The sequence below is a fragment of the Dipodomys merriami genome, unplaced genomic scaffold, assembly GCF_024711535.1.
Source record: "Dipodomys merriami isolate MVZ:Mamm:240054 unplaced genomic scaffold, mDipMer1.0.p SCAF_840, whole genome shotgun sequence".
Taxonomy (NCBI): domain Eukaryota; kingdom Metazoa; phylum Chordata; class Mammalia; order Rodentia; family Heteromyidae; genus Dipodomys; species Dipodomys merriami.
This window is the reverse complement of record NW_027206447.1, coordinates 256,222-398,764: the sequence shown is the minus strand read 5'-3', so window position 1 is coordinate 398,764 and position 142,543 is coordinate 256,222. Positions and strand designations below refer to the sequence as shown.

Genomic DNA, 142,543 nt, shown 5'->3' with positions numbered 1-142,543 from the left:
ACATTTTTTTTCCTGAAAAATATCCTGGGTTTCAGTATGATATATAATCTATATGCAAATATATCCTGTGTGATAGGATGTAATAAATGAAATGTTATGTGTATTATAATACTAAAGAAATAAGTGTAATAAACGTCATACTCACTAAACCCATGCATGTAAATAAATCTCATATATGAATATTATTATTTCATTTTGAGGCTTCTATTCAGGCCCTGGGAACTGGTCTAAAATTTCTTGTCCTCAAGAACGGTGAGCTTCCCCTTGAACCACAGTGCCACAGAGTTACCCAGACCCTGAGTTCAAATCCCAGGCCTGCCAGAAAAGTGGTGCAAATTTAAAACCAGGGCTTTTTTTCCTTTGGCTAAGCACAGGGCTTGAACTCAGGTCTTGGCATCTCTGTCACAGTTGACCCTTGGTTCCTGGGACCCAAGTTCAAATCTCGGGGTTGGCAAAAAATAAAAAGGAGAAGGATAAAACAGAGAAGTTCAATAACATGGTCTTACATTTTTTCCCCTTTGCATTCTGACAATCCTGGGCTTAAATTAAAAGGCCCAGAAAGTGTACATGATCTTGCGTTTGGCTGGCTATGAGGGAAGCCATAACCGAAACTTCAACTTAGGCCTGGAGGTCGAATCCTGGGACTTCCACTAATGATTGTTGGGAGATTCTAAGAAATGCATGCCAATATACATCCATACAAATGGAATGTTATAAAAGTAACCATTAAATTAGTAGTGTATGAGTATACTATAAAATTATACACAATAATTATACTACTTTGACTAATTTTCAATTAATACCTTGTTATATATTCAACCATGATACTTAAAACTTGAAGGAATAATTTATTTGTCAATAATTACTAGTAATATATGTAATTTCATAATATACAGACAACTTTCTCTTATTTTATACATATGTATACATATATATATATACGTATATATGTCAATCTATATATTTATTTGTTTATACACTTGTCATTCCTGGGGCTCAGTTGTATAGTGATGGCTTGTACATACAAAGCCCTGGATTCGATTCTCCACTACCACATGCATATAAAAATTCGGAAGTTGTGCTGTCACTCAAGCACTTGAGCACTGGCTTTGAGTGCAAAACCATAGGGACTGTGTCTAGACTCTTACTCAAGACCCAGGACTGGCACCAAAATATGATTGAATGTTGTGAATGCAACTCTATAAGTATAGGACTTCAAATACCTCATCACAGAGCAAGCCATGAGTCTGGTGCTGACAGCTGCCATCTAACCTGACTTAGCCAGAGGTATGCCACTGCAAGCCAGCTCCACAGAACCACATGCTGCTGCCTCGCTCACCCCTGTCATCAAGATATTCGGGGGCTGAGATCTCACACTGATGGGTTTAAAACCCAGCCCTGGCAGGATGTCTGTGAAATTCTGTGCTGTGGCTCAAGCAAAAGTTCATAGGACAGTACCTTCAACATTTTAGTGCAATCCCTATGGCTGACTCCCTCCCCCCAAAAAAAACCCCCACCAATCTCAATGATTAGATGTGAACTTTGTGCAGTTTGTGATGTGTTTCTGAAAAAATGGTGATACTGATGAAAGCACCCAATACTAATGACATCTTGTGGGATACAGCTATGTGATGAGTTCTTCCTGAGGTGCTGGGTCCTTCGTGTGGTGCTGTGTGCTGAGTCCTGCTCAGGATGCTATGTGCTGAGTCCTTCACAGGGTGCAGTGTTCTGAGTCCTGCATTGGGTGCTGGGTGATGAGTCTCACTGGATGTTGTGTGCTGAATACTGTAAAGAGTGTAATGTGTTTTGTCCTTCAAAGGGTGCATTCTTTCATCTTGCCCTTGTAATAGCTCCACAACTTGGATGATTAGGCAGACAAGAATATTGAGGCTCACATATGTCCCCATGGCAGGGACAAAATTATGTATTAATGAAGACTAGTGAGTTGTCTACTGCGGACAATTGTTTTGTTTTGTTTTTTTCTCAGTCATGAACCTTGAACTCAGGGTCTAGGCGATGATCCTTACCTCTTGGACTCATGGCCAGCACTCCACCACGTGTAGCCAAGGAACCTCTTGCAGCAGAGTGCCACAGCCTAGGGTTGTATCGCCAAGGTCTGTCTTCCTGGCTTCTCAGGAAGCTGAGACCAGAGTATCTGGGTTCCAAACTATCCCAGACACAAAAGGTCCCATGAGACTATTATCTCCAATTCATCACTAAGAAACGTGAAGTGGAAGCTGGGTGCTTGTGGCTCATGCTGATCATCCTAGCTACTCAGTAGGATGAGATCTGAGGATCATGGTTCAAAGCTAGCCTGGGCAGGAAAGTCCGTGAGACACTTAGCTCCAATGAACCACCAGAAAACCGGTGGCTCAAGTGGTAGAGCACAAGATTAGAGCTGAATTGCTCAGGGACAGCACCCAGAACCAGACTTCAACTCATACAACTGACAACAACAAAAAAGACATAAGCCAATTAACAAACCTGAAGTAGAGGGCTGAGAATGTACCTTAGGGGTAGAGTGCTTTTCATACATGAAACCCTAGGCTTGAATACTCTGGACCAAATCACTAGGAAAAAGCCTGAAATGGCTCTGTGTTTCAAGTAAGAGAGGGCAATCCTTGTACAAGAGAAACTAGATACAGTGCTCATGTCCTGTGTTCAAGCTCCAGGACTAGTGTATGCACATACACACTCCCACGTGCGTTCGCTTACTGACACACAAACACACACAGAAAGTAGAAGTGAAGCTGTGACACAAAATGGGAAGGCAGTAGACTTCTGCTCTGAGATCATGGTCAGCACCCACGCCCTGGGTTTAACCACAAAACTTAGCCTCTCAGGGCCCAACTAGGAGAGGTCAAAGGTTTCAAAACTTGATGCGCTTCACCAGCCCTAGATGACAGGAAATTTTGTGATATCTGAGATGTTCTTGGATTTCCAAAGCTTCCGGAAAGCTAGGAGAGGCATCATAGGCCCATCATCGCAGGTTATGAAACATTTAATTAAGTTAAGTGCCCTAGTTGTTTGCCAGAAGGACTCCTGAATTATATTGAGCCCTGTATCTGAACATCAGAATATAGTCTCACAAAGGCAGTATAAGTGCACAGAACTTGGCCTTCCATGGGAGGTGGCATAAATGAAGGTTTCCTGTCAAAATAGAGCACTTGGGAGAGAGATCGTTTGACTTTCAGAGCCTGCCCACACTCCTCCTCACTAAGTGGCCCAGATAGAGTTGCTTGTTACACAGCTGTACAGGATTAAGGACTTTTGTCTGCCTGTCCAGACAATGAGAAAGACTTCTTCCAGCAGGACTGGGATGCAGAGCAACCTTCAGGCTATACTGGGAGCAGTGAGTGGAGCCCTTGAACATGCAATGTCATAAAAGCATCCTCTGTGTTATGAACTCATAGTTTTGAATACAAATTTCCTCGCTTGGTGCCATTCATCATAGCTACTCTTACTCTGGAGATTCACCTGTAGGAATACATCCATACATAGACCAAGACGTGGAGATACAGGCTCTTTTTGAGGGGGCAGGTCCTGGGGTTGAACTATGAGCCTGTGCGCTGTCCCTGAGCTCCTTTTACACTGGCCGGATTCAAATTCAGATTCTTTACATCATCTCAGCCTCCTGAGGAACTGGGATTACAGTCAGAAGCCACTGGTACCATCTTTCTTTTCTTAATTTTTTTTTTAATCTGGACAATCTGACTTCTTAGTGGGTCATTCCAATGGTTTGAACTTATAAGAGACTACCCAATGTTCTTTATAGCTGCTTTCTCAGAGAAGGATTTTCTCTCCTCATCTTCCACTCTGGTCACAGGTTGGAAGACAAAAGTGAGAAATGAGTGTCACAGGATTGAGGAGCAAATGTCCACAGGACATGCCAGTTCTGTCACTTAGCATTGAGCTGCAATGAATTTACTGTCTCAGGATGAGAGGACCAAAAGCTGGAACGATCGTCATACTGTCTGCATTGCTCCTTTTGCCTATAAAATGATCTGATAATTATGAGTGCTGTGTGTCTCCAACCTTAACTATCTAGGACACACTACAAGTATCTGCACGTTTCTATTTTTATCTAGTACCTCCTGAGATTTAGATTAAAGGTTTTTGTGGAGTGGCTCCTTGGTAAATCCCTGAGGAAAGCTGCTTGAATCCTCTTCAGGAGATCGCCTTACAAAGCCAGCCCAAGCAGGAAGTCTGTGAAACTCTTATTGCCAATAAACCACCAGAAAACCAGAAGTGGAGTAGTGGCCTAGAAGATAGAGCTCCAGTTTTGGGAGAGAAAGCCTAGCAGGAAACACAAGCCAGACCAGGCAGGAAAGTCTGGGAGTTGCTTAAGTCCAATTAACGACCAGTTGGCTGGAACTAGAGCTATGGCAGTATTAGAAGCTCAGCCTTGAGCAAAACAGCTGAGGAACACATTGCACCCTGAGTTTAAGCACTGAGATGTCCAAAAAATAAAATTCAAAAAGAGAAGGCCAAGTTTATGTATCAGTGCCCTACTTTCTTACTTGTGTATGTTAATTCTTTGAGTGCAAACAGACTGTATGCAAAGCTTTTGCTTTCATATACTGATTGATTTTTCAGATATGCTTGTTACGCATACTGCATCATTCTTTTTATTTCAGCCCCATCGCTTTGCTCTTCCAGGGTTCCAGGCCTCTCTCCTTATACAATGCACATTGCAGCTCTCAGCAGCCTATAGTTACATTTTATTATGAGGCCAATCCAGGAACAGTCACAAATAAGGCAAGGGAAGAGAAGATCAGGGTTTATAGAAATAACCGGTATTCAGAAAATTACACTTGAGGACACAAACTGTAGCATACTTATGTAAAAACTACCATTAAGAAAAAAAGATGAGGGGGCAGGGAATGTGGATTAGTGAGAGAATGCTTGCCTAGCATGCAAGAAGCCCTGGGTTCTATTCTTCAGTAGTATATACAGAGAAAAAGCCAGAATTGGTGCTGTGGCTCAAGTAGTAGAGTGCTAGAGACAATGCCCAGTCCTTGAGTTCAATCTAAGAAATGTCAAAGAGATATATAGGTAGGTAGGTAGGTAGGCAGGCAGGCAGGCAGATAGATAGATGATAGATAGATAGATAGATAGATAGATAGATAGATAGATAGATAGATAGATAGATAGATAGATAGATAGATAGATAGATAGATAGAAAAATGATACATGAATCTGGTCTTGGATGTCAGGAGGAAAGAAGGGAACAATTCCCAGTCATGAGTCCTTCTGCAGTGTGCCAGGACACCAGCATCGCCTTCACACAACCACAGAGCAGGAAGACTGTCTCTTTTTCACTTCTCAGGCAGAATGAAGGCCCCAGAACCAAGAAGGCAAAGCCAAGTTCTAACTCAGGTGCTTGGAAATAGAAGAGAAACGGCCCTGCCTGACGTTCGACTGGGGATTTGCATTAATGATGTGGAGAATGAAGGAAGGAGAATGGACTGGCAGAGGTAGAAGAAGGGCCTTCAAATCTGACAGATGTAGAGTAAAAAATCCACTCCCTAAGAACAGAGAGCATGGTTTTTCTACTCTGTTCCTGCCCTCTCTCTCACTAAACTGACTCTCAATTGGTAACCTAAAGATAGCCTGAGGCTCCCTTCACCTAAAGGAGGAAGGTTATGCATCGTTTGAAGAGGCTGAGAAAGCCTGACCGTGGTGTAACTGTAACAAATATTTCAGGTTTCCCCTCATTGCTGGATGTGTCTGGAATGAATATAATGAAGTGGTTTGCAGCTCACTTCCCTGTGGAGTGTGTATCTTCTGCCTCCTAATCCTACAAGCCTAGGTCTCTCCACCTAGCCTGGCTTTTGATACTGTTTTCTGTCCTTTAAATACAGTGTTACACTGGAGTTCTCCCTGCTAACAGGGCTAGGGCTTGAATCCTGAGAATTTCATTTGAACCTTGGATGGGTCAATGATGTTTCTTTCCTTCTTCTATAGCACAAGAATTCTAATAACATTTAGAGTTCAAGTAATTTCTCATCACCAAAGGAAACATAAGAAACTATTGAACACCTGACCTTTCAGAAGTGGAAGTCAGAGTGTCATAGACTTTCCTGCCCTGGTTGGCTTCACCCTGTAATCCTGAGACCTCAGCCTCCTTAGCTAGGTTGATGAGTTTAAGCTACTGGTGCTCTGCTAGGTTTAGGACTGTAATGACACTGACAATACAAGTCAAGTGCTTATCACAAAGGGCTTGGGGAGCATATTAAGCCTTTCAACATTGGACCATTCAGATCCCTTTAGCACACAAGGTTATAATGCTAGAGTCTGAGAGCCTGGGCAAGTGGATCTGTTACACTTCAACCTTAAGCTCTGACTCCAATTCTGGTTTACATCAGCTTTTATTTTCCAGGGAACGTTCTCCTAATTAGCAGATAGGAAAAGTACTTTGATTAACCCTTACTTTTTTCCAGTTGTGTGTCTTGTATCAAGCTTGGGCCCTGTCCCTGGGCAATTCAGCTCAAGGCTAACACTCTACCACTTGAGCCACAGCGCCACTAGGGGTTTTTTTTTGGTGGTACATTGGACATAAGAGTCTAACAGGCTTTCCTTGCCTAGGCTGTCTTTGAACTGTGGTCTTCAAATCTCAGCATCCTGAGAAGCTGCGGGGCAAGTGATAATTAGGATGATGAAGAGGGAGGATGATTCCAGGTCAGGGGTGTCAGGATATTTTAGCTATGATTTCACCTGACAACCTAGACTACCAGTGATCGAGCCTTTGATCCAGCCACAATACTATTAAAAGTCCTGGCACCTTGGTATCACCGTTGACGACCTGGCTGTCATTCACTGCAGGATGCCTGTGCAGTTCATCCTTGGGGGCTGGGACTTTCGAGTGCTCAATTGGGCTCAATCTGAAGATGACACCCCTGGCTTTTATTCCTCCATGAGAGACAGAGGTAAGCATGCCACTGGCACAGGGCAGCCTGGGAATGAGGGCGGGAGTTGGGACCCATGTTGCTCTGAGACTTCATCTAGAAGGTGTTAGGGCCCTGTGACTTCCATTCTCAGTGGCAGAAGGGGGTCTCTTTCGTGGCTCAGTCTTTAATCTAGATGGCAGATTTGGGATTCAGAGAGGGCAGGCTGAAGGTGAGGCAGGGCTAGGTAGAGACTGGTGGGAAAACCAGAGGCACTGGGCTCTGAGCAGGGTTGCTTTTTTTGTTAATACTCAAACACAGGAACATTCCTGGGATAGATTAGCCATTTTCACCTTCCCAAGAGAGAGGGACCTAGAGCTCCCCAGTCTCAGTCCCTTGACCAAGAAACCCTTTGGTTCCCATATCATGTGTTTGGATAACTAGATCTCACTTTACTGTCCAGTGTTGAGGCAGAACTCTGAGAGATCTTGAGTCTTTGATAATTTCAGGGGATCCTCAGTATGAGATCGTACTTGAACGTCCTAATTTGGTGCATGGTCAGGCCCATCTAAGACTGCCATGGTGTAGGACAAATTATCTAGAGAATCATAGCAGGGTGGGAGAGTTCTGAGAGTCTTGATTATTATGTGTGAGTTTTGAGCACCCGTGTGCCCACCTGCTTCCCTTTCTTGGGTGGATTTTGCTAGGAAATGCTTAAAATTAGGGGGTGTTTTGTCTTTTAATGCTCAAAGATAACCTTTGAACCAGAGCTTTACTTCTAGCTCTTTTGGGTTTAATTGGAAAATAAAGAGTTCTCATGGACTTGTTGCAAAGGGTGGCATCCAACTGCAGTCCTCAGATCTTAGTTTCCTAAGGGGATAAGATGACAATCATGGAAAATTATCTTTGGCCAAGTGCCAGTAGCTCATGACTGTCATCCTCGGTACTCAGGAGGTAAGATCTGAGGATCCCAGTTCAAAGCCAGCCTGGGTAGGAAAGACTCTGAGACTCTTATCTCCAACAAACCATCACAAAACCAGAAGGGGTGCTGTTGATCAAGCCTTGAGCTGAAGAGCTCAGGGACAGCACCCAGGCCCAGAGTTCAAGCCACACAACCAAAAAAAAGAAAGAAAGTAAAACATCTTTGCCTGCAAAAATGTGGAGGTGTGTGTGTGTGTGGGTGCTGTGGAGACCAGGTGCTGGCCTCACTTTACAGACATTTCTAAGAACTCCCCAAGTTTTCCCCAGTTTGAAGCCACAGTAGGATGGGCGGTGCCTTACCAAGAACTCAAGAGGACGAGGCCTTTGGCAGGCAGTGAGTGGGTAAATGGGTGAAGAGATCGGAGTGTTGTGCCTGTATTCTCTCCATTGAAGGATGGGTTTGGATGCTGAGTGTCAAAGTTTGAAGTCAAGGGCTGCAAGAAGTTCGTGTCCTGACAAATTGAGTTTCCTCTGGGAATATGAACGTGGCTAAAGCAGGGTGCTGCTGGTGGCTCACAACTGTCATCCTAGCTACTCATAAAGCTGAGATGTAAAGACCACAGTTCAAGGCCAGCTTGGTGATACTTCATATCCAATGAACCACCAGAAAACAGGAACTGGCTTTGTGGCTCAAGTGGTAGAGTGATCATCTTCAGCTGAAGAGCTGAAAGTCAGTGCCCTGGCCCAGAGTTCAAACCCCATGACCAGCAATAAACAAAGAGGTGGCTGAGTTTTCAACATAGCAGTGTGTATGGTAGGAAATTCCATGCTGGGTTATGAGACATTCCAGATATGTTAGAGGCTCAGTCTTGTGTCTACAGTTGGACTGAGTACGATAGTGCCATCTTCTCACTGGTCAGATATGATCCGAATGGAGGGAGTTCGTGGTTCTGTTCTCAGGAACAGCTGAGGCCTTGGAATGTCCGTGTGTGTGTATGTGTGTGTGTGTGTGTGTGTGTGTGTGTGTGTGTGTGTGTCTGTTTACGTGTCTGTGTGTTTGTGTGTGTGTGTGTAATTTTCCCTCATCCTTCTCTGCCCCCTTCTTAGGTTCCTGTCCTCCTCTTTCTGACTTCAGATGGTGCCCTTCCTCCACACCAACCTTGCCTTTAGCTCCCTATCAGCATCTACAATGAGTCGAAAATTGCCAGTGGCCTGTGTTCCATATTTTCTCTGGGGCACAAGTCTGGCTGTCCAAATATTTGGCCGCCTCCAGCAGATTCTGGTACAGCAGTGCCAGCTGGCATAGGTCTCTCATGCCTCAGATGGAGGGCCTCAGTCACATGATGTCCTGTCCTTTTCCTCAGCTGGGCTTCTGACATCCCTCTCAACAGGCTGGCAGTGGAGTGGGGAATGGGGGTTTGCTGGTGGGTCTGGCCAACTCAAGCTTGACAGCTGACTGAAGGCCACCCGAGCAAGGAGGATCCAGGGCTACATGGGAGGTGAGACCAAGGTGGCTTGGAAATATTGGTCGGTGTCTAGGTAATGTAAATGTACTTTATCACAGGAAAGTCTATCTTCTGGCCCCAGCTTGGCCTTCTAGACAATTTCGGATGCCCAGAATACAGAGGCACAGACTTTAGATTCCAGGGCCAGGGAGCTGGGAGATGAGAGAATCAATGTTCTGGCGTATTAGTCTTTACCTGGCTATGCCCCTCCCCCCTTGTGTATGTTCACTTCTTAACCCAGTGTTGGCCACACACTGGCCACATGTGGCAGTACTGTGGAAGTGGCAGAAGTGGAGGTGAGATCTAGGATGACCAAAATCTGGATTTATGGCCTGCGGGGCTGGCAAAGTGTGTCTTAAAAAAAACTTTGAGCTGTAACTCTGGGCCTAGGCACTGTCCCTGAGCTTCCTTTGCTCAAAGGTAGCATTCTACCACTTGAAACACAGCTGAACTTTCATCTTTTTTAGTAGTTTGGTGGACATAAGTGTCTCATGGACTTTCCTGCCTGGGATGGCTTCAAGCTGCCATCCTAAGAGCTCAGTAGCTAGAATTGCTGGCACCTGCTAATGATGTTAGTCTGTGTGTGTGTGTGTGTGTGTGTGTGTGTGTGTGTGTGTGTGTGTGTGTGTGTGTGTTTACCGGGACAAGAACTCAGAGCCTAGATGTTATCCTTTAGCTTGTTTACACTAGGTTCGTGCGGTACCACTTGAACTACAGTAGCTCAACTTCCCAGCTTTTTGGTGATTCATTGGAGGTAAGATACTGCCCAGGATAGCTTTGAATCTTGATTGATCCTCAGGTCTCAGTCTTGAGTAGCTAGGATGACAGGCTTGATCCACCTTCGCCCAGCTGATAATGGCCTTTCTCAACATTGGATTTTGAGCTTCTGAAATCTTCTTTATTTTTTCTGTGCCTATACTGGGGCTTGAATTCAGGGTCTAAGCTCTGGTCTCTTAATATTTTCCCTCAAGGCTGGTAGTCTACCAATTGAGCCACAGCTCCATTTCTGGCTTTTGGTGGTTCATTGGCAAGAAGAGTCTCACTAACTTTCTTCCCCTGAGCTGGCTTTGAACCACGATCTCTGATTTCAATCTCTTGAGCAGCTAGGATTTACAAGGGTTGAGTTACTGGTGGCACTGGGTAGAAGCTTTTCTTAAGCAAGTGTTCTTCCCTGCGTTTGCCCTGATTCCTCCATGCAAAGGAGGCCTTAGGGTCAATGGCTGTGAAAAATAGGCTTTCAGCCACAGGAAATGGCTGGGGTCCATGGTGAAAAATCAAGCTAATCTTCCCCTGGGCCCCATTCTGGACCCTACCCTCTGCCCTACCTGTGACTCAAGTACAAACCTTGACCCAGCCTTGAGTGTTCAGCCATACTTGCCTGAAGACACAGAGCCTTCATTCCTCCCACACCACCTGCTCTACACCAAACCTCAGGACCTTTGCCCATGCTGTGTACCTTCTGCCTGAGGCTCTCTGTCCTGTTCCACATCTTAGAACTCCTGTGGAATTTTGGCACTAGTTATATCACCTCCTGGAGCAAGCCCTTCCTTCCATTCTCTCTCTTTTTAAAAAATATTGAGTTCCTAGAGATGGAACTTGGTAGACTGACTGGCAAATGCTCTATATTGGTGTGTGTGTGTGTGTGTGTGTGTGTGTGTGTGTGTGTGTGTGTGTGTGTGTGTGTGTATGTGTGTGTGTGTGTGTGCCATTCCTGGGGTTGAAATTCATGGCCTGGATGCTATTCCTGAGTTTTTATGCTCAAGGCTAGCACTCTACTACGTGGAACACAGCTCTACTTCTGGCTTTTGGGGTGTTTAATTGGAGAAAAGATTCTCATATAGACTTTCCTGCCTGCACTGTCTTGCAATTATAATCCTCAGATTTCAGCCTCCAGAGTAGCTAAGAGTATAGGGGTGAGCCATCAGCACCTGCCATCTCCCTCTTACCTATAACCTCGGCCCTCCTCTGAGTCCCAGAAGAGTATGTCTCACCAAGCTCACATGTTTTTGCTAATCTTGGGCTTGAACTAAGGGTCTGGGATTAAGCCACAGTGCCACTTTTGGCTTTTTCTGTTTATGTAGTACTGAGGAATTGAACCTCGAGCTTCATGCTCTCTAGGTAAGCACTTTACCACTAAGCCACATTCACAGCCCAAGGCTCACCTAACAGGATCTAGGAGGGTGGGATTTCAGCACAGAAATCGCTGGCCATTTTATATCTTTGCCAGGATTTGGGACCAGCCTGAGACTCGGCAATGAGGAATGGTGAATGAGTGATAGCCACCAGGCCTCAGAGATCTAGGCTCACATCCTACAGAGGGATAGGAAATATGGAGCCAGAACCTTCCACAACTCATACAGCCTAGCAACTGTGGTCTCCCTGGAGGTAGTGGCTGGCTGCTAGATGTCCCAATGAAATACCTCAGCCAGAATGTAATGCATCTGTTGCATACACCAGCCCAGGCAAGCCTTCAGGGTTTCACTTATTAAATACCAGAGAAGGATGCTTTGTTCAAGCTACTGGCTCATACTTAGTACTCTCTGAGGGCTTTTCCCAGCTTGCCCAGGTTAGGGGTCTGGGCATGGGCAGCCTGCTGAAAGCCCATCGTCCATACATCTACACACAGAGACATGGAGTTACTGAATTCTTTTATTTCTTTGGCAGGTCCGAGGTTGAAATAGGAGACTAAGCCCTATCCCTGATCTCCTTTTGCTCAAGGGTAGAGCTCTGCCCTTGAGGTACAGGCCCAACCCATGGGCATATTTTCCTGTGATCTCTTAGAATTAAGAGTGTCTAGGACTTTCCTGCCCTGGCTGAATTCAAATTGGCATTCTCTACACCTCAGCCTCCTGAGGAGCTACATTAAATACAGGAGCCACTGACACCTGGCTTTCTTTTCTTCTTGTTCTTTTTAAAATCATGACAATCTGAAATCTTCACAGTGTTATTCCAATTGTTTACATTTGAAATAAATTATCTAGGCCTGGAGTTAGAATGCCAGGACTGCCACTCACAAATGGAGGGAGATCCTGACAAACTCATTCCTATTTATGTGAATGCTAATGGAATATTATCAAAGTAATCAAAGTAATAATTAAATTTGCAGTTAATTCATGATTCTATTTTAGAATGCCACAGAAAAATTATTGAACTTAAATCTTCCATTCTAACACCATGGTATGATTCCTCTAATGGAAGGATATTGATGAATTTTTAATTAATGCTTTCATAAGTATTCAGCCATTATATTTCATTAAATGGAGAAATAACTTAAACTAATAATTGGTAACTATATATATATATATATATATATATATATATATATATAATTTAATGATATCCTCTATATATTGGGCACTATTGTGGCTTGATCACAGGTCCTCAGAATTTCCTGGCAGCTCAGTTTTCCAGAGGATGGTGAGCCAAGACTGTGACCCCATTTATGGATTGGGCATTCTAGGCCATGAGTTGAAATCTCAGCATGGCCAAAAATTTATTCATGGAGTAAGAAGCCACTTTTGACACATTTTTTTTCCTGAAAAATATCCTGGGTTTCAGTATGATATATAATCTATATGCAAATATATCCTGTGTGATAGGATGTAATAAATGAAATGTTATGTGTATTATAATACTAAAGAAATAAGTGTAATAAACGTCATACTCACTAAACCCATGCATGTAAATAAATCTCATATATGAATATTATTATTTCATTTTGAGGCTTCTATTCAGGCCCTGGGAACTGGTCTAAAATTTCTTGTCCTCAAGAACGGTGAGCTTCCCCTTGAACCACAGTGCCACAGAGTTACCCAGACCCTGAGTTCAAATCCCAGGCCTGCCAGAAAAGTGGTGCAAATTTAAAACCAGGGCTTTTTTTCCTTTGGCTAAGCACAGGGCTTGAACTCAGGTCTTGGCATCTCTGTCACAGTTGACCCTTGGTTCCTGGGACCCAAGTTCAAATCTCGGGGTTGGCAAAAAATAAAAAGGAGAAGGATAAAACAGAGAAGTTCAATAACATGGTCTTACATTTTTTCCCCTTTGCATTCTGACAATCCTGGGCTTAAATTAAAAGGCCCAGAAAGTGTACATGATCTTGCGTTTGGCTGGCTATGAGGGAAGCCATAACCGAAACTTCAACTTAGGCCTGGAGGTCGAATCCTGGGACTTCCACTAATGATTGTTGGGAGATTCTAAGAAATGCATGCCAATATACATCCATACAAATGGAATGTTATAAAAGTAACCATTAAATTAGTAGTGTATGAGTATACTATAAAATTATACACAATAATTATACTACTTTGACTAATTTTCAATTAATACCTTGTTATATATTCAACCATGATACTTAAAACTTGAAGGAATAATTTATTTGTCAATAATTACTAGTAATATATGTAATTTCATAATATACAGACAACTTTCTCTTATTTTATACATATGTATACATATATATATATACGTATATATGTCAATCTATATATTTATTTGTTTATACACTTGTCATTCCTGGGGCTCAGTTGTATAGTGATGGCTTGTACATACAAAGCCCTGGATTCGATTCTCCACTACCACATGCATATAAAAATTCGGAAGTTGTGCTGTCACTCAAGCACTTGAGCACTGGCTTTGAGTGCAAAACCATAGGGACTGTGTCTAGACTCTTACTCAAGACCCAGGACTGGCACCAAAATATGATTGAATGTTGTGAATGCAACTCTATAAGTATAGGACTTCAAATACCTCATCACAGAGCAAGCCATGAGTCTGGTGCTGACAGCTGCCATCTAACCTGACTTAGCCAGAGGTATGCCACTGCAAGCCAGCTCCACAGAACCACATGCTGCTGCCTCGCTCACCCCTGTCATCAAGATATTCGGGGGCTGAGATCTCACACTGATGGGTTTAAAACCCAGCCCTGGCAGGATGTCTGTGAAATTCTGTGCTGTGGCTCAAGCAAAAGTTCATAGGACAGTACCTTCAACATTTTAGTGCAATCCCTATGGCTGACTCCCTCCCCCCAAAAAAAACCCCCACCAATCTCAATGATTAGATGTGAACTTTGTGCAGTTTGTGATGTGTTTCTGAAAAAATGGTGATACTGATGAAAGCACCCAATACTAATGACATCTTGTGGGATACAGCTATGTGATGAGTTCTTCCTGAGGTGCTGGGTCCTTCGTGTGGTGCTGTGTGCTGAGTCCTGCTCAGGATGCTATGTGCTGAGTCCTTCACAGGGTGCAGTGTTCTGAGTCCTGCATTGGGTGCTGGGTAATGAGTCTCACTGGATGTTGTGTGCTGAATACTGTAAAGAGTGTAATGTGTTTTGTCCTTCAAAGGGTGCATTCTTTCATCTTGCCCTTGTAATAGCTCCACAACTTGGATGATTAGGCAGACAAGAATATTGAGGCTCACATATGTCCCCATGGCAGGGACAAAATTATGTATTAATGAAGACTAGTGAGTTGTCTACTGCGGACAATTGTTTTGTTTTGTTTTTTTCTCAGTCATGAACCTTGAACTCAGGGTCTAGGCGATGATCCTTACCTCTTGGACTCATGGCCAGCACTCCACCACGTGTAGCCAAGGAACCTCTTGCAGCAGAGTGCCACAGCCTAGGGTTGTATCGCCAAGGTCTGTCTTCCTGGCTTCTCAGGAAGCTGAGACCAGAGTATCTGGGTTCCAAACTATCCCAGACACAAAAGGTCCCATGAGACTATTATCTCCAATTCATCACTAAGAAACGTGAAGTGGAAGCTGGGTGCTTGTGGCTCATGCTGATCATCCTAGCTACTCAGTAGGATGAGATCTGAGGATCATGGTTCAAAGCTAGCCTGGGCAGGAAAGTCCGTGAGACACTTAGCTCCAATGAACCACCAGAAAACCGGTGGCTCAAGTGGTAGAGCACAAGATTAGAGCTGAATTGCTCAGGGACAGCACCCAGAACCAGACTTCAACTCATACAACTGACAACAACAAAAAAGACATAAGCCAATTAACAAACCTGAAGTAGAGGGCTGAGAATGTACCTTAGGGGTAGAGTGCTTTTCATACATGAAACCCTAGGCTTGAATACTCTGGACCAAATCACTAGGAAAAAGCCTGAAATGGCTCTGTGTTTCAAGTAAGAGAGGGCAATCCTTGTACAAGAGAAACTAGATACAGTGCTCATGTCCTGTGTTCAAGCTCCAGGACTAGTGTATGCACATACACACTCCCACGTGCGTTCGCTTACTGACACACAAACACACACAGAAAGTAGAAGTGAAGCTGTGACACAAAATGGGAAGGCAGTAGACTTCTGCTCTGAGATCATGGTCAGCACCCACGCCCTGGGTTTAACCACAAAACTTAGCCTCTCAGGGCCCAACTAGGAGAGGTCAAAGGTTTCAAAACTTGATGCGCTTCACCAGCCCTAGATGACAGGAAATTTTGTGATATCTGAGATGTTCTTGGATTTCCAAAGCTTCCGGAAAGCTAGGAGAGGCATCATAGGCCCATCATCGCAGGTTATGAAACATTTAATTAGGTTAAGTGCCCTAGTTGTTTGCCAGAAGGACTCCTGAATTATATTGAGCCCTGTATCTGAACATCAGAATATAGTCTCACAAAGGCAGTATAAGTGCACAGAACTTGGCCTTCCATGGGAGGTGGCATAAATGAAGGTTTCCTGTCAAAATAGAGCACTTGGGAGAGAGATCGTTTGACTTTCAGAGCCTGCCCACACTCCTCCTCACTAAGTGGCCCAGATAGAGTTGCTTGTTACACAGCTGTACAGGATTAAGGACTTTTGTCTGCCTGTCCAGACAATGAGAAAGACTTCTTCCAGCAGGACTGGGATGCAGAGCAACCTTCAGGCTATACTGGGAGCAGTGAGTGGAGCCCTTGAACATGCAATGTCATAAAAGCATCCTCTGTGTTATGAACTCATAGTTTTGAATACAAATTTCCTCGCTTGGTGCCATTCATCATAGCTACTCTTACTCTGGAGATTCACCTGTAGGAATACATCCATACATAGACCAAGACGTGGAGATACAGGCTCTTTTTGAGGGGGCAGGTCCTGGGGTTGAACTATGAGCCTGTGCGCTGTCCCTGAGCTCCTTTTACACTGGCCGGATTCAAATTCAGATTCTTTACATCATCTCAGCCTCCTGAGGAACTGGGATTACAGTCAGAAGCCACTGGTACCATCTTTCTTTTCTTAATTTTTTTTTTAATCTGGACAATCTGACTTCTTAGTGGGTCATTCCAATGGTTTGAACTTATAAGAGACTACCCAATGTTCTTTATAGCTGCTTTCTCAGAGAAGGATTTTCTCTCCTCATCTTCCACTCTGGTCACAGGTTGGAAGACAAAAGTGAGAAATGAGTGTCACAGGATTGAGGAGCAAATGTCCACAGGACATGCCAGTTCTGTCACTTAGCATTGAGCTGCAATGAATTTACTGTCTCAGGATGAGAGGACCAAAAGCTGGAACGATCGTCATACTGTCTGCATTGCTCCTTTTGCCTATAAAATGATCTGATAATTATGAGTGCTGTGTGTCTCCAACCTTAACTATCTAGGACACACTACAAGTATCTGCACGTTTCTATTTTTATCTAGTACCTCCTGAGATTTAGATTAAAGGTTTTTGTGGAGTGGCTCCTTGGTAAATCCCTGAGGAAAGCTGCTTGAATCCTCTTCAGGAGATCGCCTTACAAAGCCAGCCCAAGCAGGAAGTCTGTGAAACTCTTATTGCCAATAAACCACCAGAAAACCAGAAGTGGAGTAGTGGCCTAGAAGATAGAGCTCCAGTTTTGGGAGAGAAAGCCTAGCAGGAAACACAAGCCAGACCAGGCAGGAAAGTCTGGGAGTTGCTTAAGTCCAATTAACGACCAGTTGGCTGGAACTAGAGCTATGGCAGTATTAGAAGCTCAGCCTTGAGCAAAACAGCTGAGGAACACATTGCACCCTGAGTTTAAGCACTGAGATGTCCAAAAAATAAAATTCAAAAAGAGAAGGCCAAGTTTATGTATCAGTGCCCTACTTTCTTACTTGTGTATGTTAATTCTTTGAGTGCAAACAGACTGTATGCAAAGCTTTTGCTTTCATATACTGATTGATTTTTCAGATATGCTTGTTACGCATACTGCATCATTCTTTTTATTTCAGCCCCATCGCTTTGCTCTTCCAGGGTTCCAGGCCTCTCTCCTTATACAATGCACATTGCAGCTCTCAGCAGCCTATAGTTACATTTTATTATGAGGCCAATCCAGGAACAGTCACAAATAAGGCAAGGGAAGAGAAGATCAGGGTTTATAGAAATAACCGGTATTCAGAAAATTACACTTGAGGACACAAACTGTAGCATACTTATGTAAAAACTACCATTAAGAAAAAAAGATGAGGGGGCAGGGAATGTGGATTAGTGAGAGAATGCTTGCCTAGCATGCAAGAAGCCCTGGGTTCTATTCTTCAGTAGTATATACAGAGAAAAAGCCAGAATTGGTGCTGTGGCTCAAGTAGTAGAGTGCTAGAGACAATGCCCAGTCCTTGAGTTCAATCTAAGAAATGTCAAAGAGATATATAGGTAGGTAGGTAGGTAGGCAGGCAGGCAGGCAGATAGATAGATGATAGATAGATAGATAGATAGATAGATAGATAGATAGATAGATAGATAGATAGATAGATAGATAGATAGATAGATAGATAGATAGATAGATGATACATGAATCTGGTCTTGGATGTCAGGAGGAAAGAAGGGAACAATTCCCAGTCATGAGTCCTTCTGCAGTGTGCCAGGACACCAGCATCGCCTTCACACAACCACAGAGCAGGAAGACTGTCTCTTTTTCACTTCTCAGGCAGAATGAAGGCCCCAGAACCAAGAAGGCAAAGCCAAGTTCTAACTCAGGTGCTTGGAAATAGAAGAGAAACGGCCCTGCCTGACGTTCGACTGGGGATTTGCATTAATGATGTGGAGAATGAAGGAAGGAGAATGGACTGGCAGAGGTAGAAGAAGGGCCTTCAAATCTGACAGATGTAGAGTAAAAAATCCACTCCCTAAGAACAGAGAGCATGGTTTTTCTACTCTGTTCCTGCCCTCTCTCTCACTAAACTGACTCTCAATTGGTAACCTAAAGATAGCCTGAGGCTCCCTTCACCTAAAGGAGGAAGGTTATGCATCGTTTGAAGAGGCTGAGAAAGCCTGACCGTGGTGTAACTGTAACAAATATTTCAGGTTTCCCCTCATTGCTGGATGTGTCTGGAATGAATATAATGAAGTGGTTTGCAGCTCACTTCCCTGTGGAGTGTGTATCTTCTGCCTCCTAATCCTACAAGCCTAGGTCTCTCCACCTAGCCTGGCTTTTGATACTGTTTTCTGTCCTTTAAATACAGTGTTACACTGGAGTTCTCCCTGCTAACAGGGCTAGGGCTTGAATCCTGAGAATTTCATTTGAACCTTGGATGGGTCAATGATGTTTCTTTCCTTCTTCTATAGCACAAGAATTCTAATAACATTTAGAGTTCAAGTAATTTCTCATCACCAAAGGAAACATAAGAAACTATTGAACACCTGACCTTTCAGAAGTGGAAGTCAGAGTGTCATAGACTTTCCTGCCCTGGTTGGCTTCACCCTGTAATCCTGAGACCTCAGCCTCCTTAGCTAGGTTGATGAGTTTAAGCTACTGGTGCTCTGCTAGGTTTAGGACTGTAATGACACTGACAATACAAGTCAAGTGCTTATCACAAAGGGCTTGGGGAGCATATTAAGCCTTTCAACATTGGACCATTCAGATCCCTTTAGCACACAAGGTTATAATGCTAGAGTCTGAGAGCCTGGGCAAGTGGATCTGTTACACTTCAACCTTAAGCTCTGACTCCAATTCTGGTTTACATCAGCTTTTATTTTCCAGGGAACGTTCTCCTAATTAGCAGATAGGAAAAGTACTTTGATTAACCCTTACTTTTTTCCAGTTGTGTGTCTTGTATCAAGCTTGGGCCCTGTCCCTGGGCAATTCAGCTCAAGGCTAACACTCTACCACTTGAGCCACAGCGCCACTAGGGGTTTTTTTTTGGTGGTACATTGGACATAAGAGTCTAACAGGCTTTCCTTGCCTAGGCTGTCTTTGAACTGTGGTCTTCAAATCTCAGCATCCTGAGAAGCTGCGGGGCAAGTGATAATTAGGATGATGAAGAGGGAGGATGATTCCAGGTCAGGGGTGTCAGGATATTTTAGCTATGATTTCACCTGACAACCTAGACTACCAGTGATCGAGCCTTTGATCCAGCCACAATACTATTAAAAGTCCTGGCACCTTGGTATCACCGTTGACGACCTGGCTGTCATTCACTGCAGGATGCCTGTGCAGTTCATCCTTGGGGGCTGGGACTTTCGAGTGCTCAATTGGGCTCAATCTGAAGATGACACCCCTGGCTTTTATTCCTCCATGAGAGACAGAGGTAAGCATGCCACTGGCACAGGGCAGCCTGGGAATGAGGGCGGGAGTTGGGACCCATGTTGCTCTGAGACTTCATCTAGAAGGTGTTAGGGCCCTGTGACTTCCATTCTCAGTGGCAGAAGGGGGTCTCTTTCGTGGCTCAGTCTTTAATCTAGATGGCAGATTTGGGATTCAGAGAGGGCAGGCTGAAGGTGAGGCAGGGCTAGGTAGAGACTGGTGGGAAAACCAGAGGCACTGGGCTCTGAGCAGGGTTGCTTTTTTTGTTAATACTCAAACACAGGAACATTCCTGGGATAGATTAGCCATTTTCACCTTCCCAAGAGAGAGGGACCTAGAGCTCCCCAGTCTCAGTCCCTTGACCAAGAAACCCTTTGGTTCCCATATCATGTGTTTGGATAACTAGATCTCACTTTACTGTCCAGTGTTGAGGCAGAACTCTGAGAGATCTTGAGTCTTTGATAATTTCAGGGGATCCTCAGTATGAGATCGTACTTGAACGTCCTAATTTGGTGCATGGTCAGGCCCATCTAAGACTGCCATGGTGTAGGACAAATTATCTAGAGAATCATAGCAGGGTGGGAGAGTTCTGAGAGTCTTGATTATTATGTGTGAGTTTTGAGCACCCGTGTGCCCACCTGCTTCCCTTTCTTGGGTGGATTTTGCTAGGAAATGCTTAAAATTAGGGGGTGTTTTGTCTTTTATGCTCAAAGATAACCTTTGAACCAGAGCTTTACTTCTAGCTCTTTTGGGTTTAATTGGAAAATAAAGAGTTCTCATGGACTTGTTGCAAAGGGTGGCATCCAACTGCAGTCCTCAGATCTTAGTTTCCTAAGGGGATAAGATGACAATCATGGAAAATTATCTTTGGCCAAGTGCCAGTAGCTCATGACTGTCATCCTCGGTACTCAGGAGGTAAGATCTGAGGATCCCAGTTCAAAGCCAGCCTGGGTAGGAAAGACTCTGAGACTCTTATCTCCAACAAACCATCACAAAACCAGAAGGGGTGCTGTTGATCAAGCCTTGAGCTGAAGAGCTCAGGGACAGCACCCAGGCCCAGAGTTCAAGCCACACAACCAAAAAAAAAGAAAGAAAGTAAAACATCTTTGCCTGCAAAAATGTGGAGGTGTGTGTGTGTGTGGGTGCTGTGGAGACCAGGTGCTGGCCTCACTTTACAGACATTTCTAAGAACTCCCCAAGTTTTCCCCAGTTTGAAGCCACAGTAGGATGGGCGGTGCCTTACCAAGAACTCAAGAGGACGAGGCCTTTGGCAGGCAGTGAGTGGGTAAATGGGTGAAGAGATCGGAGTGTTGTGCCTGTATTCTCTCCATTGAAGGATGGGTTTGGATGCTGAGTGTCAAAGTTTGAAGTCAAGGGCTGCAAGAAGTTCGTGTCCTGACAAATTGAGTTTCCTCTGGGAATATGAACGTGGCTAAAGCAGGGTGCTGCTGGTGGCTCACAACTGTCATCCTAGCTACTCATAAAGCTGAGATGTAAAGACCACAGTTCAAGGCCAGCTTGGTGATACTTCATATCCAATGAACCACCAGAAAACAGGAACTGGCTTTGTGGCTCAAGTGGTAGAGTGATCATCTTCAGCTGAAGAGCTGAAAGTCAGTGCCCTGGCCCAGAGTTCAAACCCCATGACCAGCAATAAACAAAGAGGTGGCTGAGTTTTCAACATAGCAGTGTGTATGGTAGGAAATTCCATGCTGGGTTATGAGACATTCCAGATATGTTAGAGGCTCAGTCTTGTGTCTACAGTTGGACTGAGTACGATAGTGCCATCTTCTCACTGGTCAGATATGATCCGAATGGAGGGAGTTCGTGGTTCTGTTCTCAGGAACAGCTGAGGCCTTGGAATGTCCGTGTGTGTGTATGTGTGTGTGTGTGTGTGTGTGTGTGTGTGTGTGTGTGTGTGTCTGTTTACGTGTCTGTGTGTTTGTGTGTGTGTGTGTAATTTTCCCTCATCCTTCTCTGCCCCCTTCTTAGGTTCCTGTCCTCCTCTTTCTGACTTCAGATGGTGCCCTTCCTCCACACCAACCTTGCCTTTAGCTCCCTATCAGCATCTACAATGAGTCGAAAATTGCCAGTGGCCTGTGTTCCATATTTTCTCTGGGGCACAAGTCTGGCTGTCCAAATATTTGGCCGCCTCCAGCAGATTCTGGTACAGCAGTGCCAGCTGGCATAGGTCTCTCATGCCTCAGATGGAGGGCCTCAGTCACATGATGTCCTGTCCTTTTCCTCAGCTGGGCTTCTGACATCCCTCTCAACAGGCTGGCAGTGGAGTGGGGAATGGGGGTTTGCTGGTGGGTCTGGCCAACTCAAGCTTGACAGCTGACTGAAGGCCACCCGAGCAAGGAGGATCCAGGGCTACATGGGAGGTGAGACCAAGGTGGCTTGGAAATATTGGTCGGTGTCTAGGTAATGTAAATGTACTTTATCACAGGAAAGTCTATCTTCTGGCCCCAGCTTGGCCTTCTAGACAATTTCGGATGCCCAGAATACAGAGGCACAGACTTTAGATTCCAGGGCCAGGGAGCTGGGAGATGAGAGAATCAATGTTCTGGCGTATTAGTCTTTACCTGGCTATGCCCCTCCCCCCTTGTGTATGTTCACTTCTTAACCCAGTGTTGGCCACACACTGGCCACATGTGGCAGTACTGTGGAAGTGGCAGAAGTGGAGGTGAGATCTAGGATGACCAAAATCTGGATTTATGGCCTGCGGGGCTGGCAAAGTGTGTCTTAAAAAAAACTTTGAGCTGTAACTCTGGGCCTAGGCACTGTCCCTGAGCTTCCTTTGCTCAAAGGTAGCATTCTACCACTTGAAACACAGCTGAACTTTCATCTTTTTTAGTAGTTTGGTGGACATAAGTGTCTCATGGACTTTCCTGCCTGGGATGGCTTCAAGCTGCCATCCTAAGAGCTCAGTAGCTAGAATTGCTGGCACCTGCTAATGATGTTAGTCTGTGTGTGTGTGTGTGTGTGTGTGTGTGTGTGTGTGTGTGTGTGTGTGTGTGTGTGTGTTTACCGGGACAAGAACTCAGAGCCTAGATGTTATCCTTTAGCTTGTTTACACTAGGTTCGTGCGGTACCACTTGAACTACAGTAGCTCAACTTCCCAGCTTTTTGGTGATTCATTGGAGGTAAGATACTGCCCAGGATAGCTTTGAATCTTGATTGATCCTCAGGTCTCAGTCTTGAGTAGCTAGGATGACAGGCTTGATCCACCTTCGCCCAGCTGATAATGGCCTTTCTCAACATTGGATTTTGAGCTTCTGAAATCTTCTTTATTTTTTCTGTGCCTATACTGGGGCTTGAATTCAGGGTCTAAGCTCTGGTCTCTTAATATTTTCCCTCAAGGCTGGTAGTCTACCAATTGAGCCACAGCTCCATTTCTGGCTTTTGGTGGTTCATTGGCAAGAAGAGTCTCACTAACTTTCTTCCCCTGAGCTGGCTTTGAACCACGATCTCTGATTTCAATCTCTTGAGCAGCTAGGATTTACAAGGGTTGAGTTACTGGTGGCACTGGGTAGAAGCTTTTCTTAAGCAAGTGTTCTTCCCTGCGTTTGCCCTGATTCCTCCATGCAAAGGAGGCCTTAGGGTCAATGGCTGTGAAAAATAGGCTTTCAGCCACAGGAAATGGCTGGGGTCCATGGTGAAAAATCAAGCTAATCTTCCCCTGGGCCCCATTCTGGACCCTACCCTCTGCCCTACCTGTGACTCAAGTACAAACCTTGACCCAGCCTTGAGTGTTCAGCCATACTTGCCTGAAGACACAGAGCCTTCATTCCTCCCACACCACCTGCTCTACACCAAACCTCAGGACCTTTGCCCATGCTGTGTACCTTCTGCCTGAGGCTCTCTGTCCTGTTCCACATCTTAGAACTCCTGTGGAATTTTGGCACTAGTTATATCACCTCCTGGAGCAAGCCCTTCCTTCCATTCTCTCTCTTTTTAAAAAATATTGAGTTCCTAGAGATGGAACTTGGTAGACTGACTGGCAAATGCTCTATATTGGTGTGTGTGTGTGTGTGTGTGTGTGTGTGTGTGTGTGTGTGTGTGTGTGTGTGTGTGTGTGTGTATGTGTGTGTGTGTGTGTGCCATTCCTGGGGTTGAAATTCATGGCCTGGATGCTATTCCTGAGTTTTTATGCTCAAGGCTAGCACTCTACTACGTGGAACACAGCTCTACTTCTGGCTTTTGGGGTGTTTAATTGGAGAAAAGATTCTCATATAGACTTTCCTGCCTGCACTGTCTTGCAATTATAATCCTCAGATTTCAGCCTCCAGAGTAGCTAAGAGTATAGGGGTGAGCCATCAGCACCTGCCATCTCCCTCTTACCTATAACCTCGGCCCTCCTCTGAGTCCCAGAAGAGTATGTCTCACCAAGCTCACATGTTTTTGCTAATCTTGGGCTTGAACTAAGGGTCTGGGATTAAGCCACAGTGCCACTTTTGGCTTTTTCTGTTTATGTAGTACTGAGGAATTGAACCTCGAGCTTCATGCTCTCTAGGTAAGCACTTTACCACTAAGCCACATTCACAGCCCAAGGCTCACCTAACAGGATCTAGGAGGGTGGGATTTCAGCACAGAAATCGCTGGCCATTTTATATCTTTGCCAGGATTTGGGACCAGCCTGAGACTCGGCAATGAGGAATGGTGAATGAGTGATAGCCACCAGGCCTCAGAGATCTAGGCTCACATCCTACAGAGGGATAGGAAATATGGAGCCAGAACCTTCCACAACTCATACAGCCTAGCAACTGTGGTCTCCCTGGAGGTAGTGGCTGGCTGCTAGATGTCCCAATGAAATACCTCAGCCAGAATGTAATGCATCTGTTGCATACACCAGCCCAGGCAAGCCTTCAGGGTTTCACTTATTAAATACCAGAGAAGGATGCTTTGTTCAAGCTACTGGCTCATACTTAGTACTCTCTGAGGGCTTTTCCCAGCTTGCCCAGGTTAGGGGTCTGGGCATGGGCAGCCTGCTGAAAGCCCATCGTCCATACATCTACACACAGAGACATGGAGTTACTGAATTCTTTTATTTCTTTGGCAGGTCCGAGGTTGAAATAGGAGACTAAGCCCTATCCCTGATCTCCTTTTGCTCAAGGGTAGAGCTCTGCCCTTGAGGTACAGGCCCAACCCATGGGCATATTTTCCTGTGATCTCTTAGAATTAAGAGTGTCTAGGACTTTCCTGCCCTGGCTGAATTCAAATTGGCATTCTCTACACCTCAGCCTCCTGAGGAGCTACATTAAATACAGGAGCCACTGACACCTGGCTTTCTTTTCTTCTTGTTCTTTTTAAAATCATGACAATCTGAAATCTTCACAGTGTTATTCCAATTGTTTACATTTGAAATAAATTATCTAGGATCTAGGCCTGGAGTTAGAATGCCAGGACTGCCACTCACAAATGGAGGGAGATCCTGACAAACTCATTCCTATTTATGTGAATGCTAATGGAATATTATCAAAGTAATCAAAGTAATAATTAAATTTGCAGTTAATTCATGATTCTATTTTAGAATGCCACAGAAAAATTATTGAACTTAAATCTTCCATTCTAACACCATGGTATGATTCCTCTAATGGAAGGATATTGACGAATTTTTAATTAATGCTTTCATAAGTATTCAGCCATTATATTTCATTAAATGGAGAAATAACTTAAACTAATAATTGGTAACTATATATATATATATATATATATATATATATTTAATGATATCCTCTATATATTGGGCACTATTGTGGCTTGATCACAGGTCCTCAGAATTTCCTGGCAGCTCAGTTTTCCAGAGGATGGTGAGCCAAGACTGTGACCCCATTTATGGATTGGGCATTCTAGGCCATGAGTTGAAATCTCAGCATGGCCAAAAATTTATTCATGGAGTAAGAAGCCACTTTTGACACATTTTTTTTCCTGAAAAATATCCTGGGTTTCAGTATGATATATAATCTATATGCAAATATATCCTGTGTGATAGGATGTAATAAATGAAATGTTATGTGTATTATAATACTAAAGAAATAAGTGTAATAAACGTCATACTCACTAAACCCATGCATGTAAATAAATCTCATATATGAATATTATTATTTCATTTTGAGGCTTCTATTCAGGCCCTGGGAACTGGTCTAAAATTTCTTGTCCTCAAGAACGGTGAGCTTCCCCTTGAACCACAGTGCCACAGAGTTACCCAGACCCTGAGTTCAAATCCCAGGCCTGCCAGAAAAGTGGTGCAAATTTAAAACCAGGGCTTTTTTTCCTTTGGCTAAGCACAGGGCTTGAACTCAGGTCTTGGCATCTCTGTCACAGTTGACCCTTGGTTCCTGGGACCCAAGTTCAAATCTCGGGGTTGGCAAAAAATAAAAAGGAGAAGGATAAAACAGAGAAGTTCAATAACATGGTCTTACATTTTTTCCCCTTTGCATTCTGACAATCCTGGGCTTAAATTAAAAGGCCCAGAAAGTGTACATGATCTTGCGTTTGGCTGGCTATGAGGGAAGCCATAACCGAAACTTCAACTTAGGCCTGGAGGTCGAATCCTGGGACTTCCACTAATGATTGTTGGGAGATTCTAAGAAATGCATGCCAATATACATCCATACAAATGGAATGTTATAAAAGTAACCATTAAATTAGTAGTGTATGAGTATACTATAAAATTATACACAATAATTATACTACTTTGACTAATTTTCAATTAATACCTTGTTATATATTCAACCATGATACTTAAAACTTGAAGGAATAATTTATTTGTCAATAATTACTAGTAATATATGTAATTTCATAATATACAGACAACTTTCTCTTATTTTATACATATGTATACATATATATATATACGTATATATGTCAATCTATATATTTATTTGTTTATACACTTGTCATTCCTGGGGCTCAGTTGTATAGTGATGGCTTGTACATACAAAGCCCTGGATTCGATTCTCCACTACCACATGCATATAAAAATTCGGAAGTTGTGCTGTCACTCAAGCACTTGAGCACTGGCTTTGAGTGCAAAACCATAGGGACTGTGTCTAGACTCTTACTCAAGACCCAGGACTGGCACCAAAATATGATTGAATGTTGTGAATGCAACTCTATAAGTATAGGACTTCAAATACCTCATCACAGAGCAAGCCATGAGTCTGGTGCTGACAGCTGCCATCTAACCTGACTTAGCCAGAGGTATGCCACTGCAAGCCAGCTCCACAGAACCACATGCTGCTGCCTCGCTCACCCCTGTCATCAAGATATTCGGGGGCTGAGATCTCACACTGATGGGTTTAAAACCCAGCCCTGGCAGGATGTCTGTGAAATTCTGTGCTGTGGCTCAAGCAAAAGTTCATAGGACAGTACCTTCAACATTTTAGTGCAATCCCTATGGCTGACTCCCTCCCCCCCAAAAAAACCCCCACCAATCTCAATGATTAGATGTGAACTTTGTGCAGTTTGTGATGTGTTTCTGAAAAAATGGTGATACTGATGAAAGCACCCAATACTAATGACATCTTGTGGGATACAGCTATGTGATGAGTTCTTCCTGAGGTGCTGGGTCCTTCGTGTGGTGCTGTGTGCTGAGTCCTGCTCAGGATGCTATGTGCTGAGTCCTTCACAGGGTGCAGTGTTCTGAGTCCTGCATTGGGTGCTGGGTGATGAGTCTCACTGGATGTTGTGTGCTGAATACTGTAAAGAGTGTAATGTGTTTTGTCCTTCAAAGGGTGCATTCTTTCATCTTGCCCTTGTAATAGCTCCACAACTTGGATGATTAGGCAGACAAGAATATTGAGGCTCACATATGTCCCCATGGCAGGGACAAAATTATGTATTAATGAAGACTAGTGAGTTGTCTACTGCGGACAATTGTTTTGTTTTGTTTTTTTCTCAGTCATGAACCTTGAACTCAGGGTCTAGGCGATGATCCTTACCTCTTGGACTCATGGCCAGCACTCCACCACGTGTAGCCAAGGAACCTCTTGCAGCAGAGTGCCACAGCCTAGGGTTGTATCGCCAAGGTCTGTCTTCCTGGCTTCTCAGGAAGCTGAGACCAGAGTATCTGGGTTCCAAACTATCCCAGACACAAAAGGTCCCATGAGACTATTATCTCCAATTCATCACTAAGAAACGTGAAGTGGAAGCTGGGTGCTTGTGGCTCATGCTGATCATCCTAGCTACTCAGTAGGATGAGATCTGAGGATCATGGTTCAAAGCTAGCCTGGGCAGGAAAGTCCGTGAGACACTTAGCTCCAATGAACCACCAGAAAACCGGTGGCTCAAGTGGTAGAGCACAAGATTAGAGCTGAATTGCTCAGGGACAGCACCCAGAACCAGACTTCAACTCATACAACTGACAACAACAAAAAAGACATAAGCCAATTAACAAACCTGAAGTAGAGGGCTGAGAATGTACCTTAGGGGTAGAGTGCTTTTCATACATGAAACCCTAGGCTTGAATACTCTGGACCAAATCACTAGGAAAAAGCCTGAAATGGCTCTGTGTTTCAAGTAAGAGAGGGCAATCCTTGTACAAGAGAAACTAGATACAGTGCTCATGTCCTGTGTTCAAGCTCCAGGACTAGTGTATGCACATACACACTCCCACGTGCGTTCGCTTACTGACACACAAACACACACAGAAAGTAGAAGTGAAGCTGTGACACAAAATGGGAAGGCAGTAGACTTCTGCTCTGAGATCATGGTCAGCACCCACGCCCTGGGTTTAACCACAAAACTTAGCCTCTCAGGGCCCAACTAGGAGAGGTCAAAGGTTTCAAAACTTGATGCGCTTCACCAGCCCTAGATGACAGGAAATTTTGTGATATCTGAGATGTTCTTGGATTTCCAAAGCTTCCGGAAAGCTAGGAGAGGCATCATAGGCCCATCATCGCAGGTTATGAAACATTTAATTAGGTTAAGTGCCCTAGTTGTTTGCCAGAAGGACTCCTGAATTATATTGAGCCCTGTATCTGAACATCAGAATATAGTCTCACAAAGGCAGTATAAGTGCACAGAACTTGGCCTTCCATGGGAGGTGGCATAAATGAAGGTTTCCTGTCAAAATAGAGCACTTGGGAGAGAGATCGTTTGACTTTCAGAGCCTGCCCACACTCCTCCTCACTAAGTGGCCCAGATAGAGTTGCTTGTTACACAGCTGTACAGGATTAAGGACTTTTGTCTGCCTGTCCAGACAATGAGAAAGACTTCTTCCAGCAGGACTGGGATGCAGAGCAACCTTCAGGCTATACTGGGAGCAGTGAGTGGAGCCCTTGAACATGCAATGTCATAAAAGCATCCTCTGTGTTATGAACTCATAGTTTTGAATACAAATTTCCTCGCTTGGTGCCATTCATCATAGCTACTCTTACTCTGGAGATTCACCTGTAGGAATACATCCATACATAGACCAAGACGTGGAGATACAGGCTCTTTTTGAGGGGGCAGGTCCTGGGGTTGAACTATGAGCCTGTGCGCTGTCCCTGAGCTCCTTTTACACTGGCCGGATTCAAATTCAGATTCTTTACATCATCTCAGCCTCCTGAGGAACTGGGATTACAGTCAGAAGCCACTGGTACCATCTTTCTTTTCTTAATTTTTTTTTTAATCTGGACAATCTGACTTCTTAGTGGGTCATTCCAATGGTTTGAACTTATAAGAGACTACCCAATGTTCTTTATAGCTGCTTTCTCAGAGAAGGATTTTCTCTCCTCATCTTCCACTCTGGTCACAGGTTGGAAGACAAAAGTGAGAAATGAGTGTCACAGGATTGAGGAGCAAATGTCCACAGGACATGCCAGTTCTGTCACTTAGCATTGAGCTGCAATGAATTTACTGTCTCAGGATGAGAGGACCAAAAGCTGGAACGATCGTCATACTGTCTGCATTGCTCCTTTTGCCTATAAAATGATCTGATAATTATGAGTGCTGTGTGTCTCCAACCTTAACTATCTAGGACACACTACAAGTATCTGCACGTTTCTATTTTTATCTAGTACCTCCTGAGATTTAGATTAAAGGTTTTTGTGGAGTGGCTCCTTGGTAAATCCCTGAGGAAAGCTGCTTGAATCCTCTTCAGGAGATCGCCTTACATATCCAGCCCAAGCAGGAAGTCTGTGAAACTCTTATTGCCAATAAACCACCAGAAAACCAGAAGTGGAGTAGTGGCCTAGAAGATAGAGCTCCAGTTTTGGGAGAGAAAGCCTAGCAGGAAACACAAGCCAGACCAGGCAGGAAAGTCTGGGAGTTGCTTAAGTCCAATTAACGACCAGTTGGCTGGAACTAGAGCTATGGCAGTATTAGAAGCTCAGCCTTGAGCAAAACAGCTGAGGAACACATTGCACCCTGAGTTTAAGCACTGAGATGTCCAAAAAATAAAATTCAAAAAGAGAAGGCCAAGTTTATGTATCAGTGCCCTACTTTCTTACTTGTGTATGTTAATTCTTTGAGTGCAAACAGACTGTATGCAAAGCTTTTGCTTTCATATACTGATTGATTTTTCAGATATGCTTGTTACGCATACTGCATCATTCTTTTTATTTCAGCCCCATCGCTTTGCTCTTCCAGGGTTCCAGGCCTCTCTCCTTATACAATGCACATTGCAGCTCTCAGCAGCCTATAGTTACATTTTATTATGAGGCCAATCCAGGAACAGTCACAAATAAGGCAAGGGAAGAGAAGATCAGGGTTTATAGAAATAACCGGTATTCAGAAAATTACACTTGAGGACACAAACTGTAGCATACTTATGTAAAAACTACCATTAAGAAAAAAAGATGAGGGGGCAGGGAATGTGGATTAGTGAGAGAATGCTTGCCTAGCATGCAAGAAGCCCTGGGTTCTATTCTTCAGTAGTATATACAGAGAAAAAGCCAGAATTGGTGCTGTGGCTCAAGTAGTAGAGTGCTAGAGACAATGCCCAGTCCTTGAGTTCAATCTAAGAAATGTCAAAGAGATATATAGGTAGGTAGGTAGGTAGGCAGGCAGGCAGGCAGATAGATAGATGATAGATAGATAGATAGATAGATAGATAGATAGATAGATAGATAGATAGATAGATAGATAGATAGATAGATAGATAGATAGATAGATAGATAGATAGAAAAATGATACATGAATCTGGTCTTGGATGTCAGGAGGAAAGAAGGGAACAATTCCCAGTCATGAGTCCTTCTGCAGTGTGCCAGGACACCAGCATCACCTTCACACAACCACAGAGCAGGAAGACTGTCTCTTTTTCACTTCTCAGGCAGAATGAAGGCCCCAGAACCAAGAAGGCAAAGCCAAGTTCTAACTCAGGTGCTTGGAAATAGAAGAGAAACGGCCCTGCCTGACGTTCGACTGGGGATTTGCATTAATGATGTGGAGAATGAAGGAAGGAGAATGGACTGGCAGAGGTAGAAGAAGGGCCTTCAAATCTGACAGATGTAGAGTAAAAAATCCACTCCCTAAGAACAGAGAGCATGGTTTTTCTACTCTGTTCCTGCCCTCTCTCTCACTAAACTGACTCTCAATTGGTAACCTAAAGATAGCCTGAGGCTCCCTTCACCTAAAGGAGGAAGGTTATGCATCGTTTGAAGAGGCTGAGAAAGCCTGACCGTGGTGTAACTGTAACAAATATTTCAGGTTTCCCCTCATTGCTGGATGTGTCTGGAATGAATATAATGAAGTGGTTTGCAGCTCACTTCCCTGTGGAGTGTGTATCTTCTGCCTCCTAATCCTACAAGCCTAGGTCTCTCCACCTAGCCTGGCTTTTGATACTGTTTTCTGTCCTTTAAATACAGTGTTACACTGGAGTTCTCCCTGCTAACAGGGCTAGGGCTTGAATCCTGAGAATTTCATTTGAACCTTGGATGGGTCAATGATGTTTCTTTCCTTCTTCTATAGCACAAGAATTCTAATAACATTTAGAGTTCAAGTAATTTCTCATCACCAAAGGAAACATAAGAAACTATTGAACACCTGACCTTTCAGAAGTGGAAGTCAGAGTGTCATAGACTTTCCTGCCCTGGTTGGCTTCACCCTGTAATCCTGAGACCTCAGCCTCCTTAGCTAGGTTGATGAGTTTAAGCTACTGGTGCTCTGCTAGGTTTAGGACTGTAATGACACTGACAATACAAGTCAAGTGCTTATCACAAAGGGCTTGGGGAGCATATTAAGCCTTTCAACATTGGACCATTCAGATCCCTTTAGCACACAAGGTTATAATGCTAGAGTCTGAGAGCCTGGGCAAGTGGATCTGTTACACTTCAACCTTAAGCTCTGACTCCAATTCTGGTTTACATCAGCTTTTATTTTCCAGGGAACGTTCTCCTAATTAGCAGATAGGAAAAGTACTTTGATTAACCCTTACTTTTTTCCAGTTGTGTGTCTTGTATCAAGCTTGGGCCCTGTCCCTGGGCAATTCAGCTCAAGGCTAACACTCTACCACTTGAGCCACAGCGCCACTAGGATTTTTTTTTGGTGGTACATTGGACATAAGAGTCTAACAGGCTTTCCTTGCCTAGGCTGTCTTTGAACTGTGGTCTTCAAATCTCAGCATCCTGAGAAGCTGGGGTTCCAGGTGTGAGCCACCCGCATCTGGCCAATTGTTTATGACAGTCCTGGGGCTTATTTTTATCAAGGCTAGCACTCTGCCATTTGAGCCACTCCACTGCTTCTGGCTTTTTCTGAGTATGTGGCACTGAATATTCAAGCCCTCGTCATCATGCATGTTGAGCCAGCTCTTTACCTGTAAGGCACATTTCTAGGCTCACCCTTACAATCTTATCCCACAACTTCTCTGTCCAAAAAAAACGCTTCTGAGTATAAATCATTAAAGAAATCCCTATAGGAACGTGTTCAAAGATAAATAAGACAAAGTTCATACTTGAGAGAGACCCTAAACGTGTGAAGATTATTACAAATGCCATTTAATTATGTATCATGTTTCAACACAAAAAGTTTTAATGAAAAATGAGTCAATGTCCTAAATTATTGTGTATAATTTTATAATAGATGTGCAAAATGTAATAAATATGTGTATGATAACACTAAATAAAATACTCAATAAATAAATGAATCAAATAAAAAATAAATACAAAATCAATAATAAAAATCATAATATGTAACAAACATAATTATCTAAGTATATATCCTATATTACATATGTGTAGAAATATCTTTTCCATTGCAGGGCCTCCATTCAGGCCAGGGGAACTCTAGCCTGAATTTCATTTTGTCAAGGACAGTAAGCTTCGCCTTCACCCATGGTACCAAAGAGTTACTTGGATGGTGAGATCAAATCCAACCAATGGTAAAAATATTGGCCAGTTCCAAGATAGTGACTTAATTTTTTAATGAAAGGAGTTATGTTTATTCAGTTACATAATGAACATTAAAAAAAGCAGTGTAGAATTTTGTACAGCTATTCAGACGTCCGTCCCTTACTCACAAAGTGCTTCTCTGAACACTACATTGTTTCTTTCTTGTACTTTGTTTATTGTAAAAATGTTGTACGGAGGGGTCACAGTTACTTGAGCAAGGTCATGAGTATATTTCCTATTGAGCATTGTTGCCTCCTCCTTTGTTTTCCTCCTACCATCCCTTCCCTCCCATCTCCAAAACTACTCCTCCTGCCAATCTGAGTGACTTATTTTTAGTTTTGGCTTGGCATGGGGTATGAACCCCAGTAGTGGCAAATCTGCACTTTCCCTCACATTGCTACAGATTTACAAAGACCCTGAGGTCAAATCCCAGGCTAGGAAAGTAAACTGACAGAAATTCCAAATTAGGGAGCTTTTTTTTAAAAATTTAGTTCATTAATTAATTAATTAATTTTTCTTTTCTTTTCTTTTTATTTGGGGGGCCAACCATGGGGCTTGAACTGAGGTCGTGGCAACTCTGCCTCAGCTCGATCACCCTAGGCTAGCTGCTGCTCAGGACCCATACCCAATCCTGGAATCCTAGGCCCAGAGGGCTTGCATGAGGATAAAAGTGGGATAGAACAAAAAGTGGGGAGCTGCAGAAGTCTGGGGTTTTATGTTTTTTAGTTTGCACAGTGACCATCCTGGGTCTGAATCAGATAGCTGCAAAGTTGATCTAACCTGCCATATCTGAAGGCTGGCACACTATCAAGAAAACCATAGGACAACCTGTCAACATAGGCCCTGGCTTCAAATCCCGGTCCTGACACCTACCAATGACAGGGGATCACAAGAGACTCATTCCTATGCATAGGAATACTGATTGAAAGAGAAGTTTGTGCATCGGTCTAGTCTAAAATTGGATGCAATAATCCTAGGACACGGATCGATCCCAATTAATAGTTTATTAAGCATGAAAAGAATACTATTCCTTTAATTGTATTATAATAAATACCTAAGAATTGGTAGGAACGTAATATATGTCATTCAATCATAGATAGGCGGCTATGGCTCTTTTTACCAATATATATTTATTTGTATACCACTGTCTGCCTATCCACGTAATGCTGTTTTGTACAATCCTGGGGCAAGATCTCAGCAGCTGCGAACCACCTGACAGCTTCATTGGCTAGAGGCTGCCGTGCTCAAACTCACCCATTCATGAATTGGGACTGCATGTCCCTGAGTTCAGATCCTAGCACTGCCAAAAATTTAATCTTGGATTAAGAAGCCAATCTGTTTTCCTTTTCTGGGAGAGTCCTGGGTGTCAGGCATGATTGAGAAGACATCTACAAATCTAAGTGCTATGTGAAAGGATGCAAACAGTATAATCCATTATTAGGTGTCATCACAGTCAATAAAATAAATGGTAAATAAATGAATAAAACAAAAAATTAAATGAATAACCACCCCAAACATAATATAGTCTGAACATCTGTATGGAAGTTCAATCCTATCTTTGAAATGTATATAAGGAATATGCTTTCCAGGGATAAGCCTTGAATTCAGGCCTAGGGAACAGGCCTGACTTTCTGTTCTTCAAGCATGCTGAGCTTCCCATTCCTGCACAGTGGAACAGAGTTACCCAGACCTCTTGTTCAAATTCCAGGCCTTGCAGACAAAAAAATGCCACACATTCCAAGCAAGGGAGCTTCATTAGCATTTTTAATATTTTTTCAGTTCACTTCACCTTTATTTGATACATTTTGATTTTATAACACTAAAGTTTTTCAAAAAAAGACTTTAAACTTTTACATTTCATCATAGCACATTGGTGTTTCTATTTTGACCATCTTCTATGAAGAGTGAACATGAAAATAAGGACACCATTTCTCCCTAGAAGGTTGGGACAGTTGATTTTATTTATATTTAGAGTTATTTCTATATTTATAAACTCTACATTTGTGTCATGTTAGTTTTCCTCCGTGCCTACAACGAAATACACTAGGGGAGTCATAGCACAAAAAGTTGTGTTTCTGAATAAAAACTCACTTTTGTGAGGACAGCAGGTACTTGTAAGCATTTTGGGAATAAACTAGATTGTAAAATGAAAAACAATAACATTGGGAGTGGGATGTAGTCAGTAGTGGAGTATTCGCCTAAAGAGCATAAGACTCTGGCATAAGACTCTGAGTTTCCTAAAGCTCAAAGTATTAGAATTTTATGATCTGTATGAACAAACTTTTTTTTTTGGTCGTGGGCCTGAACTCAGGGGTTATCCCTTCATTCTTCAGCTCAATGTAAGCAATCTACTTCTTGAGTCACAATGCTACTTCCGGTTTTCTAGTGGTTTATTGGAATTAAGAGTCTCACCGACTTTCCTGTCCAGGCTGGGTTTGAACCGCCATCCTCAAATCTCAGCCTCCTGATTAGCTAGGATTATAGGCATGAGCCACCTGTGCCAGGCACGTGAACAAACTTCTTAAAGATTGATTCTGAGAAAATAAACCTGGAATATACTTTTAGTATAAATAATTTATAATGCTATGTTTAAGGCACTAATTCAGAAGTATTTATTCATTGGCTGGTTTCTTAGTTTATTTAAAGATATATTATATATTCATTATGAATATATATGCATATATTATTAAAAATGTAGCTTTGAAGTGTACCTAAGAGCATATATGCTCATGTAAAGTTATACAACTGCACAACTTCATTATTTTTTTTCCAGTTTGGTTGGTACCATAAATTATGTGGGATTTTTCTACTGTTGTTTTGTTCTCTGTTTTTGGAGGATTTCTCTCCCTTTTATCTCCCTCTCTCCCTCCATGAACTTGAACTCAGCTTGGTCTTTCTTGCCTTTGTTGTTCATAGCTGATTTTCTACCACTTCAGCCATACCTGTAGCCGGGCTTTTTGCCAGTTAATTGGAGATGAGTTCTCTCAGGCTTTTCTGCCTTCATTACCTTTGAAATTTCATCGTGCAGTTCTCAGCCTCCTGAGTAGCTAGGATTACAGATGTGGGCAACTGGGGTGCCTAGGGATAAATTAGACTTTGGTTGGTGTATTCTTTCTGTTTTTCTAAGCATGGGATCATCTAATATAGAAATTCAGTGAATGTCCTGGGTCTGAAGTAAGATATATAATATATATGCAAATCTGTATAGTTCTCATAATATGTAATAAATTTAATATGTGTAATAAGTATAGTAATAGTCAATAAATATAATGAATGAATAATACACAAAATAAATACCCTGAAAGCAATATACAGTAAACATAATTATGTAGATATTAAAAATTTTTTCAAGTGTGGATGAATATTACTTTAACAGGGCTGAGGATTGAATTCAGGCCTAGGGAACAGGCCTGAATTGCTTGTATTCAAAGAGGGTGAGTTTCCCCATTCTCCACAGTGCATTAGAGATTCCCAGACTCTGAGTTCAAATCCCAGGCCTAGCAGAAAAAAGCAGACACGAATTCCAAGCCAGGGAGCTCCATTAGTATTTTTAATATTTTTAAATTTTTAAAATTTTTTATTTTACTTTTTATATACTTTATTAAAATTTATTTTATTTTATTTATTTATTCATTTATTTTGCCAGGCACGGGGCTTGAACTTAGGTCGTAGCAACTCTGCCTCAGCCTCCATCACCCTAAGCTGGAATGGTGCAGCTTCTGGGCCCACAGCCCATCCTGGGATCCGAGGTTTCAGGGGATGACAGGAAAACAAATTGAAAATGGCACTGAAAAATAGCCGCGAATTGCAGACAGTCGGCGGTTTCTCGGTTTTCCTTCCTTGCATGGTGACCATGCCGGGTCCAAATGACACAGCTATAACCTGTAGGTTACCTGGCATTGCTGAAGGCTGGCAGGCTGGCAGCGAACCCATAGGCCAATCTGGACACCTAGGCATTTGAATTCTGGTCATGGCACTTAGAAAGGGCTGGAGAGCCTAAGAAACTATTGTCTGTTCATAGGAACCCCAGAGGAATGTGATCAATGTCATGGTTGGATGAGTAGTTTGTCAATCAGCCTAACATAAAATTAAACCCAGTATTCACAAGCTGTGGATTGATTTTAATTCATAGTTTATTATGCATTAAAAGAATACGTGTGTGTGTGTGTGTGTGTGTGTGTGTGTGTGTGTGTGTGTGTGTGTGTGTGTGTGTGTTTTGTCGGTAGTGGGGCCTGAACACTGGTCCTGGGAACTCTCCGTCAGCTTTTAAGCTCAGGGATAGTGTGTACCATTTGAGACACAGCACCATTCCCGGCTTTTTCTGATCATGTGGTGCTGAGGAATTGAACCCAGGGCTCGTGCATGCAAGACAAGCACTCTCCCAGTGACCACTTTCCCAGCCCCTAAAAGAATACTATTGATTAAATAGAATTCTCACTACATACCTGTGAATCACTAGGAAGGTAGTATATGTCATTGAATACTACTAGATACACATCACTGGAAGTATCTAAATTTCTAAATATATATTTATTTTTATACCACTGTCTGAATAGAAAAGTATTGCTATTTTGGCCAAACCTGAGTCTCGATCCCAGGTCCTGGTATCCACCTGGCATCTGAATGTGCTAGAGGCTGCCATGCTGACACTCACCCATTCATGAATTGGGCCTCCTAGGGCTTCAGTTCAGGCCCCAGCATTGCTAAAAATGTCTTCCTCGAGAAAGATTCCAAATGTGATACCTGTTTTCCTTTTCTGTGCGAGTGCTGGGTGTCAGGTATGATGTAAAAATATGTCTGCAAAGCTCCATGCTGTGGAATAGATTTGAATGAATGTAATAAATGTTATAGGTGCACTCACAGTCAGTCTATAAATAAATGGTAAGTAGATAAATAAATAATAAAATATAATGAATCATTCCAACAAACACGATATAAATTGAATATATGGATGTAAGTATAAATCATATAATAAACATGTCTATAAATGTTATGTTTTCCAGGGCTGGGGCTTGAATTCAGTTCTAGGGAACAGGCCTGAATTGCTTGTCTTCAAGGGAGGAGAGCTTTCTTTTCCTCTACCCGCTCAGTGCATTAAAATTACCCAGATCCCAAGATGCATCCATGCCTGACAAACAACAAAATGGCACAAAATCCAAGACAGGGAGCTTCAGTAATATTATTAATTAATTAATTTATTTTTTGCCATGCACGGGGCTTTAACTCAGGTCATGGCAATTCTTCCTCAGTTTCCATGACCCTAGGCTGGGATGGTGCAGTCACTGTACCCACAGCCCATCCTGGGTCCTAGGCCTCAGGGACTAACAGGAAAACAAAATGAAAACACCATCAAAAAAAAAAGCCACGAATCACAGAAGGTCAGCAGTTTCTATTTTTCTTCATTGCACGGGGACCATCCTGGGTCTGAATGACATGGCTGCAACCTGTAGTTCACCTGGCATTGCTGAAGGCTGGCGGGCTGTCAGTGAAGCCATAGGCCAACCTGGATGCTAGGCCCTGAGTTCGAATCCTGATCATGCCATTTAAAAGGGGCTGGAGAGTCTAAGAAACTATTGCCTGTCCATAGGAATACCATGGAAATGAGATAAATGTCATGGATGGATGAGTAGTCCCTCAAAATGTATCTAGAATAAATTTAGACCCAATAATCACAGGACACAGATTGATTTTAATTCATAGTTTATTATGCATTAAAACAATATTATTGATTAAATGGCATCCCCACTAAATACATGAGAATCGGTTGGAACGTAGTATATGTCATTGAATACTAGATACACACCTCTGGCAGTACCTAAATATCTAAATTTATTTTTATTTATGTACCACCATCGTCATAGAAAGTTACTGTGATTTTGGCCAAATTTAGATATTTATATTTATTTATGTACCATCATCATCATAGAAAGTTACTGCGATTTTGGCCAAACAGGGGCTTGATCCCAGGTCTTGGGATCGACTTGGCAGCTGAATGGGCTAGAGGCTGTGGTGCTGACACTCACCCATTCAAGAATTGGACCTCTCAGGCTTTCAGATCAGGTCGCATCATTGCCAAAAATTTCTTCCTGGTGTAAGTTTTCAAGTGTGACACCTGTTTTCCTTTTCTGTGCAAGTTCATAATATGTCTGTAAAGTTACATGCTATGGAATAGATTAGAATAAATGTAGTAAATATTATGGGTGCACTCACAGTTCGTAAAATAAATGCTTAATCAATAAATCAATAATAAAACATAATGATTCACTCCAACAAACACAATATAGACTTAATATATAGATGTAAATATAACTCGTATATTTAACATGTCTATAAATGTTATGAGGTTCTTGAATTCAGGCCTAGGGAAGAGTTTAGTTCATGCATGATTCTCATAGGAAATGATAGGCAAGACGTATGGCACAACAATAATTTTTAATTAAGAGTTCATGAAGTGTGACAATAAGGATCACATTTAGAAATTGGAGGAAAGGGGAAAGATCCAAGAATCAGTACTCACATGGTGTAGAGCACATGGGCAGCAAAGATGGCGCTGATAGGGAGTTGAGTGGACAGAGCCCGATTTGCTTTATGTTCAGTGCTTAAACAGACCGTGGAAGCTTAGGTGCATGATAGGATGTGACCTTGACAGTGATTGGTTCCTCTTCCTCCCCTCCCATGCTACCCATTCTTTTTTGCTTTAAAAATGGCTTGCTCTATGTTAATAAATTAGTTTTCCTGCTTGAGTTGACTCCCCGCTGCATCTGATTGTCTCCCTGGCTGAGGGAGATTGGGGAACAGGCCAGCGGCCACACTTACCTTTCCTCGGACCCTGTCCGTCTTTTGTGGGATGGATGAAGACCCAACATCTGGCTCCCAACAAGGGGCACGAAAGGAAAAAATACCAGCAGAGGCTAAGCAGTGTGTCAGCGTAAGTGAAACCCTTACTATGGGTAATGCTATCTTACAGAAGAAGGAGGAGGAGGCAATATTAGGCCTAGGAGGAGAAAAGGAGGACTTGGGAAGTGAGAAGGAAAAGGAATGGGTCAAATATGACCTAGAACACACTGAAACATGCACCATGGAAGTCAAAACGAGGATGAAAGTTAGTCCCTCTGATTCAGATGCCCCTGATGGTCATAGCCCCTCTCCTTATTCCCCCGATTGGAGGGGAGGTACGGAACCCTACACGATCTGTGAGAGATACCTGCAAGAATCGGACCCCTACAAACCATCCACGGAGGGGTGGAGGGCGGGGGAAGTAACCTACTAGGAGGCCTACCCTGGAAAGGAAGGGCCACCTGAGAGCATGGACCCTAGGCCACAGGATTTGCTACCCCAAGTGTAAACGTTCAATCTGGCACCAAGAGCAAACAGGCCCTTGGAATGGTATCCATGGGAAGCTAAGGATCTTAAAGAGCTCTGCAACGTGGTGGCGGAGGATGTCCCAAACTCTCCTTTGGCCCAGAGCTTATTACAGGACATTGCTTATCACCCAGGTGTTGCTAAAGCCTGGCTGGATGTGGCTAAAGCTGTCCTCACTAGTTCTCAGTTTATTAAATGTGTGCTTTCTTTAAGGAGGAATGTAGAGGGCAAGTAGAAAATAACCGGCAGGCTCAACCCATGATACCTATTACTTATGCCTTGTTAACAGGGACGGGGAAGGGTACTCCACTGGCATCCAACAGGAGGCAATACCTGGTCCATACCATGACTAGGTGAGGCAAGCAGGACTTGTCACTTGGTACAAACTGGATGATAGGCCTACTGAGTCCCCTATAGCAGGAGTGAGGCAAAAACCTGGTGAGCCTCTAGCTGAGTTTGTAGACTGAGTCCAACAGAGCATTCATTACAAGCTTCCAGCAGGGAACCTCTGGGATCAGTTTGTAAAGCTACTGGTCTGGGAAGGGATGAATTCATACCACTGCACGGCCTGTGCGGGATTGAGAGAGTTCACTGAGCAGATGGGTGGTGGCCTCACAGGATGTGGGAATGCAACAGCACCAGTCCCAATCACTAGCTTTAGCTTTACAGGCTCAGACATCTGCCATGACTGAGGCTATTACCCAGGCGCTGGCAGCCCAGGGCCGAGGAACCCCAAGATCATCGTGGAGAGGGACTTGCAGGGTGTAGGGGGCAATTTCCCCCTCCCAGCCATTTGGCGGGGGGATTGTTGTAAGCAGTCCTTCTTAAAGTGTCTCTCTTTCAAGTCCCTCTCTCCGATGATTAACCCCAACAGGTGACCTGGACAGTGATCTGCACTGACAATGCAGAAATCATCAATAGACTTCAAGAGAAGCTGTTCCTTTGACCTGGAGGCCTGACCTTCATTTTGATCACCACCTTATGTCATTATGTATGGACCATTTAATATTTGTGTAGGAGCACTTATTTTAATGTTACTGGCTCTAATTGTTCTTTTACTACTTGCTTGTACAACCACCTTTTGTTATGCTTTCCTGTAAACATGTCTAAAATCTGCTCCAAAACAACCCCCACCTCTGGACTCTGAAGTGGCAAAGACTGCTATCCCATCCCTGACTAATGCTAAAAGACTGCTAATGACATTACTTGGCCTGGGAATGCTTTTGCTGATTGTTTTTCTATGCCTTACTTGCATTATATGTGCACTGCAAAACTCTTATGAGTTTAGCCAGCCAATTACATAAGATCAAGCTCCAAGTGAATAAATTTCTCCCAGGGAGGAATCGCAGCCAGAAATGGGTAAGAGGGGGTATCAGTCTGTCCCTTGCTCTGAAGAAGTTCTCGATGATGGGTCAGGCAGACAAGGCGATCCACCCAAACTAAAATAGGTGGGTTCACTTCCTTAAACAAGACAGGGGAAGATATTGGGAGCCATTTGGAGCTTAAAGTAAAGCTCAAAGTCATCTTGAACACTGTGCTCACTTAAAGGCACGTACAAGGAACTGGCTTACTTAAAAGACACCAGGTACCCAGGATTGTTCTGCTATGTCTGCAGTTTGTTTTAAATTTTCCTTGTTTTTCTGGACTATAGTAGAATGGCCTGAGTATGGGGGCCCACGAGGATGCACCATGCCACATGTGTGGAACTCCCAATACCCAGGCTGCTCCCAGGTTTTGAAGAGGATGGCCTTACGAGATACTGACTTTTATATATGCCCAGGAATTAATTGAACTGCTTTGGACATTTCTAACTGTGGTGGGACTGATGGCCAATGCTATCCATACCAATGGAATCCTTTTAAAAGAACCTTTACAGAGGAGGGAAAAAGATAACTAACTTGGAGGTGGGTCTGCCATTTAAACAAAAAAGAGGGAATCTATAGAGCACATGGACAGTAAAGATGGCGCTGATAGGGAGTTGAGTGGGCAGAGCCCGAATTGCTTTACAGTATGTAACCAGACCATGGAAGCTTAGGTGCATGATAGTATGTGTATGTAACCAGACCATGGAAGCTTAGGTGCATGATAGTATGTGACCTTAACAGTGATTGGTTCCTCTTCCCCTCTCATGCCATCCACTCTTTTTTGCTTTAAAAACGGCTTGATCTGTGTTAATAAATGAGTTTTCCTGCTTGAGTTGACTCCCTGCTGCGTCTGATTGTCTCCTGCGATGAGGGAGGCTTGGAAACGGGCGAGTGGTCGCACTTACCTTTCCACAGACCCTGTCCATCTTTTGTGGGATGAACGAAGACCCGACAACATGGTAGATGGGATTCCACCCCGAGCTTCAAACTCAGGTCCGGGAAACCCCTAGCTACTTAGTTGCTCACAGGTTGGTATCCTCACCTAGACCCTTTCGCCAATTGGGCCTGCTAAGCTCTGAGTTCAAATCCCAATACTGCCAAAAGATTAATCCTAATGTGAGAAGCCCATCGATCCACTTGTTTTCCTGTCATGTGAAAGTTCTGGGTCTCAGGGAGGATGGAGAATTCTATATAGGCAACTCTATAACCATAGGAATAAGTTGTTATCTGTGTCGGTACAGTTATGTCTGTCATCATACTCAATAAAACACAAATGCATCCATGACTAAGACACACAATAAAAAGAGTAACTAAACTGAACTCATGATGCATTCTATACATATATGTAAATAGAGATCCTATGTGTAAAATAGGTGGTACATTATTATTTCCAGTGCTGGGGCTTCAATTTAGGACCTGTGACCTGGCCTGATATTATAATTTTCAAGGATGGTGAGCTTCCCTTTCCCCCACAGTGTTATAGATTTACCCAAACCTGAGTTGGAATCCCAGCTGTGGGAGAAAAATGGTGCGAGTTCTGAGCCAGATAGTATTATTATTATTATTATTATTATTATTATTATTATTATTATTATTATTATTATTATTATTTCCAAGGAAAGGATTTTTTTTAATATTTTATTTTATTTTTGAACATAATGTACAGAGGGGTTACAATTACATGGGCAGGATAATGCATATATTTCTTACCAAGCATTGCAGCCTTCTCCTTTGTTTACCCTTCAAATCCCTTCCCACCTTCCCCCCTCCCTTCCCAGTCCCAAACTTTCTCCCTCTCCCCACCCCCGGCACCTACTTTGTAAAGCTCATTTTGGACATGAAAACTTGTACTTCTCATTGTTGCAACAGGACCACCTGTATCCTTAAACGACTTGTTTTTCCCCATCTCCTCCACAAGTTATATTGACATCAAATATAGTGAAAGCAGGGGTTATACTGTGCGGGAGGGACATACAAAGAAACAAAGAAATAATCTTATAAATGGTTTAGAAATACATGCGTGAAAGAAAGAAACATTAAAATAGGTATCTAAGGGATCATTTTCCCATTTTCCTAACCTCACATTATCTGACCTTTTCCGCTTGACTCATACAAATACTAGATATTGAAATAAGGGAAACCATGGGACCTATGTTTCTTTGGGCCAGGCGTACTTCGCTTAATATAATTTTTTCCAAGTCTTTCCATTTCCTAACAAATGGGGCAATGGCATTCTTTCTGATGGAGGCATAGAATTCCATTGTATATATATGCCACATTTTCTTGATCCATTCATCTACTGAGGGGCATCTGGGTTGGTTCCAGATCTTAGCTATGGTTAATAATGCTGCAATAAACATAGTTGTGCTGGTACCTTTAGTGTGGTCTTGTTTGTAAACATTTTGGTAAATGCCCAAAAGTGGGATTGCTTGGTCATAGGGGAGTTCTATGTGGAGTCTTTTGAGGAACCTCCATACTGCTTTCCAAAGTGGTTGAACAAGTTTACATTCCCACCAACTATGACGTAAGGTTCCCTTCTGTCCACATCCCCTCGACCATTTGTTGTTGTTAGAGTTCTTGATTTTTGCCATTCTAACTGGAGTGAGGGCATATCTCAATGTTGTTTTGATTTGCATTTCTTTTCTGGCTAGGGATGTTGAGTATTTCTTCATGTGTCTATTGGACATCTTTCTTCTTCAGAGAAGTTTCTCTTTAAGTCTTTAGCCCACTTGTTTATTGGGCAGTTGTTTATTTGAGGATATGTTGTTGGAGGATTTAATTTTTTGCGTTCCAAGTATATTTTAGATATGAGACCCTTGTCCGTTGTATGGCTAGTAAAGATCTTCTCCCAATCCGGGGCTTTTTATTGATTTTGCTAGCTATGTCCTTTGCCATGCAGAAGCTCTGCAACTTCATGCAATCCCATTTGTCCAAACTTTGATTTCTTTTGTTTCCGGGTCTCTATTCAGAAAATTTCGGCCTGAGCCAAGGAGACCTAGGGTTTCTCCTATTCCATCCTGTAATGTTTTCAGAGTGTCTGCTTTGAGTTCAAGGTCTTTGATCAATTTGGAGTTGATTCTGGTGCAGGGTGATATATAAGGATCTAGCTTTAGTTTTCTACAAGTAGTTAACCAATGTTGCCATCACCATTTACTGAAAAGGCTATTTTTGTTCCATTCTATTGTTTTAGTTCCCTTATCGAAGATTAGATGGCTATAGGTCTGTAGGTTCATTTCTGGGTTTTCAATTCTATTCCATTGGTCCTGAGGTCTGTTATGCCAATACCAAGCTCTTTTGATTACTATGGCTTTATAGTAGAGTTTGAAATTTGGTATCGATATTTCTCCAGCAGTGTTCTTTCCGTTGAGGAGCGTTTTTGCTATTCGGGGTCTTTTATTGTTCCATATGAATTTTTGGCTTGCCTCTTCTATTTCCTTGAAGAATGAGATTAGAATTTTGATAGGTATCGCGTTGAATTTGTAGATAGCCTTGGGAAGAATTGCCATTTTCATGATGTTAATGTTTTGTATCCAGGAGCATGGGAGGTTTTGCCATTTTTTAAGTTCTGTGTTGATTTCCTTTTCCAAGATTTTAAAGTTTTCATCATAGAGTTCATTCACTTCTTTGGTTAAGTTAATTCCTAGGTGTTTTAATATTTGTGGGGCTATTACAAATGGAGTTGCTTTCCTAATTTCAGCCACACTTTTCTCATTGTTGGCATACAGAAAGGCCATTGACTTTTGGGGTTTAATTTTATACCCTGCTACTTTGCCAACGTTTTGAATCAGTTTGAGTAATTTGGGAGTGGAGTCTATGGGATTCTTTAAATACAAGATCATGTCGTCTGCAAAGAGGGAGAGTTTTATTTCTTCTTTCCCTATTTGGATCCCCTTTATGTCTGCATCTTGTCTTATTGCTGTAGCTAGGCATTCTAATACTAATTCTAATACTTGTCTTGTTCCTGAGTTAAGAAGAAATGGCTTTAGTTTTTCACCATTAAGTATAATGCTGGCTGTAGGTTTGTCATATACACTGTTTATTTTATTGAGGAATGTTCCATGGATTCCTAATTTTTCCAAAACCTTCATCATAAAGGGGTGTTGGATCTTGTCGAATGTTTTTCTGCATCTATTGAGATAACCATGTGGTTCTTATTCTTGCTCCTGTTGATGTGATGAATAATATTAATTGATTTGCGTATATTGAACCAGCATTGCATCCCTGAAGTGAATCCTGTTTGATCATGGTGTATGATTTTTGAGTGAATTGTTGAAGTCGTTTGGCCAACATTTTGTTGAGTGGTTTTGCATCAATGTTCATCAAAGAAATGGGTCTATAGTTCTCATTCTTTGATGAGTCCCTGCCTGGTTTTGGGATGAGGGTTATGATGGCTTCATAGAATGTGTTCGGTAGTGAATTTTCTCTTTCAATTTCATTGAAGAGTTGGAGGAGAATTGGTGTGAACTAGGTTTTGAAGGCCTTTTAAAATTCTGCTGTAAAACCATCTGGTCCTGGACTTTTCTTAGCTGGAAGGTCTGTTATTTCTGTTTCTATTTCAATGCTTGATATGGGCCTGTTAAGCTGGTTTTGGCATGTCAATATTTGCTAGTAAAATGTCCATATCTGTCAAGTTCTCAAACTTATTAGCATAAAGTTTTGAGAAGTATTCCCTTATAATGTTTTGAATCTTGGTTTTTTCCTTGGTGATGTTTCCATTCTCGTCTCTGAGTTTATTTATTTGGGAGTGTTCTCTTCTTTTTCTGATAAGATTTACTAAGGGTCTGTCAATTTTGTTAATTTTTTCGAAGAACCAACTCTTTGTTTTGTTGATTCTTTCTATAGTTTTTTTGGATTCTAATTCATTTAATTCTGATTTAATTTTAATTATTTCTTTCCATCTACTGGATTGGGGTTTATCTTGCTGCTCTTTTTCAAGGAGATTTAGATGTGTCATTAATTTTTGGTTTCAGATCTCTCCAATTTGTTGATGTAGGAGCTCAGAACTGTAAACTTGCCTCTGAGTACTTCTTTTGCTGTGTCCCAGAAGAGCTGGTAATTTGTTTGTTCATTTTTGTTGAATAGCATGAACATTTGAATTTCCTTTCTAATCTCTTTCATGACTCACTCGTGAATCAGCAGTGAGTTGTTCAGCCTCCATGTGATACCAAACTTTCTTTGGTGGCTTTTGGTGTTGAGTTCTAATTTTATTCCCTTTTGGTCAGAGAGAATGCAAGGTATAACTTCTATGTTTCTGAATTTGGATAAGTTTGCTTTGTGGCCTAAAATGTGGTCTATTTTAGAAAATGTTCCATGTGCTGCTGAGAAAAACGTGTATTCAGATGCTGCTGGGTGAAATGTTTGGTAGATATCTTTTAAATCTAGTTGATCTATGCAGCTCTTTAGATCTGCAGTTTCTCTGTTGAGTTTTTGCAGAGTTGATCTATCTAGTGGGGAAAGTCGTGTGTTAAAATCCCCAACAATTAATGTCTTTGGATCTATATGGGATTTGAGGGAAAGTAGTGTTTCTTGGATAAATTTGGGTGCTCCACTGTTTGGCGAGTAGATAATTAGAATTTTAATATCCTCCTGAAAGAAAGATCCCTTAATTAGTATGTAGCGGAGTTCTTTATCTCTTCTCACGAATTTTAATTTGAAGTCTATTTTATGTGATATTAGGATTGCAACTCCCACCTGTTTATGGGGGCCGTTTGCTTGGTAGATTTTGTTCCAACCTTTACCATTGAAAATGTGTTTGTTTTTATGGGCAAGATGTGACTCCTGAAGGCAGCAGATAGAAGGGTCTTGTTTTTTAATCCAGCTAGACAGCCTATGTCGCTTAATTGGAGAGTTCAGTCCATTAACGTTAAGAGAAAGTACTGAGAGGTATTTGGGAGTTCCTGCCATGTTATCCACCTTCTTGGGGGTTGGGAAAACTGGGTTCTTTCTATGGTTCTTGGATTCTCAGTTTGGGTACAGTTTCTTGACATTTATTGTGGTCTTGTTGGTTTTCTATGTGTAGGACATCTTTAAGAATCTTTTGTAGGGTTGGTTTGGTGGAGATGTATTGTTTCAATTTTTCTTTGCTGTGGAAGGTTTTTATTTGGCCTTCAGTTATGAAGGAGAGTTTAGCTGGGTACAGTATTCTTGGTTGATAGTTGTTTGTTTTTAGGGCATGGCATACGTCATTCCAGGCTCTTCTTGCTTTGATTGTCTCTGCTGAGAAATCTGAGGTGATTCTAATTGGTTTTCCTTTATAAGTGTTTAATCTTTTCTCCTTGACAGCTGTAAGGATCTTTTCCTTGGTCTGAGTTGATCCTGTGTGGATTATAATGTGACAGTGGGATGTCCTATTCTGTTCTGGTCTTTTTGGAGTTCTAAAAGCTTCGTGTATCTGAATAGGCCTATCTTTTTGCATGTTTGGGAAGTTCTCTGCTAGGATCCTGTTAAACAAATTTCCTAGGCCATTAACTTCTCTTTCTAGGTGCTTCTCTACACCCATTATCCTTAGATTAGGCCTTATGATGTTGTCTTCCAAGTCTTGGATAGATCTATGATATTTCTTGGACTTGTCTTGGATGTTTGTAAGTTCTTTCTCTATAATATCTCGGCTGTCTTCCATCCCTGAGATTTTATCTTCTGCATGGTCTAACCTGCTGTCAACACTTTCTACTTTATTTTTTATCTCTTTTCCTTGTAATTGGTCAGCTTTGATGGCTTCAACTTCTTTGTTGAAGCTTTGTTTTAGATCTTGTATGAACTTCATTACTTCCTTAATTTGATGTTCAGTGTTTATTCTCAGATCACTTAGTTGATTGGTTATGGTTACCTTGGACTCCCATTCCTTCTGTTGGGTTCCATTCAGCATTCCCTTTGTGGTCTCCCTGACTTTCTTCAGCTCTTTTTTAATGGATTCCATGAATGCCATTAGTGATCTTTGTGTATTCTCTTCCTGCTCTCTCAATTCCTATATTATTCTTTGATAATCATCCTCCCCTTCATGGGATTCCTGTAGTTCTCTTTGAGTGTTCTCAGCCTGTTCACTCCATTCCTGCTTTTCTCATTGAGTATTCTCAAGCTGCTCATGCAAATCCTGTATCAGCTTTTGAATAGCTTCCTCAAGCTTATGATATTCCTGTATAAACTTTTGGAATGACTCCTCTCTCTCCCTATCATGCTCATACAGAGACCTTTGTATGCTTTCAATCTTTTGACTTATCATGTTTGCCATCAGTGTTTGTAGAGCTATTTGGGAATTCTCCTCTGGATTATTCATTGTCTGTTCTGTCCCCTGATTATCAGGATTGGGAATTGAGATACCCGGATTTGCCATTTTTCTTGTGTTTTTCCCGGTTACTCTGCCCATTTGAGATGAAAATAGCCCCAGTTTTGTGCTAGAACACTATCTTAAGGCAAGCATGAACCCAAGTCTGAATTTGCACAGTCAATATTCTACAGATACAATCTAGTTCAACAGATACATCTATTCAACATCAAACAACTATACGTTAATGGGCTACAAACCTCAAAGAAGAATTTGGAAGACCAGAAATTATTAGGGTTACGGAGAGATGTGGGTAAAAAAATAGGAATAGATTGATGTGGGGAGGCTCAGGGGGAGTTAACTAAGTCTTAATCTCAAAGCAGGAAATAGGTTGGGTAGGATGAAATTAGAGAGAGAGGAAAAAAAAGGGAACGGGAAAAGAAAAGAGACCAGAAAAAATAGAAAGGTAAAAATTAATAAAATTATGTAGAATCCATAACAATCTATTTAGATAAGAACGTGAATTTATTGAGAGAAGGGGAGGGATATAAAGGAGATGTGAAAAACTTAAAAATAAAAATGCTTGAAATATTATATAGGTATAAAGAGGTAGTACTGCTATTAAGGAATTTAAGTCTTAGAGGTTTTGACTTGAGTAATAAATTTGTGGATTAAGTGTGTACACAATGGGGGATAGGGTCTAATAGTCAACTACGGGTTTATCTGAGGGTGTGCAGGCCAAGAATTAAGTCACATAAAGAAGAACGAAAGAGAGGAGCAGGTGAAAATGATAAGAAAGGAAGAAGAAAAAGATGAGAAGTTCAGTAGAGGTAAACAAAAAACAAAAAGATAATTTAAAAAGAGAAAAAAAAATGAGAAAGAAAACCAAAAAAGAAAGCAAAAACGCCCACTCCCATATCCCCAAAATAAAATTATAAGAGGAAAAGAAAGTTTCTGGAAAACATTTTTTTTATCAAAAAAGGCAAAGATTAAAGATTGAAAAAAGTTTTAGAAAAGAAAAAAAATTTTATATAAGGTATCAAAAATTAAAAATTAAAAAAAGTAGATGAAGAAGAGAAAAAAAAGAAAAACAAACAAAAAACAAAAAACAAAAAAACCCAAAAACCTTCTTTGATTTTTTTTTTTGGGAGGATTGGGAAAAATCCTGTATCTCCCTTGTGTCAGTAACCAGCCTCTTGTTTGAGTCTCTGGTCTGCTTGTGGTCCTGTGGCTTGGTTGGTTTCTTTGGTCAGTTTGTTTGAACAGGCAGTAAAATGCTCTGCTTTACCCAGGATTTCGCGATCCTCCTCCCAGGCTAGTTCATTGGGAGACAGATCTGCTTTGAGTATCACAAAAGAGGGGGATGCAGTGATGAGGCTAGTTTCTGTTAGCTTTTCCCGGGCTGGTTTGTGAAAAGCTCACAGAACCCAGCCTGGAGCCATTCTCAGGGTTTCTGTTTACTGATTTTCAATTGCTTGACGAGGCTGCTAGCGGGAGGGGCAGCCTCTGGCTCTGATTACCCAGTGAAGAAACCCACTCCTCCGGCTGGCTCCCTAGCTAGGTGACTTTTCCCTGGGTGGAGCTGAGTCTGGCAGGTTACGCCGCCGTTATGTTCTTGTGACCTGCTAAATGACTCGTTTTATTCCAAGGCCTGAGCTGGAGCTAGCAGCTCCTCCGAGCTTTGTCGGTATCCAAGATGGAGATCACCAGTGCTGTGGGGAGGGGTGGCCTTCCCTCCTCTGCTCCCTGAGAAGGAGTGAGGACATCAGGCTTCTACTCACGCCGAGTCTTAGTTCCTGGGTCGTCTCTGGTCTGCGAACTGCAGGATGAAGATGTCTGCTCCTTGTCGGTTCTTGCTGGTGTTGAGTAGAATCCACTCACCTGCTGCATCTGGCTCCTTCGTCCTGGACTCTGTGTTGCTCAGGTGTAGCGGCTGCACTCGGCTGCCACCTCTACAGCTGCCTCCGCCGCCGCAGCTGCTGGCAAGGGCTCAGAAGTGTCTCCTTGCCTGGATTTCCTTCTCTGGCCTAAATCTCTGTCCTGTGATGGCACACTTGGTGTAATTCTCTGACTTAGGACTGTTCACTGGAACTCTAAATCTGCTTTGTATGTGAGAGCTTACTTAGACTCCAGCTTCAACTCCGTCATCTTCCTGGACTCTCTAGGGAAAGGATTTAAACTCAATTTGTTGTAACTCTGCCTCAGCTTCAATCACCTCAGGGTGGTGGGATGCCATGGGCCACACACACACACACACACACACACACACATACACACACACACAGATAGAGAGAAAGAGAGAGAGTAAGAGAGAGAGAGAAAGAGAGAGATAGAGAGAGAGGGAGAGAGAGGGAGAGGGAGAGGGAGAGAGGGAGAGAGAGAGGGAGAGGGAGAAAGGGATAGAGAGAGGAAAGCCGCGGGATGGATTTTTACATTTTGTTCCTTTCCAAGGTGACCATCCTGGGTCTTAATGACATGCTGACAAAGATCACTTCACCTTGCAATGGTGAAGGATAGTTGGCTATAAGGGAAGCCATAGGCCCATGCAGCAATGTAGGCCCTGATTTCGAGTCCTGGTCCTGACACATACCAATATGTGGAATTCCCAATACACTCGCTCTTATGCATCGAAATACCGATGGAATGTGAGCAAACTCATGATTGAATGAGAAGTTTCTGAGTGCATCAATCAGTCTAGTCTAAAATTAGATGCCATGATCCTAGGATGCTGATTGATCTTCATGAATAGTCTATTAAGCATGAAAAGATTCTTCAATGGTGGCATAATAACTACCTAAGAGTTGGTAGGAACCTAGTTGATATACTTGAATCCTAGGCAGATGTCTCTGGCACTCTATACAAACATATATTTATTGGTAAACTACCACCTGCCTATCCATGTATGGCTATTTTGTCCACCACTGTGCCTCAATCTCAGTGTCTGGGAACTGCCTGGCAGCTTCCTGGGCTAGAGTTTGCCATGTTGACACACCCATTCATGAATTGGGTCTGCTAGGCCCTGAGCTCAGGTCCCAGCACTGCCAACATTTGGATCGTGGAGTAAAAAGTGGAGTGTAACACCTGTTTTCCTTTTCTCTGAGTGTCCTGGGTGTAAGACATAAAAGAGAACATGTCTACAAATCTAGATATATGTGATAGGATGTCATCAATATAATAAATGGAATGTGTGTTATCACAGTCAATAAAATAAGTGATAAATAAATGAATAAAACAGAAATACAATAGATAACCACAACAAACAGTATATGGACTGAACATCAATAGGTAGGTACAAATCCTATCTTTACAATGTATATAAATAGTGTGTTTCCCAGGGCTGGGGCATGAATTCAGGCCTAGGGAGCAGGCCTGACTTTCTTGTCCTCAAGCATGGTGAGCTTCCCATTCATCCACAGTGCTACAGAGTTACCCAGACCCTAAGTTCAAATCCAAAGCCTGGCAGATAAAATGGCAACAATTGCAAGCCAGGGAAATTTTTTTTTGCCAAGCAATTTCTTGAACTCAGGTCAGGTCATGGCAACTCTGCCTCAGCTTCCATCACCCTAGGCTGTAGTGCAGCCACTGGAACCACAGATGATCCTGGGATCCTAGACCTCCAGGCCATGCTAGGGGGGGATGCAGAGAAAATAAGTGGTGGGATGACCTTTTTAGATTTTGCACCATGACCATCTGGGTCTGAATGACAAAGCTCCAAAGGGTACTTCACCTTGCATTGCTTAAGGCTGGTGGGCTATTGGGCTATTGGGCCATAGTCCTGCAGGGCAATATAGGACTAGAGTCGAATCCCAGTCATGTCACTTCTGCATGATGGGAGATCCTAAGAGACTCATTTCAATCTATAAGAATAATGGTGGAATGTTATAAATGTCACTGTTGAATGAGTTGCTCATGAATGATACTCGTATAAAATTAGACATCATGGTTTTAGTCGGCTGGTTCATTTTATATAATATGAAACATTAAAAGAATACTCTTTCTTACAGGGATGCAATGATTTCAGGACGCCAATTTTACTTAAGAGTTTATTTATTTATTTTTTTATTGTGAAAGTAATGTACAGAGGGGTTACAATAACATGGGCAAGATAATGAGTACATTTCTTATCAAGCATTGTAGCTTCCTCTTTTGTTTCCCTTTCCCATCCATTAACATCCTTCCCCCGCCTCCAAATCCAATCCTCCCCAACCCCCCTTCCTCACCCCACCCCCACGCCAAAGTTGTAAAATTAGTTTTCAACATAACGACTTGTACATCTCAGTGAGGATAAAAACAAGAACATTAATTACATGGAGGCATAATAATACCCAAGAATGGTAGTAATGTAGTCTATATAACTGAATAATGGATAGACATCTCTGGCACTCTATAAAGATATATATTTATTAGCGTACTACCATCTGAGTGTCAATCTGTTCTTATTTTGTCAACTGCTGGGGCTCAATCTCAGGCCCTGGGAACTTCCTGTCAGTTCAATTTGCCCCAGGATGCCATGCTGACAGTGACCCATTCATGAATTTGTCCCTGTAGGCCATGAGATCAGATGTCAGAACTCCCAAACAACGAATCATGGAATAAAAAGCTGATGGTGACACATGTTTTCCTTTTCTGTGAAAATCCTGGGTGTCAGATATGAAGCAGAATACATATGTACACCTATAACATATGTAATCAATGTAATCAATGTTCTATGTGCCATAATAGACAATAAAATAAAGTCAATACGTGAACAAAACAAAAAATAAAATGAATAAATATACTGAACTCAATATGTACATACATATATCTGTAAATATAAATCATATATTTGAAATGTACATGAATAGGATTTTATTTAGTGCAGATGATCGATTTCAGGCCTAAGGAACAGACTTGTATTTCTTGACTTCAAGGAGGCAAGCTTCCCCTTCCCACACGGTGCAACAGTTACCCAGACCATGAGTTCAAATCCCAGTCCTGGCAAGAAAAATGACATCTCTATGCTATATGACACCCAATTCTTAGGTATTTCATTCCGCCTCCATTTAATGAATGTGATTGTTGAAATGCTTAATAAAGTATTAACTAAAATCGATCAGTGTCCTATAATATCATTGTATATAATTTTATACTGGAATCATTCAAAGAACTGCCCATTCAATCATGACTCACATCACATTCCATTGGTATTCATATGGATAAAATGAGTTTCTAAGTATCTCCTGCCATTTGAAAGTGGCAGGACCAGGATTCAAACTGTGGGTTCCAGCTACCACCACTTAAACCTGAGGATAGGGAACTCACCGGTCTGTCCAAGAACATCAGCAAGACCAATGATTAGGCAGGCAACAGTGGCTCTCAGCACTCCTCCTTGATACTTACAAGGCTGTGAAAGGAGGGTCATGTTCAAAGTCACCCTAGGCAGGAAAGTCCTTGAGACCACTGTCCAACTTAAGTGGCAACAAAGCCACAAGAAGAGACATGTGGCTCACGCTAGCCTTGATCCAATGCAGCTCTTAGACTGTGCCCAGATCCTGAGTTCAAGGTCTGAGACTGGCAACAAACAGCCATACACAACAATTTGTGCAGCCATCCAAGTAAAGCAGGTCACCCTTTTGTACCCAACTGAATTGTACAGAGTTCCCTGTGAAAGGGTCTGGCGAAGCCGCTGTCATTTTTACTCCACCCATGCTGCCTGCATCACAGGATTCCGGCCACAAACCCATTCTTTCCTGGTTCTTTCTGACCAATGGGATTCAAGAATGCTGGCCATGCCCACATTCCATGCTGCCCTGCAGCACCAGAATTACCTCTGTTGGTTGACACCACTACCAGCCATTGAGGAAAGTAGAGGTGGCTGAGTGGTGAGCAAGAGATCGAGGAAACTTTGGAGTAGGTTAGGATATTGACCTCTTAGTCACTGAGTGGGAGAATAGCGGATTTCCCAGAGCCTGGGAATGTGGCCAGCCCATCTTTCCCATCACAGCTCTCAGATGTCTGAAACAACAAGATTCCATGAGAGAGCTTATTGACCTCTTAGTCACTGAGTGGGAGAATAGAGGATTTCCCAGAGCCTGGGAATGTGGCCAGCCCATCTTTCCCATCACAGCTCTCAGATGTCTGAAACAACAAGATTCCATGAGAGAGCTGAGGACAAGAACTACTACGAGAACACCAGCAGAAGAATACTCCCGTCAGATCTGCAACATTCAACAAAACAAAGAAAACGAAAAAGAGAGGGAGGCTCAAGACAAACATCATCTTATAAATATGATAAAAACAATTGCGTAAAATGAAAAAAACAAAAAAAACATTTGAATACTTATCTTGGGGTTCATTCCATTAACATCAACTTATCTGAACTTAGTTATTACAAATAAGGGAAACCATGGGACCTATGTTTCTTTGGGCCTGGCTTACTTCACTTAATGTAATTTTTTCCAAGCCTTTCCATTTCCTAACAAATGGGGCAATGTCATTCTTTCTGATGGAGGCATAGAATTGCATTGTGTATATATACCACATTGTCTTGATCCATTCATCTACTGAGGGGCATCTGGGTTGTTTCCATAACTTAGATATGGTAAATAATGCTGCAATAAAAATTGTCTTGCTGGTAGCTTTAGTTTGGTCTTGTTTGTGATCATTTGGGTAAATGCCCAAAAGTGGGATTGCCAGCTCATAAAGGAACTCTATGTGGAGTCTTTTGAGGAAACTCCATGCTGCTTTCCAAAGTGGTTGAACAAGTTTACACTCCCACCAACAATGCAGTAAAGTTCCCTTCTGTCAGTATGCCCTCCAGCAGCTGTTGTTATTAGAATTTTTTATTATAACCATTCTAACTGGGATGTGGTGGTATATCATTGTTGTTTTGATTTGCATTTCTTTAATGGCTAGAACTTGAACATTTTTTCATGTGTCTATTGGCCATCATTCTTTCCTCTTCAGAGAAGTTTCTCGTTAAGTCTTTAGCACAGTCATTTATTGGGCAATTGTTTGTTTGAAGATTTGTTTTGGAGGGATTTAATTTTTTAAGTTCCAGGTATATTTTAGATATGAGACCCTTGTCTGTTGTATGGCTAGTGAAAATCTTCTCCCAATGCGTGGGCTTTCTATTGATCTTCCAAGCTATGTCCTTTGCCATGCAGAAGCTCTGCAATTTCATGCAATACCATTTGTCCAACCTTTCTTTCATTTGTTGTGTTTCTGGGGCTCTATTAAGAAAATTTAGGCCTATGCCAAGGAGACCTAGGGTTTCTTCTACTCCATTCTGTAATGTTTTCAGAGTGTCTGCTTTGACTCTGAGGTCATTGATCCATGTGGAGTTGATTCTGGTGCAAGGTGATATATAAGGTTCTAGCTTTAGTTTTCCATAAGTAGTTAACCAATTTTACCAGCACCATATACTGAAGAGGCTGTCTTTCTTCCATTCTGTTTTTTTTAGCTCCATTATCGAAGATTAGATGGCTACAGGTCTTTAGGTTCATTTGTGGGTTTTCAAGTCTGTTCAATTGGTCCTGGGGTCTTTTCTTGTGCCAGTACCAAGCTATTTTGATTACTATGGCTTTGTAGTAGAGTTTGAAATTTGGCATTGATATTTCTCAGCACTGTTCTTTCTGTTAAAGATTGTTTTTGTTATTCAGGGTCTTTTGTTTTTCTATATAAATTTTTGGATTGCGTCTTCTATTTCCTTGAAGAATAAGATTGGAATATTGATAGGTATCACATTGAATTTGTAGATAGCCTTGGGAAGTATGGCCATTTTCACAATGTTGATTTTTCCAATCCAGGAGCATGGGAGTTTTTGCCAAATTCTAAGTTCTGGTTTGATTTCGTTTTTCAGGTTTTCAAAGTTTTCACCATAGATGTCCTTCACTTGTTTGGTTAATTCCTAGGTATTTTATTATTTGTGGGGCTATTACAAATGGAGTTGCTTTCCTGATTTCAGTCACACTTTTCTCATTGTTGGCATATACAAAAGCCATTGATTTATGAAGGCTAATTTTATACCCTGCTACTTTGCCAAAGTTTTGAATCATATTGAAGAATTTGGGAGCAGAGTCCATGGGATTCTTTAAATGCAAGATTATGTCATCTGCAAAAAGGGAGAGTTGTATTTCTTCTTTTCCTATTTGGAACCCCTTGATGTTTACATCTTGTATTATTGCTGTAGTTAGGCAATTTAATACTAGATTGAAGAACAAGGGATTGAGTGGGCATCCTTGTCTCGTTCCTGAGTTTCGAGGACATGGAGTTAATTTTTCAACATTGAGCATAATACGGGCTTGAGGTTTTAATATACAGCTTTTATTGTACTGAGGAAGGTTGCATGGATTCCTAGTCTTTGCAGAAACTTCATCATAAAGTGGTGTTGGATCTTGTGAAATGTTTTCTCTGCATCTATTGAGATAACCATGTGGTTCTTATTCTTGCTCTTGTTGATGTGAATTACGTTATCTTGTTTGCGTATATTGAACCAGCTTTGCATCCCTGAAATGAATCCTGTTTGATCGTGGTGTATGATTTTTTGGATAAATTGTTGAAGTCGATTCGCCAAACTTTTGTTGAAAAGTTTTGCATCAATGTTCATCAAAGATATGGGTCTATAGTTCTCTTTCTTTGATGAGTCCCTGCCTGGTTTTGGGATGAGGGTTATTATAGATTCATAGGATGAATTTGGTAGTAAACTTTCTCTTTCAATTCCATTAAAAATTTGAAGGAGCATTGGTGTGAATTCTGCTTTGAAGGCCTTGTAGAACTCTGCTGTAAAACCATCTGGTCCTGGGCTTTTCTTAGCTGGGAGGTCTCTTATTGCTATTTCTATTTCAATGCTTGATATGGGCTTGTTAAGATGGTTTAACTCATCTTGATTTAGTTTTGGCATGTTGATATTTGCTAGGAAAAGGTCCATTTCTGCCATGTTCTCAAACATATTAGCATAAAGGTTTGAGAATCATTCCCTTATAATTTTCTGAATCTTGTTTGTTTCTGTGGTGATATTTCCATTCTCATCTCTGAGTTTGTTTATTTGGGTGTGTTCTCTTCTTTTTCTGATAAGATTTGCTGGGGGTCTGTCTATTTTGTTGATTTTTTTCAAAGAACCAACTCTTTGTTTTGTTGATTCTTTCTATTTTTTATTCTAATTCATTTAATTCTGATTTAATTTTAATTATTTCTTTCCATCTACTTGTTTGGGGTTTATCTTGCTCTTTTTCAAGGAGGCTCATCTGTCTCATTAAATTGTTAGTTTCAGATCTATCGAATTAGTTGATGTAAGAACTCAAAGATATAAACTTGCCTCTGAGTACCACCTTTGCTGTGTCCCAGAGGAGCTAGTAGTTTGTGTGCTCATTTTTGTTGAATACCATGAACACATGAATTTCGTTTCTAATCGCTTCCATGACCTACTGGGGGTTCAACAGTGTGTTGCTCAGCATCCATATGTTACAGGACTTTCTTTTGTTGCTTTTGGTGTTGAGTTCTAATTTTTTTCCTTTGTCATCTGAGAGAATGCACGATTTTACTTCAGTGTTCCTGAATTTGGAAATGTTTGCTTTGTGACCTAAAATGTAGTCTATTTTGGAAAATGTTCCATGTGCTGCTGAGAAGAACATGTATTCTGATGCTGCTGGGTGAAATATTTGGTAGGTGTCTTTTAAATCTAGTTGATCTATGCGGTTTTTTATATCTGTGGTTTCTCTGATGAGTTTTTGCCAAGTTGATCTATCTAGTGGGGATAGTGGTGTATTAAAGCCCCTAACAATTAATTCATTTGGATCTATATGAGATTTGAGAGAAAGTAGTGTTTCTTGGATAAATTCGGATGCTCCATTGTTTGGGGAATAGAGATTTAGAATTGTAATCTCTCCTGAAGTAGAGATCCCTTAATTAGTATTAAGAGACCTTCTTTATCTCTTCTAACTAATTTTAATTTGAAGTCTATTTTATTTGATATTAGTATTGCAACTTCTGCCTGTTTATTGGACCCATTTGCTGGATAGATTTTGTTTCAGCCTTTCACATTCAAAATGTGTAGTTTTTAATGGACAAGGTGGGATTCCTGAAGGCAATAGGTAGAAGGATCTTCCTTTTTAATCCAACTAGACAGTATATGTCGCTTACTTGAAGCGTTAAGCCCATTAATGTTAAGAGGTAGGACTTAGAGGTATTTGGGAGTTCTTGCCCTTTTATTCACCTTCTTTGTGGCTGCCACAACAGGGTTCTTCCTATGGTTCTTGGATTCTCAGTTTGGGTGTGGTTTCTTGGTGTTTATTGTGGTCTTGTAGGTTTTCTATGTGTAGGACATCTTTAGGTATCTTTGTAGAGCTGGTTTGGTGGAGATATATTGTTTCAATTTTTCATTGCTACGGAAGATTTTTATTTGACTTTCAGTTATGAAGGAGAGTTTAGCTGGATACAGTATTGTTGGTTGATAGTTGCTTGTCTTTAGGTTATGGCATACATCATTCTAGGCTTTTCTTGCTTTAATTGTCTCTGCTGAGAAATCTTAGGTGATTCTAATTGGTTTCCCTTTATAGGTTATTGATCTTTTCTCATTGACAGCTTTAAGGATTTTTTTCTTAGTCTGAATTGATCCTGTGCGGATAATAATTTGACAGTAGGATGTCCTGTTCTGGTCTGGTCTATTTGGAGTTCTAAAAGCTTCTTGTATTTGAATAGCCCTATCTTTTTGCATGTTTGAAGTTCTCTGCTAGGATCCTGTTAAACAAATTTCCTAGACCATTAACTTCTTACTCTAGGTGTTCCTTTACACCCATTATCCTCAGATTAGGCTTTCTGATGGTGTTTTCCAAATAGAATTGAATAGATAAATCATATTTCTTGGATTTGTCTTAGATGGGCTTATGTTCTTTCTCTATAGTATCTAGGCTGTATTGAATCCCTGAGATTCAATCTTCTACATGGTCTAACCTACTGTCAAACTTTCTACTTCATTTTTTATTTCTTCTCCTTCTAATTGGTCGACTTTGATGACTTCAAATTCTTTGTTGGACCTTTGTTCTAGATCTTGTAAGAAGTTCTTTATTTCCTTAATTTGGTGTTCAGTATTTATTCTCAAATCACTTAGTTGATTTGTTATGGTTTCCTAGGACTCCCATTCCTTCTGTTGTTCTCCAATGAGCATTCCCTTTACTGTCTACCTGATTTCTTTCAGCTCTCTGTTTCTGTATTCCATGAATGCATCCATTCATCTTTGTCCTTTCTCATCCCGATCTCTCAGTTCCTGTATTTCTATTTGATTAAGATCCCCATGTTTACACATTTCCTGTATTTCTCTTTGAGTGTTCTCAGCCTGTTCACGCCATTCCTGACTTTCTCTTTGTCTGTTCTCAGCCAGCTCACATAATTGCTGTCTATCTGTTTGACTGATCTCAACCTACACTCACAATTCCTGTCTATCTCTTTGTCTGATCTCAACCTGCTCACACCATTCCTTTATTTCTCTTTGAGTGTTCTCAATCTGCTCACGAAATTCCTGTATCAATCTTTGAGTAGCTTCCTCAAGCTCATGAGTCTCCTGTATTGATCTTTGGTTTGCCTTCTCTCTCTCGCTATCATGCTCACACTGAGAGTTTTGCAGGTTTTAACTCTTTTCATTTACCCTGTTTACCTGTATTGTTTGTAGAGCTTTTTGGGAACTCTCCTCTGGATTATTATTTATCTATTCTCTCCCCTGATTGTCATGAATGGGAGTTGAGAACCCCAGGCTTGCCATTTTTCTTGTGTTTTTCAGGCTTGTTCTGCCCATTTGGGATGAGAATAACATGTTTTGTGCTAGAACACTATTTTAAGGTAAGCATCAACCAAAGTCCCTAGTTGCACAGTCAAAAGTCTGCAGATACAATCTGGTTTAAGAGATGCAATCTATTGAACATCAAACAACTATGTCTTAATGGACTAAGAACAGCAAAGGAGAATTTGGCAACCAGAAATTATTAGGTTTAGGTAAAATTTGGGGAACAATAGGATTGGAGGGATGTGGGAAGGTGAGGAAGAGTGGATTTAACCATGTCCTCATCTCAAAGAGGGAAATTGATTGGACAGAATGATAGCAGCGAGAGAAAAAAAGAGTAAGAAAAGAGAAGAAAAAGGAAAAAAATCACAAGAAAAAATGGAAAAACAAAAATTTAATATTAAAAATTGAAACCCTTAAAAACTGCAAGTTTGAAGAAGCAGTATTCAGAGAAGAATGGTGATGGGATGAGAGGAGGGGAGGCATAGAAAGGAAATATGAAAAACTAGAAAAATAAAAATGTTTTAAAATATTATATGGGTATAAAGAGGTAATACTGCTATTAAAGAATTTAAGTCTATGAGGTTTTGAATTGAGTAATAAATTTCTGGATTAAGTGTGTACACAATGGAGTATAAGATCTAATAATCGACGACAGGTATATTTGAGGTTGAGCAGAACAGCAATTAAGTCATGCAGAAAAGAATGAAAGAGAAGAAGTGAAAAGAATGAGAAAAGATAGAAAGAAAGAAAGAAAGAAAGAAAGGAAGAAAGAAAAGGATCAAAAGTTCAGTAGAGATTAAAAAATAAGCACACACATATATTCACCTAAAATAAAAATTATATGAGGAAGAAAACAATAAACAATAAAAACAAAAATTTTAAAAAACAAAAAAATAAAAATAAATAAAAATAAGGTACAAAAACAATAAGAAAGTACTTTGATTTTTTTTTGTGGGCTGAGGGATGGGAAGATTCTGTATTTCCCTTGTGTCAGTAACGAGCCTCTTGGTGGAGTCCCTGGTCTGCTTGTGGTGTTTGGTTTTCCTGTGGCTTGATTGGTTAGTTAAGGCAGTTTGTTTGGGCAAGCAGATAATGCTCTGCTTTAGCGAGGATTTTGTGATCCTCCTCTCAGGCTAGTTCAGTGGGAGAGGGATCTCTTTTGAGTATTGCAAAAGAGGGAGATATCTGTTTTCTCTTGTTTGGTGATGCTTTGATGAGGCTAGGTTCTGGGTTGAGTTGAGGCCTTTCAGCAAACAGTAGCTTTTCCCTGAGGGGCTAGCTTCTGAGACACTCACAGAGCACAGCCTGGAGCCTTTCTCAGAGTTTATGTTTACTGAATTTCAACTGACTAGGCTGCTGTAGGGAGGGGCAGCCTCTGGCTCTGTTTACCCAGTGAAGAAAGCCACTCCCAGGTGGCAGATTTCCCCTGCCTGGGGTGGGTAACTTTTTCCTGGGTGGAGTTGAGCCTGGCAGGTCTGGGCAGGTTCCTGTGACCTGCCAAATAGCTGTCTTGTTATCTCCCAAGGCTGAATTGGAACTGGCAGCTCAGCAGAGCCTTTGTCAGTATCAAAGATGGAGCTCTCCAGTAGTGGGGTGGGGGATGAATGCCTTCCCTCCTCTGATCCATGAGAAGGAGTGAGTATGTCAGGCTTCTACTCATGATGCCAGAGTCTTGGTTCCTGGGTTATCTCTGATCTGCTATCTGCAGTGTGAAGATATCTGCTCCTTGTCAGTTCTTGCTGGTGTTGTGTAGAATCAGCTTGCCCGCTGCATCTGGTGCATTTGTCCCAGACCATGTGGCAGGTGTGACAGCTGCTGCCGCTGCCACAGCTCCTGGCAAGTGCTCAGATCTGTCTCTTTGCCTTGATTTTCCCTCTCTAGCCAAACTCTCTGTATTGTGATGGCACACTTGGTGTAATTCTCTGTCCTAGTACTGTTCACTGGAACACTAAAACTGCTTTTTATGCTAAAGTTTGTTTAGCCTCCAGCTTCTCCCCCGCCATCTTCCACACCCTATCTTGAGGCTTATTTTATATTCCTGACATTTTTCTACAGTTATAGTTAATTTTCCATAATGGGCTAATGTATTATATTGGATATACAAAAGTAAACTGAATGCTTATTCCATTAATCCTTTGCCACTTGTCTAATACCAATATAAATTATCCATGTGTTTGAGGTAATGAAAATATCAACAGATATAAACAAGATAAATCAGTCTGTAGTAGACAAGTATTTTCACCTTTATTTTGAAAGTTGGTCCTTTTTTACACTACAGAATATTCTTGAGAAAATGTGCTCCAGGCTCCACAACTGAATAATATTACGGTTTAATTTATCATAAGAGAAGGAAAGAAGAGGAACCTTCCTTCCAAAAGTTTGATCCCAGGAATGTGATGTACTTTATGGTGCCTAGTTGGAAATGAACAATTTTCACAGTCAACCTTGGAAAGCCATCTTGATAGACAACTTCTGTAAGTGGTTACAAAGCACTATTGATGGCTTTGCAATGATGCCTGATTGCCTCATTGTGGGACAATTAAAACAGGAATTTAGTAAGCTGTTCTTTGTAGTTTTAGAAAAAAAAACATTGACTCTAGGCCAGGGGATCACAGGGGCCAAGAGAAACTACTAACTTGAATAGTAATCCTAGACCTCTAAAACAAAACACACACACACACACACACACACACACACACACACACACACACACACACACACACACACACACAAACACACAAAAAGCACTCCAGTAAGCACAGCCAAGCAGGGTTGCTATTACAGCCTACATGAAGTCAGGCAAAAAACTGAAGCTGAGAGTCATTTAGCCGATAGCTAAAATATTTTTATGAGGCAAACTCAAATGAGACTCCAGAGAGAGGGTCAGAAAGTCTGATCAGAGAGACTAATATTGGTCACACAAAGATTAGAAAGTAGAATTCCTTGTAGAACAAATAAATCATAGAAATCCTGTGCATGTAAAAAAAAGACAGCAGACCAAATTCCAGAAATTCACATTTTCTTAGAAGTCAGCTTAATCAATTATCAATTCAAATCTTTGAATTCTTAAATATTTGACCATATGTGGGAGAAGACTGAAGAGAAAGAAAATGGCATCATTCTCTTAGAAGGTCCAATATCACATTAGGAAGTAATCCAGCACAGATTTGTAATAAAAAGAAAACACATTTATTCCAAATGAGGGTTTTATTTCTTTTGATGTAAAAGTTCTTAAATTAGGTGCTAGTAATTACCATACAATTGATCCAGTCTCCCAGCTGAATTGATACTGACTGCAGTATTCCCACATGAAGGAAAAGAGAAAATTTACAAATATCTGATGAAATGAGTAAAAGGTGAAGTGTTCTAATAGTAATATCTGAGATTTAGATACAGGTGAAGAGGGCGATTTTCTTTTCTAAAAATCCCCCATTTTTACCTGGTGCCAGTGGTTCACAGCTGTAATCCTAGCTACTCAAGAAGCTGAGATCTGAGGACTTCAATTCAAAGACAGCCTGGGCAAGAAAGTCCCTGAGACTCTTATTTCCATTTAACCCCCAGAAAACCAGAAGAGGCACTGTTGCTCAAGAGGTAGAGCACTCACCTTGAGTTGAAGAACAGTGCCCAAGCCCAGACTTCAAGCACCTCGAACAACAACAACATATCCCCATTTCATGGATTGCCTACATCTTCTTTTAACACTCAACAAAGGAGCCATTTTATCACCCACTACCTTTAAGTCCTAAACTAGCTATTGGAAATAGATTCATTTGTTATCTTATATCAAACGGTTCATATTTGCGGAAACAAATACCAGCAGTGGTAAATTTTTTCCAGTCCTTCAACTCTGGGCCTGGGCCCTGAACATGGATATACTGGGAGCTTTCATGTGAGGCTGTTTGTTATTGATTGGATTACTGCCCAGGAGGAAAATTACTGGGGCTTAAGGGAGATATAGGTTTAGTCTTTTCAGGAAACTCCGTCCTGCATTCCACAATAGTTGAACCAGTTTAATTTCCCACCAACAGTGTAATAGAGTTCCCAATTGGCCAGCATTTGCTACTGTTAGTTTTCTTAGTAATGGCCATATTAACTGGGACGAAGTAGAATCTGTCTTGATTACTTATAGATTTGTATGCACCTTCTAGTTTCAATAAGTGAATGAATCCATGAAACCTATATTGCTCTGTGTCTGCATTCCTTTCTCATTTAATGTAATTTTCCCAAACCTTTCATTTTCCTTACCACTGGTGAAAAGTCATCTTTCTGATGGTTGAATGTAATCCCATTGTTTGTGTGTGTGTGTGTGTGTGTGTGTGTGTGTGTGTGTGTGTGTATTTGTGTGTCTCTCTGTGTGTGTGTATGTGTGTAAGATGACTATAGGCCCATAAATTCATTTCTAAGCATTTTGTATCATCTGTAATTTTGTAATTCCATATTAAAGTTGGATTGCTTTCTCTACTGCACTGAAGAATATTGTTGGGATTTTGATGAGTATTGCATTGCCAATTGTTTGGGGGAAGTATTGCAATTTTTATGTGTGTCTTTTCTTTTTTGGCACTGGGGATCGAACCCAGGACATTGCACTTGCTAGGCAAGCGCTTTGCCACTGAGCTGCATCCCAGCCCAGTATTGCAATTTTTAAAATGTTAATTCTTCCAACCAGGAACATTGAAAGACTTTCTATTTCCTTGAATCTCCTTCAATTTCCCTTTTTATATTTTTAAAGTTTTCACATATAGGTCCTTCACAATTTTAGTTAAATTAATTAATTCCTAGTTTTGTAGTTGTTGTTTTGTTTTGTTTAGATTTGATTTGTTTTTGAGGCTAATACATATGAGGTTGTATTTTGGATTTCCCCATGGATCTTCCCATTGTTGGTAACAGAAAAACTAATGATTCTTGTGGTTTTTCCCCCTGGTACATTGCTGAAGGGTAGCATCACCTGAACTAACTTGAGGGAGGAAGCCACAGGGTCCTTTAAATACAGGGTCATTTCATCTGTAAAAGGGGATAGTTTTACTTCTTCCATATTTGGATCTGCTTTATGTTTTTCTCTTGTCTAATGTTCTTGCAAGAAATTCCACTACCATATTGAAGAGTAGTAGAGAGAGTGCACATCCTTGTCTCATTCCTGATGTTAATGTCTTTAGGCTTCCACCGTGAGGTAAATGCTAATTATCTGTGTCATATACATACTCAGTATTATATTGATTCTCAGACCTTTTAAACATAAAGCGGTACTGGAGCTTGTTCAAAGCTATTTCTACATCCCTATAGAAGATCATGTGTTTCTTGTCCCTGCTTCTGCTGATAGTTTGTTTTACGTTTATTCACAAGAATATTAAATCCACTTGTATCTAAGATGAATCCTGTTTGATCATACCATATGATTTTTCTTTGGTAGTTGCTGAAATTGGTTAGTGAGAATTTTATTAAGAAGTTCTTCTTTAATGCTTATCAAAGAGTTGAATTCATAGTTCTCTTTCTTTGGTGAGTCCCTATGTGATTTGGGGAAGAGTCTAATTCTAGCTTCATAGAATGTGTTTGATAATGTGTCTCTCATAGATACTAGAAGGATGCATCTTGTTTTTAAATGCAACCTAATCTATGTCCTCTATTTGGAAATTTAAGTCCATTGATATTGAGAGTTGACAGAAATATCTGATAAGTCCTGATATGTTATACACCAGTTGTTAGGAGCTGTGCCTGATCTACTCTTAATAAATTTACCTTGAACTCTGGTAAGGAACATTTATATAAGCAGTTCCTGTTCTTCTTGATCTTCTCTATGTACGATATATTTGATTAAATTCTATCATGCTGATTTGGTGGAGATACGTTGTTTCAAGTTGTCTTTGTCATGAAATATGTTTATTTATTCTTTAAATGTAAAGGAAAGTTTGGCGTGGGACCTTATTCACGGTTGGTAGTTGTTTACATTTAGTGTTTGTCATATATCATTCCAGGCTCTCCTTTTCACCATATCAGCTAAGAAATCTGTTTTTCTTCTGACTGTATATCCTTTATAAATAATCAATCTTTTCTGTATGGCAGCTTTAAGAATCCTTTCCTTGATCGTTAATGATCCTCTAATGGATTAGGATGTCATGGTGGATTGTTCAGTTCTAGAATTCTGTGTTTGTTCTAAAGGCTTCTCTTCTCTGAATGAGCCTATCTGTTTGGATGTTTGGCATGTTCTCTGATAGAATTCTGTAATATGTTTCCCATCCATTTAGTTTCCTGCTCTTCTCCTTGATACCAATCTCTCCGAAATTTGATCTTCTAACTGAGTCTTGACGTTCTGGCAAGATCATTTCTTATTTCTTGGATTTGTTCTAAGTGATTTTTTCCTCTTTCCTATTAGATCTATTCTGTATTTGGCCCTGAGATTATCTTCTATGTCATCTATTTGCTGTGGAGGCATTCTACTTTGCTTTTTATTTCCCTGTCTTCTAGTTGGTAATTTTTTAGGAGTTCTATCTTTCTATTAAAGCTTTGTTTTAGGTCTTTTATGGACTTTCTGTACATTTTTTGGGGTCCGGTCATGGGGCCTGAACTCTGGGCCTGGGCACTGTCCCTGAGCTCTTCAGCTCAAGGCTAGCGCTCTACCACTTGAGCCACAGTGCCACTTCCAGGATTTTTCTTTCTTTCTTTCTTTCTTTCTTTCTTTCTTTTTTTTTTTTTTTTGCTTATGTGGTGCTGATGAATCGAACCCAGGTCCTCAGGCAGGCAAGACAAGTGCTCTACCACTGAGCCACCTTCCCATCCCTCTGTACATTTTTTCTTTGGGTGGGGGATTTGCAAGGGTTGTTTTCTTAGCTGTGTCTTCTCTCATATCTTTTAACTAGGCATCCAGTTTTTCTTGAACTCCCTTGACTTCTCAGACTTTATTGATTTTTTTGTTTGTAGTCTCCATGAATTATTTTGCTAATCTTTGGTTGGTCTCATTTGTTCACAAATTTCCTTGTAGAGGTTTTCTATCTTTCCATTAATTACATTTTTCAGCAGTATATGTAATAAGTTTCGATAACTCTCTTCTAGGTCCTTGATTGTCTGTTCAAATGCCTGGTTATTTACTGTGTGAGTTATACTACCTTGACATCTATTTTCTTGTATTTTTCTGATTTCTTTTGTCCATTTGGAGGTGTTCTTTTGGGGGAATCTATGATCTTAATAGGTGACTCTCTATGTTCTTGGTTGATTTGCCAGGTCTTTGTTTGGTCTCCTGTTATGATTTGCTTTTCTGGATTTGCATTTTCGTCAGGTCCATTAAGTGTAGGAATAGAAAACAGTTGTGGTGAGATGTTGTGATGTTAATATTTGTGGTTACAGTGACAGTTCGGACTGTCCAGTAGTATGGTGAATTGTCTATGTGTATGGATGTGGCTTTCTCTGATGTACGCTTCTGTTCCTGCTTTTTTCCATGTTGCCCATTTATTTTCACACTGCAGATGTGCATTTGAATGTGTTGGTCAACACAGTCATAGCAGTCAACTACCTGGCTGGAACCTTTTCATAGAATTCTATTTTCTTGTGAAGACAGTATAAAATCTTCTTATGAATGATATGTTTATAATTATCTCTATATTTATAGACATATCTATAGACATATTTATAGCATATCTATAATTATAGCTGATTTAATGTGACCCTCTAGAAATGGAGTATCTGCTAGGACTATAAACCTCTGTTTCATTAGAGATTACTAGGGTAATTTTCTGTTGTTATTCTGTTATTGTTTTTCCTCTTCCTCAGATTTATTTTTATATTATGGATGTTTTTACATAATTTAGGATTTGCGATTGTTGTATCAGGTTATTTTTGTTTTTCTGCTTATATTACGTTGAAGTAGTGATTTCAGGCTTGTATGAAGAAACAGAAAGAGACAGAATGTTTGTTATTAAATTTGGGAGAAAGAAGATATTTTAACCTATTTACTACAAATAAATTCATATTAAGCAAAGCTAATGAAAATAATTACTAATTTACTCTTGAAAGGATGAGTATAGTACTCTTGGATATCTTGGAAGAAAAGACTTTAGACTCATTACAATTTATAACTTACATTAAAATTAGTGCCTAAACGTTCTTCTTCAGAAAGGGAAAAGCTCCATTGCTTTCATTTAGTATTATAAAATCATAATAGATGCATGTTTAATTGTTTTCCTCTGCTTTTTATCAAGTCCATTTTTCATCCATTAGGTATCTAGGGCTTTGAATGACCAATTTCTTAAAATACCTATATTTCTTATATTGTGATGTAAATCTCAGTAATATAAATATGAATTTATCTTTGAATGTTATCTTGAGCTACATTCATATGAAATTTATGCACTCTCAAACAAGAAACCTGACTATTTTACTCTATTCTATGTTTTAATCAATAAATCCATTCTCTTTAGAAATACGTTCTCATCTTTTATATTGCTCCAGTAAACATCATGTGTTTCTAGTACTTTCACTGACGTAAATATAAAGTTTGGAACAAGAAGACAACCTCCCTCCATTATCACTTTAAAGTAAACCCTTGGGGATTATTTTATATATAAAAATAAAAAAGTGCAATGCAATGTTTATACATGAATAACATAATGGGTAAGTCAAAAGACACAAGAACTACCACAGCAATTCTCAATTGACTTAAAGGCACCAAAATATTGTGTTCATGAATATCACTCATTTAAAAAAATAACTCGTCAATACAAAGTTTATATTATATTTGAAATTTACAAAATGAAAATTACACTCAGATTTGCTGTCAATATTCTGTTTCCAGTAATACATTTATTCAGCAAACAGGGAAACAAAAAATAAGGGTTTGTCACATATAATGAAAAACGTAGAAGCAGACTGTGTTTCCTTAAGATGATAAGTACGTGCAAATTGTGTGATTTATTCAAAGATACTATAAACATTCATAAGAAGATTTGTGATCAGAAGTGATAGGTAAGAAAAGTACCTGGAAAACTGTATACATAAATTGAGCTTTCAATATAGGATGACAAGTTTTCAATAAATGAGCCTATTATTCTCTATTTCTAACACACATACAGTATTCTACATTTTCCCACATACTTCCATTCTCTTACCTCAGTACCTGATTAATATTCTTATTTTTCATGATGTCAATTCTTTCTAAAATAACAAGGTGGGCATTCTGTCCCTAGATCCAATACATTTTAATATTTTGGAATAGTAGCATGAATTCATGGAGTTTGACTTGAATGTCAAGTTTGAAGATATTGTGTTCAAGTTACTGTTAATTGGCATGAAACATACAAAGATACACGGTATACTAAGAAAGGACTTGATCTCGGGGAAACATACAGGTCCAAGCAAGATCCTGAATCAAAGAAAAGCAAGGGAACAAACATCAATCAACTATAATTATAAAGGAATGAAACTGATCTCCGATGTGTCTGGGTGGCAGCACTATGTGTGTGTGTGTGTGTGTGTGTGTGTGTGTGTGTGTGTGTGTGTGTGTGTGTGTGTGTGAGAAGAGAGAGAAAAAGAGAGACAGAGAGAGAGAATTTAGTGTGGCGTCCATATTTACAGTCCATAGAGCATTACCTGTTAGGGAGGATGTGCTCCTATCAGAGCTGTGATACTACTGTCATCACTTTAGTGCAAAAAACACTTGCTTAAACTCTAATTAGCTGGGTGCTGGTGGCTCACGCCTGTAATCCTAGCTACTCAGGAGGCTGAGATATGAGGATCGTGGTTCAAAGCCAGCCCGGGCAGGAGAGACCGTGAGACTCCTATCTCTAATAAACCACCAGAAAACCGGAAGTGGCGCTGTAGCTCAAGTGGTAGAGCGCTCGCCTTGAGCTGAAGAGCTGAGGGACAGCGCCCAGGCCCAGAGTTCAAACCCCACGACCGACAAAAAAAAAAAAAAAAAAAAAAAAAAAACTCTAATTAAATTTGGAAAATAGACTAACATCTTATACGATTGTTTTGACAATTAATTACTATATTGAAGGCAAAAGGGAGGAATTAAAGATCAATATAATCTTTTCCTTATCTTCTAAATATTACACAGCCATAGATGTGATTTCAGGAGTCTTCTGCCATGTACTGCCAGTTGAATGACTAATATGCTTAATAATATGTAAATATGATAGGGAAATTGATCAGCCAGCAAGCACAAAGAACTAGTGATAAAATTGAGCTTTTGAGCAGGGTTGCCACAACTTTTAGGAGTGTAATTCTTTCATATGAACTTCAAATTTTGTGGCTTTCCCTGTGTGCTTAAATGGCAAGAAAGTACTGTAGAGACAAGAACTCCTGTTCAGCCAAGTAGAAAGTGCTCATGAGTCCCATCCTCATGTTGCAAATTTCCAGTCCACATAGACTCTCTTTTATTTTTTTTAATTTTTATTTATTTTTTATTGTGAAAATACTGTACAGAGGGCTTACAATTACATGAGCAAGATAATGAGTACATTTCTCATCAAGCATTGCAGCCTCCTCCTTTGTTTCCCCTTCCCATCCCTTCCCATCTTCCCTCCACCCCCCCACCCAATCCTCCCCGCCCCCCCAAGTTGTAAAGTTCGTTTTCGACATAACGACTTGTAGTTCTCATTGTTGCCTCCATCAGAAAGAATGCCATTGCCCCATTTGTTAGGAAATGGAAAGGCTTGGAAAAAATTACATTAAGTGAAGTAAGCTAAGCCCAAAGAAACATAGGTTCCATGGTTTCCCTTATTTGCAATATCTAGTATATGTCTGAATCAAGCAGAAAAGGTCAGATAAGGTGATGTTAGGGAAATGAACCCTAAGATATGTATTCAAATGTTTTTTTTTTCATTCATGCGATTGTTTCTAATGCATTTATAAGATTATTTCTTTGTTGCTTTGTATGTCCCTCTTCCACAGTATAACCCCTGCTTTCACTGTATTTGATGTCGGTATAATTTGTGGAGGAGAAGGGGAAAGACACATAGACTCTCTTTTAGAGTGCTTTCATTTAATATACTTCAGCACCTCATCCTTACCTGTGGGAGACAGGAAAAAATATAATTTTGTTTGTGTATTAAATTATGTAAATTAGCATGTACAGGCATGATTTGTTTAAATACAGAAGTTTGTAATAAATATAATTAGGAATCATTTCTCAATAAAAATATAATGAAAATCACATAACAAGACTAGAAGTCATAGAATTTTGTGCATGAAAACATACATTAGATTACTTGCAGAATTTCTATTTTGAGAAAAATTTTATCCCTCAATATTTGAAGGATAAAGCACTTTACCTAAGAATTGAAACATTTTATTGAAAAATATATTTCTTGGAGAAGTTTTTGTTTCATAATTTTAGGGATACCGTTGGACCCATTACAACAATGAGATGTACAAGACGTTATGTCGAAAGACGAACTTTACCACTTTGGCTGGTGAAGGGGTAGAGATGGGAAAGGATGGTAAGGGGAAACAAAGGAGGAAGCAACAATGCTTGATAACAAATGAACTGATTACGTTGCCCATATATTTGTAACCCCTCTGTACGATATTTTCACAATAAAAAATTTTTTAAGAAGAAAGTGATCCCAAAGTAATCATTTTTCTTCTTGTTTTCCTATTTCCATGTGATTTACTCCAATTTAGAAATCCAGATATATCATTTAATTTAATCTAGCCAAAAATATTGAGTATAGGGTTCTTATACTCTCTACATTCTTCACGCTAAGATCATCAAATATGGTGAGTTTGAAATGACTAGTCTCTGTTTAACCTATGTTAATATTATTTACAATGTGAGTGAAATGTTTAAAAAGTAGTATTTATTTTAGTTTCATTGCTCTGAAGAGACAATAAATGATATAATCAAAGGTTAAAAATGATTAGATTTAAAATTTAGAATTCAGGAAATGTTTTTGACCTCACTGGTTACTGGAGCCTTCACAACAACCTCATGTGATAATGTATATTAATGAAGAAAAAATCTCACAGGTTAGACATTTACAAATAGAAAAATCATGTCATTTTGAATATGTAGAGCTACATAACAGAAAATTTAGCTTTTAAATACCTGAATATCCTAGTACATTTAATTGCAGGGTAATTACTTGTTCTGAAAGGAGATAAAATTGCATTTATTTTGAAAATTAAACCTAAGTATTCATTTGAATAAAAGACAACGTTTAAAATCCAAAACACAAGATGTACAGTTCATTGTTTTACATGCCAATTATGTTCTCTAAACTTACTAGAAATACTAGGTTAGTAAACCTTAATCATTGCTTTGTAGGGAAATAGAAATTTAGCTTCTTAAAACTCATGATTATAACTTTTTCTCAAACATTTATTAAGTAACTGATTTATATTTTTGTCATGAAATCTTATTTGATAAATTTTTATTCATTAAGTTAAATAAGTGGCCAATAACAATATAAATTATGCATGAACAAAGTTTATCTAACACAATTATTTCTTTCACAAGACATATCATGGTTCTCTTCAAGAACACTGGAAGGCAGTGTGCTATTTATTTATTTATTTTTAGTTATTTTGTTAATGGTTATTAATTTTCAGAAGTGGCAGTTTAATTATGCTCTTTCCATAATCTATTAAAAATATTTGATTTTGCTCCCTCTATTTCCTTTTTGTTACTCCTTTCTCCAAAGATCTTCTGTTTTTCACATAAAATTATATTTTCATATATGCACATATAAAGTAATTTGGAAGATTTAAGCTAAACTGCAACTTAATTCAAGATGTACAGTGGATTATCAGGATAAACCAAAAACAAAAACAAAAATAAAACTGTACTGAAAATGAATTTTACAACATGGGGAGAGAAGAGTGATGGAGGTGGGAGAGGGAAGGGATAGTGGGACAACAACAAAGAAGGGGGTAACAATGCTCAACAAGATATGTACTCATTACCTTACACATGTAACTGTAATCCCTATGTAAGCCTCATTACAATAAAATAAAATTTAAAAATGAAAAATAAAACAACAGGAAATAAAAAAACATTTTTAAAAATTTAGGTTCAAAATGCATGTAAAATTTAGAACTACACGCTGAGCAAGAGATAGGATAATTGTGAAATAGAGGCTTGATATTAACATTATGATTCGGTTATATGTAGGTTTAGGATTAGGCAAGGTGTTCCAGTTAGAGCTGGGGTTAGAATGAGAAAAAGATGTAAGATATTGTGTAAAATTGCCACATATTTTAAGAAGAATGAATGACATCAAAGTTAGAATGAATGAAAACAAGTATGCATGTTATCTTAAACATTCATATATAATTTGGTTTAAAGTGTTACTGTTTTAGTTCTTGTTAGGATTAGGGAAGGATAAGCTTTAGGGTAAAATTAAGTTTTCCACTAAGAAGTAGAAGCAAAAAAATATGTGATTGAATAGAATCCAGACAATTTCCCTTACATTAACCATTTGTTGTTAATTCAGGTTGTGATTAGGATTAGGTTTCTGGTTAAAGGGGGTTGAGAATTGAGTAAAGAAATATATTAAACTGGTGGCTCGCGCCTATTATCCTACCTATTCAGGAAGCTAATTTCTGAGGATCGCAGTTCAAAGCCATCCCAGGCAGGAAAGTCTGTGAGAATTTTATCTCCAATTAACCATCAGAAAATCAGAAAGTGGTGCTGTGGCTCAAGTGGTAAAGTGCACACCTTGAGCTAAAGAACTCAGGGATCATGCCTATGCCTAGAACTCAGGGATTATGCCCAGGCCCAGAGATGAAATCCCACAATCAACCAAAAGAAAAAAAAGGAATAGGATAAAGGTTAATTAAATTTGAACTTATTTTAGGTTCTAGGAATTCAGGAAAAGCTGGGATAATGGAAGTAAAATGTGTTTCATAATATCAGGATTTGAGATCAATTGGTTTAATGATTACTTTTATGGAACAGGATAGGTTCAGAGATAAGAATGAGAAAATCTGTAGGGTTGAGGAAAACTTGCAAATTATTTCAAGAATTACAAGTGGAATTTCAGTTAGGATTGCACAAAACCAGCATTTTTCATAAATTTTAGAATTGTGATACCATTACTGTTAAGGTTATGGTTAGGATTCAGCCACGTTTAGGGTTAGAGTGAAGGAGAAAAAAAATGAGGCTCAAATTGATGGTGAATTTTGGAATAAGTCTGGTAAGAATTAGAATGAATGTGAACTAGTGTACTGCTATTAATATTAGAATCTACTTGCAATTAGGCTTATATTTATTCTCAATATTCCAGTTAAGATTAAGTTTAGGGTTAGAAAATGACTAAGATATTGGAAAAAAATAGAAACCTATGTTTGGAAGGCATATTTGAATCAAATTAGGATGAATGAAAACTATTGTAACACTAACTAGTAAGTGTTAGTATTGACGTATAATTTGGATTAAAATCAGTGTCAGTATTTTGTTCTGATTATGATTAGTGTTATGAATAGGAAAGTTTTGGTATAAAATTGAGCTTTCACTAACAAGTAGAAGCAAAAATGTGGGAATGAATAGTAACTAGAGCATTACCATGATATATATATATATACATATATTTCTCAGTGATCATTCTTGTAATGATTAATGAGCGTTTTCCAGCCAGGTTTAGGTTGAGAGTTAACATTGATAAGTAGATGATAAATAAATATGAAATTGCTTTAGAATACTGTGGTTCAGGAAAAGGTAGGATCAATGGAAACTACAGTGTTTCCTGATAAGAGAATCTGATGACAAATAATATAATGGTTCATGTTAGGGAACAAGATAACTTCAGAGGTAGAGTCAGGAAATTTGTTGGAATTAGGGCAAATTGAAACTCATCTCCAGAGTGCAAACTGGAATATTCATTCCAATGAATAAAAACTAGAGTATTTTTTAATATTAATTTTGGACTATGATTAGGTTGAAAGTTAGGTTTCAGTTCCAGCTGGGTTTAGTGTTAGCATTAGGGAAATGGAAAATTTAGGGTCAAACTGAAAGTTAAGCTTCGAATAACAAGTCAAGATAGAATTAGGATGAATATGAAATAGGAAACTGCTAATAATATTAGGATTGGGATATGATTAGTGTGAGGATTAGCCTGAATGTTCCAGTTAGGGTTCGTGTTAGAAAAATGACAAGATATTGAGTAAAACTAGAAATAATTTTAAGAAAGATGAGTTGAATCAAAGATAGGATGTATAAATTTAATATATATTGTGTGGCTTTTTGAATGCAGAGGCAACTTGTTCTAGGGTTAGGGTTACTTTTTTAATGTATGAACTAATGAATTAAAGGCACATTTCTTTCTTTCTTATAAACCAAGACAGTCACAATTTGGAGAAAAAACTCAATTTTCTACATGAAAATGTGTCTTAAAATATTTTCCAACCAGGATTAAATAATAGTGATCAGGGTGTCATTTATTAAAATTAGGTAAGTTTATGACACAGCTTTCAAAAACATCAAACACATAGGATTGGAACTCAGATATGTCATTGGGAAAACAGATATTGTATTGCTCTAGCTGGGAAATTGTGTGTGCGTGCGTGCGTGTGTGTGTGTGTGTGTGTGTGTGTGTGTGTGCACCCACCACAGGTCTTCAACTCAGGCCTCGTCCTGTCGTCAGCTTATTCTGTGGAAGTATGGCACTATACCGCGTAGTCACAAGTTTTCTTCTGGTTTTTCAATAGTTAATTTGAGATGCATATCTCATGGATTTTCCTGTCTGGACTTAATCTTCTGATCCCCAGCAATCCTTGGGTTAGTATTACTGTGGGTGCTACCACAAAGTGACAGTTCATTAAACTGGGATCAATATGGAAGTACTTGTGCAAGATACAAAGTAACCATTTCATTAATGTGGGATTAACAGTATCACGTTAGTTTGCCTTCAAAGACATTGTTTCTGATGAGTTTAACTGAAGCCCAAAGCATAATCCAAGCCTATTAGCCACACTGTATGAAGTAGCACATATTCATGATGTAGAATATGTACAATGAATTAAATCCTGAATCAAAAGACTTTGTTGGGTTTTTAGCAAAGAAATAGAGTGTCATTGAAATGAAGTCCAGACTGGAGGCCTGTAGCGAGCAGCAGAGCATTTGCTTAGTGCGTGTCCAACCCCCAGGACGATAAAGATGTAGAAGAAAGTGAAAGTGTAGGAGAAAGAGGAAAGGACAGGAGGAGGAAGGGGTAAGAGAGGAGAAAGGTCATAGCACGAGAGAGAAGAGGAGAGCACAGGGAGAAAGTAGAGGTAGGAGAGAAGGAAGAGGGAAACAGGACACTAATTCAGAAGTCCCCATGCAAAAATATAGGACAAGAGGAAAGCAAAACTGTTTTTAAAGTGTAATAGGTTATCATTGATGAATGGTTTTCCCGGACATTTTTCGTTTTTCTTTCTTTTTTCTTTTCTTTTCTTTTTTTTTTTTTTTGCCAATTGTTCATTGCTCCAAGGCTGTGCCCTGGAGCCCTTTCCAAGTCATTATGTGAAACTCCATTTCTGTAGTCCCTATGGGTGTGGATGCCTTCTTAGGTCACCCGTTGAGATGTGGGGCCAACTCCCTTATGGTGGATGTGCAGTGAATGGATGTGTGTGCATGCTCCCCAGAATTGCTAGATGAACCCCGCCCACGCATCCCACCTAACTTCCCAGTCTCAGTTGCTCCATTTCACCCAGGAGCTGGCAGCCATGGGGCTGGAGTTGAGGCAACTGCTGCCCTCTCCTCCTCCAGCTGTGCTGGTACTTGTCTTCTGTGCTCCTGAGTGTGTGGCCCATCCTAGAGAGACTCTGTTCTGGGGTCACTGCCTGTCCCCTGAGTGAGGGGTGGGGGACACCATGTTTGTACACTGCACAGTCCATGGGTAAAGGAAGGTTGAGAATGCAGTCTGCCTCCTTAGGGCTAGGTAGCCTAGCCTTGGTTCACATCATCAGGCTTTAAGGGGGGCGGGGGACTGGAGCCATGTGCTGGCCCCTCTGCCAGCTGGCTTGTGACAGTTGCAGCAGCTCAGCAACCTGGAGCCCCTTCAGCATCTCTGTGGACCTCCATTTTCTGGACCCTGTGGAGTCAGGTACAGGGCCAACCCTACATATGCCCAACCGTGCCAGAGGAGCCTGGACTTGCAGCACACCAGCTGCAGCACCGAGGGACTGAAGCCCCTTTTGCTTTGCTGTGTAGTCTCCTCCATCACCCTTCTGGCCCATATGGGCCCAGCTCTGGGTACCATTCCAGGGATACTCCATTTGGAGGCAAAGGGCTCACCCCCTACCATCGTTGTTCTCCAAAGCAGGGGAATGGGCCTAGTTTTCGCAGTGTAGGCTGCACTGATGGAAGGCAGGACTTGGCGTCTGCCCTGCCTTCCCCCTGGCTTTGACATCTGAATCTGGGTTGCTTGGTTTGGTCACTAATGGAGCCTTGTTGGCTACAGCCCACCGCAACAAGTGCTATACTTGCTGCAGCAGCAATGCAGTGTCCTGGGACCCCTTAGAGTCACCACATGGACCACTGATCGGTCTACATGGGCCCGGTGTGGGTTTCATCCCAGGACTCCCAAAAGGAAGTGCCACTCCCCTTCATGGTACTGGAAGCAAGATGTGCCACATATAATATCTACTTCTAACAGTTCCCTTCATTGAGATAAACAGAACTGAGAGATATAAATAAGTTTTATAAAAACAAAATATATAAACTATATCACTTCAACTTGTTAAACCATTGTAATATTTTTATCCAGTAGGAATTCTGTCTGTAATTACTTATTTTACACTTGAATACAACTAATGTAATATATTTTGTGTGTATTTTACTATTCTAGTATAACTTTATTTGTACTACTTCCATACAATTATTTTTCAAATTCTGATATTTAATCACGTGTTTACGGTTAAGAGATTTGTTGTACTTTTATTTCAGTTTTACATTACGGCTTTATGAATACAAACAATAAAATCCATTCTTGCTAGTATAAAGTTCAATGATTTTTGACTAGAGACTCAAGGATAGAGCATTACAAATCATACAGTAATGTGTATCACTTTGTTTAATACTGCTCTATAAAATAATTAGTAATTCAGGCGGCAGCCACTTCACCTGGCATGCTGATCTGTCTGGTGAAGTAGGATCCTAGTGGCAGCATGACCATATCGGACCCTTGTGGGCACCTCTCCTGGGACTGTGGGAGAAGATCAGGGTGCACCTGCTGTTGGGCTAGGGCAGCAACCCGGCAGCTGCTGCGTGAATGACACAATGTCACTGACTCACATCTAGCACATGCCTGCTCCGTGGGCCTGGGCCCTGAGGATCAGCCCCTGGGACCACACATACACTACAGGGCAGGGGCTGCCCACCTAGGAAAGAGTACAGATTAAACAGAAGCCAGTCTGTGGATCAGCTTGTACAATATTTATCCTTCATGGAGCACAGAACTATTCTGTTCTGCTGTGGGGAGAAGACAAGAAAGGCAGGCCCAGGAGGGGTGATGCCAACTTTTGTACTCAGGCTGGCAAGGAAACTTCTTCCATGCTCTCTCCAGTAGGCTCAGGAAGCCCTTCCATGCTCCTTGTCCATGGAGTAGCAACCAGGGACACTCACATCTTGTACTCCTGGCTGCTTTTTTGAGTTTGTTTGTTAATTTATTCAGAGAGCCCCTCCCTCAGTCAGCAGAGTTTTATTCTGGGTTTTGTAAAAACGTTCAGCATCTGAGCATTCCCAGGGTTTTTTTTATTGTTTCTTGTAAATACGTTGTGCAATTTGTGTTTTAGGTGTTGAGGTGCGGGAGGAGGAGCCAGATTATGAACATAGTTTCCTACAAGCCTTTCATCTAAAAATGAAAATAGATTCACTCTAAAAATGCCTTTCAGGAAATAAATTTGAGATGGAAAAAAGGTTGTTTTCGCATGAGATGAAACTATGCTATTTTTATATGCATGTTTTATGCGTTCAAATTACACTTAAGTAATTCACTATCTAGGAACAATCGTCCAGACCTAAGAATTAAGTGTTTTGTGAGCTACAGGCAGCGTTATCACAAAGACCTCTTTGCTATTCGGTGTCTTTTATTGTTCCATCTGACTTTTTGGATTGCTTCTTCTATTTCATTGAAGAGTGAGATTGGGATATTGATAAGTATCACATTGAATTTGGATATAGCCTTTGGCAGTATTGCCATTTTCATGATGTTAATCCTCCCAATCCATGAGCGTGGGAGGTTGCCCACTTCCTGAGTTATGCTTTCATTTCCTTTTTCAGGTTTTTAAATTTCCATCATAGAGGTCCTTCACCTCTTAAGTTAATTCCTAGGTATTTTATTTTTTGTGTGGATATTAAAACGGGGTTGCTTTCCCAATTTCAGCCACAGTCATATCGTTATTGGAATACAGGAAAGCCATTTATTTCTGAGGGTGAATTTTATACTCGGCTAGTTTGCCAAAGTTTCTGATCAGCTCAAGTAACTTGGGAGTGGAGTACATGGTGTTCTTTGAATACAAGACCAGCTCATCTGCAAAGATGGATAGTTTTACTTCATCTTTCTCTATTTGGATCCCATCTTGTCTTGTTGCCCCATCTAGCATTCTAATACTAAGTTGAAGAGTAGTGGAGAGAGCAGACATCCTTATCTCATTCCTGAATTTATAAGAAATGTCCTTAACTTTTCACCATTAAGTATAATGATGGCTTTAGGTTTGTCAGTCCTTAGCAGAAAGAACAGCACTGGAGCAATATCAGTTCCAAATTTCAAACTCTACGAAAAAGCCATAGTAATAAGAACACCTTGGTCTGGCACAAGAACAGACCTGAGGACCAATGGAATAGGACTGAAGAGTCAGAAATGAGTCCCCTGACCTATAGCCACCGAATGTTTGACAAGGGAGCAAAAAAATAGAATGGAAGAAAGACAGCATTTTGAGTAAATGATGTTGGCACAATTGGTTAAACACCTGTAGAAAACTAAAGCTAGATCCGTATATATCACCCTGCATGAGAATCAACTCCAAATGGATCAAAGACCTCAAAATAAAAGAAGACACCATGAAAACATTGCATGAAGGAATAGGATAAACTCGAGAGCTTTTTAGTACAGGCAGAAAATTTCTTTATCGAGAGCCAGAAACAAAGAGTAAAGAAAGATAAGTTAAGAAATTAATTTTTTAATTAATCTCTTTATGAAACTAGTAATTTGCTATTACAAGATGCGATGGAATTATAAATTCCAAGTGCTAATGGAGTCTGTATACAATAAACATATTATAATAGTCAAAAAACAGAAATCAAAGAAAATTTGGACAAATGGGATTACATGAAACATCAGAGCTTCTGCAAAGCAAAGGTCATAGTTAGCAAGATCAATAGAAAGCCCACATTCTGGTAGAAGATTTCATGAGACATAAAATGGACAAGGTCTCACATCTAAAATATACTTAGGACTCAAAAACTTAAATTCTCCAACAGCAAATCCTCAAAGAAACAACCGCTCGATAACTAAGTGGGCTAAAGACTTAGAGAATTCTCTGGAGAGGAAATAAAAATGACCATTAGGCACATGAAGAAATGCTCAACTATTCTAGCTACAAAAGAATGCAAATCAAGACAACATTGAGATTGCACCTTACTCTAGTTAGAATGGCTATAATCAAGAAATATAATAGCAACAGATGTTGGAGGGGATGTGTCTAAAAGACTCTTATTGCATTGTTGGTGGGAGTGTAAACTTGTTTAAACACTTTGTAAACCAGTATGGAAGTTCTTGAAAAGACTCCAGGTAAAGCTCCCCAATGACTCAGCAATCCCACTTTTGGGCATTTAGGCATTTACCCAAATGATCACAAACAAGATCATACCAAAGTTGCAAGCACCACCATGTTTATTGCAGCATTATTCACCAAAACTATGATATGGACCCAACCTTGATGCTCCTCAGTACATGAGTTGATCCAAAAAATGTGATACACACACACACACACACACACACACACACACACACACACACACACACACACACACACACACACACACACACACACACACACAATTGAATTCTATGCCTCCATTAGAAAGAATGAAATTGCCCCATTTTTTAGGAAATGGAAAGACTTGGTAAGTATTATATTAAGTGAAGTAAGGCTAGGCCCAAAAAACATAGGTCCCATGTTTTCCCTTGTTTGCAAGGACTAGTACATGTCTAGAACAAGCACAAAAGATCAGAGGCTATGTACATATGACCATATAAGATGATGTTAAGCGAAATATACCCCAAGTCAGAGACACAAGTGGTTTTATTTTTCTTGCCTTTTGTTTTTAATATACTTATAATGCACTATGGGATTCTTTTGTAGGTTCATACCCCCATGGTATAATTCCTGTTTTCACTGTATTTGATTTAGTGTTCTGCATCTTTTATATACATTTTTGTAATTTGGGGAGTGGAAAGGTTATAGCAGAATGCTGAAATGGGGATGCATTGTGACGATGAGTTATACAGGACACTGTGTCGAAAATAAATTTATAATGTCGGGCAGGAGTCAAGGAGGAAGGAGTTGGAGAGGTGGGGAGGGAAGTAGTAGGGGAAAAACAAAGGAGGAGGTAACAATGCTCAATAGGAAATGTAATCATTACCTTACTCATGTAACTGTAAACCCTCTGTATAGCATTTTTACAATAAAAAATATAAAAAAAACTTTCCCTGGTGTAGATTTCCAGTGCTGCCCTGGGCATTGCATTTTTTGCCTTTTCTGGCTGTGGTTAGGTCTACCTGTCCAGTGGATCAGTAGTCTTCACAGCTTCTTGGTCCTGAAGTGGTACTTGGATTATACAGTGGTGGTTGGAACCAGGCCAAGGACAGGATAAAAACACTTCCAGGGCATGGCTTCTTCATTCCCCATGCAACTAGGATTGCAAGCAGAATTTCTCTGAATTTATTCTAGAAAACAATCACTGCACCAATAGGCAAGGTCACCAAACACCTCCCCTCCTCCTCACATTCCCTCCTTTCTCCCTCCTTGGGAAAGTACAAAAGAATTTTGCAGGTTTTGGTAAACACACAATTGTCCACTACCTCCCCTGGTAAACTAGGCTTAAAGTCACTAAGTCATGTAAACGGATAATGCTGCCCTCATTATTCTGGATAACAACTTCAGGTTGTTTGATGCTTTAATTTGTAGTTGGTGGTGGTGGTGGTAGGAGGGCCTGAACTCTGGGTCTGGGCACTGTCCTTGATGAGCTTTTCATCTCAAGGCTAGTGCTCTACCGCTTGAGCCACAAAGCCATTTCCACTTTTTCTTCTTATGTGGTGCTGAGGAATTGAACCCAGGATTTCATGAATGCAAGACAAGCACTCTACCACTGAGTCTCCTACCCAGCCCTAATGCTTTAATTCTTCAAATTGTATTTTTGTCGGTCCTGGGGTTTAATTTCAGGACCTGGGTGTTAACATATCACTGAGTTCTTCAGTTCAAGGGGAGCCTTCTACCACTTGAACCACAGTGCCACTTCTTGTCCTCATAATGTTGAGGAGAATATTTGAAGGTGAATACGTGATTACAGAGGTGTGTGCTTTCTTGAGTTATATGTTCATAGCATAGTTTATATACTGTTGAAAATGAGACAGTTAAGATAGGGTTGTTGACATTCCTTGTATCCTTAACAGTATAATATTAAAACCAGTTTTATAATATAATATTTATAGTAATTATAGAATATCCCTAATTATGCATATATTATAAATATATCATTTATATTTTATGTAATATAGTAGTTTATGTATATTATGCATACATAATTTAATTTCTCTGCTCATCTGTCCAGGAATTAAATTAGAAATGTCTTTGAAAATTGATAGTAAAGTATGGTCCTTACAAGTTCGATTGCAACATAGCGTTTTACCCAATAAATAGTTATTTATTCAGAATTGGTTTAGAAATGGAATATCATAACATAATTGAACATTCAGAAATAATTATGTAGGAACATGCCAAGGATGGAATTCAAAAAATATAACATGAGGACCTGTTGCAACAATGAGAAGTACAAGTTGTCATGTCAAAAACGAACTTTACAACTTGGGGGGGGGAGGATTGGGTGTGGGGGGAGGGAGGATGGGAAGGGATGGGAAGGGTAAACAAAGGAGGAGGCTACAATGCTTGATAACAAATCTACTCACTATCTTGCCCATGCAATTGTAACCCCTCTGTACAGTATTTTAACAATAAAAAATATATATAACATGATTCATATCTGTAATCCCAGCTACTTAGGGGCTGAGATCTGAAGATAGCTATATGAAGCCAGTCTAAGTGAAATGGCTCAGGGACAAGACCCAGACCATAGTTCAAGTATCAGTACTGGCACAAAAATAAATTATGTGACTAAAACATACAAATATATTTAGTTAAATAAAGTTGTCATTCCTTGTATCCTTCACAGTATAATACTAAAACCAGTTTTATACATATATTATTTATAATGTTTATAGAATATTATTTATAGAATATCAATAATGATACATGTATTATAAATATATCATTTGTATGTTATGTAATAGAATACATTACATATATTATGCACACCTAATTTATACTGATAAAACTAATATCCATTAAATTGATATAAGTTTTAGAATAGGGAATAGATATTCTTTAGTACAACAAGAAAGTAACTAGTCAAAAATTATTTCTTTTGTATTATATATCCATAAAAACTATTCCCTGTGTATTCAAGGTACTTAATGATAAAAGCCTGTGTTCATCAGAAAAAGGGGATTTGTTCTCCTTAAGGAATTACTCCAGGAATAATAAACAGTGAACGGTGAGTGATGTTTATTCAGGTATTTTTGTAGAAATTAAACCGATCTTTATTTGGTATTAAGATCACTTACACTCTCATTATCCACACCCTTTTTATTTAAAAATGCTTATGTTCTGTAGCATTGTTATTGCCCTTATAACCATAATTAGGAAGATAATGTGAGTTCATCCACTCCATAACTCTTTAAAGGTAATGAATGTTACAGAAAATAGCCTCAGATATGCCTGGTGGAAACCTGGATTTGAATTATAGGTCGACAACTGATCAGTCTTAGGTACTTGGGAAATTTGTTTGGCCTTCTTGCCTACTTCTGTTTTTAATAAAATACTTAATTCATTTCCTAACTTGAACAACAGACATGAGCACTAAAATTACCCTAATGCAAGTGCAGTGCTTGGAATGGTGTCTGCACATTGTGAAGTAGGTCTCAAAGAAGTCAGTTTCCACCAACATGGTCACAGCATCCTTCCTGAAGGCCTTAAGAAATATATACCCAATTGATATTAATATCTGTGAAAATTTGTCTTTTCTACCAAAAAAGTTCTTTTCTTCATATGAACAATGAAAGTAATGTTGGGGCTGTCCTGTGGCTTTTACTCTGAAGGAATTTTGCCTAAATTTCATTCTTACTCTATTAGTGGTAGCAGTAGCATTCTTTAGTGCTACCCTTCATGTTTCTAGTTCTGTTTTCCATTTGGAATACTATTGTAACTTAGTTTATAAACTTTGTTATGAGAGTAAAAAATACAACTGCTGAAGTTTTCAACAATGACAATGCATTACATTTTATGTGCTTACTACTTTCCTAAAATTATTCTTTTTGGATTATATATCCCTAACAAACTATTTTTTATGATTTCTTATATGATTTATATACATTTTTATGTGTTTCTTATATGATTTTTAGAGATCCATAAATAAAAAAGCAAAGAACAGTAAAAGTGTAGGAAAGAAGTCATAAACAATACTATTATGGTGGTCTCAATGGGTAAGTGTAAAGAAAATGTAAGGAAACAGTTGGAAGATTCATTTTCTCTTTTCGCTGTTCTCTCCCTCTTCTTTGTAGAAAGGTTCTCACTATGAAGCGCCAAGTGGTCTGGACCTTTCAAGCCTTATCTCAGTGAGAGAAGTGATGGGATTAGGGACATGTGCTCCCATGGATGGCTTTTAGGAAGTTCACAATATAGCAATACGAATACACATAAAAAACTTGCGTGAGTCATGTATATTCCCCTCCTCAATTGCCAAAATTAAATTTATATGTCAAAACATCAAATTACTTACATTATAATATATGCAGTTCAACTGGCACCACTAGCACCTCCATAAATCAAATGCAAACTAAAAGCTCTATTTCAAACTCCAACATCTAAAGCAGTGTTGGAAATACAAGAAGATACACAATAAATCTAAAGGAGTGAGATCTTTAACACTGGCAATGAGCAGTGATAGCTGAATATTTAGCCACACATGAAAAGTCCAGGTGTTCACTAACTATGTGATTAGAGTTGCAGAGTTGACCTTGGTATCAATATTGGAGATAAAATTCAAAGGCAGCTAAGGTTGCTGCAGTATTGTAGCTCAGTACAGTGTGACCCTGCCTGATAATGGTAAAGCCCAGAATAGCTGCTAAGTCAGTAAAATGTACAGGAAGGATTCTCCACTGAGAATAATTGCAGAGGGTGATCATCACTCTTGCGTTGAAAATGTATAGCCCATCATCCTACTTTAAGCTTTAGCATATTTCTGATCTGAATACCATTTTAACACACCAATGTGCCATGAATGCTGATCAGTGTAGGCGTATATTACTCTAATATATGTAAAATCCTTACAGGTATGTAACTGCCTGACCCTGACACTTCATTTTGTGTTCTTGAGTTTCTTGGAGAAATGCTCATAATTAGGCAATTCACACTCATCTAATTCTGAATCAGGAAACTGAGATAAGATGTTAGGGTAATCACTCCAGTCACATGGTCTGTGATCTATGAAATGAATGACATTATTTCACAATGTATATGTGTTTCTGAAAATGTATGCAATACCAAATACCTAGGGACAATTATCTATCTCATATTATCAGAAGTAAAGATACTCCTGAATTGTACTTTCTTGCTAGAGGATCATAGGGTGACTGCTGATGTTTGGTATCTTTCCATGTGCTCCTATACATTTGTCAATGTTCTTTGAGAAAGTGTTTGTCATAGTTTGTTTTGAGGTGTTCAGAATATCAGTACTGTCACTAACTGCAACTATGGGACAACCAAGATGATGGGATACCTGAACAAAGAACTAAGAAATCACAGGAAGTGATAGGAAAGAAGACACTAGAGGACCCAAAGCGTCATTGCCAACTTCTGGATCCTTAAATCCTGCTTGACATACTTTATATTCATTCTACTACCGGGGGTGGTGGTCAGTGGCTGCAGGTATGTCCGCAAAGACATCAATATAGCTTGTGGTTACAACTATTAACATGAAGTATTGTTTGTAGACATAGTGACAATTGAATCCCTCATTGTTAGGGAGCAGAAGGGAACAATAGTCATTCTAACCATAACACAGACATCCATTGTGTCTCCGAAGTCTTAATCTTTTAGTGTCCAACAGCTCGAACTTAAATACTCTTGAGGTAATAAATCATACCCCTGTCTTCCCTTGACTGCTTGGCCTTTACAGAGCACAGCTCTCAGCCTTTCGATTGCTGTTTGAGATGGCTTCCCAATCTATCCTTTTCCAAGTCTAATAGCTTGACTTTAGAATCACTCACAAGGTCTGTGACAGATGTATTATTTTGAAAACGATATTTTGTCTAGGATAGGCTCAATATTAAAATTTTATTTTATTTCAAAAATACTATACAGGGTAGTTACAGTTACATGAGCAAGTTGCATTCCTTATTGAATATTGTTACCCACTCCATTGTTGTTCTCCTATCACTTCCCACCACCTATACCTCCCACCCACTCCAAAGTTGTAAAGTGCATTTCCATTATATAGTATCTTGTGAATATCATTGTTGTAATGAGTTACTCTTTTTACTTCTTTCATCATTATATTTTTTCCCTTCCCTTCTCCAAATCAGATAAATGTATATACAAGATGGAAGGAACCAGAATCAAGACAGAGATTGCCAGGGATAAACCAATGGTAAAAGACAAATGAAATAAAATAAGATCTAGATACTCTACCGACATCAAGGTTGACATCTGAAAAAAGACAGTTTTTACCATGTTTTGGAGTTCATTTTAATTAGCTTCATTTTGTAAGGTCAAATATACTTAGCTCTGGAGCCAGTAATCCAACTCCTGGGCATTTGTCGAAATGATCTCAAGCTAAAACCCATTAAATCTACAACCATGTTTTTGGGAGCATTATTGGAACCAATCAAGATGCCCCTCAAGAGATGAATGGATCAGGAAAATGTGGTATATAGAAACAATGTAATTTTATGCATCTATCAGAAATAATGACACAGACCCTTTCATAATAAAATGGAAAGACTTAGAAGCCAATCATATTATGTGAAGGAAGCCAGACTCAAAGAAACATAGGTTCCATGGTTTCCCTCATTTTTATTAATATATGGTTAGGATAGTCCTTAAACTCTTAATATTCCCTGTTTTCTCTCCCTCTTCCTCTCTCATTCCATTTGTGTGTGTGCACACACACACACACGCACACACATGTACACTAATGAAACTTGACTCAGAGCCTCAAACACTTGCTTGTTTTTTTTCACTCATGATTGACTGAGTCTGTAGTATTGAACCAAGGTTTAACTCTGTCGTTGATTGAATAATTGAACAGAAATGTCTCATGGATTGCTACCCCAGACATCTGTGAACCATGATATTCCAATCTCAGGCTCGTGACTATCTAGGAATAGGAAGGAAGCACTGGCATCCAGCTCTATTGCCAATTTTCTTTTCTTTGTTTTGCTTTTGTTTTTTGTTGGTTTTGTACATCCAAAATGTGTAAGGAAAATAAATCTTTTATAATAAGGACTACTCCCATAAAATGTGTGTGGTTTAACGGTTACCTTAATAATGTTATGCTTTTGCATCCACACTATATGATTTGATTTTTTGAACTCTATTTTTGTGAACAGTCAAGTTACTTATATACAATTTGAATCTTCTGGTCTTGGTTTTATAGTCTGTTAGGTGTTTCCAAACAGAATTTATCAAGGTTTAACTCTGTACTACTGAAGCAAGACTTTTATGATTATTCAATGTCTTGTAAATCGTAAGTTCTTCACTGCTTGTGGCACCATATGAGCACAGGTAGTTTCCTATAACACCTCCACATAGTTTAGACCTCAATGCCACGCACTCTTCTGCCAAATATGCAAGGGCATCCTTTGTAATTTTCCATTCCTTTTCACTGTTCTTCTCTCTACTCTCCAGTGTTAAATCCTGTGATGATCATGTTGATTTTCTCCCCTGTTATATTAATTATTTCATCTTGGGAACTACAGGTATGCACTAATGTACTTCTGTCCATTCCCCTTGTGCTTTGGCTTGTACCCCTCTCATCTTGAGAAGCCAGAAATTGGGGATATGTTCTTCACTCTTCATCTCAGACATTTATCTATACTTTCTAGCAATACATTCATCGAATTTTTTGTAAAGTATAAGGCCTTGAAAAGGATTATTGCGTTTTCATGGCTTTATTATTTGGCATTAGGGAAGAACATAGGTCAGTAATTGTAACTTAAATAAAAGAAGATTGCAATCATGCCTCAATAGGTATTGCTCATTGGATAATGTTTACTTCAAGGTCTGCCTGCCTGCTTCCTTTTCGTTGTTTTGTTTATTTTTCAATGCAGCCTTTTCTTCTGGAAATTATTTTTGGGCCTACAGAAAATCAATTCCTACTGTAATTAGTCATTAATTTTATTCCAACATCATTTCACAGATCCTTCTGAGTCTCTTCAGGGTCTCTATAGAAGTGTTTTCCTTCTTAGATATGTTTTAATAGCGATGCATCCAAAGATAAATACACATCGTTTAAGTCACCATTTTGATGACTGGAAAAAAAACCATGCTACAATCTCACTATATGGCAATTTTATTGTTTCAAATTCTTTTAGATTAAAGTTGATGCTGCAGAATGAACAATCTGTGTACAGTTTATATTTTCCTAATTAATTTTTGTATACCTTCCAATATTATAAAAAGTTAAAACATTATTACTACTTACATAGTTTTAGTATTTCTAAAATGGTCAGAGTAAAAGTTTCATTCATTCACAATTTTAAGACAATAGAGTGTCCATTATTACTGTGAGACATTTAAAAAAATTTTTTTTTACTTCAACAACTTTTTTTTTGTTATTTTATTTTATTTTATTTGAGAACATACTGTACAGAGGGGTTACAATTACATGGGCAGGATAATGCATACATTTCTTACCAAGCATTGCAGCCTCCTCCTTTGTTTGCCCTTCACCTCCCTTCCCAGCCTCCTCCCTCCCCCCCAACCAATCATACCCCCCTCCCCCCACACAACGACATTGTAAAGCTGGTTTTGACATGACATTTTGTACTTCTCAATGTTGCAACAGGTCCACCTGAATCCTTAAACGACTTGTTTGTCCCCATCTCCTCCACATGTTATACTGACATCAAATATAGTGAAAGCGGGGGTTACACTGTGGGGGAGGGACATACAAAGCAGCAAAGAAATAATCTTATAAATGCGTTAGAAACACATGCATGAAAGAAACAAAAACATTAAAATACATATTTAAGGGTTTGTTTTCCTAACATCACATTATCTGACCTTTTCGGCTTGACTGACACCTATACTAGATATTGCAAATAAGGGAAACCATGGGAGCTATGTTTCTTTGGGCCTGGCTTACTTCACTTAATATAAATTTTTCCAAGCCTTTCCATTTCCTAACAAATGGGGAATCTCTCCTTGCTCCAACAAGAACCCAGCCTACATCGGGCTTCTCCCTTGAATCCTCACTTCATCCTCCAGATTCCCAGCCCCTAACTACACTATTTCCTCATCAACCCATTGATCCCATATCATAGTACCTCCAAGCTCCTCCCTTCACTTTCATATCCCACCCCACAACCAGACTTCTCCCTCCAGTCCCTTCTGGTTTCATCAGAAACTCTGCCCCTCTCTGTCTGCTTCTAAGTGGCCTAACTTGTCAAACACAGCCCCAACCCTACCTCTTTCCACAATGCCAATCATGCTACACAAAAACCCTCCACCTCCGTATAACTGCCCTTGAAGCCCAGCCTTGGTTGGCCAGAAGCTTCTCACATAGCCCATCTCCTGCTTGGAAAGCCAGCTCTGCTTCACAACAAGTCTCTCCACCTCCCATTCCTACTCTCTCAATGCCTTGGATTGCTCCCCAGATAAATCCAACCCTATTGGATGCTCCCTCAGATCCACACCCTACTCCAACAGATACCCTGCCCATAATTATCCTACACCTTTGTAGACTTTCCACTCCTTCTCAAAGCCCCTCCTCCAATTAGCCCCATGGCTGTAAGCCCTGACCTGCTCTACAAAACCCCCATTAAATATCTCCCACCACACTATCCCATCTCTCGACACCCACATTGCTTAACTGGAAACCACTGCACCAGTTGGCCCCCTTCTGGAAGCCTCACCATGCTCAACTGTAAATCCCTGTCCCTCCGTAGTCTCTTTTTGAAAGTTGCCTTGCACTACTGGAAACCCTGTCCAAAGTCCTTGTCCTGCCTTGTAACACTGAAATCCCCACCCAACCTTACTCCTCTTTTCGAAGTGGTGTCTGGCTACACCAGAAAACCGTCTTAACTAATCTAGTCCATTGGATCCTATCCCTGCTTTAACAAAGCCCTGGTCCTGAAAAGCTTCTCTATACATTGTGAATACATTCTGCTCCGCCAGAAACCCCACCTCCTCCCTAACACACTTCCCAAAGACCTGCCATTCTCCACCAGAAACCATGCCTCTTACTAGCCCACTTCTTCCTAGCACTGCCCTGTCCTCTTAAAGCCAGACACTGAAAAGCCTCTCCCTCATAGATCCATATTCCTGCACCAGAAACCCCACCTTCTGTCAGCCTCTTGCCTCCATTCCATTCCTTGCCTTATGGGAAACCCCACCCTACATATCCTACTAGAGCTCACAGTGCTCCACCAGAACCCCTCCTCTAAGTAACCTCCCCCTTTGTAGCCTTGTTCTTCCTTCTCAAAGCTCTTCCCCAAACAGCCTCTTCCCCAGTGACCCAGTCTTCTTACACTGAAAACCCATCTACCTGCCAGCCTCCATCCTAAAGTCCCACCTATTCCACAAGTCTAGTCCTTCCTGTCCCTCCCTACTCTCTCAAAGTCCTACACAGACTGGCCTTCATCCTCAAAACCCCGTCCTGCTCCACCGCAGGGACTGTACCAATACCAACTCTTCCTTTGAACCAGACAGAAACCACACACCACCTCATAAATTTTATTAGATGCCTTAGACTAGTTGTAGGTTCTGTTACCAAGCAGATACACATTGTGTGAAAATGTATCAAGATGATTCCTCTAATTGGAAAACATCCGTTGAAGTATTAGTAAGGTTTCATGAGTGATCATTTTATTTCTGGAAAAATCATGCACATTTGTGCCCATTAACTTAAAAAATATTAGTTATTTTAAATCCTCTGGCTTTGTTGAGGAAACAGTTAGTGTGTATAAAGATGACTTTCAACTCATCTCTCTAATGAATAATTTTGAAGTTGCTTCCCTTACTATATACTGGAGTTTTTAGTAACAGAAATTGTCTACCAGAATCAATGATTTTCCTCCTTCCACTAAAGTGCCCTTTGGAAAAGACTTAAGTGAGATTACTCAGGTAAAATGCCAGAAATAAAGACGCATTTTGAGATCATAACACATTTATTATGAAGAACCCACCCACTAGACTTACATTCCTATTGGTCCAACAGTGTAAGCCAGACCAGTATTTTACCAAAGCTTTGTATGGGGCATGCTATGGCTTATTCAGGCTTGATTCAAAATGTCTCTGTCCAGGATTAAATGATGACATTTATAGCTAAAATTACTTAAAGTCATTATTAACATCTAACGCATGTTGAGGTTTTTGTTTATACTTCTTTTTCCCTTTCTTTCTTCCTCCTTCTTTCTTTTATTTATTCCTTTCTTTCTTTCTTCATTTTTCTTTCCTCTTTTAGGAAATGAGTATGAATTTTGATATTTTGTTTGCTGAACAAGTATTCTACCATTAGAACATTCTTTTTTGATTTAGTTACTTTGCTCATAGGTTATCAATTTTGCTAGGGCCAAACAGAGGCTAAGTTCCTCATTTCTGTCTGTCAAGTAGCTGGGATTACAAATCCATTCCAACATGCCAGGATTTGGGATGATATGTGACTCTTATTACTTTCCTTGCACACTGGTTCTGAACTGTGATGCTCTCAAGTTATAGCTCTTCAATTAGTGATGTGAGTTCCAGTAGCCTGCCCTCAGTATAGATTGTCTAAATGAATGATTAAAGGCAATTTCACTTTAATCTCTTTTTCTTTGCCAGTCCAGAGACTGTTATAGTTTTATTTCTAGAAAATTTTTGTGTATATGTTATATGTGCACATTAATTGTAAAAATGTTACTTTTTCCTTCTTTTTTCCTTTTTTTTATTTTTCTTGGTCATAGGGCTTGAAGTCTGGGTCTGGGCATTGTCCCTGGGCTCAGTGCCACTTCCAGTTTTCTGGTGGTTAATTGGAAGTAAGAGTGTCACAGATTTCCTGCCAGGGATAGCTTTGAACTACCATCCTCAAACCGCAGCTCCTGAGTAGCTAGGATTACAAGAATGAGCCAATGGCACACAGCTAAAATGGTACTTATTTTAAGTTCTATGATATAGTTGAGGGAGTAGCATGAGTGTGTAGAAAGATAACTTTCAAGTCATCTCTTTTAATAATTTTTTCATTTTCATAATATTTATTTCAGTGATTAATAACCAAAGCTCCCAAAGTAACAGTATGATCCTTCATTTTCTCCTTCCCATAGATACTATTGGAAGAGAATGAATGAGATTTAAGTCTAAGACAATATGTACTTGAAATTATAAAAAATATATTTTGATGATTCATATAGAGCCACATAACACAACGTGCTTTTCATTTTCTAAAGAACGGAATGTCATACAAGTATATTTATTGGCAGGCTTTTTTCATCTGAAAAACAAAGAAAAAACAATATCCTAAAAAAGCTGAAAGCGATCAGCAACTATGTAAATGTGATATAGCATTAGAGACTTGAAGACATGAATTGGTTCAGATAAAATAATTCTTTAAGAAAGGTATCTGTTCAATTAATTTATTCATTACAAATTTTTTATTTTTATTTACATGTTAATATATAAATACATACAAGTGTGTGTGTGTGTGTGTGTGTGTGTGTGTGTGTGTGTGTGTGTGTGTGTGTGTGTGTGTGTGTGTGTGTGTATCAGCAGTATCTGTCCAGTAAACTGTCTGGTTATGTATGGTTAGGTAATTTCATCATGTCAAGTTCATCAAAAGGATGGACTTCCATAAACCTTAACAACCCTGCAACACCACTGGACATGCAAACTTAAGTGTTCATCATTGTAAGCTAGACCTGTGTTTTACCAAAGATTTATATATAGTGTGCTATTTTTTCATTTAGGCTTAACAGAAAATATGTTTAGCCCTAGAAATAAATGATGGCATTTATTACTATGATAATTTAGTGTAAATCTTTACATTGAACACATGGTCAGTATTGTTGTTTTTTCTTTCCTTTTCTTATTTTATCTTTAGGAAGTTGATTTGAGTTTTGATGTTCTGTTAGCCAGACAGGTACTCCACCACTGGAGCCACTCCATCAATCCTTTCTCATTTAAGTTACTTTACTCCTATAGTAGCAATTTTTGCACCCATCCCAGAAAGCAGGGATTATGATTGCATTCCAATATCCCTACCTAGTATGTTGATATGAGTGTTTCTTTTCCTTCCTTGACTGATTCAGAACTGTGATCCTCTCAAATTCTACCACTTTATTTTATGGTGTGAGTTCTGCCTACTTCTAAAAGATATGACAGAAATAAATGATTACAGGTAATTTGAGTTAATCATTGATTAATATAGGTGATTTGATATAAAAATGTAGGGTGAGTTTGCAAGTATAATCACAGTAGTCAGATATTTTGCTAAGTAATTTTGTTTCACATTAAAAACACATCTCGACCAAAATTAAGGACTTACTTTTGCTGTCTGTCAACTTGTATGTCATTTGGGAAAATCAACTTCATGTCTTCCATGTGTGATAAAGACTTTGAGTGGTCTGATCGTGGTTAGAAATAAGAAATAAATAGATCACCATTTGATCATAGGCTAACCAAAAAATTAGGAAGTCCCAATCTCAACAAATTAGTGGATCATTTTGAAGCATGCCATTAATTTCAGCACAACCAGAGACTAAGTCTCTGTCAAGTACCTGTGCCACTTAGGTAACTGGCTCACATGGAGCCAGTCAACTCTCCTGATGCAGAAACTGGGCTGAGATTGCTCAAGAGGAGGGAGGAGTCTGCCACACTTTCCTAGGTTGGACTTCACAGAATGCAGTAAGCTTGATTGCTTTACTTACTCCCCTAAATGCCTTAATATTCCATGCTGCTGAGTGTTCATGATTTGATTCCAGTGATCTGTGGTAGAGGTATAAAGGAACATTAAATTAAAGTTCACATTCACTAATTGAGCTGCTCTTCTCAGCCTGTGAGTTCAACTCAGCAAGTGTTCAATATTTGAGAGTTGAGAATACTGAAGTAGGAGAGAGAGAGAGGGTGAGTGAAAGAAAGGAGAGAGAGAGAGAGAGAGAGAGAGAGAGAGAGAGAGAGAGAGAGAGAGAGAGAGAGAGAGAGAGAGAGAAGGAAGGAGGGAAGGAAGGAAGGAAGGAAGAAAAAAGAAAAAAGAAAGAAAAAGAAAGAGAGAAAGAAAATGTTTGAGAATGAATTTTTTAGAGTCTGGAGTCACATGGCAGTACTACGTGTATTTAATATTAGGTCTGCCCCAGGCCATGCAGACCCTACGCAGATGCCTTTTCACTTCTTCGCTAAGTTTCCACCCTTTATGTGTTATCTAGGTATCTGGCACACCTGGAGGCAGCCACCTCCTCCTCCCACTAAGTCACGACCTGGTCAGCCTCTGATCACACTTTCCATCTGACTGGAGGTGAATCCCAGGCCCTGAAGTCACATCCAGATGCAGTATTGCTAGTCTTTCCCCCTACCTTGCCACACCTCATCCGATCCTTTGCCTAGATACATCCAGGCCCGAGGTTGGGTCGCCCTATTTTTTGTACATCCCTTTCCACCATGTATGGCATGGGCAGCAGTTCAGTAAATAAACAACTTTACCTGGCTTAATACCATGTTGTGTTCTCGGCATTGGTTACCTAATGAAATTCAACTAATTAGTATGCTTTACACTTCAGAATTTCTAGTTATGAATCCATGGATATTTTAGTGACACATGTGAGTTCAGTATCTAGAAAACACATGCATTAACTCATCATTTAAGATTATAATTCTGCCAGGAATCCTTAATAACAGCTTAATTCACCATAACATCTATTTTGTTTACTTTCCTCTGTTTTTTTTTTTTTTGCTTAAAATAATAAGAGTTGTCGTGACAATATGAAAGGATCTCTGGTTTCATATTTTCTAATCACCCCGGGCTACAACCTGTGTGTTGCCAGCTCAGATGATGGTACTTTGAAATCCTAGAAAGTAGATGCACATCATAAGGGCTAATGGCTACAGGATTTCTCAGATTTTTTAAAAATGTAATTGTTACTAATTGTACAGTGAGGTTACGATTTCACAATTCATGTAATGTGTACATTTGTCTTGTAGACAAGGCCATCCTTTCCTGAGCTTTCTCCAGTTTCTGTTTTTTTGTGTGTGTTGAATGTTTTTGTTTTTGTGCCTGACCTTCTGCTTGAACTCAAGATTGGGTGCTGCCTCTGATTTTTTTTGGGGGGGGTCCGTTAATGGGGCCTGAACTCTGGGCCTGGGCACTGTCCCTCTCTCTTCAGCTCAAAGCTAGTGCTCTAACACTTGAGCCACAGCACCACTTATGTTTTTTTTTTCTTTTTGCTTATGACATGCTGAGGACTCGAACCCAGGGCATCATGCATGCATGGCAAGCACTCTACCACTGAGCCATCTTCCCAGCCCTCGCCTCTGACTTTTTGTAAGCAAGGCTACTCTGCCTCTGGAGCCCCAGCTCCATTTATGGTTGTTGGTTGTTAATTGGAGAGAAGAGTCTCACAGATTTTCTCACTCCAGTTGGATTTGAACAGTGATCATCAGCCTCCTGAGTAGCTAGGATTAGGCCTGAGTCCCCAGTGTCCAGCTAATATAGAGTTGGTTTCATGCTTTCCTGGTTGTGTTACAATTTTCCTCACCTCTTGGCACTAATACTACATATTGCCTGGCTCAAATCTGAATTGGTGGAAAATGCTTGTATTTGAGGAAGGCACGAATAGGAAACTATAGGCCATAGGGAAATATAAGCTAAACAAATCATTCGGAATATCACATAAAGACAAATAAGTTTACTGCAAGTTTACTGTGTCCTGTCTTTACTATTAATTCTGCATGGCCTGTGAATGATGTCATACATATCCAAATAGCCATTGGTAGAAATAAGATTTCTCATCCTGTCCTAAAAACAAAACAAAAACCAACCAAAAGTATTATGTATGAGCCCAGCAATTTCCTCTAATTAGAGACCAATCTTCCCTAGTTTATGAAAAAGTGTCCTTTATTCAAGTGTTGCTAATTTTTCTAAACGTAAATATAATGAAATCTGTAGTAGACTGTAGAATTGTATACCAGAGCTGTCATTTTAATTCACAAGAAATTCAGACATTTATATGTTTATTTTTTTGTCAGTTGTGGCGCTTGAATTCCGAGCCTGGGCACTGACTCTGAGACTCTGTGCCAAAGTTAGTTAACACTGGGTCAATTGAGCCATGGAGCCACTTCAAGCTTTTGAGTTGTTAATTGTAGATAAGTGTGTTATGGGAACTTTTCTTCCTGGGCTGGCTTTGAACGCTATCCTCAGGTCTCAGCCTCATGAGTAGCCGGGATTACATGCATGAGCCACTGGCACCTGGCTTCACATAGACTTTTTTTTTATTGTGAAAATAACATACAGAGAAGATACAATTAAATGGACAAGTTATTGAATAAATTTCTTATCAAGCATTGTTGCCCTGTCCTTTGTTTCTCCATCCCATATCTTTTTATCTCCACCACACACCTCCCCACCCCACCCCCACTTCTCACCCCTCTTGGCCAAAGTTGTAAAGTTCGATTTTCAAAATATTGGCTTGTATATTTCATTGCTGCAATGGGTCCACCTGTATCCTTTTTTAAAAATGTGTTTTTTCCTTCCCCTCCACAAATTATACCAACATCAAATACAGTGAAAGCAGTGGATATACTGTGGGGAAAGGACATACAAAACAACAAAGAAATCATCTTATGAGTATCTTTGAAATAATCGCAAGAAAGAAAAAAAGTATTTGAATCTTTCTCTAGGGGTATATCTCATCCAACATCAACTTATCTGACCTTTTCTGCATGTCTCAAAAATATACTAGTTATTGCAAATAAGGGAAAACAAGGGACTTATGTTTCTTTCACTTATGTTTTTTGGGCCTGGATTACTTCACTTAATATAATTTTTTCCAAGTCTTTCCATTTCCTAACAAATGGTGCAATGTCATTCTTTATGATAGAGGCATAGAATTCCATTGTGTATATAGACCACATTTTCTTGATTCATTCATCTACTAAGGGGCATCTGGGTTGGTTCCACATCTTAGCTATGGTAAATAATGTTGTAATAAACATAGTTGTTCTGGTAGCTTTGGTATGGTCTTGTGATCATTTGGGTAAATTCCCAAAACTGGGATTGCTGGGTCATAGGGGAGCTCTATGTGGTGTCTTTTGATGAACCTCCATAATATTTTCCAAAGTGGTTGAACAAGTTTACAGACCCACCAACAATTCAGTAGGATTCCCTTCTGTCCATATCCCCTGTTGTTATCTGTTGTTATTAGAGTTCTTGATTATAGCCATTCTATCTGGGGTGAGGTGGTACCTCAATGTTGTTTTGATTTGCATTTCTTTCATGGCCAGGGAGGTTGAGCATTTCTTCATGTGTTTATTGGCCATCCTCCTTTCCTCTTCAGAGAAGTATGTCTTTAAGTCTTTAGCCCACTTATTTATTGGGCAGTTGTTTCCTTGAGGGTTTGTTGTTGGGGGATTTAATTTTTTGAGTTCCAGGCATATTTTAGATATGAGGCCCTTGTCCGTTGTGTGGTTAGTGAAGATCTTCTCCTAATATGTGGTTGATCTATTGATCTTGCTAGCTATGTCCTTTGCCATGCAGAAGCTCTGCAATTTCATGCAGTCCTATTTGTCTAACCTTTCTTTGATTCGTTGTGTTTCTGGGTGTCTTAAGAAAGTTTCGGCGTGTGCCAAGGAGACCTAGGTAGTCTCTTATTCACGGACTCCACTCCTAAACTACTCACGGTGATTCAAACCTTTGGCAAAGCAGCAAGGTATAAAATTAACCCTCAAAAGTCAATGGCTTTTCTGTATTCCAACAATGAGAAAAGCGTGGCTGAAATTAGGATAGCAACTCCGTTCGTCATCGCACCACAAAAAATACCTGGGAACTAACTTAACCAAAGAAGTAAAGGACCTCTATGGTGAAAACTTTAAAAACCTGTTAATGGAAATCAAAACAATGTAAAAATGGAAAACCTCCCATTCTCCTGAATTGGAAGGATCAACATCATGAAAATGGCAATACTTCCCAACACTATAACTTCAATGTGGTACCAATCAATATTCCAACGTCATTCTTCAAGGAAATAGATGAAGTAATCCAAAAATTCATATGGATCATAAAAGACCTCAAATAGCAAAAATTACCCTTAACAGAAAGAACAGTGCTGGAGGAATATCAATACCAAATTTCAAACTCTACTACAAAGCCACAGTAATCCAAACAGCTTGGTAGTGGCAAAAGAACAGACCTCAGGACCAATGGAATAGAACTGAAATCCCCGAAATGAACCTACAGACATATAGCCATTTAAACTTCGATAAGGTAGCTTTAAAAAGAATGGAAGAAAGACAGCCTCATCAGTAAATGGTGCTGGCAAAATTGGGTTACTACTTGTAGAAAAATAAAGCTAGATCCTTATATATTACCCTGCACCACAATCAACTCCAAATGGATCAAAGACCTTGGAGTCAAAGCAGACACTCAAATAGTCATTTTATAATGATGAACTGCTTAGTGTCTCTGGCTCACATATATAATCCAAGCTATAGTTAAGAATAAAGGTATGAGAAACAAACACCTAGTGTGCGTTGTTCATGATGCTTTGCATTGGCATTATTTAATATCGTTTGTTTCTTATACTACAATGCTCTTATTTTTATTTTTACCTAGGTGGGGGATATAGGTTCTAGCCAGTGTTTAGCCTTCTTTGGTTGAGAGGGAGCCATGTGGTAGTTCTTGCCTTGTATGGCATGTAATTGAAATCCTCCTGCTTTCACCTCCCCATGGACCAGGGTGATAGAAGTATTCCATCATGCACAGCCAGGGGTGGGGATCATTGCAGGTAAAATTTCACTGGTCTTGAAATGATGTCCCAAAAGGCTAGCTTTACAGGCATATGCCTTCAAAACCTTGTTGTATTCCGTTTCACTTTGAAGTAGTGTTTGTACATACTTAGAGATAAAATGGTAACACATTACATGTTTAATATATAGAATAGTCAATATAATTAGCAAGTTGATCTCCTAAAACATTGCAGCTAATATATTTTGGTAACATCCTCACTCTGCTAGTCACTTTTTCAAATATACCATAAACATGAATACATTAATAATGTGCACTAGAAGATTAAATGTTGATAGATATAGACAAGTTAGACTATGTGTAGTAAATATATATTTATCTATTGCTGCTTTGAAGAACATTATCATATATTCACCATAAAAATACCACCATATATTCACCATGACAATAATTTTCCTGCAGTGTAGAATTTTCCATTTCATTATCTGCCATCTTTTAATCTTTTTACATTCTCATAAGTATGAATTTTTTCTTGTCTCTTATGTTTTGAAATTATTAAGATGGAATTTAAAAAATCGTAGAGTCTCCTAAAATTAGCACATTTTGTTTGGTTTTGTGTTGCTAAATCATTAAAACCAAGGTTTCCTGAAAGGTATGCTAGCAGACTATATCACTATATTATATTGTAATTACATCTTATTATTGTATTTTGATATAGGATTTTGCTGTTGCTGTTTTATGATATAGTGTCTTGAAGCCGGACTGAAACTTGCAACTCCACTGCCTCCATTAACAATGCTTTATCACCAGGTACTGGAGGCTGATAATTATAACTCTAGCTAATCAGGAGGTTGATAACTGATATTTAGTTCAGACAGCCTGAGCAGGAAATATTATGAGTCTCTCCTCTCTAGTTCACTAAAAAAAAGCTTGCAGCTGAACTGTAGTATAATTGGTAGAGCAATAAGGTCAAGGGAAAGAAGCGTGGGATTGTCATATAGCCCCCGAGTTCAAGCCCTAAGACACAAATATGCACAGACACACATTCATACACACATACTCCCACACACTTGTACAACCACAAATTACCAGGCAAAGTTGTACCTTAAATACTTATCCAGAGATCAGACAACTGTCTACTTACTTGTGAAGGATTTTCCTTGATTATTTTGATGGAGGAGGATAGTTCATGGGACACAGACGACAAGACTTTAGTGAGGAATACTTTATAAACGACTAGCTTATAAAAAGAACAGGAGCAGGGTTTTTATCTTTAAATCTTACATTCCTTCAACTATACTATTTAAAAAAAATCATTGAATTATGAGAAAACAATGCACCTCTTCCCTTCTCCCCTTCCCCTCTGTCATAAAATATGACAAAAGATTCAAAAATACTCTTTTATCTTACAAGAATGTACACCTGTAAAAATGTCTGTCTATATGTGTAACAATACATGTGTTTTCCAATACTTGTTTGATTTTCCCACCGCTAAGAACTTGCCTTTTTTCCAGATGAAAGCACACTGGGGTTTCAAAGGCAAGTAAGATTAGGAAACAAAAACCTAATAATGTCTTAGGAAGTAGATGTCAAAAATTGATGCAAGAAGCACATGGCAGGCCGAGGGGGCCCTGAGAGGCAAAATGATTTGTGCAGGATGAGAGGAATAGTGACAAATAAGGCCTGGATCTGACCTAGGAAGGGCTATTTGAGGTTGAGACATGCCTGTATCTAGGCCTAGCTGAGGCTATTGGGATTTGACAATGTCCACATGTGTATAAATTGATGTGGGAGGGGAGATTTCAGCCTCCAGTTTGTCTTGGGGATGGTCTTATGTGAGCAAGCAGCTTAGATCATTGGGCTCTGAGAGATGACACTACCTCACTCACAATGGAATAGAATATAGATCTCTGAGAGCCACGCAACTGTAACCTACAGTTAGCTCAAGCCAGCTCACTTGGCCTGTGGCTCAGGAACAAGAAAGATGTTCCTGTACTGTTTTCAAAGTCAAGAGACTCAGGTCTCAAGCATGAGAGGTGTGAGTGCCTCACTCGATGCTGCAGACATTCGATCAGTGCCCAACCACGAATCCAATGTCTCAGGACTTTTTATAAGAAGAAACCAAGGAAATCACAAGGAAATTCAGGCCAGGTATAACTATGACAGTAAACCTATTTAATCTCATCCTAGCCCACACTAGAAACTTCTTCTTATGTGCTTTTATATGTGTAGACAGAAAATATTTGCTGTGCACTTTTCAATCCACTCTACTACAATTACTCAGTTTCAAGTGTACTCTCATTTCCATGTTTCATAGATCCATTCTTTTTTACCACCTCAGTGTGACAATGAGTCCATCCAAACCCTGAATGTGCCTTATTATGTATGGAGCCTGGACTCAGGCTTTCTGGAAATTCTGGTAATGGACCTTGTCCCTGCCTACCAGAAAGCTGATCCCTTCTATGTGGGAAACTTCCTCCACCACTTCACAGAGTGTAGGACAATGGAGCAGTTGCTGGATATTCTGAAAGTGAGTGTTCCTGGGCTGGGAAGGTGGCTTAGTGGTAGAGAGCTTGCCTTGTATGCATGAGGCCCTGGGTTCGAATCCTGACCACGACATAAGCAGAAAACAAGCCAGAAGTGGTGCTGTGGCTCAAGTGGTAGAGTGCTGGCATTGAGCTGAAGAGCTGAGGGACAGGGCCCAGGCCCAGAGTTCAAGCCCTGACAAACAAAAAAGTTAGTGTTCCTAAGCCAGGCACCAGTAACTCACACCTGTAATCCTAGATACTCAGGAGACAGAGATCTGAGGTTCACGGTTCAAAGCCAGCCCTGGCAGGAAAGTCCATGATACTCCTCTCCAATAAGACACTAGAAAACCAGAAGTGGTGCTGTGGCTCAAGTGGTAGAGTGCTCCCCTTGAGCTGAAAGGCTGAGGGATAGCACCCAAGCCCAGAGTTCAAGCCCCATGACAAACAAAAGAAGTTAGTGTTCCTCCTTCAAACCCAGGGCTGATGATACCCCCTGGCAGAATATTGGAATACTAGGTACATCTCTGAGACAGTTTCACTGGGGTCTAGTCAAAGGAGCTTGGCTTGAGACAAAGAAGTGCAGTCTTTGGCTAATTCCTTAGGACTGGGCTGCCAGAATATTTCATGTGCTTCATAAGCTAGTGGAGCCTTAGTAATTTGCTTGCTGAGAGACTAGGATTTAAGGAAGGAGCAAGTGGCACCCAACGTCAACGCTCACCTAGGAAATCACTATCTTTGAGGCCTTTGAAGGAATATAGACAGAAGAAAGGAGGCAACTTTTACTTTAATTGGGGGCTTGAGTGCTGTCCCATTTCTAACACACTACCAATTGAGCCCCAGGTCCAATTCTGGCCTTTGACTGGTTAATTGAAGATAAGTATATTTATATTTTTACAAACTAGACTGGCTTCAAACTGTGATTCTCAGATCTCACCCTACGGATTAGTAGGATTAGAGGCATGAGCCATTGTGCATTTATTTGGACAGATGCACATAAGCATCTTCACAGAATTACCATGAAGTTGTATATACATATCTGCAATTTTGTGTGTCATGTTTACATTACCATGTGGGACTTAGCGAGTCCTATGTGTGTCCTGTTAGTTCAGAAAAGGAGAAGCATAGAGTTAACTTCCTTCTCTCCTCCCATTGGTACAGATACTTCTACCATAACTGAGAAGAAGATGAACAAGTGAAGAAGTAAGTGGACGCTGGAACAAAGAATTCTATCCTTGAAAACTTGGTATCTTTGAGGTTTCTGAATCAAACTCAACTTTCTTCTTTGAACACCAGTTGTGATTTTCAACAGGGGGTTGAGGCTTGGCACATCAGTGGATAGCAGATTACACAGTTGTGGTTGTGGTTGTGCTTTTGGACTCTCATGGATGACAGGGAGGGCTGTGTGTAGCAAGTCAGATCCAGTTGGGAAAAAATTTCTCTTCCTATTACAGGGAGAATTTTAGAGGATTATATTTGAGAAATTACTAGAAGTGGGTTGTGAGGAGCATCCTGCTTGCAGGAGTCTCTTTCCACTTCCCAACAATCAATCTGCCCACAGCGTTGTTTGTTTGATCCTCCCCATGTGGATGGACTTCTACCCTGATGATTTCTATGAGCCCAAGAACAATGACACCCTGAAAGAACTTACACAGAATGTCAACCTCATCATGGCCTCTTCAGACCTGCTCTTCCGCTTACATATTTTTCTGGACCAGCTGGAGGAACCCATGAGACCAAGAAAAAGAGGAAGAAGTCCTTGTTTAGATGCCCCAGAGCTTGTGAGTAGGGATGGAACCTGAGTCTCTAGGGATGTTTCTGATTGGCCAAGAGCCCTTAGTACTCCCCAGCTTGGCAAAATTTCCTTTTATGGATATTCTTTGCCAGGTAATGTCTGTTCTCCTTTTGAAAGAACTTGGAAGTAGCCACTCATTAGAAAAAGCCTACCTCCTCATCAGTGTTCAGTCCCAACTCAAATCCTACTGCTTCTCCTATTAGATCATCTTGGAAGTTTAGTGACACCTTAACTACGAGGGTCTACTCAAAGACTCCTGTACCTATTTTCATTCTCAGGTTTGCATCACCGTAGAAAAGCTTCTGCAGAACTCCAGGTAAAGAACCCATCAGTGATGTCGTCTATGGTGACTGATGGAGATTGGAAGCCATCGCTGATCTCCAGAAATCCTGTGAAGGTAGAGTGTGTTTTTCAATTTGTAGAAAGGCCAAAGTAGGTTTTGAGTCCTGTGGACATCCCACTGATTCTGAACCCCACATGTGATGCAGGTGTATCTACACATACCACCAAGGAAGAAGACGATACAGAATGTCTTCCATTGATGTTCACAATCCAGCTAGATCAGCTCTAAATCAGTCAACAAAAAAACACTTCTTGGTGTGATGGTTAAATATGTGCTAATGGAAAATGACTCCAGTCTATGTTTAGGAAAACCAATAAGTGAGGTCCAAAATCTAGATTCAGTTGAGGAAAGGGAATCTTTCCTCACAGAATACCCAGACCAATCTCTCTTCTTGCAAGGGATCCAATTTCCAGTTGATAAATTAGAATCTGTCCCTCCCTGGACTCAGGAAGAAAATCCTGTCTTTATTGAGGAAGTAGATCCCTTTGAAGACTCTGAGGCAGAATTTCTGTCTGAAGGCAACTTAGAGGCCAATCTAGATTTTGAGATTCCTTCTCCCCTTCCTAAGAAAATCCTTATTTTTCTTTTTTTTTCTGATTTTTGTAAAAGGTTCATTCTATTTATTTTTCTAACTTTATTAATATGTAAATATTTTTGACATATTCTAGAATTCATGAATCCTAAATATATTTCTTTTTAAACCTACAAACTGAAGAATCGTGCATACCTGTTCTGGAGGCGGGGAAGCAGAGTGACAGGGGGCTGTAGAAGAGAGCCTACTGGATATAATGGGAGCTGTTAAATGCAACAAGAGTGAGAAGGAAGCCAGGCCATGCCTGTATGGGGTGATAAGGTGGCTACAAAAGGTCTAGGACATAGCAGATCAGATGTCCTAGAAAGCTATTCTGTCAATTGGGACAAATACCACAATACTTATAGCGTTAAGTGGGACTCTCTTCCAACAATGAGTTCAAATCTGTATACATTTTCATTGCATTCATTTGCCTTGAGCAAATATGGAAGGAAAATTTGGCTCCAATAATATAAAAAGTCTACTTTGGGCTGAAAATATTTGACACAATATATAGGAGATATGTATACTGGAAAGTAAAAGCCATCATCAATAGAAGAAAGAAGGCTTACATAGATGAACAAACACAAAATCAGGAAAAATTTCCACAATTAAATCAGTTATATGTAAATACATGTTATATTCTTTATGTTCTACATAGTATATTATGTAATATATAAGATTCAATATGATTTTTCAAAGTAAAAAGGCATTTAAAATTTTAGAATTGCGTGTTTTTTGCACAAAACATTAGTGTAAATGTTATTGGAGAAAGTAGTGATATAATTTGATTATAATTATATGAATATATATTTGTGTGTTTCTAGATATAACACTGAGTATAAATAAATATTATATACATATATTTGTATATATCTGTCTATGAAGTGAATATAATGAAAGTGAATATAATGAAACTGAGTTTAGTATGTATAAAAAAGTTGAGTACATGAGACTCAAACCTGTAATCCTACTGATGTAGGAAGCTCGGTTTTGATTTTTAGTATCTCTTATCCCCAAGCCCTAGATTTTTCAGAGGAGGCATGGGCCCTCCAGTGTAGCAAACAAACATATGCCATGGGATCAAACTCCCTGACCACAGAGGAAAGTCAGTAGAAATCAGGACAAGCTTCTTATCTTGACTGTGTACTCAGTTCCTGTACCAAGAAGGCCATCTTTAGAACACCAGATGGAAAGTTGTCATTCTCTCCACAAGGTTCTAAAAATATCTTTCTGAACGATAGTCTGACTATATTGAATTAAATCTTTTTCCCTTCGCAAGCTGCAAACACATAGAAATATGACAAGAGCTAAAGAAAGATGGTCAAAGACTTACAAATACATAAAATTATATACTCTGTTTCAGTAATTCAATGACAAATTATCAAAGGCATAACGAATTGTTTTAAAGGAAATAGAAACATACTCTGAGTTTATCAGGAACTGGGTGATATTTTGGTTGCTGAATTGTTGAATGCACTTCTGGGCAAAGGAGACACATACCTTGGGGAAAATTGTGTGGGGTTGGGTGTCCTCACACGGCTTCACAATAAAATGGCCATAACATCTAGGATGTCACAGCCAACTTTGCCATGGCAGCAAGTAGGTGTCAGGCACTGATTTTGCCCTGAAGTGGACTCAACAACACCAACAGGCAAAAAGAATGAGAAGGAATGACTATTATCCACCAAACTTCAGCTTAAATAGCTGTCCTTACCAGAACTAGGATAAATTGAGCTGGAAAAGGCTGATCTCCATGTCAGGATCCTGAGCACTAAGGACTAGTGTGTGTGTGTGTGTTTGTGTGTGTGTGTGTGTGTGTGTGTGTGTGTGTGTGTGTGTGTCTCTCTCTGTGTGTGTCTGTGTGTGTGTGTGTGTGTGTGTGTGTGTGTGTGTGTGTGTGTGTGTGTGTGTGAATACTGGGGCTTGAACTCAGGGAGATGACCTTTACCTTTTTTTAATCAAGGGTAACAGTCTACGACTTGAACCAAATTTCCATGTCTTGATTTTGAATGGTTAATTAGAGATCAAAGTTTCAATGTTGCACATGTTCATTCTTTGTCCCTCCTTTTCAATGACACCTTTAACTTCTTTTTTTTTTTTGGGTCCGATCATGGGGCCTGAACTCTGGGCCTGGGCGCTGTCCCTCAGCTCTTCAGCTCAAGGTTATCGCTCTACTGCTTGAGCCACAGCGCCACTTCCGGCTTTTTTCTTTTTTCTTATGTGGTGCTGAAGAATCGAACCCAGGGCCTCGAGCATGCAAGGTAAGCGCTCTACCACTGAGCCACCTTCCCAGCCCCCCTTAAACTTCTGAAAGAGAGATAAATGTAAAAAAAATGAAAAAAATGAAAGAAAATAAATATCATCTTGTTTCTGTTTCCTGGTCACTGATTATTTTTGAGATAGTGCTTCTTACTAATAAGAATTATTGGTAGAATCTGAAAACCTATTTGAGTAATAAATAGACTAGGAAAAATGTTGTCTCCTATTTTTTATCACTACATTTCTTTTTGTCTAAGTATACATGCCAGACTTACCCTAAGGGCCTAGAATAAACAAAATGGCTTATAGAGCTCAGATCATATCTTTCCACAGAAGATGACAGCCCCAGAAGAAAAACTTGTCCACAACTTGCACAAGGAAGGGAGAGTTTGATGTCTCCTTAAATCTTAGGATCGAATACTCATGAAGAACCCTGGGGACTGATGACAGCTTAAGGACCTAACATTTCCTGTGTCGTTCAACCATAGGAACAGTCACCAGTCTCCCATCATACTGTAGGTGCCACGCCTGACTGGTGACCTTGGCTGTGTCATGAGAACGTGCAGCAGGGCTCTGTCATGGTCATTGGAGAGTCAGTATTGCACACTAAGAGGACATTCATGAAGGTGGTAACAAGGCCTGAGTGAGGGTTTGTCAGATATAGATGATTTGTAACAGGCACTACTGTATTCTGGCTAAGAATGTGGATATATCATCGGGGTCTTGCACACAAATTTATCAAGTGTTAGCTTGCAACATTTCTGCATGAAAGCCAACAAAAGGTCATCAATGCCCTCTGAACATATTCTCATCAATATTTAGTAAGTGAAAAGCTATAAAAATCAAGTTCATCATGACGAAAAATCTGATATGAAAACCAAATTGCAGGAGCATTTACAAAAAATGTTTTTCTGTATGTATCAAATGTGACAAAATATTAAAAATTAATGAAGCTGGGAAAGTTAAATTGATTTCTTTTTTACTATGGTTGCAACTGTCTTTTACATTTCAACTACTTAACAAAAAGAAGGTAGGCCAAGTACCACTGGTGGCTCACACCTGTAATTCTAGCTAGTTAGAAACCTGAGATCTAAGGAAAGTGAATTGAAGTTAGACTAGTTAGGAAATCCAGTGAAACTTTGATCTTTAATTAAACATTCAAAATCAAGACATGGAAGTTTGGTTCAAGTCTTAAACTGTCAACCTTGATTAAAAAAGCTAAATGTCAGCTCCCTGAATTCAAGCCCCAGTATTCACACACACACACACACACACACACACACACACACACACACACACACACATTCTCAAAAATAACCAGTGACCAGGAAACAGAAACAAGATGATATATATTTTCTTTCCTTTTTGTCATTTTTTTCAGAAGTTAAAGGGGTCATAGAAAAGGAGGGACAAAGAATGAACACGTGCAACACTGGTATTCAATTGGTACTATGTTGAAAATTACCTATGAAATTTGTTTTGGGGGAAGAATGGGAAAACAGAAAAAGAGATAAAGTGAAAGGGTAAAATTGTCCAAAAAAATGCACTCAGGGAATTAGAGCTGTGGCGCAATATGAGTGCCATTATTCAGCAAAAGAGCTCAGAGAAAGTGTCCAGGCCCTGGATTCAAGCCTCATTACTGACTAAAACAAAAACAAGAAAAAAGAAATGTAATCCTTACCACACGATTGTAACTAAAACCTCTACAGCACAATAATAATAATAATAATAATAATAATAATAATAATAATAATAATAATAATAATGATAGAAGTAGATGATGATGAAGAAGAAGAAGAAGGAAGTTAAAAAAAACCAAACCTGTGAGAAAAATTGAGAGAGCAAGGGAAGGACTGACCTTTCAAAAAGAAATATATCCATACCTGACTTATATGCCTGTAACCTCAGTGTAATTCACATTTATAATAACAATACAAAAGAAAAAACAGAAATGTAGTGCTGGAGCCATAACTCAAATGGGAGGTCAGACTAATATGTATGTGATACCAAGGTCAACCCCCTTATCAATTTCTCCTTCAAAAATGGTTCTTCTTATCACTTGTGCTTTCCTTTGCTTATGAAAAGGGGTGCAGTTAAAGAAAGAGAAAGGTAATCTGTCAGGCACAGAACTGTACTTGCAAAGAGCAGTACTCACTAGAACACATGTTTACTAGACCACTTGATGACTCCACGTTTTCTGAAATAAACAGAACTAGTTGGAATTGAATACATGCTCCACTGTATACTAGATGGGGGCTCAAAATTATTGAAACTCTCTGGATCTCAAATTCTTTACAGGTAAAATGAGCATAACAATACGTACCTCACAGCATTATGAGATCTGGTTGTCATCAAACATGGAGCGGTTTTATCTTTGGTGTGTGTGCAACACTCAAACATTGCTGGAAGGAGTAAAAACTGGCATGATGTTTACTATATTACTTAAGAGTAATACAACATGCCTGTAATCCTACTTACAAAAGAGGCTGAGAAAAGAGGATCAAGGTTTTAAGTCTGGAGGAAACTGGATCAGATTCATCTCCAATGATCTCTAAAAAAGATTGAGGTGGAGTTTGGTTCAAGTGGTAGAGTGCTATACTGGAGCATAAGCCTCAGGAACAGTGCCAAGGGAATGAGTTCAAGCCCTAGGACCAGCACAAGCACACACACATGCACAAGCACACACACACACTAAATTGTTTGTGTTCCTATCACCCTGCTTAACAATATATTTCCTTTTCCAAGCTCACCTGATTTTTTCTGTTTTAAAAGGGACTTCTGTGTAGCACAGGCTGCTCCTAAACTTACAATCCTCCTGGGTACTGGGAGTACAGGCAAGCCTACTATAATTGCCTTCACTCAGTAACTCTATTTATAACATATTAGCAAGAAATTCATTCATACTCATGAAGATATTTGGCTTAAAGCTGTTCACAGTAATATTCTACTGTACAAAATGTAAATAATATAACTGGATATGGTACTATCCTACCACATGGTAATACCAGCCAATACTCAGGAACCTGACACAGGAGAATAAGCAGGTGAGGAAAGCCTGGTCTATGCTGCAAAACCTGGTCTCCAAAGGAAAGAAATTCTATAAATATTAATCTACTATGAAACATACAATATGTTAAATTTATATAATGTAACGAATAGATCATTATTAATAAAAATAAAATCTTGGCAGAAATTTTAAATACATACATATGCATATATATTTAAACTTGTAGAAATAAAATTTCAAGTGCTTTTATCTGCATCTTTCAGTCTACCTGTCACCTACTTATTTACTGACACATTGATTTCTGTTTAGTCTTCACAAAACACTGTTCTCTCACATAAGTACACAAAATTGTAAAACAAAAAGTACAAAACAAATATTATCATAAATACAAATGTAGTCTAATCCCTACCAAAATAATTTGGAGAAAACATACATTAAGTTAATGGCATTGTATACTGCTCAGGAAGGGGAATCTAGGAAAATGTAGATTGTATATGTGTGTGTGTGTGTGTGTGTGTGTGTGTGTGTGTGTGTGTGTGTGTGTGTGTGTGTGTCTGTCTGTCTGTCTGTCTGTCTGTCTGTCTGTCTTTCTGTGTCTGTGTGTTTTCCATGAGTAATATTGGAGTTAGAATTAAATGTATTATTCTTGCTTGGTCTTTTTGCTCAAAGATGACACTCTACCACTTGATCCACATCTCCACTTCTGGATTTTGTTTTCTTAATTGGAGAAATATCTCAGATTTTCTGCATGGGCTGCTTTAAACCTGAATCCTCAGTTTTTGACCTCTAAAGTAGATAGGTTTTAAAATATGAGCCACTGGTGGAAATCAACTACGTTAATATTTTTGCCTGTTTGAATGAATTTTAAAGTAATACATATATGTTACATTTGAGAGTGACTGGAAATAGTCATTAACGTTTAACAGAATTTAAAACATACAAAGCTGAGAATGGCAAGTAGCTGAGAACAGAATGGAATAAATCAAAATTACCTATGACAGTTTTCAGTCTGTGCACAGAAATAATTACATTATTGGAGCCCAAAGCCATCAGATAGCTGAGCTCCAGCTGGCTGCTATGCTCATGAGGCTAGCTGGTGCTATTCACCAGAATGTGATGTTGTTGGATAGTAGGGATCAGCTTCAAGTTAAGAACCTGAAATATTTCTATTCATCTAGAAGAGGAAACATACCAGGACAAGAAATGTGATTAAAATTGCTGAATGCAAAAACCATCCAAAGGAAGACCGAATAACTTTCTATATCTGAAAAGAGTATTCTCTCACAAAGAATCATGAGCTGAATATAGTGGTCAATGTTTGTAATCTCCGAACTTGGGAGGCTGATTTAGAAGTTAGCTTGAGGCCAGCCTAAGTTTTAGGCAATCAGAAGGACATATAGTAAAATGCTATCTTAAAACAACAACAACAAAAGACCCAGTGACTGGGAGTATTTTTAGTGGTAGAGTGCTGGCCTTACATGCAAGAAGCACTTGATTTGATTCCTCAGTATGTCGTAAGCAGAAAAACTGGAAGTGGTGCTGTGGCTCAATTGGTAGTGTGCTAGCCTTGAGCAAAAGAAATTTAGGAAGAGTGCACAGGCCCTGATTTCAAGCCCCAGCTCTGGCAAAATTTAAAAAAAAAAACAAGTGCAAAATGCTGTTTGTTGAAATAAATATGTTGAAGAATTTTTATACTCACTAGAAAATAGTGCTGTTGGGAATTCATACTGAACTTTGTTAGGAAAAATTAAAATAAATTAATGAAATATTATCTGGCATTGGAAAGAACATAGTGAGATGTAAAAATGATTGGTGCCTATAGTTAATTGATACAACAATGTTATAGATACACTTGCCAAACTGTGATTTTTTTAAGTATACAATCGTGGGTTTGTTCTTTTTCAAAATAATTTTACTGCCAGGCCTAGCTACTAAGGAGACTGAGAACTGTTCGAATCCAGCCAGGGCAGCAAAGTCTGTGAGACCTTTATATCCAACTAAAGGTTCAGAAAATGTGAAGTGGCACTGTTGCTTAAGTGGTAGAGTGCTAGTCTTGAGCTGAAGAGTTGAGATACGATGCCCAGGCCTAGAGTTCAAGCTCCACAACTGACAAAAAATAGTAATAGTAATAATATTAATTTTATTGTTACTATTAAGGTGTTATATATAAAGGCTACCAATTCATAAGTTTTTTTCTTTGCTAAAAGAAATACGTATCCATCTTCATTGCCAACAGCCAGGATTTGGCCATCTGCTTTCCAGCTGATCTCTCGATGTAGAGGCAATGTGTAATACAAAACAATACAAACCCTTTCTGACTATAAATAATTTTTTCCCTGCACATCTTAAAAATCAATGCTGACAACATGAAATTAAAAATCCCTAAGTTTAAAACATTCTTCTAAACAAGTTAAAGAAATCCTGATAACAAGTATTTTAAGAATAATTTCAGAGAGCTTGAACTCAGGGCCTGGGTTCTGTCTCTGAGATTTACTACTCAAGATTGGGTTGCCAGTTTGAGCCACAGTGCCACTTCCAGTTTTCTCGTGATTAGTTGCACAGAAAAGTCTCACCAACTTTCCTCTCCAACCTGGCTTTGAACTAGGATCTAGAGATCTCAGCCCTCTGAGTAGCTAGGTTTATAGGCCTGAGCCCCTGGCACCTGGCTTTTTGCTTACCTGAGACAGAGGCCAGTTAATATTAAATGTCAATCATGTTTAATTTTGTAAAATGAAGTTAAGTGAAATGCCTTCCACTAGAAATAAGGAATCAAATGAGTAGGTGGGTTACAACGTTATTACCAAAAGTTACTTATTTTCCTTGTGTTTTTTTCTTCCAAAATTGTGTGCTTTCCAGAATCATACCTTATCTTTCCTTGCTAATTTCTTTGGTTTATTTCATAATTGTCCACATCTTCTTCAGCAATCATTTACTTATGTGAAGAGCTTTCAAACATCTATTTTCAGCCCAAATTCCTTGTATACACCTCTCATCCATATATTCAGCTGACATAAAAACTTGTGAAACAGTAATCATCTCTTATCAGTATTGGATATTAATGTGTAAGTTAAATTTAAGAAAATAACATCAATAATTGTAACATGATTTTAATAATAATGCTAAACATAAATACAACGTTGATTATATTCTGAGCAATTTAATAAAAACCTCCAGGAAAAGAAATCACTTTTTTTAGTGCTGATATTATGGTTTAAACTCAGGACCTTACCTTCTCACTTAAGCTTTTTCCCTCAAGGGTGGTGCTCTGTATTTCAACCACAGCTCTCCTTCGAATTTTATTTGGGGGATAACATAGAGATAAGAATCTCATGGAATAAAAACAATCATTTGTGTCCCTATCTTATTTCACATAACATTCTCTTATAAGGTTATATGGTACCATGTACTACTTTCTGAAAGTGAGGTTAACCATGGGACCTATGGTTATTGGAGCCTCGCTTATTTCACTTAATAAAATTGTTTCCCCATCTTTCCATTTCCTAGCAAATGGGGCGATTTCATTCTCTCTGATGGAGGCATAGAATTCCAGTGTTTGTGTGTGTATCACATTTTCTTGATCCATTCATCTACTGAGAGGCATCTGGGTTGGTTCCATATCTTAGCTATGGTAAATAATGCTGCAATAAACATAGTTGTGCCGGTAGCTTAGTATGGACTTGTGTGTTATCATTTGGTAAATGCCCAAAAGTGGGATTGCTGGGGTATAGGGGAGCTCTAAGTGGAGTCTTGGAAAAAATTATATTAAGTAAAGTAAGTCAGACAAAAGAAACATAGGTCCCATGGTTTCCCTTATTTGGAATAACTAGTGTATATCTGGGACACGCATAAGAGTTCAAAAGCTATGTACATACCAACAGATAAGATGATGTTAAGCGAAGTGAATCCCAAGATAGGCTTTATAATTTACCATGTGATTTCTTTTTGTTTTTGTTTTTGTATTTTCCCCCACCAAGGTATAACTCCTTTTTTCACTGTATTTAATGTATGTGCCCTGCATCTTGTATACACCATTTCTCTAACTTGGGTAGGGCAAGGGAAAAAACAAAATGTTTAAATAGGGCAGGCTGACCCGTTGTAACAATGAGATGCACAAGACACTATGTTGAAAAAGAATCTTTACAATATGGGTGGGGAAGCAGGGAAGGGAGGAGAGGGGGGTGTGTAGTTGTGGAGGTGGGAGGAAGAAAGGGTAGGGGAAAAACAAAGGAGGAGGTACAATACCTCATAGAAAATGTACTCATTACCTTGCTCATGTAACTATAACCCCTCTATACCATATTTTTACAGTAAAAACCTCTTTTATAAAACAGAAGGTGTCATGTACACCAAGTATAGCAGCCCACATATGTAATTCCCGCTGATTGGGAAGCAGAGATGACAAGGATCATGGTCTGAGGCCAGGCCAGAGAAAAAACTGCCAAGACGGCCATCCTAACGAATGAGCTTTCCATAGTGGTTCACATCTGTATTCCTAGCTAATTAGGTGGGAGGCATAGGTAGCAAAGTCTCAGTCAATCTAAGATCAGACCCGGGCAAAAAGTTCAAGACCTCAAGTAATTAAATGGACTAGAAGTATGGTAAAAGTAGTTGAGCTTCTTGATGCTATTCAACCAGAGTCCTATCTAGCAAACAGGGAACCCCTGAATAGAACCCTTCCACCAAAAAGCCTAAATAATTTTAGCCTATTTGAACATCTAATTTCAAGGAGCCTGACAGATCAGAGATGATGACATTCTCTTTAAAATTAGGTATTCAAAAGAGACAAAGTTATTTAGATTTTGAAAAAATTGAAAAGGAAAATACATGTGATTTTTGTTAGCTCTGTAATTCTTGAAAACATGAAATGTACTCAAGTATTTAATATATATCCATATGTGTGCATATGTCCATGTATATATGTATATCCAAGTATGTATGTATATATATGTATATATACATACATATATGTATATGTATTTATATGTATGTATATATACATACATACATACAAGTGGTTCATCTCTATTCTGTGTAGCAAATGGTACAAATGAATCTGTATAATCACTATTCAAATGCATGAATAGACAAAGAGAATGAGCAAAGAACTCATATTCAGGAAATTATGGCTAGCCCATAACCCTGAAAATCTTTTACACCAGTTTGCATGTTTCAGTTACTGCAGTACAGGGACAGTAGGACAACAGTGGGATACTAGGCAGATGAAATTAGAAATGTGAGATACAAATGTTAAAATATTCTTTCTTATGGGTAAGTAGAATTTCCTCTGTGTGTGTGTGTGTGTGTGTGTGTGTGTGTGTGTGTGTGTGTGTGTATTACATTTTCTTGATTTTTTTTCTGTTGAAGGTTATCTGGGCATATTCAATAAGAATGGTCTGGATGAAACCTTTACTATATCCTGGTTTGTAATCTTTCAGGTAAATGCCTGGAGTAGAGTTGCTGGATCATATGGAAGTGGGTAGTCAAATGAGGGGTGAAGGGTTAAAAGGTAGATGAATGACCAGGAGAAAAGGGGGAAAATGCAGAAAGGAATCCAATAAACATCCTACAATATTAAGAAGAGTGAAGGAAGAAGTGCATAGAGGAAGGATGGATGAGAACATTGAAAGGGTTGGCACTAATCAAGGTATATTGTACGCATAAAATGCTTTGTTTAATGATAATTTCTTACTGCTTAAAATTTCTTTCTACTTAAAATAATAATTAAAAAATCATGTCCCTAAACTGTTATGCAATTAGAAGCAAAGAATGAAAATTTGCTCTGATCAACTCCAGGGTCTATAAGTTTTTTTTGTTAGGATAAGTTTTAGAACAACACTAATGATACATATCACCTGAAGAAAATTTAATGATTTTCAGTTATTTATAGTAATCATTTTGGAGATATGGCTCAAGTGGCAAAATGCTACTTAGTGAGCAAAGCTGTCAGATAATGAATTCAAGTCTCAATCTCGAACAAAAGTACAAACAATCAGTAAAATTCAGGCACTTTCCTGGGCACTGGTAACTCATGCCTTTAATCTTACCTTTAATCAAAAGGCAGAGATCTGGGGATCTCAGTTGAATGTCAGCTTAGATAGGAACGTCTGTGAGTTTCTCATCTCCAACACACTGCCAAAGAAAGCTGGAAGTGGACTCATGGTTCAAGTGGTAGAATGCTGGCCTACAGCAAAAAGCTCAGAGGCAGAACCCAATCCTAAAGTTCACGCCTTAGAATAGTGCATATACAAACACAGGGGAAGTAAGTCACTCAAGTTCTCAATCTTCCATTTCCCTAATCCTAACTCAAATCTTGGACAGAACCCTAAGAGTAACCTTGATGATAATAGTAACCCAATCTTAAAATTAATGGAAAATATATCCTAACAGATACTCATTGTCTTTGAAATGATTTGGACTTTGCTCCAAATACTACAGATTCCCTGACTTGGACTCTGAAATCGTTCCCTATTATTAATCATTAACCTCAAATCTTCATATCATGAAAACTTCTGTAGTTTCCACTAATCTTAACTTTTAATGAACTCCTCTATCTCCAAAAAGAAGTTTCAGGTTTACTTAAAATCTACTCTAGTTCTTAACCCTAACTATATATCTAAACATTACTAGAAACCTAACTCTAAATTTAACCCTATTGAACCCTTAATAATAAACTTAAGAAAACTCTGTAGTTTTCTTTAAATTTCACACTTATTTTACTTGAAAGTGTTAGCAGAAAACTCAGTTTTACCTGAAAGCTTACCCTTCCCTAAGCCTAAGTCTAACCTGAACTAGAAAAGCAACCCAAGCCCTAGAACTAATAGCCTTTGGATTCTAAAGGTCATAAAAATACATTAGTTTTTATTCATCCTAACTTTGATTTAACTCATCCTTCTAAAAATACTTTTTAGTTTTACTCATTATCTTGCCATTTTTGTAACCATAACCCTAACTGGAATATTGAAGCTAACCCTCACAATAACCATACCCTAATCTTAATATTATTAGCAGTTTCTTATTTCACATTCATCCTAATTCTAACTAGACTTGTTATTCGAAGATTTACTTTGAGTTGGACCCTAAACTTTCCATTTCCCTAATGCTAACACTAACTCCAGCTGGAACTAAAACCTAACTTTCACACTAATGATAGTCCAATTCTAATGTTTAAGAAAAATACTCTAGTTTTTATTCATTCTAATGAATACTCCAGTTTGCACTCTGGAAATGAGTTTGTTTGCCCTAATTCCCACAAATTTTCTGACTCTTCCTCTGAAGTTATCTTGTTCCCTAACATGAACCATTATTTTAGTTGTCCTCACATTCTCTAATCAGGAAAAATACTGTAGTTTCCAATGATCCTACCTTTTCCTGAACCCCTGTGCCCTAAAACAATATCAGATTTCCTTACCATCTAGTCCATTAATTAACTCTAACTCTCAACCTAAACCTGGCTGGAAAACTCTCATTAATCATTACAAGAATGATCACTGAGAAATAAATATAATGATAATGGTCTAGTTACTGTTTAATCTCATATTTTTGCTTCCACTTGTTAGTGAAAACTTAATATTATACTAAAAACTTTACTATTCATAACACTATTCATACTCAGAACAAAATACTGACCCTAATGATAATCCAAATTATATGTCAATACTAACACTAACACAAGTAAACTTGTTTTCACTCATCCTAACTTGATTCAAATAAGCTTTCCAAAAATATGTTTCAATTTTTTTCCAATATCTTAGTCATTTTCTAACCCTAAACTTAATCTTAACTGGAACATTAAGAATAACCATAACCCTAATTGCAAGTTGATTCTAATACTAATAGCAATACTCTAGTTCACATTCATTCTAATTCCTGCCAGGCTTATTCTAAAATTTACCTTCAATTTGACTCTCATTTTTTTCTCCTTCACTCTAAATCCAATCATGGCTAGAATCGTAACCATATCCTTGACACTAACAGTATCTCACTTCTAAAATTTATGAAAAATGCCTGCTTTGTGTCATCATTATTGAAATTTCACCTGTAATTCTTGAAATAAATTGCAGGTTTTCCTAAACCCTATGGATTTTCTCACTTTTAACTCTGAATCTATCTTGTTCCTTAACAGGAATCATTATATCCATTGATCTCAAATCCTGATATTATGAAATACATTATACTTCCAGTATCCAAGCTTTTCCTGAATTCCTAGAACCTAAAATAAGTTCAGATTTACTTAACATTTAACACATTTCTTTTCTTTTTCTTTTTGTCCAACGTGGGGCTTGAACTCTGGGCCTGGGCATGATCCCTGAACTCTAGGTCATGATCCCTCAGTTCATTAGCTGTAGGTGTGAAACTTTACCACTTGAGCCACAGCACCACTTTTGGGTTTTCTGGTGGTTAATTGGAGATAAATGTCTCATGGACTTTCTGCCCTGGCAGGCTTTGAACTGCGATCCTCAGAAATCAGCTTCCTGACTAGCTAAGATAATAGGCACGAGAAACTAGTTTAACCAATTTATTTATCCTATTCTCAATCCCCCTTAACCAGAAACCTAATCCTAATCAAAATCTGATTTAACACCAAATAGTTACTGTAAGGAAAATTGTCTAGATTATTCAATCACACATTTTTTTGTTTCTACTTCTTATTGGAAAACTAAATTTTACACTAAAGCTTATCCTTCCCTAAACCTAAGGAGAACAAAATGTAATTCACCTTTAAGCCAAATTATGTCTAAATGTTTAAAGTTACACAGACACTGGTTTTCATTAATTCTAACCTTGATGCCATTCATTCTTCTTAAAATATGTTGCAATTTTGCACCTTTTTAAATCTTACATCTTTTTCTCATGCTAACCCCAGCTCTAATTGGAACACCTTGCCTAATCCTAAACCTACATATAACCGAATCATAATGTTAATAGCAAGCCTCTATTGCACTTTAATTCTCTTGCTCAGGATGTAGGTCTAAATTTTACTTGCATTTTGAGCCTACATTTTTTAAGTGTTTTTCTATTTCCTGTCAGGTTTTCTTTTTCTTTTTTTTTTTTTTTTGTCGGTCATGGGGCCTAAATTTTGGCATTGGGCACTGTCCCTCCACTCTTCAGATCAAGGCGAGTGCTCTACCACTTAAGCCAAAGCGCCACTTATGGTTTTCTAGTAGTTTATTGGAGATATGAGACTCACAGACTTTCCTGCCTGGGCTGCTTGGAACTCTGATCCTCAGACATCAGCATCCTGAGTACCTAGGATTAAAAGTGTTAGCCACTGACACCCATCTTTATTATATTTTTAAATTTTATTTTATTGTAAAGATGCTTTAAAGACAGATTAGTTATACGAGTAAGGTAATGGGTATATTTCTTGTTGAGCATTGTTACACCCTTCTTTGTTGTTCTCCTACTAGCCCCCCTCCCTTAATCCTCCCTCCTCTTGGTGTAAAGTCCCTTTACAACATAGGGTCTTCTGAGTATCATTGTTGCAATGAGTCATCCTGTATTGAACCTATTTCACTAACCTTAATTCTAATTTTGTCTGGGATCCTAAATCTAACCATAATAATAATGATAGCTAAATTCAGAAGTTAATAAAAATATTCAAGTTTTTATTCATCTTGTTAATCCACTATACAAGTTGAATTAAATTGCAGTTTACCTTAATTATTTTTCCAAATTAGATTATATGTGCATATATAAAGATGTAACTTTATGTGAAATACAGAAGATCTTTGGAAGAAGAAGTAATGAAAAGAAAATAGAAGGTGGGAGTATAATCAAATGCTTTAAACATATTATGGAATTGCCACTTCTGACATTAATAACCATTAACAAAATAACTAAAAATTAATAAAGAACACACTGTTGTCTAGTATTTTTTAAGAGAGCCATGATATGTCTTGTGAATAAAATACTTGTGTTAGATAAACTTTGTTCATGCATATTTTATATTGTTATTGGTCAATTATTAACTTAGTAAGAAAAATATATCAAATAAGATTCCATGAAAAAATCATAAAACAGTTTTTTAGTAATTGAGAAAAAGTTATAGTCATGAATTTTAGGAAACTAAATTTCTATTTTTCTATGAAGCAATAATTTAGGTTTACTAATCTAGTTATTTTAGAGAACATATTGGCATGACAAACAACTAACTGTATATCTTGTTTCTTTAATGTGTGATGTTTAAACATTGTCTTTCATTCAAATGAATACTTAGGTTTACTTTTCAATGTAAATGCAATTTTATCTCCTTTCAAAACAAGTATTTACCCTGCAATTAAATGTATTAGCATATTCAAGTATTTAAAAGTTAAAAATTCTATGTTTGATATGTAGCTCCACATATTCAGAATGACAGAATTTTTGTATTCATAAATGTCTAACCACTGGGATTTTTGCTTCATCAATATAAATTATCTCATGAGGTTGTTGCAAAGGCTCCAATAACCAGTGTGGTCAAAACATTTCCTGAATTCTGAAAATTAAATCTTATCATTTTCAGCCTTTGATTATATCATTTATTGTCTCTTCAGAGAAATTAAGCTAAACTATATACTACTTTTTAAAGATTTTGCTCACATTGTAAATAATATCAACACAGGTCACAAAGAGACTGATTATTTCAGACTCATCATATTTGGTAAAGTTAGTGTGAAGAATGTAGAGAGCAGAAGTTTCATATACTCAATAAATATTTTTGGTTAATTTAAATTAAATTAAATATCTGGATTTCTAATTAGGAGGTTAATCACATGGAAACAGGAAAATAATTTTTTAAAAATAATTACTTTGGGACCATTTTTCTTCTTAAAATATGAAGCAAAAATATCTTTAAGAATATATTTTTTTATTAAAATGTTTTAACCTTTAGTAAACTGCTTTATACTTTAATATAAAGTCTGTCTCAAAATAGAAATTCTACAACTAATCTAATGTATGTTTTCATGCACAAAATTCTGTAACTTCTAGTCTTATGTGATTTTAATTATATTTTTTAGTTGTGATATGATCCCTACTTATATTAATTACAAACTTCTGTAATTATACAAATCATGCCGGTACACACTAACTTATGTAAGATAATATTCAAAAAAAATTATCTTTTTTTTCCGTCTCCAACAGGGAAGGATGATGTGCTGAAGTATATTAAATGAAAGCACACTAACAAAGAGTCTTTACGGAATGGAAATTTGCAACATGAGGATGAGAACATGAGCACTTTCTACTTGGCTGAACAGGAATTTTTGTTTCTACAGTACTTTCTTACCTTTTAATCACACAGGGAAAGCCATAACCTTTGAAATTCATATGAAGGAATTGCTTTACTAAAAGATGTGGCAACCCTGCTCAAAAGCTCAATCTTATCACTAGGTCTTTGTGCTTGCTGGCTGATCTATTTCTCTATCATATGTTTCATATTATTAAACATATTAATAATTAAGCAGTAAGTACATTACAGGAGATTCCTGAAAATCACAGCTATTACAGTTTAGTAATCAGAAGTGAGGAAAAAGATTGTATTAATCTCCAATTTCTCCCTTTGGCCTTCAATTTGCCAATTAATTTTCAGAACAATCATGTAAGATGTTAGTTTATTTTTCCCTTTTTAGTTAGAGATTAAGCAAGTGTTTTTTTTTTTTTTTTGCAGTAAAAAGTGATGACAATGGTATCAGAGCTCTGGTAAGGGCACCTTCTCCTTAACAATTAATGCCCTATGGACTGTAAATATAGAAGCCACACTAAAATTCTCTACACACACACACACACACACACAAACACACAAACACACTCACAAACACACACACACACACACACACAAACAAGCACACAGACACACCACTTCCACCCAGACACATCAGATATATGTTCCATTCCCTTGTAATGATTGTTGATTAATGTTTGCTGCATTGCTTTATCTCAGCTTCAAGATCTTTCCTGGACCTTTATCTTTCCCCGAGTTCAAGTCCCTAATTCTTAGTATACCGAGTGTCTGTGTATTCACAATAGGTTCCTGCCTGCTTCAAGCCAATTAATACCCTGAATACAGTATCCTCAAACTTCACATCCCAGTCAAACTCCATGAGTTTATACACCGTTGCAAAATACTAAAATTTTTTGGATGTAGAAACCAAGAGAACACCCACCTTGTTACTATAGTAGAAATTGACATCATGAAAGTAGAAGAATATTGATCAAGAAATGAGGTAAGAGAATGGGAGTATGTCTAAAATGTAGAATACTGGATATGTGTTACAGATACAAAATCATCATCTATAGGCGTATTTATTGAAAACGTAATCATATATTGAAAGCACTATTTACAAATACAGTTTTCCAGTTACTTTGCTTACCTATCACTTCTGATCACAAATCCGCTCATGAATTTTTATAGTATCTTTGAATAAAGATTTGCATGTATGTATCATCTTAAAATAAGACAGTATGCTTTTACATCTTTCTTTCTATATGACAAGCCCTTATTTTTTGTTTCCCTGTTTGCTGAATAACTGTTTTCCTGGAAACAAGATATTCACATCAAATCTGGGTGTAATTTTTATTTCTTAAATTTGAAATATAAACTTTGTTGTGACTTGTCATTTTCTAAAGATGAGTGATATTCATGAACACTAATATGTTGGTGCCTTTAAGTAAACTGAGACTTGATGTGGTATGATAGTTCTTGTGTCTAATTGACATAACCATTAGATGATTCATGTATAAACATGTGCATTGCACTTTTTTATTTTTATATATAACATAGTCCCCAAGGATATACATTAAAGTGATAAGGGGGGGTTGTCTGCATGTTCCATACTTTATATTTATTTCAGTAAATGTACTAGAAATAAATGATGTTTACTGGAACAATATAAAAGAACATATTTTCTTTAGAACATATTTCTAAAGATAATAGATTTATTGTTTAAAGAATAGAAAAGAGTAAAATAGGTTTCTTGCTTGAGACTGCATAAATTACATATGAATGTAGCTCAAGATGAGACTCAGTGATAAATTCATATTAATATTACTGATTTATATCACAATATAAGCAATATAGGTATTTTAAAGAACGGGACATTCCAAGCCCTAGATACCTAATAGATGAAGAATGGTATTGAAAATAGCAGAGGAAATCAATTCAACATGCAGATGTTATGATTTTATAATACTAATACGAAAAAAAATGGAGCATTTGCCTTTCTGAAGGAGAATGTTTAGCCAGTAATTTCAATGAAAGGCATCAGTTGTAATCAGTCTAAAGTCTTTTCCTCCAAGATATCCAACAGTACTATACTCATCCTCTGAAGAGTAAATAAGAGTTAAGTAGCTTTGCTTAATATTAATTTAATTGTGGCAAATAGGTTAAAATGCCTGCACTCTTTCTTTCAATGTAATAACTTACATTTGTTTTACTAGACTCAAGACCCCCCGAAGACCACTCAACCAATACAAGTAACAAAGGCATATTTTATTTGCAAGCTCCAGGCTGGTGCTCTGTGCAATCGGTAACCCATGACACTAAGAGACCCCAAGCATAGAATCAGCACAGTTTTTATAGTATTGAACAAACAACTTTATGGAAGTTTTAAATGAGAAATTACGTGATTGATTAACAGTTAAATAAACTAAGCTATACATATGTGATTGGCTAATATTATTGAGGTGTTATTGACAAGAAGTGTCTGGCCACTGGGTCACCGTGTCCTGCATGGCCAACCAATGTTTGGTCAATGCATTTGGAGAAAATTCCTGTGGCTTTCCCGAGGATTGTTTATGTGTCAGTTGTCCAGGAAGTGTTTTTCTTTTGTGTCATTTCTGGGTCCAACCCATGGTTATTTTCATAATTCATACCTCACAAGATGGTTGCTAGCCTGAAATGTAGTTACTTAGGCCTTCATTGTGCCTCTTTAAGCTTTTAGCTCTTCACATTTCATATTATTACTGTCTCTTCATACAAGCCAGAAATCACTATGTAAAAGTAACACAAACTGAAAAACAAAAATAACTTGATACAACCATCACAAATCCTAAATTATGTGAAAAAAATCCACAATATAATAAATGAACCAGAGGAAGGGGAAAAACAGTGGCAGAATAACAACAGGAATGTACCCTAGATTTCCCTAACGAAACAGAGATTTAGAGTCCTAGAAGGTACTCCATTTCTAGGGTGTCACACCAAGTTAGGCATAATTATATATTGATACACAATTCAAAAGAATATTTTATACTGTCTTCACAAAAAAACAGAAATCTATGAAAAGTTACCCAGGCAGGAAGGTGACTGCTGTGACTGTGTTGGCCAACATATTCAAAAACACAATTGCAGTGTGGAAATGAAAGGGCCACTTGGGAAAAAAAAATCATGAACAGAGAGACAGTCACATATAAACACAGGCACAATTCACCTTACCACTGGATAGTCGGAATTGTCGTTGGAACCACAAGTATTAATTTCACAACATCTCTCACAACTGATCTCTTCTCCTACACTTAATGATCTAGACAAAAACCTAATTCCTGAAAAACAAATCACAACAGAAGACCAAAGAAACACCTGACAAATCATCCAAGAACATAGATAGTCACCTATTAAAATCATACATTCCCCCAAATGAAAGCCAAGAAACACTTCAAATGGACAGAACAAATCAGAAAATTATGAGAAAAGTCATGCCAAGGTAATATAATTCACACAGTAAATGAACGGGCATTAGAACAATCAATTATCTAGAAGATATTTTTCAAAATACATTACAAATACTGCTGAAAAATGTGATTAATGAAAAGATACAAAACCTCTGCAAGGAAATTTGAAAAAAAGATGAGACCAAGCAAAGATCAGCAAAATATTTCATGGAGACTCCAAACACAAAGAAAAATAAATTCTGAGAAGGCAAGAGAGTCCAAGGGAAAAATGGATGCCAAGTTAAAAGATATGAGAGAACATACAGCTAAAACACATACCTCCCAAGCCACCATCCAATAAAAAGTTGTAAAGAAAATCCATACAAACCTAAAATAAAGCTTTAATAAAGAGATAGAAGCCCTAAAAAAATAACCAATTGTAAGACAGGGAAATCAAACAGAGAGGCTAATTAAGATAAGAGAAGCCCTTTAGAACACCAAACAGTATAAGAACAGAACAAACCACCATCACATCATAATCCATTAGAGGATCATTAGACATCAATGAAGGGATTCTTAAATATGTCAGGAGAAAAGACAGATTATATAAAGGATATACAGTCAGAATAAATACAAATTTCTTAGCTGATATGGTAAAAAGGGGAGCCTCACATGATATATGACAAACATTAAAGGCAATCAACTACCAACCGTAAATATGGTCCCAAGCCAAACTCTCCTTTACATTAAAAGGATATATAAAAATATTTCATGCCAAAGAAATCTTGAAAAAATGTATCTCCACCAAATCAACAGGATAGAAGTTAATCAAATATATCCTACATAGAGAAGCTCATGAAGAACAGGAACTGGTTATATAAAATGCTCCCTACCAGTGAACAAGGTAAATATATTTAGAGTAGATGAGACACAGAGCCTAACAGCAGGTGAATAACATAGCAGGACTTATGAGATATTTCACAGACTTAACTCTCAATATCAATGGATTTAACTTTCCAATTAGAAAACAGACTAAATAGTATAATAAAACAAGACACATGCATGTAATATATACAAGAGACACATTTTATTGAAAAAAAAACACATACTCAAACTGAAAGGCTGGAAGGAAAATTTTCAAGCACATGAACACCATAAACAGGCCACAGTAGAATTACTAACATAAGATAAAATAGAATTCAAAATAAAATTACTAGGAAGAGACATTATATATTGATAAAAGCACATCTCCATTAGGTATATATATCAAGTCTAAGTATCAATGGCTGGAGCACCCCACTTCATCAACCAAATATTACTTAACCAAAAAAACATTTCTCAACACATCATTGAAATGCATGGATAGGTCATGCAGGAAAAACTCAACCAAGAAACTGAAGACCTAAATAACTACATTGAATGTCTAGCCCTAACAGACATCTACAGAATATACATTCAGCATCAGTATACACATTCTTCACAGCAGCTCATGAAAGAGTCTCCAAAATAGAACATATCCTATATCACATAGAAATTTTATCCAAATTGAAAGAAAAATTATTTGAATTCCCATATCTTGTCAGACCACAAGAGAATAAACTTAGAATTAAAAAAGCTAAAGCAAAAAAAAGTTCCCAAACCCATGAAGATTGAACAACACATTGCTGAATGACCAGACACTGAATACATTAGAATGAAAATCTGAAAGTTTCTGAAATTTAACAAATTGAACACACAAAATAACAACTCCTCTGGGAAACAGTAAATGCAGTACTTAGAGGAAAATTTATAGCTCTAAGTGCCTACATCAAGCAATTGGGGAAATCTGAAGTTTTGTTTTAATTATATACCTGAAAATTCTTGAAAACAAGAAAGAGGCCAAACCCAAAGCAGAAGACAGAAACAAATAAAAAAAATTAAATCAGAAATAACTAAATAAAGACAAACTAAAAAATAAAAAGATCAACAAAACAGAATTGGTTGTTTCAATAAATTAACAGACTTGGCAGACCCTTACCAAATCTAAGAAGAGAACTTACATAGATAGAAAGATAAATAGAAAGCACACTGGTTGGGAGAAGTTCGTTACTTGCTCTGCAAAAGGCAATGGCATTACATATCAAATATATTTAGAGCCCTAGCAGTTAACTCCCCCAAAAAACAAATCTTCAAAGAAACAACCCTCTTAATAAGTGGGCTAAAGATTTAAAGAGAGACTTCTCAGAAGAATAAATATGAATGGCCAATTGAAACATGAAGGAATATGCAACATTTCTGGCCATAGAAATACAAATAAAAGCAACATTGAGATTCCACCTCCCTCCAGTTTGATGACCATTATGAAGAAAACTAATAATAACAGAGGCTGGTCTGGTGGGAATGTAGCCAAACAGGAATGTTACTACACAATTGGTTGAAAAGTAAACTTGTTCAAATACTCCATAAAGAAGTATACAGGTTCCTCAGAAGATCTCCCCTATAACCCAGCAATCCCACTCCTGGACAATTACCCAAATGACCAAAGACAAGGCCACACTAAAGTTACCATCACAACTATGTCAATTGTAGCAGTATTTACCATACCAAAGATATGGAACCAACACAGATGCCCCTCAGTAGATGAATCGATCGAGAAAATGTCATATATATTCACAACAAAATTCTATGCTTCAGTCAGAAAGAATGACATTGCCCCATTTGTAAGGAAATGGAAAGACTTGGAAAACATAATACATCAAACAAACCACACCCAAAGAATCATAGGCTACATGTTTTCACTCATTTAAAAGAACTAGAATATGTCTGGGATATTCTTATAAAAGATCACAACAGCTCAATAGTTATATGCATGTCATCATAGAAAATGATCCTTATTGAAATGAGCTCCAAGACATGGATATAATATGATTGTATAGTGAGCTGCTTTTAGATATTTCTATTTACTTTTCCCCCTTTGGATTATTCCCTGTAGTCACTGTTTTTGATTTCTGTACCCTTTGTCTTATATATAAGTTTATATGATTTGGGGAAGGGAAGGGAAATCACAGAAATGGTCGGACAAAGATTAACCAAAGCAACAGTGATATACACTAAGCACTATGTTAGAAATGAACTTTACAACTTTGGGGAAATGGGATATCAGTGTTGGGGGAAGCAGGAAAAAATGAGGAAGTGATAACACTGTAAAAAAAGTACTTTTACTTATGTAACTGTAACCCACCCCTTGGAATATCACCTTCATAATAAAAATAAACAAAAAAAATAAGAGAGCTGACAGGAAGCTCAGCCTGACTTTTCTGCCATGCTCCTTAGGACAATGGGTGCTATTCAGTCCACTTCTTGTGGTGGGAAGTCCACTTTTTGTCAGTCGTTGAGCTTGAACTCTGGGCCTGGGCACTGTCCCCGATCTCCTCAGCTCAAGGCTAGCACTCTACATTTTAAGTCACAGCACCACTTCTGGTTTTCTGGTGATTCTTTGGAGATAAGTGTCTCACAGATGTTCCTGCCCAGGTTACCTATAAACCATAGTCCTCATATCTCAGCTTCCTGTGTATTTAGGATTATAGGCCTGAGCCACCAGCACCTGGCTTAAGTGTAATTATGACTCTCTCTCTCTCTCTCTCTCTCTCTCTCTCTCTCTCTCTCTCTCTCTCTCTCTGTCTCTGTCTCTGTGTCTCTCTCTGTCTCTCTCTCTCTCTCTCTCTGAAGAACTTATTTAATGGATGCTAGAGGAGGTGGCCCAGCATCCCCATGTGGCTGGAACCAATGTGGCCCTCTCATTCTGGAGGTGGGCTGTGAGTTAGGAGTTGTCTCGCTCAGTCTGTTGTTCCAGCTCCATGAGGTAAGCCCCTCTGTGCTCTGGCTAGACCGTGACGGTTATTCCTTGTCCATCTAGCCTTACTGGACTCAGTATTGTGTTCAATGTCCTTTTCTAGCAAAAATTTCTGGCTAAAATTATGATACATAGTTACGGAATGAAAAAGTAATGTCATCTTAAGAAAGCCATTTTGGGCTCTGGGAATGTGGCTTCACAGTATGGTGATTGATTAGCATGCATGAAAACTTCGGTTCAATTCTTCAGTACCACATAAACAGAAAAAGAACCACTGGAAATAGCGCTGTGTCTCAAGTGGTAGAGGGTTAGCCTAGAACAACAACAACAAAAATAGCTGAGGAATAATTCCCTATCCCTGAGTTGAAGCCCCAGGACTGGCAAAACAACAAGAACAACAACAAATATTTAGTTAGTAAATGGAAAATAAACAACTCATACTTAGAATATATAATTGCTCCTTCCATACTGATACCTGACAATAGTCCCTAATTCATGTACTTTACCTATATTAGTATACAATATTGAAAAAACCCAAAAAACTTTTGTTCATTAAGTCATGGCAATTAATGCCAGGAATGTGCTTAGATATCAGGTGAAGATTAATTCTGGAAATTCAAAGATTCCAGGTTTTTGAGTGGTCACTACTAATCACAATCAGAAGGATAGTATAAGTGAGATTTGGAAATCTTTTTGATAAGATATGGCACCAAAAAGGCAGAGGCTAATTATACTTTTTACAGAAGACAAGGAATAACTCTAGATAGAAGGAATAAATGGTAATAACTAAGTTATACCACAAAATGTTCTAGGGAACCATTTTTGGTTATTAAAGAACTAGTCATCAACTAGGCTTATTCCTCCTTGCCTTTAGCATTCTAGTAATTAGGCTAAATCTTTATCTCTGTGTGATAAATTGTATATCCTTCTATGCTGTACTTTCATACCTGAACTCCTTTGCTTTCTAAAAATCTCAGTCTTTTTTATTTCTCTATGAACAATTTCTGATACTAAGTCGACAAATGCAGACAGAAGAAGATGCTAATATAAGAGTCCCATAACACATGAATCATTAATGTAACAACATGGAAAAGGGGGATAAATTTATTGTTACCTCGATTTTCCTAAAAAGTTACAATGTCATCATTTGATATAAATTTCCATTCTTTGTCTACATAGTGGCAATAAGTGCACATAAATGCAAATATAAGATGGATGTTGGTGGCTCACACCTGTAATCCTAGCTACTCAGAAAGATGAGACCACAGAATTGTGGTTCAAAACCAGCTTGGTCAGGAAAGTCCATGAGACTCTTATCTTTAATTAACCACATGAAACCCAGAAGTGGTACTGTACCAAAAGTGGCAGAGTTCTCAACTTGAGCTGAAGAATTGAGGGACAGGGTCCAGTTTCAGAGTTAAAGACCCATGACCAACAAAAAGTGCAAATATGACTTTAAGTTTCCCCAAAAGGAACGACAAAGTCAATAGTAATCTTCTCAAGTAGAAAAAAAATATTCCAAAATGATTCAGTGCACCTACTTTTGTTGAGTTATTTAAGGTATGGTTTCTTTGCTGGACATATTCTCTTCTTTTAACATTGTCAAATATTAGATTTATATAAACTTCATCTAATATTTCGTGGTTCAAAAGAGAAATCCATGGGGAAACAAAGGAGGAGGCTACAAGGCTTGATAAGAAATATACTCATTATCTTGCCCATCTAATTGTAACCCCTCTGTACAGTATTTTCACAATAAAAAATAAATAAAAATTAAAAAAGAGAAGTCCATACAGTTGAAGTCACTTGGATTTATTGCTATCTCAGTTCAAAGCCAACCTAGGCAGGATAGTCTGTCTAACTCTTATCTGTATTTAAACACTAAAAAAGCCAGATGTGGAGTTTAGGCTCAAGCAATAGAGTACTAGCTTTGGGGGCAGGTGGGCAGGAAAGACAACTGTACAGGGACCAGGTTCACCCTCTGGGTTCAAGCCCCAAAACCAGCACAAACTAAATAAACAAACAAGCAAATGAAAAAACCCACCTGTTTCTTTGTGACCATCCTTAAAGCATTGGTTTGAGAAGAGGCTCCTTTTGCTGATCATACTCACTGGATCCTGCTTTTTGGAATCCCTATTGCTATGGAGAACTCAGGACCAGACTGAAGAATTGGGTAACTGACTCTTGCAACAGGAGAATCATCTCAGGAGTGAAATATCCGTGCATAAGTCTCTTTAAAACCCCCATATCTTTGTTTCTTTGCAGGAGAACACTTTTAAAACAAAGTTATTTCCTTTTATTCTATGCCGGCCTTCAAATGGCATATTGTTAACTTTTGTTATACTCTCAACTAGAAGTTTACAGACATGTTTTATATAAGTAAAGGAAAACTTGAAAAAGTCAGGGACAGAGTTTCCTTCAGGCCTTGGATTATTTTCTTGTAACGTAAAAAGGACAGCACAAATTACCTTGAACTTTGTTATTTTTCTATGTTCAATTCCTCTCTTGCAATAACAGTTCCTTCCACTTACTTCCAGTAACAATCCATGGTGCTGCTCCAGGTAAAATGAATGTTTTCTGGCTTCACTGAAATAGCACAAGTATGTCTTTGGACATGAGGTAATATGTGTTTCAGAGATAACTTCATAGCGAGAAAATATGGAATTTGCATGGCTTATAAAACCTCATTCATGTACATATGGCCATATAAAATGATGTTAAGTGAAATGGAACCCAAGATAGGGACACAACTTGCTTTTTCTTTCTTGCTATTTTTTTTAATATATCTAACATGTAGTATGCGATTTTTTTGTTTCTCTTCTATTTTCTTCTTCCATGGTGTATAAGCCCTGTTTTCACTATATTTCTTGTCAGTGACCTGCATCTTGCATATACATTTTTCTAATGTGGGGAGGGGAAGGGAAATAACAAAATGCTTAAACAATTATACAATATGACCTATTGTAACAATGATTTGTATAAGGCACTATGTAGAAAATTAGCTTTACAACTTGAGGAGGGGAGAAGGGAGTTTGGTTGGTGGGGAGGAAAAGGATTGAAGGAGAAATACAAAAGAGAAGGTAACAACGCTTGATAGATAATGTACTCATTAACGTTCTTATGTAACACTAACCCCTCTTTAAACCATTTTTACAATTAAAAAAACATGAAAAAAACATCCTGTACTACTTTAAGTTCAAAATTTCCTAAGTGCTCTGTAATTAAGACCAATTTTATGTGGGAAGAATATTCTCAGAAACATTTTTTGTGGGTGTGTGTGTTGTGCATTATTTCCCAAGTGTACATAAGTTAGAAGTAGGAAAAACAATAAGAATAATAAGAGAAAAAGAAGTTTTGTGCTTAAGTATAATGGTTCAATACACTATAGAAGACTCTTCAATAAGACAACTTTGAAACAATAAATCCAAGGCCAATATGTAGATCTATGCGGGTGATACAGGGAAAGCTTTTCTACTAAGTGGAACATGAAGGATGAGGCCTCTCTTCTTGTCTACTAGATCTAAATCATGGTAGCTAATCATGGAAATTTGTAAAAAAGTAGAACAGAAGAGTAATTCTGGTTCCAAAACAAGTCAGATATAAGAGCATAGACAACTGGAAAAAAAAAAGGCCATGTTGAGAGAGCAGGAAATATAGCAGCAATGAACTGGTGGATAAGATCACATTTCTTTTTCTTTTTTGTTTTTTTTTTATTGCTGTGGGTCTTGAACTCTGGGCCTAGGCAATGTCCTTCCTCTCTTCAGCTCAAGGCTAGAGCTCTACAATTTGAGCCACAGTTCCAATTCGTTTTCTGGTGGTAAATTGGAGATAAGTGCCTCAGAAAACTTTCTTCCTGGTGCTTGATCTGAACTGCAATCCTCAGATCTCAACCTCCTGAGTAACTAGGATTATAGGTTTGAGCCATCAGTACCAGGCTTAAGATCACATTTCTAGCAGTGTACACTCAGGATATGTAATGTGTATGTTCATCTATCTTTGTATGATTTCTTGAGTTAAAATCTAGGCTACAGGTTAGACTTTACATCCACAAAAATGTTTGTAGCTTAAAACCATACTCCTGGAAAAAATAAAAACTAAGAATATAAAAGGGTCTGAAAAGTTCAGTTTGCATCCAGCCTCGGCAGAACAGTCTTTGCAACAATACCTATAATTAACCAGCCAAAAGCTGCATTGGACGAATGGCTCAAGTGATGGGATATTAGTTATGAGCAAGAGTGCTGAATAATAGCCTGAGGTTTTTGCATACATACATACAAACATTTACATACACACAGAAGCACTTATATGTGCAAACACAAATATGAAACAACTCTCACAATGTGTAGAAAAGTTAGAAAATAATAGAAAATATGTCTTGAGTAAGACTAGAATCAAGTGATAATTTTTAATATTAGAAAGTCCTCAAGTGAACTTTCCCCCCAAAAGTTTGAGACTATTACATAGGTACTGACCAGAGATAGTAAAAGAGCCAAGTAATAATTATTAAAGGGATTGGATCCATGGAAGAATAAATCAGATATCCCTGCAGGTGCATCAGAAAATGTTCATATCCTGTGTCAAATGTTAGAACGTCTTTGAAAATTGCACAGAAATAGTTTGAGCAGTCAGTCATGGATAAGAACATTGGAGAAGTTCAGAATTACTAGTATGTTTGTCGATTAAATAAAACAAGAAACTATGGCAGGGCAATGTGATACATGTCTGGAATTCTAGCACTCAGACTAATACAGGTGATTAGAGAGTGGATTAAGTAGTGATACCTTCCCTGGATTAGGTAGTATAATTTTGCCTCCATAAAACAAACCAAAGAACAAGAAAGGAATACATAGTTGGATTTTGGGCTAATTTTGTCATTATGTTTTGAGAAATCAAGTTTCTTATTGAAATGCAACTCATATATCATACTCAGTCATGTTTTAAATGCTGTCTTCATTACAGAATACTTCTAGATACAAAATATGTCAGGATTCCGAACCAAAAATTTGAAAAATTTAGCATCATTCTGTTGGATTCCAAAGAAATAATGAAGGATTACAAAAGTTTAAGCCTGGAGAAACAGCAAAGTTATCTAATTAGGACTTTGTAGACCTTACTAAATTAGAATTTAGATTTGAAATAAATATCTTTTGCTTGTAATTTCATATTCTATAGGATACTACAAAATACTTTTAGGTAGAAGTTTTAATTTACAAATTCACAAATGATTCTGACATATTATTTGTCTAGAATATTCTTTCAAGAGAGTTGTAATTAGGACTTAGTTAATAGTTAATTCCAGCAGTTCATGTATAACATGATAATGTGAATAATCTAGAAAGAGTTGAGAATAAATAGAAGCTATTAATTTATAAATTTAGAAAAAGAGCAATGTTTTGAGAGTTTGGTGTAACATGATATGAAGAGAGTTATTGTTTGAAATCTTTTTTCTTCTACCTGTACATAACATAGGAAGAAATTTCCTTATTTATATACCTATGTATACAATGAGAAAACTGCTAGGTTTGGGGTATGTTTTCATTTTGTTTTTGTTGTTTTGTTTGTCCTAGGGCTTGACGTCTGGGCCTGGGCACTGTCCCTGAGCCTGTTTTTTGCTCATGGATACTGCTCTACCAGTTGAACCTCAGTGCTACTTGTGTCTGGCTCTTCCTGAGCAGTTTATTGGAGATAAGAATCTAAGGAACCTTCCTGACTGGGTGGGCTTTGAACCATAATATACAGATCTTTGTGTCATGAATATCCATGGTAGACGAAAAGATATGTATAAATAATATTTTCAAGTTTTCTGATCTGAAAGATACCACTTGAGAGAAAACGATGCAGCAAAGTTTAGTGTAGTGTTTTTTCAACAATAGTAAGGGCATAATATTAGCAGAAGTGTAGAATTTTTTCACAATAGAGATAAGCTAGTCATGCTGTGAATTTAGGGAAATTTAAGGTGCGGCTTACAAAGTGTAAACTGTTGGGCTACAATGACTTTACTGCATAAAATGTTGGAATTGATTGTCATTGAAATAATAGCTTATTATGATGAAAAAATGTTTACTCTAGAGGAATTAATTATTATAGATACTTCATAGTTTTATCTTCTACCAGAATGAGGCTAGTTTCTCTGTTGACCTTTAAATATGTAATGCCACATTGGAAACTGTATCTATTGAAGAATTAAATAAAATGCATACAGGCACTGTTTTAAATGTCTCTGGTATGGCATGCTAAGAATTTGAAAATGAGTAGTTAGTAGAACACATATATTCTGTCCTCTTAACAAATATTTAGTTTTAAAAATTAGGAGTTTCCAGAGAATTGGACTGTTTCCTATTTAGTATGAGACAATACTAAAATAATGTTTTTTTAAAATAATGGCAGTATATTCTGAAAATTTTGTATAGTTTGATAGGATTCAAGTTGATGACCCTCTGAAAAAGAAAGGGGCAATTAATTCAAATGAGAAGCCAATTATTGTTCATTTTTAAAAAATTAAATACATATAGAATATCATATACTATAGAAATACAGTGAAATTATATTTTATGTAGCTTATTTTTAAATTTAATTTTATTGTCAAGGTGATATATGGAAGGGGTTGCATTAATTGTAAGGTAGTGACTATCTAAAAAGTCTAACTTTTTATGCCCTCCCTCATTTTTCTCACACTTTTACTTTACCCCAATACCCCTCACAAGTTGTCATGTGAATATCCTACATGTTGTCCTTTTTCTCGCCATTTTGTTGTTCCTCTTCCCTTGCTAAATTAAGATACATGTGTATATAATACACAGGATATTGAAATCAAATACAGCAGGAAATAAACCATAGGGAAAAACACAAAAGAAAAAAGAAATCACATAGTACAGTAAAAACAACAACCACAAAGGAAAACCTCTGTTTCCATGTCTAGGAGTTCATTTTGTTTAGCATCCTCTTATATGTATATTTATACATAGCTATTGAGCCATCCTGCTCATCCGCTAGGACTATCTTAGACATTACCTAATTATTACACATGATGAAAAGCATGGAATCTGTTTCTTTGTGTCTTGCTTATTTTTCTTAGTAGGATTTTTCCAAGTCTTTCCATTTTCTTATGAATTGGAAGCTTCCAATTCCACCGTGTGTGTGTTTAATGGATTTGTTCATCTTCTGAGTGGCATGTTGGTTTAAATCATGATTGCATGTAAGTATCATTAGGGTCATTCAAAAGTGACAGATGCCGCCTCCCCAGATATACTAAAATCATGATTTCTAAGTAAGATAGTTTTTTATGGTGGTACAAGTGTTGAGATACCTGGATAACTCTAATGTATTTCTTGCAGAGTTAGGCAGGAAGACATCATATAGGATAAAAATGGTAGTGACAAAATATTCCCTTGAAAAAGATATAGGAGGCTTCCAGAAATATGAAGAAATTCAGATAATTTTGAAGAATTTAGAAATGCAGGCTCAAGTAAGTCTCTTTAAATAAAAATTATGTAAGTGGAAGGGCAAAAGAAGAGGAAGAGAAGAAATAACTGACAGCAGATCATTGTTCTAAGTTAGAGTATAAAAAGACATAATCTATAGCTTCCCAGTTAAAAAGAGACCAACATAACGCGTCCCACTTAATTTAGGTACATGCAAAATATTTACTTGGCTTTTTCCTACTTTTTCCTACTTTTTCCTACATTTTCCAAAAAAATGAAGACTTATAAGAAAAGTTATGTGATTGCCATTACTTCAACCAGAACACTAACTGTGATGAGCCCTCTTTTTTGTACTTTGCACTTGGAAAATAGTCCCTAAGTTGATGATGTTGTGATGTGATTAGAGTCAGAGTTAGGGGCTTCTACTGGTAGTTATCCCAAAGTAGTTTAAAGCAGTTTTCTGCCCAAGATATCCAACTGCATTGTCTGAAGCTGTACTTTGAACACACCCTCAAAAGTGAGTACATAATTTGAAATTATACTTCAGCATTTCCTTGACACATTCTACTTTGTGCCTTTGTCTTTTTTGCACATTCCTTTTGAGTTCATAGTTGCTCTATTTCAATTTCATCTTTATAAACTAATAAGAACATTGTTTAACTATCACTTGTTGTTTGCACACACCCAGTGTCTGTATCAAGGTACTTTGTCTATTTTAAACAATAGGGTAGTACTCACTCTCTGAGGAGAAAAGTTCCACAGTATAACTCTATGCCCATCTTAGAGGGAGTAGAATTTAAAGCATTTTGAGACAAACAGTGATATTAGTAGTGAAAGCCTCGGAAGATGGCGGAGGAGAAGCTGGCGGCTAAACAAGCTCTTGCATAGAAAGCAGTTTTAGAGTTCAAGTGAACAGTCCTAAGCCAGAGAATCACACCATATGTGCCATCACAGGACAGAGAGTTAGGCCAGAGAAGGAAAATCCAGGCAAGGAGAGAAATCTGAGCTCTTGCCACTGCTGCGGTGGCAGAACCCACCATACTTGAATCACAGAGAGTGCGAGACCAAGGAACCAGCACTGCGGGCAAGCGGATTCTACTCAAAACCAGCAAGAACCAACAAGGAGCGGACATCTTCATCCTGCAGTTCTCATACCAGAAACAACCCAGGAACCAAGACTCGGCATGAGTAGAAGCCTGACATCCTGACTCCTTCTCAGGGAGCAGAGGAGTTAAGGCCACCCCTCCCCACCCAGTACCGGAGATCTCCATCTTGGATACCGACAAAGCTCAACGGAGCTGCTAGCTCCAACTCAGGCCTTTGAATAAAATTAGTGTCATTTAGCAGGTCACAAGAACTTAAGCCGACCTGCCAGACTCAGCTACACCCAGGGAAAAGACACCCAGCTCGGGCACCAGCCCCAGGAGTGGCTTTCTTCAACAGGTAATCAGAGCCATAGGCTGCCCCTCCCTTTAGCAGCCTCGACAATCAATTGAAATTCAGTAAACAGAAACCCTGAGAATGGCTCCAGGCTGGGCTCTGTGAGTTTCTCACAAACTAGCCCCCAGGAAAAGCTACTGTTTGCTGAAAGGCCTCAATACTACCCAGAATCTAGCCTGAACACAGCATCTCCAAATTTGAGGAAAAAGCCATCTCCCTCTTTTGTGATATTCAAAGCAGATCCTACTCCCATTGAACTAGCCTAGGAGGAGGAACGCAAAATTCTGGGTAAAGCAGAGGATTTTTCTCCCTGTTCAAACAAACTGACTTAAGAAATCAACCAAGCCACAGGACCACAAGCAGAACAGAGACTCCAACAAAAGGCTGGTTACAGACAAAAGGGAGATACAGATTTTTCCCACCCCTCCCAAAAAAAAGAAAGAATTATTTTGTCTTTTTTTTTTGCTACTTTTCATAATTTTTTTTCTTTTCTAAAACTTTTTTAAAAATTTTTAACATTTTTGGAAAAAATTGTTTCTAGTAACTTTTTTTTCCTCTTATAATTTTTATTTTAGGGATCCATGTGTGTGTGCGTTTTTCTTTCTTTTTTTTTTTAAATTTCTTTTTGATTTTTGTGTAGCTCTACTGAACTTCTGATCTTTTTATCTTCCTTTCTTATGCTTTTCACCTTTTCTTCTCTTTCGTTCTTCTTTATGTGATTTAATTGTCCTGCACATCCTCAGATAAACCGGAAGTTGACTATATACTCTACCCCAATTGTGTGCACACTTACTACACAAATTTATTACTCAATTCAAAATCTTTAAGACTTAAATTCCTTAATAGCAGTACTACCTCTTTATACCTATATAATATTTTAAGTATTTTTATTTTTAACCTTTTCACATCTCCTTTATATCCCTCCCATAGTCTCATTATATTCATGTTCTCTGAATAGTTTGTTTTTGTTCTGCATAATATTATTAATTATTATTTTCTATTTTTTCTGGTCTCGTTTCTTTTCCCTTTCTCTTCTTTTTTTCTCTCTCTCTACTTCCATCCTATCCAACCTATTTCCTGCTTTGAGATTAGGACTTAGTTAAGATAACTCTCCCTGTGCCTTCCCAGATCACTTTTTTCATATTTTTTTACCCACATCTCTCCCTAACGCTAATAATTTCTGGTTTTCCAAATTCATCTTTGGGTTCTTAGCACATTAATATATAGTTGTTTGATGTTGAATAGATTTATCTGTTGAACTAGATTGTATCTGCAGACTATTGACTGTGCAAATTCAGACTTTGGTTGATGCTTGCCTTAAAATAGCATTCTAGCACAAAACTGGTGTTATTTTCATCCCAAATGGGCTGAGTAAGCCGGAAAAACACAAGCAAAATGGCAAGTCCGGGTATCTCAATTCCCACTCATGATAATCAGGAGACAAAACAGATAATGAATAATCCAGAGGAGAGTTCCAAAATAGCTCCACAAACACTGCTGGCAAACTTGATAAATGAAAAGATTGAAAACACACAAAGGACTCTGTGTGAGAGTGATAGGGAGAGAGAGGAGGCAAAGAAAAGGTCAATGCAGGAAACGATTGAAAACCTACAAGGGACTCTGTATGAGCATGATAGGGAGAGAGAGGAGGCAATATAAAGGTTTATTCAGGAATATCATGAGCGTGAGGAAGCTACTCAAAAACTGATAAATGAATTGCGTGAGCAGCTTGAGAATATGCAAAGAGAAAGGCAGGAATGGCGTGAACAGGTTGAGAACACTCAAAGAGAACTACAGGAATGGCAAGAAAAGGAGTGGGAGGAAGTTAAGCAAAGAGTAATATAGGAATTGAGACAGCAGGATGAGAATACACAAAGATCACTAAAGGCATTCATGGGATCCATTAACAAAGAGCTGAAGGAATTCAGGGAGACAACAAAGGAAATGCTGAATGGAAACCAACAGAAGGAACGGGAGTCCAAGGAAACAATAACCAATCAATTAAATGATTTCAGAATAAACACTGAACACCAAATTAAGGAAGTAAAAAATTCATACCAGATCTAAAACAAAGCTTCAACAAAGAATTTGACCAATCAAAGGTGACCAATTACAAGGAAAAGAAATAAAAACAAAGTAGAAAGCCTTGACAGCAGGTTAGGCTGTGTAGAAGATAGAATTTCGGGGATTGAAGTCAGCCTAGATAATATAGAGAAAGAACATACAAAAATCCAAGACAAGTACAAGAAATATGACAGAACTATCCAAAACTTGAAATACACCATCAAAAGGCCTAATCTAAGGACAATGGGTATAGAGGAGCATATAGAAATAGAAGTTAATGGTCTAGGAAATTTGTTTAACAGGATCCTAGCAGAGAACTTTCCAAACATACAAAAAGACAGGCCTATTCAAATACATGAGGCTTTTAGAACTCCAAATAGACCAGACCAGAATAGGACATCCCATCTTCACATTATAATCCACACAGGATCAACTCAGACCAAGGAAAAGATCCTTAAATCTGTCAAGGAGAAAAGATTAACCACCTATAAAGGGAAACCAATTAGAATCACCTCAAATTTCTTAGCAGAGAAAATCAAATCCAGAAGAGCCTGGAATGATGTATGCCATGCCTTAAAAACAAACAACTATCAACCAAGAATACTGTACCCAGCTAAACTGTCCTTCATAACTGAAGGCCAAATAAAAATCTTCCATAGCAAAGAAAAATTGAAACAACACATGACCACCGAACCAGTCCTACAAAAGATTCTTAAAGATGTCCTACACATAGAAAACCAACAAGACCACAATAAAGACCAAGAAACTGCACCCAAATTGAGAATCCAACAACCATATGAAGAACCCAGATTTCGCAGCCCCCAAGAAGGTGGATAACATGACAGGAGCTCCGGTATAACTCTCAGTCCCATGTCTTAACATTAAGGATTTAACTCTCCAATTAAGCGACATAGACTATCTAGTTGGATTAAAAAACAAGATCCTTCTGTCTGCTGCCTTCAGGAGTCACATCTTGCCCATAAAAACAAACACATTTTCAATGTAAAAGGCTGGAGCAAAATCTATCAAGCAAACGGCCCTCATAAACAGGCGGGAGTGCCAATCCTAATATCAGCTAAAATAGACTTCAAATTAAAATTTTTGAAAAGAGATAAAAATGGTCGCTACAAACTAATTAAGGGATCTCTCCTTCAGGAGGATATTACCATTCCAAATATCTATTCTACAAACAATGGAGGACCCAAATTTATCCAAGAAACACTACTTTCCCTCAAATCCCACATAGATCCAAAGATATTAATAGCTGGAGATTTTAACACACCACTCTCCCCACTAGAGAGATCAACTCGGCAAAAACTCAACAGAGAAACCGCAGATCTAAACAGCTGCATAGATCAACTAGATTTAACAGACATCTACCGAATATTTTATCCAGCAGCAACAGAATACATGTTTTTCTCAGCAGCACATGGAACATTTTCTAAAATAGACCACATTTGGGCCACAAAGCAAACTTGTCCAGGATCAGAAACATTGAAGTTATCCCGTGCATTCTCTCTGACAACAAGGGAATAAAATTAGAACTCAACACCAAAAGCCACCAAAGAAAGTCTAGTAATACATGGAGGGTGAACAACACACTGCTGAATCACGAGTGGGTCATGGAAGAGATTGGAAAGGAAATTCAAATGTTCAATGCTATTCAACAAAAGTGAGCACACAAATTTCCAGCTCCTCTGGGACACAGCTAAGGCAGTACTCAGAGGCAAGTTTATAGCACTGAACTCCTACATCAACAAATTGGGGAGATCTGAAACCAAACATTTAATGACACCTCTAAACCCCCTTGCAAAAGGGCAGCAAGATAAACGCCAATCCAATAGATGGAATGAAATATTTAAAATTAAATCAGATTAAAAGAATTAGAATCCAAAAAATACTGTAGAAAGAATAAACAAAACAAAGAGTTGGTTCTTCGAAAAAATTAACAAAATTGACAGACACTCAGCAAATCTTATCAGAAAAAGAAGAGAACACACCCAAATAAATAAATTCAGAGATGAGGGTTAAACCATTTTTACAGGCCCATATCAAGCAATGAAATAGAAACAACAATAAGAGGCCTCCCAGCTAAGTAAAGTCCAGGACCAGATGGTTTTTCAGCGGAATTCTACAAGGCCTTCAAAGCAGAGCTCACACCAGTAATCCTCCATATCTTCAATGAAAATGAAGCCATCATAACCCTCACCCCAAACCAGTCAGGGACTCATCAAAGAAAGAGAACTATAGACTCATTTCTTTGATGAATATTGATGCAAATCTTCTCAATAAAATTTTGGCTAATCGACTTCAACAATTCATCAAAAAATACACACCACTATCAAACATGATTCATTTCAGGGATGCAAAGCTGGTCCAATATAGGCAAATCAATTAATATTATTCATCACATCAATAGGAGCAAGAATAAGTACCACATGATTATCT

At 38.8% G+C, this 142,543-nt stretch overlaps 2 long non-coding RNA genes across 2 annotated transcripts; one reads left to right on the top strand and one right to left on the bottom strand.

Annotated features, from left to right (window-relative positions):
* Positions 1-22,049: 22,049 nt before the first annotated feature.
* LOC138820152 (uncharacterized) lies at positions 22,050-104,941 on the top strand. Its single transcript, XR_011369736.1, has 3 exons — positions 22,050-22,145; positions 103,894-103,935; positions 104,806-104,941. It is a non-coding gene; the product is annotated as an uncharacterized lncRNA (long non-coding RNA).
* LOC138820151 (uncharacterized) lies at positions 103,739-116,850 on the bottom strand. Its single transcript, XR_011369735.1, has 4 exons — positions 116,755-116,850; positions 104,790-104,916; positions 104,384-104,450; positions 103,739-104,177 (listed from the first exon to the last, which is right to left on the bottom strand). It is a non-coding gene; the product is annotated as an uncharacterized lncRNA (long non-coding RNA).
* Between the last annotated feature and the right edge of the window lie 25,693 nt (positions 116,851-142,543).